Source organism: Dendropsophus ebraccatus, chromosome 12, assembly GCF_027789765.1.
Source record: "Dendropsophus ebraccatus isolate aDenEbr1 chromosome 12, aDenEbr1.pat, whole genome shotgun sequence".
NCBI classification, from domain to species: domain Eukaryota; kingdom Metazoa; phylum Chordata; class Amphibia; order Anura; family Hylidae; genus Dendropsophus; species Dendropsophus ebraccatus.
In genome coordinates, this window is record NC_091465.1 from 54,804,743 (window position 1) to 54,948,921 (window position 144,179).

Genomic DNA, 144,179 nt, shown 5'->3' on the forward strand with positions numbered 1-144,179 from the left:
GGGGACCCTATGCGTTTTTTTAAATTATTTATTTTTATAACCAGCCGGGTTAAAAACCAAACGACAGCAGCCTGGTAACACCAGGGTGGGAAGAGCCATTGGTTTAGGCCCTCCCCAGCCTAAATCTTACCAGCCTGCTGCCGCCCGATCCAGGAGCGCCAATTTTGACGCTCCGGGACCACTGGCACCCGGCTCTTCCCAGTACCCCTGGTGGCATTGGGTACTGGGGTAATAATGGGGGGTTAGTGTTAGCCATTTTATACCGGCTAACACTAGGCCCCAACTTAGTAATGGGGGACTTTTTTTATTCAAATAAAAACACCCCCACACCCCTCATTGACCATTTTATAAAAAAACAACAACAAAAAACCGCTGGTCATCGACGTAGTCCACGGAATCCGACGTAATTCCCAGGATACCGATATCTGAAAAACAAAAAGGGAGAAAACACACAAAAAACACACAAACAGGAGCACAACACCCATCATTGTGAGCGTTGTTGTGCTCCTTACAGTATGCAGCATCTTTACAGATCGCTGCTTACAGTCTGGCCCCCAAGGGGTTAAGGGAGGATGTATTGCATCCCCCTTAACCCCTTGGGGGCCAGACTGATGTCAGACTGCACCCATCCCAGCAAGGAAGGGGTTAAGTGACCCCCCTTCCTTGCTGGGAGGGGTGCAGTGCAGGGGAGGGGGTGGGGAGATCTGTATACTCACCCCGATGTGTCCTCTTCGCTGGTCCGCAGCACAATGAAGTCACTGTGCTGCGGACCCACTAATTATATGTGCGCTGAGCCGATCAGCCAATCAGCTGAGCGCACATATAATTCTAAATGTTTCTTCTAATAATGCTATTGTGATAACATAATTAGAAGAAACATTTGATGTTTTCATTAAAGTAAAGTGATGATTAGTACAGAATGCTCTATTGCCCACAATATGAATTAACGGCTTACTGGAGCTTCCTGTACTAATTAATATTTAATTAATAAAACACATTTTCGTTGAAATAAAATCAGTTTCGTTGTTCAATAATTTAATTCTAACGAATCCATCATTGTGCAATTAAATATACTTTCAAAAAATAAATATATATATATAAATATACATTTATTTATATATATATTTATTTTAACAGTATATTTAATTACACAATGATGGATTCGTTAGAATTAAATTATTGAACAACGAAAGGGACTTTATTACAAAGAAAATGTGTTTTATTAATTTAATATATTAACTATTAGAGGCATCGGCATTCGGCATCATTGCCGGCTATTTTTGAAGTACTCTGTACGGACCGCCTGTCAATCCATGGCCGCATGTCCAGCCGCAAACAATGGTCTTGTTCATTTTTTACAGCTCCGTTTATGATCGGGCCGTAGATTCATACATAGTGTGCACTGTGCAGCCGTATATCGTATACTTTCCAGCGTACGCATGAACCACCAAAAATACCGCCGCACAATTACAGCCGCAAATACAGCCGCACAGTTTCATAGTGTGAACCTAGCCTTAAAGTGTATTTGAGGGGACTGTATGTTAGAAAGCCCCACGAAGCACCCCATTTCAGAAACTGCACCCCCTAAACTCTGCAAAAGCACATCCAGAAAGTTTATTAACCCTTTAGGGGAGTCACAGAAATAAAAGCTAATTGTGTAAGAAATTTGAAAATTTTAATTTTCTGTGCAGAGATTTTATTGTAATCCAATATTTTTCATAATTATAAACTTATTACCAGAGAAATGCCCCATATGTGGCCCTATTGTGGTATTTGACGCAACCACAAGCCTCAGATATAAAGGAGCGCCTAGTGAATTTCAATGGCTCCGTTATATTTGGTCATTTCTGACTGTACCACTTCAGGTTGGCAGTCTGGGGTGCCAAAACCTAAAATACACCCCTAAAGGGACACCATTTAGAAAACGACACCCCTCATGGAATGTAACAAGGGGTGCGGTGAGCATCTGGACCCCACAGGTGCTTCACAGATTTTCCGAACAATATGGCGTAAAAAAGACAAAAGTATTTTTTACACTAAAACGTTGTTCTAGCCTTCAATTTTTAATTTTCACAAAGAGATAAAAGGAAAAAAAAACACAAAACATGTAGCGCAGTTTCTCCCGAGTACAAAAATACCCCACATGTGGACATAAAGTGCCAAGCGGACGCAGGACGAGCCTCCAAAGGGAAGGAGCGTCAATTGGCTTTTGGAAGCTGGATTTCACTGGAATGGATTTCAAGGGCCCTGTCGCATTTACAGAGCCCTCGTGCTGCCAAGACACTGGAAACCCCCCACAAGTGACCCCATTCTGGAAACTACACCCCTCAGGGACTCTAACAAGGGGTGCAGTGAGCATAATGACCCCACTGGTGACGGGCACAAATGTGGAAAAATGTGACGTGAAAGTGAAAATTTTCATTTTGCTCACTTTCACGGCACAAATGTGGCCATCATCAAGGGGTCCATATCCTCATTGCACCCCTTGTTAGATTCCTTGAGGGGTGTAGTTTCCAGAATGGGGTCACTTGTGGGGGGTTTTCAGTGTTTTGGCAGCACAAGGGCTCTGTACATGCGACATGGCGTCCATCATCCATTCTAGCCAAATCCAACCTCTAAAAACCAAATGGCACTCCTTACCTTCGGAGGCTTGCCCTACACCCACATGGCACTTTATGTCCACATGTGGGGTATTTACGGACTCGGGGGTAATTGCTCTACACATTTTATGTTTTTTTTCTCTTTTAACCCCTTGTGAAAATGATAAATTCAAGGCTAGACCAACATTATAGTGTAAAAAATTTAATATTTCATTTTCACGCCACATTGTTCCACATTTGTGCCCGTCACCAGTGGGGTCCATATGCTCAATACACCCCTTGTTACATTCCTTGAGGGGTGTAGTTTCCATAATGGGGGTCAATTGTGGGGGGTTTCAACTGTCTTTGCAACACAGGGGCCTTTTAAATGCAACATTGTCCCTCGAAATCCATTCCAGCCAAATCCAGTCTCAAAAAACCAAATGGCGCACCTTCTCTTTGGAGGCTTACCCTGCACCCGCATGGCACTTTATGTCCACATGTGGTTTATTTCCGTACTCAGGAGAAATTGCTCTACACATTGTGTTTTTTTTATCTTTTAGCCCCTTGTGAAAATGAAAAAAATCAAGACAAGATCAATGATTTAGAGTAAAAATATAAAAAAAAAAATTACACTGAATGTTGGTATAGCCTTGATTTTTTTTCCATTTCCACAAGGGGTTAAAAAAGAAAATAAAAGCAAAATGTGTAGGGTAATTTCCCCTGAGTACGAAAATACCCCACATGTGGACATAATGTGCCATATGGGCACAGGGCAAGCCATCAAAGGGACAGAGCGCCATTTAGAGGCTGGAATGGAGGATGGAGGCCATGTCGCAATTACAAAGCTCCTGTGCTGCCAGGACAGTAGAAACCCCCCACAAGTGACCCCATTTTAGAAACTACACCCCATAAGAAATCTAACAAGGAGTGCAGTGCACATATGGACCCCACTGGTGACGGGCACATATGTAGAACATGTGCCGTGAAAATAAAAAATACCATTTTTTTCATTTTCACGTCCCAAATGTGGCCGTCACTAGGGGGCCATATATCCACTGCCCCTCTTGTTAGATTCCATATGGGGTGTAGTTTCCAGAATGGGGTCATTTGTGGGGGGTTTCTACTGTCCTGGCCGCACAGAGGCTTTCTAATTGCATCATGGCATTCTCTAATGGGAATGGCGGCCATACCTATTTAGCTAAGGGAAAAGGGACAATTCTAATTTATTTGGGGTTATCAGGCCAATTATTAGTTTATAAGGTTGAAAATGACAGGTGTCCATCAAATTCAACCTGTGTTGATCAAGAGGAAGGCAAAAAACAAAATCCTTGTAAGGCAGACGACAGTAGCCTCATCACAGGGAAAAAATTCCTTCCCGACTCCATAATGGCAATCAGAATAATCCCCGGATCAACGTGACCCCTGAAATAGGAATAAGGGACAGAATTTAGAAAATGTAGAACTCCAATGATGTGTGGTACGCCTTTAAGCGATCCAGTATGCAGAGGCCGGGGTGATCAGGACATGCGTCACACTGGAAAATGGGGGACGTCACCTGGAAAATGTTTTCCTGGTGTGATACGGGGTCCCTCATATCCAGAAGCGCTGGGTCCGCTCCATGGCTGCTAAATATTAGGACTCTATTACTGCTTCTGATATTTTCGGATCGTGCCGCAAGCTACAGTAGCTCAGGCAGCGAGGGACCGGAAGAGGGGGTGCTGGTATAAAAGTTATCCCCATACAGGTGGAAACCTTTATCCAGCAGTGGGAAGATCAGTTCCCGAACAATCTTCCCACTAACTCCGAGGATGGGGGGCATCTGGGGGCTGGATTCGGGTGTCCCTTCCTTCATACACTCTAAGGCCGGTTTCACACGTAGTAACAGTGCGGCCGTAAAAATTTCTGTCCCGTACATCTCCGGGTGGTCTGGCGGCTGTATTTGAAAAGCACTTACGGTCTTATCGTAAGAGTCCGGCCGTAGTGTCATGATGTGTCTTGGCTTGTTTGGCCCCGCTCAAAAGCATGTATTTGATTCATGAATCAGCCCCCGGGCCAAATAAGCACACCCACATCCCTATAAAATCTCCGCCCACTCGCGAAGTACGCCCATATGCTTGTAGTGTTTTGAATGAAAAAAAAAAAATACACAAAGATGTGTGATGGCGCTAATAATGCGCCCTATGGTCCAGCACGGCGTATGAGGCTGCGCCGCAAGCACCAGCTCGTGGTGCTTTCGATCCTGTGGAAGATGCGTAATTATTACCTGCGTTTGTGTGTTAGTCTATTGTGTTATATTTTTTTTTTTTTTTTTTTTTTTTCTAGCTTTATGTAACTTTTTTAGAACTAGCCTTACAAACTGTTTAGGCTTATAATCCGTCAAACATTGATTTAAATGTATTGTTTATGCAAGCTCCCTTAAGTACTGTTGACCAAAGGTCCTTAAATGCAACAGTGTAATCATTTTTTCAATAATTGAGATGTCTTAAAAAGAATAAATGTAATTTTTACAAAATTCTTCTCAGAGGCAAAAAGACGCAGAGCAGCGCCGTCTGCAGGAGGTGGGACGGCGATATTGGGTCCACCCCATCAATGTGCGGAGGGAGACCCGGGGCCACATTGGTTGCCTGTATGATGATTTGCGACGGTATGTCGATTTGAATAGATCAAATGTGGCTAATCTTTGAATGTAATATGCAAATGTAAAGGTTACTGTCCCCAAATGTTTACCCCAAAGTCCATAATAATTTTTTTTGTTTTGGTTTATCCTTACAACGTTTGATGTTAATTTCAACATTTGTAAACCGTATGACATCTTCCTATGATGTGTGTTTATGTGTAATATTTGTGATCAATATTTTTCTTAATTTGTTGCAGACATCCTGACAAGTTCCAGGACTTCGTCAGGCTGCCTATGGAGGCCTTTGATAATTTACTTTCCATTTTGACCCCACATCTCCAGAGACAGGACACCTACATGCGGAAATCCATCCCTCCTGTGGCCCGTCTGCTCATAACGTTAAGGTGAAGATGCTTTATTTTAATTAGAAATATTTGTTCAGGTAATTGTAGTTAAATCTAATATAGTGTTAAAATATGTAATAAATTAATATTTAGCAGAATGTGAAATAGAATACTCAATTTTTTTTTTATTTTTTTGTTTCACAGATTCTTGGCGACAGGGGAGAGTTATGTATCGTTGCACCTCCAATTCCGGGTTGGTACGTCGACCATCTCTGGAATTGTGAGGTGCACGTGCGCCGTGATCTGGGAGCATTTGCAGCCCATCGTGATGCCCAGTCCGACCCGGGAGATTTGGTTGCAGTCAGCAGCAGGCTTTCAGTCTGTGGCCAATTTCCCCAACTGTATAGGGGCAGTTGATGGTAAGCACATACGTGTGAAGCAACCACCGCGATCAGGATCACAGTATTTCAATTATAAGAAATTTTTTTCAGTGGTCCTGATCGCGGTTGTTGATTCCACGTATCGTTTCCTTGCCATCGACGTCGGCTCCTATGGCAGTACTGGGGACTCCCGGGCGCTACTGAGATCAGAGTTTGGGCGGCGCATACTCTTAGATCACGTGACTCTACCTCCTCCCACTCCTCTTCCGGGTACCACGCATCCCGCTCCATTCGTCATGGTAGGGGATCAAGCCTTCCCTTTACTGAACAACCTGCTGCGCCCTTACCCACGGAGAGGGCTGGATGAACGGGGGAGAGTATTTAACCGGAGGCTGAGCCGGGCACGTAACTTCGTGGAGTGCGCCTTCGGGATCATGACTAGTCAGTGGAGAGTGTTTACCACTGCCCTGCAGTTGAACTTGGGCACAGTTGACATGGTCATTAAAGCTGCCTGTGTTCTCCACAACTACCTTCGGGACTATGCTCCCACCCCGGAGGTGAACGTGGAGACACTGCCAGCTTTTAGTGCCCCTGTCAACTATGGCCAAGGGAGACAACTCAACCGCGGGATAGTGGTCAGGAACCTCTTTGCTGACTACTTCATGACTCCTGAAGGCGCCGTGCCCGTGCCCGTGCCCCTTTCACAGCCTCCCTTATGAGCCACGGCCACAGGACTGATGTATTTCCGCATGTATGTCACCTGTCTCTGGGATGTGTGTTTTTTTATTTTCTTTTGTTGTTTGAACCCGATGTATTGGTTTATATATAATTTTCCTTATATTTTTACTAAAACAAAAAATAGATTTTCTTATTCCACTAAACAATGTGTCTGCCTTTTCAATGTATGTAAACCATGTTGTGTGTTCCCACATAGTAGTGTTCGAAAATACACATAACCTCACTCGATATACTACTGCCCAGTAATTATCGAGCATGGTCACATCCTGCTAATGTTAATAATTGGATAGTCCTTAGAACCTAGTGTGCAGAAACATTGATGTGATCAAAACATGTGCATTTCCTATGGAGTGACCAGCAGGGTGCGCACTATATGTCGAACTTTCTAGTGTGGGATATGTAACAGGATCTGATATCTTCTAGTGCCACAGTACATCTCACTTCTTAACAATCACCATTAACACACCACATATATCCCTCCACACATCACCCAGGTGCGGCAGCTTGATGTGGTCTACTTAGGTTGCGGTGCAAAAATAATCTTTTCTAATCAAATTTTTTAAAGTAAAACACAGAAGAGTGTATTAAAAGATGAGAAATCTGGCTCTTTACTTGATCACCTGTTCCTTGTCTACAGTCGTCATCTCCTGCATTTCTTAGCAAAAATCCATCACATCAATCTGCCTGTGTAAACGCTACATTATGTAGTTTATTGTGTGTACGTTGATATATCCGCCACTTTGTACATAATGACCACATGCTGGATGTCCTGCAGGAGGCGATTTCTACTCCCATCGGACATAGAGCTCTATGTGGAAATGATAGTGTCATGATAAGAACATTAATGTTCCAAAATATGTTAGTGATCATCACAAGCCTCTCCTGCTCTGCCCACTTCCTGCCTTGCCCACAGATGTCAGCATAGAGCAGGCTCAGACCTGAAAAAGAAGGAATCGCAGCATTCACTACATCTTCGCTAGTGGCTTCACAATACGTGTATTTCCCTCAGTATAGCTACCAAAAACAGGAGTGGATTCAAAACACCCAAAGGATCTCTTGACACAATGTTGGAATGTTGTGGATGTGCGCCATTAAAACACTAAATAAGGACATTTCCAAATAACATCCCTTATTGTAAAAAAACATAGGAATATTTCACTTTAAATGGCGCACATGCACTCTATTTCTACATTGTGTGAACACAGCCTTTGTGTTTTTAATCCACTACTGGTTTTGTTAACAATACTGACCAAAATATACTGACTCAAATACACGTATTGTGAACCTACTACGAACATGTAGTGAATGTTGCGATTCATTGTTTGTCATGTATGACAGTGCTCTCTGCTGCCATCTGTGGCCAAGGCAGGAAGTGGCCACAGCAGGAGAGTGTTGGCCTGATAAATGAAATACTTAACTACATTAATATTTCCTATCATGACACATTAATTTTAACACATACACCAATGTCTCACATATGATTAGAAATATCCTCCTGAAGGACATCCAGCATGTGTTAATTTTAGACTAACGTAAAGCATACAACTAAATTTAATAACACACAATAGCAACATTCAATACAGCTTTCTATGCAAACAAAGTCCACTACGTGTTTTTAAGCGTATTTCGTATTTCCTTAGTGGCAGTCAATAATCATTTTTTTTTTAAACCCTTACCCACTCAAACATAAACAAGTCAAATCTAAGAATTCTGGAAACAACAAGATATGTGGAAATGGATTTATTACATGTAAAAAATACAAATAACTGTCACATGATATAGTGTGTGGGTGGATGTGGGCGAGGGTGTGTGGAGACTACTTTGGACCATGTTGACAGAAGTTAGAATAGTGTGCAGAGGCAATAGTGTGGCCAATATGTGAAGGCCACAGCCAGCCTGACTGTATTCTGGCAACACAAAACTAAAAGGGACATCCCAATCCCCCCAAGCTGTTATTGTCATCCCTAGCTAATGTGATGCCAGACCTTGTAAACAGTGTGTTATTGATGTGGTCCTGGTGCGCACAAATGTTATGAAATTATTAATGCTAGTAAGCCGCGGTTGGCACAAAGGCCCTACAGTGTAGCAGACAAGGGGTGGTGTTGGTGTAGCTGAGGAGAGGGAGTGCGGAACAAACACAAATGTTGTTGGACGGTCAAGGCACATGTCACTCTCTCTCGCCAGGCTCCACAGGACCCTCTTGCCATCTTGGTGGTGGAGTCCTGGCCAACCCCTCTGCCAGATTAGGTTCTTCATTCTCTTCATCCGATGAGGCCTCTGCTGGTTGCTGAACTACTTGTGGTCTGAGGAGAAAACAACACTGGTCACTATCTAAGATGCCACTTTTGTTTAAGGACATATTTAGCCATATAACTAAAATCGATGCATCCAATGCAGGATTACACTCTGCCTGCTTTCACAATATTTTCTATGTACGAGGTGGCACACTAGAACTTTTTACACTATATTCACACACTGTTGACCAAAAATGTGGGTGTTCCCAAGGCCACCCGAGTGGAACATTATTTTACTCTATGGACACATTGCGTCCATTGTTTAAACATTATGAACACAGTCCACGCTATTGGCATAAATGGCATTTCATGTTCTGGATTAGATCCTGGAGGGAGCAAAAGCTGTTCCAAAAGCGGTTAGGCCAGGCTGCATTTGTTAGTTATCTTGTGTCCAGCAGGGGGCGCATCATCTTACAGAAATAGAGATTACTTTAAAGTGTTAACTAAATATACTGCTCCCCCTGCTGGAGCCTCAATGTATATAATCTATATAAATATAACACATGTCTATGTCTGCACACATAAGACACTGAGCTACTTCCGTCATCATCTGCTCCTACCATGGACACATGCAATTAACACACACACTTACCTGCGGCGTCTGGTGGAATTCAAAATGAAACGCAGCATTGGGGCAAAAGGCAAAGCGTCCAGTTCTTCTTGGGAGGCCCGACGCCTCATCAGCTGCCGTCGCTGCCTGATGAATCTGTCCCTCACACTGGACCACCTGGTCTCCACATAGTTAGCTTAAACCAAAAGCATCCACACCTTAGGAATATATCAGCGTCAGGTGACCATAACACTAGAGTTAATGGTTTGCCACAGTGGCTAAACTACTTACCAATTATCCATTGCTCTAATCTAGTATGCTGGCCCCAATCTGGGTATACAATCCGGGCAACCTCCCTCCATGCGGCACTCCGCGTTAGCCGGCTTCTGTACCCAGCCGCAGGTCCGTCCCATAGCAGTGGCCGAGCATGGACCTGAAAATACAAAAAAATTACAGTAACGTCTTTTAAATTATTAGTCAATAAGGTCATAGCTCCTACAACCATTTCACAGGCTACACGCCATGTTTGATTGTAAATAGTACGTCACTTATGTGGGTGGGGTCTCCAGCTTCACCTGCAGCCAACTCCCTCCCTCCATGATGTTTGCTGGCGCCACATATCATATACACAGTACACTACTACTCACATCATGTCCTCATAGTATTTGCCTAAAATATATGTGCTTACTACTAGGGAATGGAAGCCCACAATCCGGCGCGGGGGTCTGGGATCGGATAGCGACACGGGGGGGACACGCCTCCTCTCTGTAGTATTGCCACCTCAGCACTGGGCGTAGCGGGGGGGGGGGGGGGTTGTCAATTGTGTGTCGTGTGCTCGGCGAATTGCTATGTGACACCATGTAACGCTGCTCAGCTTACCCATTTGTGTCCGGCCTTGTCACGTCGTAAGCCGCTGCACTACAAGTGCCATAATGGGCGGCCACGCCTCTTTGAACGTGGCTGCTGCGTATTGTGTGTGCTTCCGACCTTACAACGCCTGACAAAGTACAAAGCAGAGCAGCGCTAAAAGCCAAACTAATCATTAGCCGAGCAGTGAACATAATTAGCACAGCACACCAAACACTCCGGCTAAACAACAACCCCGCTACGCACACTGATGACGTGCATGTACTACAGAGAGGGTGCGTGTCGACGCTGTGTCGCTAGCCTATAGCATCATCAGCCTGCGCCGGATCTTGTGCGTGATTTGCGTACTATTTAAGCGACCTCCTTATGATGACACTATCAGCACATTATATGGGAGGATTTCTCCTATGTATGTGCCGCCAACACCCATCATGGAGGGAGGAGGGAGGAGGGAGGAGGGAGGAGGGAGGAGGGAGAAGGGAGAGAGTTCGCTGCACGGCCATCTCGCTAACACCAAACCTAAGTCACGCCCTGTTTGCCCAACAACATGTGCTATTACAAGGACAATTCCTCGACTAGGCATTCATTACAAATGTCGCCTAAAATATGATGTGCGTTACATGGTCCGAAAGAGCTAACACATTCACAGATTTGGAGGAGACACACACATATGAAAAGACAAATGCACTCATTGGTCGATTTCAAACGCCCCCTGATGGCAAACACATAGGAATTACACACAATCGTACTTACATCAACTACTCGGAGCGATGTATCGTGCCACTAACTGACTATGGACAATCGTACACATAAAATAAATATTATCTAGCATCTATTGATCATTACATAATCGATTTGTTTTCACGAAATTATTTATCACTTAAACAGGACGCAATAACAGATGTGACTTTTGGACATCCCAAAACCCGCTATAAAAGCCAAGAATTCAAAATTACATGTATGTAAATGTGACTCACACAACAAATGACAGTCATACATTAAGTCACGGCCACACAACTATCTTCTCCGAGTCCAAAGGAGGATCTAAATGTGTCTATCGACGATCTTATCTATGTATAAAGCACTCCCAACAGCTCCATAAAATACTTACTTCACTGATCAGCTGGGCGACGGCTATAACAGACCGATCAGGATACATCTCGGCCTCCATGAATCACTCCGGCTTTGTTGTCCAAATAACTTCTTCTTCCAGCGACGGTTTGAAAAGTGCAGATCTTACTATGCAGACACATCCTAAATAACCTTGGCTTCTACCCATAGGAACTCAAAATGATACATTTGTTATCTCCATCCAGTCACCGACACGGCCTAGGTGAAGCCTGGGCACAAGCAGTTGTTACATTCATCTCTGTATTTTGTGTGATATTTAAAAATATACAAGGACAATTACAAAATAAGACCGTGAGAAATGTGTGGCAAACAATATTTCTCTCATGGCTAAGCTTCAAATAAATAATTCCTTTCTTCTATCATCCTATGTCAAGGCCAAATGGCAATCCTGCTCTCATCACACAGGTGCAACTAGCCACAGTGCAGGGTGGCACTCAGATACATGCACTAACAATGCTATATAACATTTGGCCACTTCTCCAAGAAATGGACCACAAACACACCATTCCTTTCCCTTCCGGCCCAAAAGGCACCTGCAAAGGTCCAGGACACATGTCCACTCTCTGACAAGGCCGAGAGCACACCTGTAGCAACGATACCTCATACCCAGCCCTCAGGCCAGGCACTCACTGGTCATCAGTTACCTGCAAACAAAGGTGTAATCTCCAGAAGGAGAATGGTGCGCAGCCATGAAATGACCACAGAACAACATGTTTGTTATTCCTATATTCATTCCTTACACCCCTTGTTTTGCACCATGTCGTAGCTGCTTGCCGCTTGGGCCCCACGATTTCTGTGATCCGTTCTATATTGAAGCTACCGAACCGGTGGATCAGCCCAGCCACTATGTCCATATGTGAGCGAACACACTCATTTACATATGCAAATAACCAGCCCTTGGCGGCAAAGCCCACTGTTGAATAGAAATCAACGTTAGTTTTCAGTTTTGTTACTGACAGGGTTAATAAATTGTCAATTACCATAGGAAATCGAGGCTTTGTATTCAGACTGATAAAGTTTTGCCATCTGTATACATGGCTAATCGGCCTGTCGCATTAATGCAAATCATTACGCTAAACAAAGTGCACAACCAGCTAAGCTTTTTCAGGGAGAGTTGAAAAAATGCGAGATTATATAAATACACAAGGAATTGTATTCAAAAACATTGTCAGACTTGGCAAGCAATATGATGTCACAATAGTAAAGTCAAAGTTAGATTAGGACACAGGGAGAAGGGCGCATGAAGCTGCAGCTTACTGCATACAGATCATTGCATTCTGCTGCAGGCTCCCAAAGGCCGATCTCGTGGGCCAGTCTAGGAGCAGACTATCAGATATTCATCCAACACACACTGAGTCAATGATTAGCGTAGTGACACAACATGTTAATAAAAGCCTGAGACTTGTGGGAAATGTTACATATATATCGTGAACACATCCATTAACTGCACTATGCGCAAAGCACAAACCAATACAAACATAAGAATCGACAATTTTTGGGTTTTTAAAGTGAAAACATGTGAATATATCCTTGATGTGTCATTGTAAAGGCTTTAGGCCTCTCCATGTGTGAAAATGGGGAGTTTTTTATAGGATACAGTACATTGTGTAAGCGCGAGGTACTTTAGTAACCTTGAGCCAAATCACTACATTACACCTCCCAATCGAGAGACAACAACGCAGATGTGTGTGGAAGAATGTCAACTATTCGAGTTACACACACACAATGTAGCATTGTTTACTCCAGTCCAAAACTAGTTTTGATGTTATTGTTGATCATTAAAAGACTTATAATGTGGAATTAAATATTCTATAGAAAAGAATTTTACAGCAAACTCAGCATGTTCTGTATGAAATATCACATTAAACAGATTATTGTGTATAAAGGTTACCCAAAAAGGATACATTTGACTAATCAACCTTCTGTGCAAGATGCTGAGTCAAACATAGGCAACAAAAGTCAGTAATGGATGTAAAAACAGGACACATCAGACACTTGCATTTAGGAACTCATCTATTTGTATGACAGTCCATTTTTTTCATTATTGACGTTTAAATGTAGTGACATATTGGTTCTGCTAACAAGGGCCCCTACACACAAGAACCATTCGCCCTGGAGATAGCTAAAGGAAAGACATTATGATTTTACTTTTTTCTATAGATTATTTTAAATGAGGATCTTGGCAAACTGTTTTTTTAAACAGAGTGTACCATGTCACCACGGTAAGGTGTCCTCAGGGACATGGACCCTACTCTACCCTAACACAAAATGACCTCTCTGGGCCTGAAAAAGGAGACCACTTGCCATAAACCAAAGCAAATAAAATAACAAATAAAATAAATCTAAATAGAAAAATTAAAAAAAAAAAAAAAAAATATTATGATGTATTGCCTCATACATCACATAGTAGAAATCATAAACGTCGTGGGTAACGAGATGCCCGAGAGCGCCGTCCACGCCGTGGCTGGCGCCTAGGAACGGCCCTAGTACCCTCAGATGGAGGGGGCATGGCACCAGGTGGCTCTGGGGACAATGCTGGGGGGACAAGGGGGGAGAGAGGTGGGGGCACAGGTGGGGGCGCAGTGGTCTCGGGGAAAACAAAGACCTCCGGCGGGATATGTGGCCTCCGTGAGTGTAACCCATACACCGATTGTAGGAGGACGCCCACATAGCAAGGGTCGGGGAAAGTATCGGGGTCAATCTGCTCGTGACACGACAGCAGCACTTCTGTAACCATCCGCGCACTACGTGCCAGATTAGTAGGGAGATTCCGTAAACGGACTCCCAGATAGTAGCAGAAGAAATCATTCTGATCATCTCCTCCATCAAACCGCCTGACAAAGTTGACGACAGATTGATCCAACTCACTCAATGCTGAATGAGCTTCTTCTTGATCCCGGCGCCTCCTGGTGGTGGTAGTAGTGGGCCTCGTGAGTGGCTGACGTGGCCGAGCTGCCAGGGGCACACCACTAGGACCTGCACCAGATGTTGATGGTGCTGCAGCCTCCTCCTCTTCGTGCATGGAAGTCGAGCCAGAAGGTCCTGGCATCGGCTCCGTGCCCTCAGAAAGAGTAGGACTGCCAGGCTCCTGTGATGGCGGTGGCGTGGCACTATCCCCCTCCTGCTGTGATGCTGCAACATCAGAACCAGCAGCATCCTGTCCTCCCGGTGGGTCTGAGAAATTGCCACTGGTTCTGTGGAGAGACAGAAAGGTTAGCTAATATGGACACATTCATAAAGGTACTTCATATATAGAATGGTTTAGTTTTCATAACATACAGTATGTCGAAATGTGTGCTTTGGTAACACGAATACATTATGTAGTACTATGAGCATACTATGTTCGGACATACTACTATTTAGATTAACTCATTCACATTAGTGTTTTCTAATAAACTTAAAACAAAAAACATTTGCCAAAAATGTTCCCCTTTCTGAGTGTGGAAACAATGCTCTCATCTTCAGGGCATGTTGTGACCATGGAAGCATTCTGGTGACAACACAACAACAAGTGTTTTTTAATGTGGCACAGCAGGGAGAGGGGCCTGAGTTAGTCATGTGACCAGATACACAAGCGTCCAGTAAGAGGCCTGTGTACCTGTCATTGATCCCCGCAGGCCACACTGAGACAGTGACAGAGCAGCAGGCCGACCAGCATAGAGTATTAAGGAAGTGAATTGTGTGTGCCGGAGAACAGCTCTCGGACTGCTTAGTACTGTAGGACACAAAATATAAAACATTATCCGCTGCATGGAAACAGCCATTTCATTCACCATGCTTACTGGCTCTGCCACCTACAGCACACGCTAAACAACTGAGGGAGTGACCGTGATCTGCAAAAATCCTGAGATGTTGGTCTAGCGCCATGACAGAAACTATCATATTTTATAGAAATGACAGGATGTTGAAGCACGAGTCAGAGTGGTGTGTAAGCATTTGTTTGAGTGTGAGCAAAGGGGACTATTGTGATTGGTCAGGATACATTAACCCTCTCTGGACAGTCACATACACCAGCATGAAGGCTAACAAACATGACACAACTAGGGCCTTATAAAGAATGCCAATAGTGTATGTTGTCAAATTATCTGGATACATTTAAGATAATTGTCTGGCCATTCCTATAAAACATATACATAAAGAGGAATATTTGTGAAATAGGATTATATCATCTGCTAGTGAGTATGGACCAGGTTCTGCTGAACAACCAAAGGCAGAATTGAAAGTCAATAATCCCATATAACATTTAATCTCAGGTATTACATATTGTACACTATATGATACTATATACATTATGGAATAAGAAAAAGATGCTTACTGCCGTTGACTGCGGCTCGGGATAAAATCCAACAAAGGCGCATAGCGCATGGAGATCGGCTCCCCACCCCTCTCCTCCGTGCGTATCGCCCGTTGGTACTGGTCCCTGACACTAGACCAGCGTGTCTCCACTGCTCGGACTGACAAAAGCAAAGATTTATTAAAAATAGATAGATTTGAATAATTGATATATATTTCGAGGTCTTGGTAGAAATATCGGACATTCTTCTCCCAATTTTATGTCATACATTATTTGACAACACGACATACCCATCCGCAGCTGCTCGCTGTCCGTCACATCGCCCCACTGTGGGACTACCACAGCCGCTATCGTCTCCCACGTCTCGCGACGCAGGACGCGGTCGTGGTAGCCACGCACAGTCAAGTCCCACAAATGGGGACGGGACCGCACCTGAAAAATTATATATAAACACAGAAATCAATACACATCGCCATCTGACTTCACCTCTCTGTGTGTCTACATCGATTAGAAGAATAACATGTTTTACATTATGACATTACATAGAGTGGTGTTGGGATTCCAACAGACCACCTGTGTAATCTAATGAACACAGCCTAATAAGCACTGAGCCAAGACTCACTCAAACAAGGAATGGCAGAACTCTTTGAACACACTTAGGAAAACATAACAAGATTGGTGTCTAATGATTTAATTTAGGAAAGGCTTTGTATCTTAACTAGCACTAATTAGTAGGCCACAAGACCAGCTCAATGCCAGCTTTGCATTCACACCTGATGAAAAAGAAAATCCACATTGTTTAGAAAATACATGAACACATGTGCAAACGAGTGAATCTAACTATTTCACTACTGCGGTGTTTGTTCTGGTGTGTGTGTGTGGTGTTTTGTTATCTTAGTGTGTGGAGAAAACATGGCACAACGACTATGGTTAGAGATCTCGACATTTTGTAATAACTATGCTCAACATTTAGCTATTAAACAGTCGCTGATATATAGTGAAAAATATATTTTGATAATTAAATACATGTAAGGTTAGGTATTGCATTAGGTCGAACATTCTAGGAGGAGCACACAATAACATGAAACTACGTGCCAAATCGAGCTACATGAAAAACGCATCAAAAACGCAACCTTGCTCGACTCGATTTGGCAAACATTCCACAAACATTACTTGACTATAATGTGTACTGTGTAGTGCGCACGCTTACTCAGATTCACATGCACTATATCACACAAAAAACGCATCAAAAACGCAACCTTGCTCGACTCGATTTGGCAAACATTCCACAAACATTACTTGACTATAATGTGTACTGTGTAGTGCGCACGCTTACTCAGATTCACATGCACTATATCACACAAAAAACGCATCAAAAAACGCAACCTTGCTCGACTCGATTTGGCAAACATTCCACAAACATTACTTGACTATAATGTGTACTGTGTAGTGCGCACGCTTACTCAGATTCACATGCACTATATCACACAAAAAACGCATCAAAAACGCACTATACAGATTTGTGCAGAAAAAAGTTCTAAATTTTTACACATGTCACTGTTATTAAATAAAATTGATACATGTAAGAAATACAACAACCCTACACTCAATAGGGATACTAAATTCGACATATGTAAGTAGTGGTTTAATATGGGAACTGCACTAGAAATTAATACTATAGCAGATAAGGAAACACATGACGATACTTTGTGGTTTTTTTCAGGCCACATTCACAAGCCCGTGTCGCATGACTAAAACGCTGATATTTAAGACCACTAACAGTCTTGACATTCATATGTGTGTTACATGTGGCTTAGGTGCGTTTTTGTTGGCCGAGACGACCATGTGCATTTCGAAGTCCAAGTAAAACATTTTAACACATCACATAAATATATAAACAGAGATATGTCTTTTGGTTCGCATACATTACATATTATTAGACATATATTTAGATAGATATATAGATAGAGAGAGAGGGATAAATAGATACACAGAAAGAGACTACACATCCGATTTTCGAAGTCAAATCATTCTAGAAATATTAGTCTAATTCTTCGATCAAACTTACCTCTGCGATCAGGCGTGGAACATCAATGTCCCGCTGCCAGGAACCACGTCGCCCACGACCAGCACCACCATGCTCCGCTCGCCGTGCCATCGCTCCAGATCGGGACACCTAAAAGGATGGTCACCTATTGAAGCCCATTCACTTGGGCCTTTTAAACTGAAGGGGCGTTACGCATTGATGAATTATTCTAATGAGAATCCAGATTGATCCGGCAGTAATCAGAGGTTCCGGCAGGCCCGAATGTTACTTCCTACGGTCGACTTGGACCATTTCGGCCCGGAAATAATGGTCTTGCTCATTTTTTACGGACCCGGATACAATCAGGCCCGAAACTCATACGGAGTGTGCACTGTGCAGCCGCATATCCTATACTTCAGAGCATACACACGAACCATCAAATATACGGCCGCACTATTACATCCGTACATACGGCCGCACTATTACTACGTGTGAATCGAGCCTAAGGGTACGTGCACACTGCGGAATGGTGAAGGATAACCCTTTGTGCATTCCGCAGCTGGCACCCACCGGCGGACTGATGCGGGGGCGCGTCTCCGTCCGTGTCATAGACTCCATTCTATGCACGGGCGGATTCCGCTCTGTCCGTCCAATGTGTTTATTCTTTGGACGGACGATGGAATCCGCCCGTGCATAACATGGAGTCTATGACACGGATGGAGACGCGCGCCTGCATCAGTCCGCCGGTGGGTGCCAGCTGCGGAATGCACAAAGGGTAATCCTTCGCCATTGCGCAGTGTGCACGTACCCTAAATCTGTAAGTGTACCCTGAGGTACTCTCATAGAGTTAGTAGAATTTCACGCCATACCGTCATCTCTTATTGGGACAGTACTGGAGGAAAAGACGTGTTTGGGGGGCAGCGTATGCTACGCTACCCCCAGATACATCTTTGGATGATGAGAATGAGGATGAATGGAGTAACGAACGATCCCCCCATTCATCCTCACTGACTGTTTCAGTGTCGGAGGCAATAATAGCGTATGCGTCCGATACCTAAAACACGCCGGGGGCCACTTTTATATAGGGATTGGTATATGGGGTATGTAGTGATGTAGTGTCAAACTTTATTCAATGTAGTGTAGTGTGGTGTAATGTAGTGTTTTTTTACGTGTTTTTTTTACAGTAAGTATAAAAAAAAACCTACGCCAAAAATGGTGTTGCTGATAAATGCCGCACTTAATGTGCGGCACTTATCAGCAGACCATGGCGGTAGGATATAGAAAGAAAACACCCTACGCCAAAAAGGAGGAGTTGCTGATTAGCAGCGCACTTTCGTGCAATGCTGATCAACACTCAGCGGCGAAAGGGTGCGGAAAATAGAAAAAAAAATAGGAAAAAAAAAAATTTTACTACATGCTGAACATCCCTATAGTGGCTGATACGTATATTACACTTATCAGCCGCTAGAGGGCAGCAGAGCGAAAAATCTGGAAAAAGACGACACTGGAGCCGAAAAAATCCGAAAAAAGACGATGCTGGAGCCGGAAGAAGCCGAAGACCCGACGAGAAGAAGAGGACGCTGGGAACCCGGAAAACGCCGATCAGGACCCCGGGACAGGTGAGTAATGTACAAATACCTGCTCTGGACCCCTCAGCTACCTAGCTGAGGGGTCCGGAGCAGGTATTTATTACTTGTGGGGACTTTGATCGCCTTGAACATCCGGGCGGTACCGGCCGGCCGTTCATGGCGATCGGGACGGTGATACCGTGACCACCATTACTTTTTACAGTAATAGCAGTCGTTGCCGTCCTCGGACAGCACCGACCGCCATTTTTTCCGGGTCATCGGGTCACCGATGGCCCGGAAAGGTTCCGATCGCCACTATGGGCTGATCAGCCAATAGCGGCGATCGTCGGCATGGGAGAGATGGCCTGCTATGTATTATAGCAGGCTATCTCCCCCGATCGGGACCAGGACGGCCGCGGCGCCCTCTTAAAGGACCCGCGTACCGGTACTTCATGGGTCCTTAAGTGACAGTGATCCATGACGTACCGGTACGTCATGGGTCCTTAAGAGGTTAAGAAATCTCTACAGGGGGTATATGAGACTGATAAAAAGATGAATTCTGCAAAAGTGTTCTGGAGACATGTCCGCACCTCAGCTTTTGTTTAATGGGGTAAGAAGTTGTTTGTAATTTATTGTGAATATGTAAATGTTTTGTAAATACTAAGGGTATAAACCCACACACCGTATAAGCAGCGTATTTACTGCTGCGATACGCAGCAAATACGCAGCAAACACGCAGCAGATTATATCTAAATAACTGAACACAGCATCAAATCTGTACCAACAAATCTGCTGCGTATTTGCTGCGTATTTGTTGCGTATCTGCTGTGTATACGGTCTGTGGGTTTGTACCCTAATACTGATTTTCAAGTAAAAGATTCACAGAGTGTATTGGTGCAGCCAGGGCCGATTCTAGGTTTTCTGCTGCCTGAGGCAAGAAATGAAATGGCGCCCACCCCCCCAAATTAACAATTAGTAGTTAAGAAATCTAGGTAGCCAACTGCATAAACAGATATATACATATATAGATATATACTAGCAGCAATATACGGCACATATATACCAATAATGAATATATTGCAGGGATATATTCTTTTTATGGCAATTACCATAATTAGACTGGGCTCAGCTACTAAGATCACTCCACACTTATACAGGGCACATGTGCTGTACATACAGGGCAGATAGATGTATATATATATATATATATATATATATATATATACACACGCACACACACATAGATATATATACATACACACACCCCAGGCCAGCAGTGAAAGGGTCAGGAGATCAGGCTGTATGGGAGGGGACAGGGCACACACAGCTTCCAGTCATTCCTGCTGTGTCTGTCAGCTCTGCTGTGGTGCTGGGCCTTCCTCCCCCTTCTCTCTGCTCTGACACAGACAGCCAGCAGCTAGGAGACAGCCGCCCCCAGTGACAATGCTGTTGGTTTTGGAGCTATGGAGAGGTGGGCTGAGGAGGAGGCAGAGGGGCCTGAGGAGGCAGGGTGCCTGGTGATGTGCCTGCAGTAAAAGTGAAAGTGAAAATAAGGGATTGTGCCGCCCCCTAGTGGAGCAAAGAATCTGCTGCCTGAGGTAGAAAGCTCACTCTGCCTCATGGCAGAAACGGCCCTGGGTGCAGCCACCACCAGATTGGATCTCACAGCCCCCCAAAAAACTATTGGGACCACTAGTATATTTCCAGATTTCTGTCTTTCTTACTCAAGCCATATTTCAGTTCACTACTGCTTGCACAGTGTAAAGGGGGTGTCACAGAGTGTATAGGTGCAGCCACCAACAGATTGTATACCACAGCTTCCCAAAAACTAGTGGGACCTGACCACCAGTAATTTTTTTTATTTCTGTATTTCTTACTGTGGGCATATCTAAGCTCACTGCTAATTGCCCTGTGTAAGTGCTGCTATACACCACATACGACACAGACTCTATACGACTACCTTCAAAAGTAGTCTGAGTAATATATTTTCTGGCTTGCTGTGATCTGTAGTGCAGCTATCTCAGTCTTGACTGTGCAGTGTCCATAAAATGGTGAAGCCCAGGGGTAAGGGTCGAGGACGAGGGCGTGGGGTTCCAAGAGATACAGTGGGCAGAGGCCGTGATTCTGGGCAGGGTGACACACCGCAGACATTCAATCCCTAGCTTCTTCTCGCAAGATACGGGGTCTCAGGGTACACCTGTCAGACTAACACAGACACAACCAGACAGTGGGCCCTATCTGAACCACCCACTGTCCCTGCCTAATTGCCTCAGCCGACCCTAGGCGGTCGCGGACAACCACGGAGATGTCCCCTGCGCTATATACGTGATACACAAAACAATACGGACAGACGAACACAATAAGGAATAGTAAACCAGGCCGGGTCAAACCACACGGGCAACGTAGTACAAAATCAGTAATCCAAAAGAGTAGTCACAAGTCAGGCAGGAGGTCAGAAAAACAAGTCGAGCAGTAGGAGGGATAGGACGGGGAGCGCAGGAATATACAAGGGAGAGCTGGGACCAGGAATACACCTAATTAGCCAGCGCTGGGACTCAGTCTGTGCTTAGCTTTTATGCTGACCAAGAGCCCGGTCTGGATCCTTATTGGACCAGCGCTCTGATCTTCCAGGTACAGACAGGCAGAGAAACCTGTCAATCACAGCAACAACACAGGTGTAAAATCAAGACCAGGTGCTTCTCAGCTTAACTCCTGCATAGCCAGAAGCTGAGAAGCAATCAGGTGTGGCACACAAAGGCAAAACACCAGGTCCAGTTCACACAGGCTACTGCAGATTCCTGACAACACCACTTTTAAAACCGCAGCAGCGTGAACAGGTGCTGACGTGGATAGCGAATAATGTGTTCAGTAACTTATCCACCACCCAGTCTTCCACACAGTCCACCTACGCTACCCAAAGGAGTGGAACCCTTGCTCCAGCAGCACAGCCTCCTTCCCCACAGCCTGGCCCTTCCAGGGAAAGAAGCAATACAGATCCACCACCACCACCATGCTTCTAGACCCTTCCCTGAGTCTGAGCACATTTATTGCAAATTTATTACAAATTTATTACAAAATCGTAACAAAGACTGCACAGTGTTTTGCTCATTCTTGAAAGATGAAGCTCAGTGATAAACAACTCTGAAAATTGTCCAATGGTTGCGGCAATATCTTTCTCCTTAAGGCCGGGTTCAGACTATGTAAGTGTGCGACTGTATATGCGGCTGTAATTGTGCGGCGGTATTTTTTGTGGTTCGTGTGTATGCTTGGAAGTATAGGATATGCGGCTGTCAAGGGCACACTCCGTATGAGTTTTGGGCCTGATTGTATCCGGGTCCGTAAAAAATGAGCAAGACCATTATTTCCGGCCCGAAAAGGTCCAAGTCGGCCGTAGGAAGTAACATTTGTCCCAGACGGAACCTCTGATTACAGCCGGATAAATCCGGATTCTGATTAGAATAGTTGATCAATGTGTAACGCCCCTTGAGTTTAAAAGGCCCAAGTGAATGGGCTTCAATAGGTGACCATCCTTTTAGGTGTCCCGATCTGGAGCTATGGCATGACGAGTAGCGGAGCATGATGGTGCCCGTCGTGGGCGACGTGGTTCTTGGCAGAGGGACATTGATGTTCCCCGCCTGATCGCAGAGGTAAATTTTCGCGAAGAATTATACTAATATTTATATTATGATTTTTATATGAAAATAGGATTTATACTCTCTCTCTCTGTGTGTTTCTCTGTATCTATCTATCTCTATACATATATATATATATATATATATATCGAGAATATCTAATATATTTTTATATATTTTAAAATTTATATATATATATATATATATATATATATATATGTTTATATATTTATGTGATGTTGTAAAGGTATATTTTTAGTTGCCAATTCACACGGTCGTCTCGGCCAAGAAACCCGCACCTAAGCCACATGTAAGACACATATGAATATAATGACTATTAGTCGTGTTGAATATCAGCGGTTTTGTTATGCGAGACGGGCGTGTGAATGTAAGCTTAAAAAAAAAAATAAAACTTGACTATTAACTTCGCAAACAATCAGCATATTGTAGCGTGATGTCTTTCCTTATATGCTATAGTATTTATTTTGAGTGAATTTAAAATATTAATGAACTATTTAGATATGGCTAATTTGTGAGCCGTTGTGACTGTACCGTTGTTCTTGTTATTCTAGTGTCGTTTTTAGTAAAAGTTAAATTTAAATGTAAATAATTTGTTTCGCTGTTCACAATGAGGTAACTTGCGTTTTTGATGCTTTTTTGTGGTTATATTGTGAATGTCAATATTAGTTAGCGTTCAAAATCTATTGTTTTCTAAAGCTATTTTTTGGTAATGGTTTTTAAATTTGTGTTTTTAATGTTGCGTTTTTAATGCGTTTTTTCGATTATATAGTGAATGTAAATATTATTAGGCGTTATAAATGTTGTGTTTTCTAAAGCTCTGGTTTTGTAATGGTTTTTGATGTTGCCTGATATGTTAGTGTTACATTTTGTGCATATTTCATGTATATAAAAAAAAATACGCGTTTTTGATGCGTTTTGTCGGTTATATTGTGAATGTCAATATAAATTTGCGTAATCAATGTAGTGTTTTATCAAGCTATTTTTTGGTAATGGTTTTTAATGTTGTCCGATATGTGAGCGTTATATTTTCATCATATTTTTAGGTATTCTAAAGACTGAAGCGTTTTTGATGCGTTTTTTAGCTTATATTGTGAATGTCAATATTATTTTGCGTCATAAATGTTGTGTTTTCTAAAGCTCTGGTTTTGTAATGCTTTTTCATGTTGGCTGATATGTAAGTGTAACATTTTGTGGATATTTCATGTAGTATAAAAAAAATGATGCGTTTTGGATGCGTTTTTCATGTAGCTTTCTTTTCGACGTTGTTGAATGTTATTGTCTGTCCCTCATTGAATCTTGAACTTAATGCAATACCTAACCTTCGATGTATTTAATTTCCAATATATTTTGATTAAAATTTAACATCTACTGTTTTATTGATAAATGTTGACCATACTTATGGCAAAATTGCAATATCTGTCACCATAGTCGTTGGGACATGTTTTAGCCACACACTACTGATAGCAAACCACCGCACACCCCAGAACAACCACCGCCAGTAGTGTAATTGTTAGCTTCACTCGTTTGCACATGTGTTGATGTTTTTTCTAACCAATGGTGATTTACTTTCTCATCAGGTGTGAATGCAAAGCTCTCATTGAGCTGGTCTTGTGGACTACTAATTAGTGCTAGTTAAGATACAAAGCCTTTACTGAATTACATAATTGCACACAAATCTTTGTATCTTTTCCTAAGTGTCTTCAAAGAGTTCTGGCATTCCTTTGTGTTGTGAGTCTTGGCTCAGTGGTTATTAGGCTGTGTTCATTAGATTACACAGGTGGTCTGTTGGAATCCCAACACCACTCTATGTAATGTAATTATGGAAAACATGTTATTCGTGTGGTTATTGTTCAAATAGATCTAGACACACAGAGAGGTGAAGTCAGATGGAGATGTGTATTGATTTATGTGTTCATATATTATTTTTCAGGTGCGGTCCCGTCCACATTTGTGGGACTTGACTGTGCGTGGCTACCACGACCGCGTCCTGCGTCGCGAGACGTGGGACACTATAGCAGCTCTGGTAGTCCCACAGTGGGGCGAGGTTACGGAGTCTGAGCAGATGCGGATGGGTATGTCGTATTGTCAAATCATGTATGACAGAAAATCTTTAAAAGAATGGCCGATATTCATAATAAGCCATCGAAATATTATAAAATAATTATTTATTTTAAAATTTTTTCTTATCCTTTTTTTTTTTCTCTTTTGTCAGTCCAAGCAGTGGAGACCCGCTGGTCAAGTGTGAGGGACCAGTACCAACGGGCGATACGCACGGAGGAGAGGGGTGGGGAGCCGACCTCCATGCGCTATGCGCCCCTGTTGGATTTTCTCCCGAGCCGGAGTCAACGGCTGTAAGGATATTTGGCTTATTAGCTAATGTATATAGTATCATAGTGTCCAATATCTAATAGATTATATCAAATCTTATATGGGACGAATTTCTACAAAGTCTGCCTTTGGATATTCAGCTGAACCTGCTCGATACTCACTGGCAGATTATATAATCCACTTTCCAGCACATTCTGCTTTATGTCGATATTTTCGATGAATGCCAAGACAATTCTCTGAAATGTATACATATAATTTGCCAACATACACTATTGCCATTCTTTATAACGCCTTAGTTGTATCATGTTTATTAGCCTTCATGATGGTGTATGTGACTGTCCACAGAGGGTTAATCTATTCTGATCAATCCCAATAGTCCCCTTTGCTCACAGTCAACCGAATGCTTACACACCACTCTGACTCATGCTTCAACATCCTGTAATTTAAGTCAAATATCTTACTTTCTGTCATGGCGCTAGACCAACATATCCAATTATAGTAAATTTAGCATATCAGGGTCACCCCCTCAGTTGTTCAGCGTGTGCTGTAGGTGGCAGAGCCAGTAAGCATGATGAATTAAATGCTCTTTTCCATGCAGCGGATAAGGTTGAATCTTTTGTGTCCTACTGTACAAAGCATTCAGAGAGCTGTTGGTCGCCCCACACTATTCACTTCCTGAATACTCAATGCTGGCCGGCCTGCTGCTCTGTCACTGTCAGTGTGGCCTGCGGGGATCAATGACAGCAGGGCCGATTCTAGCTTTTTTGCTGCCTGAGGCGAAAATTAAAATGGCGCCCCCCCTCCCCCGTTACTAGTATAATTTGTGTAGGAACTTTTCTCACGTATTCTCACGTCGGTACCTTAGCTATTAGTAAACAAATTATTTTCTCATTATGTATTATGATGTTCTGCAGAATCTCATCATAAACCTCAGCTACTGCAGAACCTCATCATACACCTCAGCTGCTGCAGAACCTTATCCTACACCTCAGCTGCTGCAGAACCTCATAATACATCTCAGCTGCTGCAGAACATCCCACTACACATCAGCTGCTGCAGAACATCACACTACACCTCAGCTGCTGCAGAACCTCTTCATACACCTCAGCTGCTGCAGAACATCACACTACACCTCAGCTGCTGCAGAACCTCATCCTACACCTCAGCTGCTGCAGAACCTCATCATACATCTCAGCTGCTGCAGAACATCCCACTACACATCAGCTGCTGCAGAACATCACACTACACCTCAGCTGCTGCAGAACCTCTTCATACACCTCAGCTGCTGCAGAACATCACACTACACCTCAGCTGCTGCAGAACCTCACACTACACCTCAGCTGCTGCAGAACCTCTTCATACACCTCAGCTGCTGCAGAACATCACACTACACCTCAGCTGCTGCAGATCACACTACACCTCAGCTGCTGCAGAACCTCTTCATACACCTCAGCTGTTGCAGAACATCCCACTACACCTCAGCTGCTGCAGAACATCCCACTACACCTCAGCTGTTGCAGAACATCACACTACACCTCAGCTGCTGCAGAACCTCTTCATACACCTCAGCTGCTGCAGAACATCACACTACACCTCAGCTGCTGCAGATCACACTACACCTCAGCTGCTGCAGAACCTCTTCATACACCTCAGCTGTTGCAGAACATCCCACTACACCTCAGCTGCTGCAGAACATCACACTACACCTCATATCAGTGATAGTGTGCTGTATACTTACAGAGGTGGTGCAGTCACAGAGGTCCCGGCAGGACAGGGAGGTCAGAGGTCATCCATCCTCAGCGCGGCGTCCAGATAAGGGAGCAGCTTCTCCTCACAGTGACAGGAGAGAGGGAGGGGGGAGGGGGAGAGAGAGAGGGAGGGGGAGCGCAGGGGCTTTCTCTCTCTCCCTCTCTCTACATACTCTACAGATAACTGTCATTCAGCAGGTGGTCTGCTGAATCCTCCGTCACTCCCCCCCACCCTCTGAAGACTGGAGGGAGCTGAGCACTCAACACAGGACCCGGTGGCCGGATGCACCAAGCCACGGAGTGCAGAGTGCAGTACAGTGATTCCCTAGGCAAAAGATTCGGGGCAGTGAACTTCCTGTTGGGGGCACTGGCCCCGGATCTTAATGCCTAGGGACACCACTGCACTCAGTACTGTGAGGAGATCGGGGCTGCTGTCATTTTAGCATTTTAGCTGAAGCCTCAGTCTGCCTCATGGCAGGAGCGGGCCTGAATGACAGGTACACAGCCCTGTTACTGGACGCTTGTGTCTCTGGTCACATTACTAACTCACGCCCCTCTCCATGATGTGCGACATGAAAAAACACTTGTTATTGTGTTGTCACAAGAATGCTTCCATGGCCACAACATGCCATGAAGATGAGAGCATTGTTGCCACAGTGAGAAAGGGGCAAATATTGAAACAATATGCATTATTTTATTTTTTATAACACACTAATCTGAACGAGTTGGAATAAATAGTTGTATGTCCTGACCTAGGATGCTGATAGTACTACATAATGTATTCCTGTTACCAAATAACAAATGTCAACATACTGTATGTTAGCAAAACAAAACAATTCTATATATTAAGTGACTTTATGAATGTGTCTACATTATCTAACCTTTCTGTCTCTCCACAGAACCAGTGGCAAATTCTCTGAGCCACCTGGAGGAGAGGATGCTGGTGGTGCTGACGTTCAAGCATCCCAGCAGGAGGGGGAGAGTGCCACGCCACCGCCATCACAGGAGCCAGCCAGTCCGACTCTTTCTGAGGGCACGGAGCAGATGCCAGGACCTTCTGGCTCTACTTCCATGCCCGAAGAGGAGGAGGCTGCAGCACCATCAACATCTGGTGCAGCTCCCAGTGGTGTGCCCCTGGCAGCTAGGCCAAGTCAGCCACTGACGAGGTCCACCACCACCACCAGGAGGCGCCGGGACCAAGAAGAACCTGAGTCAGCATTGACTGAGGTGGATCATTCTGTCATCGAGTTTGTGAGGCGGTTTGATGGAGGAGATGACCAGAATGACTTCTTCTGCCACTATCTGGGAGCCCGTTTACGGAATCTCCCTACTAATGTGGCACGTAGTGCGAGGCTCGTAACTGACTTCGTGCTGTCGTGTCACGAGCAGATTGACCCGGAAACTCTCCCCGACCCTTCCTACGTGGGCTACCTCCTACAGACGGTGTATGGGTTACACTTACGGAGGCCACGTATCCCGGAGGTGAACCTGTTCCCTCAGACCACTGAGCCCCCACCTCTGTCCCCCCCTGTCCCCCCAGCAGTTTCCCCAGAGCCACCTGGTGCCATGCCACCTCCATCTGAGGGTACTAGGGCCGTTCTTAGGCGCCAGCCACGGCGTGGACGGCGCTCTCGGGCTTCTCGTAACCTACCACCTTTATGATTTCTAGTATGTGATGTATGAGGCAATACATCATATTTGTTATTTTATCATATTTATTTTTATTTTTCTATTTTTTTTTATTTATAATTTTTTTTGTGTTTATGGCAAGTGGTCTGCTTCTTCTGGCCCAGAGAGGTCATTTTGTGTTAGGTTAGAGTAGGGTCCATGTCCCTGAGGACACCTTACCGTGGTGACATGGTACACTCTGTTTGAAAAAACAGTTTGCTAAGATCCTCATTTAAACAAAGTTAGAAAGATGTACAATCATAACTCTTGCCTTTTCAGATCTCCAGGGCTCCTGTTTCTTGTGTGTAGGGGACCTTGGGACCAGAAACTGTATGTGAGAAAATTTTGAGGCCAAGGACAGAAATGGACTCTAATAAAAACAGAGATCAGGTCATAAATGAAAGCCTCAGATCTGTCCTCTTTTTAAATCGATTCCTGCCTTTTGATTTATATGTTTGACTGATAATCTTGCACCTAATGTTTGTGTGTAAAATGGCCTATTTTATTTTTGTCTTTCTATACTATAATCACTTGCATCTGATATTTGATAGAGAACATGATTAATTTTTTCACTAATAATTCAAATCTATATTATATTTTCAGGCACATGATAACTAGCTTCATGATCCTAAATAAACTCAATACTAGATTTGGACATGAAAAAACAATGATACATTGTGTCGGAATTTTGAATTCTTTACATTCTTCAACACACATCAGCGTTATTGTCTCTCGATTGTGTTGTGGAATGTAGAGCTTTTGCTCAACGTTAGAAGTAAATCGAGCTGACTCAATGTTGGCTATGCTATAAAGTGGCCATTTGCAGTATGGAGAGGCCTAAAGCCTTTACAATGGGACATCAAGGATATGTTCACATGTGTTAAGAGACTTAACATTTTTATTTAGATTCTTATGCAGATGATTGTTTGGCTTGGCGCATAGTGCACTTGATGGATGTGTGTTCACGATGTATATGTCACATTTCCCAATACTCTCAGCCTTTTCTAAGCATCTTCTGGCACTACGCTAATCCGTGACTAAGACTTTATTCATGGTGTGTATTCGAGGAATATATGATAGTCTGCTCCTAGACTGGGCCACGAGATTGCCCTTTGTGAGACTGCAGCAGAATGCAATGATCTGTATGCAGTAAGCTTGCCCTTCCTGCGCCCTTCCCCCTCTGTCCTAATCTAACTTTTACTTTACTGTTGTGACATCATATTGCTTGACAAGTGTGACAATGTTTAGGAATACAATTCCTTGTATATTTCTATAATGTCTCCTGTTTTCACATCTCCTCGAAAAAGCTTAGCTGGTTGTGCAGTTTGTTTAGCTTAATCATTTGCATTAATGCGACATCACTATTATCCGTGTATCCAGATTACAACACTTTTTCTCTATGAATACAAAGACTCTATTTCATATGCTAATCACAAATGTGTTAACCCTATCAGTAACAAAGCTGAAAGCTAGCATAGATTTCCAATCAACATTGGTCTTTGGCGCAAAGGGCTTGTTATTTGCATATGTAAATCATTGTGCTCGCTCACATAGGGCCATAGTGGCTGATCCACAGGTTCGGTAGCTTCAATATAGAAAGGATCCGTGAAATAGTGGGGCCCAAGCGGCAAGCAGCTACGACATGGTGCAAACAAAGGGGTGTAAGGAATGAATCTATGAATAACAAACTTGTTGTTCTGTGGTCATTTCATGGCTGCACACCAGTTTTCTCCTTCTGGAGATAACACCTTTGTTTTAGATTAACTGACGACCAGTGAGTGCTTGGCCTGAGGGCTGGGTATGAGGTATCTTTGGTACAGGTGTGCTCTCGGCCTTGTATGAGAGTGGACATGTGTCCTAGACCTTTGCAGGTGCCTTTTGGCCCGGAAGGGAAAAGAATGCTGTGTGTTGGTGGCCCATTTCTTGTAGGAGTGGCCTAATGTTATATAGCATTGGTAGTGCATGTTGCTGAGTGCCACCCTGCACTCTTGATAGTTGCACCTATGTGATGAGAGCAGGATTGACACTTTGCATTGACATAGGATGATAGAAGAAAGAATTTCCCTTTTCGAAGCTTACCCATTATAGAAATGCTGTTTCGGAAAAATTCCTCACGGTGGTATCTTTTTTGTCCTTTGTTTACTTTCAAACATTACATAAACTACAGGGATGAATGTAAGAAGTCTTTGTGGCCAGGCTTCAGCTAGGCCGTGGTGTGACTGGATGGAGATAAAAAATGTATCATTTTTTGTTCCTATGGGTAGAAGCCAAGGTTATTTCTGATGTGTCTGTATTTGAACATCTGCACATTGAAACACGACCTAGCTGAATAAGTTTGTTTTACAGTAAAGGCTGATCGATGGACCCAGAGATGGTTATTGATCGCTCGATAATAGACGTCGTCAAGCTAATCAGTGAAGTAAGTTTTTTAATGAGGTGTTGTGAGTCGGTTCTACATAGATAAGCTCTTCGATATACACATATTTATATTCTCCTTTGGAGGCTGAGAAGCGAGTTGTGTGGCTGTGACTTCATGTATGAATTTCATTTGTTGTGTCACTCACATTTACATGCATGTTATTTCGAATGATTAGATTTTATGTTGGTTTATTTAATGTCCAAAAGTAAGATCTGTAATTCCAGCCTGTTTAAGGGAAAAATTATTTAACAATTAAAAATATATAATTTAATGACGACTATATGCTATATAATATTTATTTAATCGGGCCGATTGTCCATAGTGATTTAGTGGCACGATACATCGCTCATAGTAGTTAATGTAAGTACGATTGTGTGTAATTCCTATGTGTTTGCCATCAGGGGGCGCTTGAAATAGAGCAATTACTGGATTTGTCTTTTCCTATGTGTGTGTCTCCTCCAAATCTGTGAATGTGTTAGCTATTTTTGGCCAGGTAACGCACATCATATTTTCGGCGATATTTCTAAGTAATGGCTAGTCGAGGAATTTTCCTTGTAAGAGCACATGTTGCTGGGCAACCAGGGCGTGACTTATGTTTTGTTTTAGCGAGATGGCCGTGCACCTAACTCCCTCCCCGCTCCCTCCATGATGGTTGTTGGCGGCACATACACAGGACAAATCCTGCCATAATGTGCCGATAGTGTCATCATAACGAGTTCGCTTTAATAGGACGCAAATCATGCACAACATCCGGCGCAGGGTGATGGTATAGGCTAGCGACACAGCGTGGACACGCCTCCTCTCTGTAGTCCATGCATGTCATCAGTGTGCGTAGCGGGGGGGGGGGGGGTTTAACCGGAGTGTTTGGTGTGCTGTGCTAATTGTGTTCAGTGCTAGGCTAATGGCTACTTATGCTTTTACCGCTGCTCTGCTTTCTACTTTGTCATCCGTTGTAACGTCGGAAGCACACACTATAAGCACCAGCCACGTTGTAAGCGGCGTGGACGGCCATTATGGCACTTGTAGTGCACCTGCTTACGACGTGACAAGGGCGGAGAAATGGCTAAGCTGAGCAGCGTTACATGGTCTCACATAGCCATTAGCCTAGCACAGGACACACAATTGTGAGCCCCCCGCTACGGCCAGTGCTGACGTGCCGATACTACAGAGAGGAGGCGTGTCCCCCCGGGTCGCTATCCGATACCAGCCCCCCGCACCGGATTGTGGGGTCCCATTCCCTAGTAGTAAGCCGAGGTATTTGAGCCTTATACTATGAACACATGATGTGAGTAGTAGTGTACTGTGTATATGATATGTTCCGCCAGCAGACATCATGGAGGGAGGAGGGAGGGAGGTAGCTGCACGGGAAGCTGGAGAACCCACCCACATAAGTGACGTAATATTTTGACTCAAACATGGCGTGTAGCATGGAAAATAGGATGACTAGCTATGACCTTAATCTATCAGTGTTTCCAAGACCTTAATGTAATTTTTGATCTTTTTCAGGTCCATGCTCGGCCACTGCTATGGGACGGCCCTGCGCCTGGGTACACAAGCCTGCTAAGGCGGAGTGCCGCATGGAGGGAGGTTGCCCGGATTGTATACCCAGATTGGGACAAGCATACTAGATTACAGAAATGGATAATTGGTAAGTTGTTTAGCCACTATGGCAAACAAGAAACTTTACTGTTATGGTCACCTGACGCTCATATATTACTAATGTCTGTACGCTTTTTGCTTTCAGCCAAACATGTGGAGACCAGGTGGGCCAGTGTGAGGGACAGATTCATCAGGGAGCGACGCCAGCTGATGAGGCGTGGGGCCTCACAACAAGAACTGGCCTCTTTGCGTTTTGCCCCAATGCTGCGTTTCATTTTGAATTCCAGCAGACGCCGCAAGTAAGTGTGTGTGTTAATTGCATGTATCCATGCTAGGATCAGATGATGACAGAAGTAGGTCAGTGTCTTATGTGTGCAGACATAGACATGTGTTATATTTAGTGAGATTATATACATTGAGGGTCCTGCAGGGGGAGCACTATATTTAGGGAACACTTTAGAGTAATATATACTTAGGCAACATCATGCGCCCCCTGCTGGACACAAGACAATTAACAAATGCAGCGTGGCCTAACCGCCTTTGGACCACCTTTTGATCAGTCCAGGATAGAATACATAACAGTAATAAATATTTATGCCAATAGCATGGACTGTAGTCATAATGTTTAAACAATGGACCCAATGTGTCCATAGTACAGAACTATGTTCCACTCGGGTCGGTTTGTGAAGACCAGCATTTTGGGGTACCAGTGTGTGAATGTAGTGAGCAAAGTTCTAATGTGACACATAAAACATATAGAAGAAAAGATTCCTAAACCAGGCAGAGTAACATACTGCATTGGATGCATATTGTTTATTTAGACTTACAACAATGTCTAAAACCGAATTTGTCATCTTAGATTGTGACCAGTGTTGTTTTCTCCGCAGAGCAGAACTAGTTCAGCAAACAGCAGAGGCCTCATCAGATGAAGAGAATGAAGAACCTCATCTGGCCGAGGCACTGCCCATGACTCCACCACCAAGATGGCAAGAGGGCCCTGTGGAGCCTGGCGAGGGAGACTCACATCTGGCTTGACCGTCCAACCACATTTGTGGGCGTTCCGCACTCCCTCTCCTCACCTCCACCAACACCACCCCTTGTCTGGTAGACTGTAGGGCCCTTGTGCCAACCTCGGATTACTAGCATTCATCTTTTCATAACATTTGTGCGCACCAGGACCACATCAACAACAGACTCTTTACAAGGTCTGGCATCACATTAGCTACGGATGACAGTAAGAGCTTGGGGGGATGGGGATGTCCCTTTTAGGTTTGTGTTGCCAGACTACAGTCAGGCTGGCTGTGGCCTTCACATAATGGGCAGACTACTGCCTCTGCACACTATTCTAACTACTGTCAACATGGTAAAAAGTAGTGGGCACACACCCTCTGCCACATCCACCCAGACACACTATCATATGATCTGTGTTTTTGTTTGATATGTAATAAAACCATTTTGATATATCTAATTTTGTGCCAAATTTTTTTTTTTTACTTCTTTAGGTTTCAGTGTTTAATCCTTAAAAACACATTAATAATTACTGACTGGCACTAAGGACCACCCAAATACTATAAAAAAAACATGTTCTACTTTGTTTGCATACGAAGATGTATTGAATGTTGCTATTCTGTGTTTGTAAAGTTTTGTCTATGCTCCACGTTTGTAGCTAATTAGCACATGCTGGATGTCCTGCAGGAGGATAGTTCGAATAATATCTGACACATTGCTCTATGTCGAAATTAGTGTGTCCTGATGATAAAGATTAATGTAGTAAACAATTTTATTGATCATCCCAACCCTCTCCTGCTCTGGCCACTTCCTGCCTTGCCCACAGATGTCAGCAGAGAGCAGTGTCAGACATTAAAAACACTGAATAGCAACATTCACTACATCTTCGTAGTGGGTTCACACTACGTGTATTTCAGTCAGTATATTTCTGTCAGTATTGCTACCAAAACCAGGAGTGGATTCAAAACACAGAAAGGATCTGTTCACACAATGTAGAAATTGAGTGGATGGCCCCCATTTAATGTGAAAGATTTGCTGTTATTTTCAAACAACGGCTGGTATTTAGAAATAATGGCCCTTATTTAGTGTTATATGGCGCCCATCCACTCCATTTCAACATTGTGTGAACAGAGCCTTTCTGTGGTTTTAATCCACTCCTGGTTTTGGTTGCAATACTGAAAGAAATAGACAGATGTAGACAATGTTGCTATTCAGTGTTTTTAATGTCTGACACTGCTCTCTGCTGACATCTGTGGGCAAGGCAGGAAGTGGCCAGAGCAGGAGAGGGTTGGGATGATCAATAAAATTGTTTACTACATTAATGTTTATGATCAGGACACACTAATTTTGACATAGAGCAATGTGTCAGATATTATTCGAACTATCCTCCTGCAGGACATCCAGCATGTGCTAATTAGCTACAAACGTGGAGGATATATAAACGTACACACAACAAACTACATAATGGTGTGTTTACACAGGCAGATTTATGTGACAGATTTTGGAAGCCAAATCCAGGAGCAGCAGACTGTAGACAGGGAACAGGTGATAAAGTAAAGACTGAGATTTGGCATGTTTGAAAATCCATTTCTGGCTTTGGCATCACAAATCTTACTGATAAATATGTGTCTGGAAACGCACCATAAGTAGACCACATCCATCCCTCCATCCACCTGCCGCACCTGGGTGATGGGTGGAGGGATATATGTGGTGTGTTAATGGTGATTGGTAACAAGTGAGATGGGCTGTGTCCCTAGAAGATATCAGATCCTGTTACATATCCCAGACTAGAAAGTTAGACATATAGTGCGCACCCTGCTGGTGACTCCATAGGAAATACACATGTTTGGATCACATCAATGTTTCTGCACACTAGCTTGAAAGGACTATCCAATTCTGAACATTAGCAGGATGTGAGCATGCTCGCTAATTCCTGCCCAGTAGTATATCTAGTGAGGTTATGTGTATTTTAGAACACTACAACTATGTGGGAACATACTACATGGTTGACATACATTGAAAAGCCAGACACATTGTTTAGGAGAAAATAAATATATTTTTTTCAAAATAAATATAACGCAAATTAAATATAAGCAAATACATATTAAAAACCTAAAGAAAAGAGCTGATACATCCCAGAGACAGGTGACACACATGCGGAAAAACATCAGTCCTGTGGCCGTGGCTCATAACGGAGGCTGGGAAAGGGGCACGGGCACGGCGCCTTCAGGAGTCATGAAGTAGTCAGCAAAGAGGTTCCTGACCACTATCCCGCGGTTGAGTTGTCTCCCTTGGCCATAGTTGACAGGGGCACTAAAAGCTGGCAGTGTCTCCACGTCCACATCCGGGGTGGGAGCATAGTCCCGAAGGTAGTTGTGGAGAACACAGGCAGCTTTAATAACCATGTCAACTGAGCCCAAGTTCAACTGCAGGGCAGTGGTAAACACTCTCCACTGACTAGTCATGATTCCGAAGGCGCACTCCACGAAGTTACGTGCCCGGCTCAGCCTCCGGTTAAATACTCTCCCCCGTTCATCCAGCCCTCTCCGTGGGTAAGGGCGCAGCAGGTTGTTGAGTAAAGGGAAGGCTTGATCCCCTACCATGACGAATGGAGCGGGATGCGTGGTACCCGGAAGAGGAGTGGGAGGAGGTAGAGTCACGCGATCTAACAGTATGCGCCTCCCAAACTCTGATCTCAGTAGCCCCCGGGAGTCCCCAGTACTGCCATAGGAGCCGACGTCGATGGCAAGGAAACGATACGTGGAATCAACAACCGCGATCAGGACCACAGAAAAAAATTTCTTATAATTGAAATACTGTGATCCTGATCGCGGTGGTTGCTTCACACGTATGTGCTTACCATCAACCGCCCCTATACAGTTGGGGAAATTGGCCACAGACTGAAAGCCTGCTGCTGACTGCAACCAAATCTCCCGGGTCGGACTGGGCATCACGATTGGCTGCAAATGCTCCCAGATCACGCCGCACGTGCACCTCACAATTCCAGAGATGGTGGACTTACGAACCCGGAATTGGAGGTGCAACGATGCATAACTCTCCCCTGTCGCCAAGAATCTGGAAAAAAAAAAATACATTAATAAAATATTTTAAATTTTTTTTTTTTTTTTTTAATAATTACATTTACATTAATACATTAACAAATTGTCAAACATCAACAAAAGCCTCTTCACCTTAACATTATGAGCAGACGGGCCACAGGAGGGATGGATTTCCGCAGGTGGGTGTCCTGTCTCTGGAGATTTGGGCTCAAAAGGGAAAGTAAATTATCAAAGGCCTCCATAGGCAGCCTGACGAAGGCCTGAAATTTGTCAGGATGACTGCAACAAATGAAGACAGATATTTTTCATCAATATTACACACAAACACAGATCATAGGAACATGTCATAGGGAAAATAATGGTTAAATTTACATCAAACGTTGTAAGGCCAAAAAACAAAAACAAAAAATTATTGCACATTATGGACTTTGTTACTAAAATTCTGTTACAGTAAAGTTAATATTATGATATTATCTTAAAAATATTATACACCATTTTTTTTTTAAAAAAACTACCGGCGCAAATCATCATACAGGCAACCGATGTGGCCACGGGTCTCCCTCCGAAGGTTAATCGGGTGCACCCAATACCGGCGTCCAACATGCTGACGACGGCGCCGCTGTTCGTTTTTTCGCCTCTGAGAATATTAATATATAAAAACAATTATTTACGCATGTTAATTAGTCTGAAAGGTATTCAACTGTTGCATTTAAGGACCTTTTATCAACAGTACTTAAGGGAGCTTGCAGAAACAATACATTAAAGCAATGTTTAATGATTCTAATCCTAAACATTTAGTAACGCTATTTATAAAACAGTTGAATAAAGCTTGACATAAAAAAAAAAAAAAAAAAAATTAGAATAAATATATACTTACACACAATCGTAGATAATAATGGCGAAGGTTCCACAACACACCAAGCACCAGGGGCTGGTGCTTGCGCAGAAGCCTCATTCTTCTGGCAGGACCATAATAGGGAGTATTACTTCCAGACATAGTGATTTTGGTCGATATTTTCACTAAGACAAAAAGCATATGGGCGCACTTCGCGAGTGGGCGTAGATTTTATAGGGATGTGGGTGTGCTTATTTGGGCCGGGGGCAGATTCATGAATAAATTACATTCTTTCGGCCGGGTCGAAACAAGCCAGGAAGCCTCATAACACTACGGACGTACTCTTACGATGAGACCGTGAGTGCTTTTCAAACACGGCCGCAACACCACCCGGATATGTACGGACCAAAAAATTATACAGCCGCACACTTACATAGTCTGAACCTAGCCTAAGAGTGTATTATTGGTTTTGTCTGCCCATTCCCTGCCACAGGGGCCTGCAGATCCTTGCACTGTAAGGAGATACATACTACTCTGGCTGTGAAGGGGCAGAACATGGCAGAAAATTGTCTTTCCAAAACAGGGGAAATAAAATGAAATAAGCTGAACTTGCCCATCTTTCCAAATGAAATACGAGAAGGATCTTCAAAAATGCATAAACGTGCATTTTACTACCAAATAGTGCTACAATGAACAATGCAAACTTCGCAGTTTATTTCTGTGTTTGTCTCTCTCTCACTCTTTTTTTCTCACAATTTTTAAACCGAGTGGTAAACTGTGTCAATATTCTGTTCTTAAGTATGTGTCTGTATACAGACCTGTGTGTGTCTGTATACAGACCTGTGTCTGTATGCTGGCATAAAATGATAACAAAACAAAAGAGAAAAAAGGAAAAAATAAATCAGACCCTGCTCAAACTAAAGAAACAAATGACAATTCTAGTTGTTGGGCAGCACATAATTAATAAATCAGGACCTTAAGTGATGATCCCTTTGCATAAGACAATTGCCAGATCCTCAAGGAATTAAAACCAGGATGCCTGAGCCACATAAGTTCTGCAGTTATGTTGAGTATTGTGCTGAGACAGCCATACCCCATGAACATCACATGATGCAGGGTATGTTATTCTTAACTGCTACAGTCAAAGTCAAATTCAAAATCAAAACAGCGGTGGGGGTAGAGGTGCAGGGAATGTTACTCCAACTGCTACAGTCAAAGTCAAATTCAAAACAGCGGTAGGGGGAGAGTTGGTCAGTCACATGATGCAGGAAATGTTACCCCAACTGCTACAGTCAAATTCAAAGTCAATTCCAATTAAGCATCCTTGTCTTGTCCATTTTAAACCATATTTTTTGTGGATGTCATCTTACGAGTGTCCTCTGCCGTCTTATCACCAGTACCTTCTACCTTCTTTGGATGTTGCTATGTTGTGTCAGGCAAAGTTTTTGGGTGGTTCATCATTTGCTGCCATATTGTTGCCCATAATTTGGCGTAATAGTGCGATTAGGCAGCCTCCGAGGCATCCATGCATGCTGCCCCTGCTGTTTCCTGTCCATTTCCGTGGTGTTTCCATGATTTTCTGAGGTTAACAGGTTTTCACACAACCTGTGAAAACCTGGGGTACTATACCCCTTTGAGGAGTCAACACAGATGGTCAGCGGTGATGCCGCCATCATCGGCCTCACCATCCCGCTGCTGTGTCTGGTTCAAACCTCCCTGCTCAGCCTGAAGTCTGTGACTTAGCCTTTGTCTCAGAAGAATGATGAAGAACATCCGCCACTAGATAGCCAGACCACCCTGACGTCAGTTTCTCACCACGGAGTCGAGGATAAGGAGGATTAGGAAGAGGAGAAAACTGCTGCCGCGACTGAAGAGGGTACCCATGCTCAATAGTTGTTGAGCGTGTATGGCCAGAAGAGGAGGAATTGGTGAAGGAGGAGGAAATTGAGCCTATTGAGGAGAGGGAGTTCTTGTGTTGGGACCCTGGAGCACATGGCTGACTTTATGTTAGGCTGTCTTTCCCATGACCCTTAGGTTAAAAATTTTTTTGACAACACCGATTACTGGGTTTTCACCCTCCTAGACCCTCGGTACGAACAGAAATTTTCCACTCTCATTCCTGCCGAGGAACGCAGTATGAGAGTGAATAAATATCCTCCTCCTCCTTCAATTGTCAGCCAACAGCCAAGTCTTCTTCCGCCATGCTGTGTCTGGCCTAATTATTGGGAGGCTAACTTGCTTCCTCACTCACTTTTTAATGGTTCTCTGTGTCCTTACTGCCATGCTCTGACGTCACTATGTCTGCTGAGGAGCGGGACTGGTTGCCGGGGGCCCGCTGATCGCGTCCCCATCAACTAGAGATGAGCGAACCAGTGGGATTTCTGGTTCGTATGAATCAGAAATCTCGGCGGCTTACTCCCGTTGTCTGCTCGCTCCGTACAGCGGGTGGATACATCGTAAGGAACGCCTGGAAAACTGGGATAAAGCCAATGTCAATGGCTGTATCCCAGTTTTCTAGGCGTTCCTTACGATGTATGCACCTGCTGCACGGAGGGAGCAGACAGTCATCCACCGAGATTTCTGATTCATACGAACCAGAAATCCGGCTTGTTCACTCATTTCTGCCGGCAAACAGCCAGCTGTGTTATTTTTTTTTTGTGTAGCCGCAGCCAGGGCCTCACACCCCCATCAGGTGTACTCTTGATGGTGACTGACAGCTGGCCTAGCCAGTTAGCGGTCAGCACCTAGGTTCGTGTCCACTATTAATCCCAGCCCCTGGCATCACTCCAATTTTTTGGGAGGCTCACTTGCTTCCTCACTCACTTTTAAATGTTCTCTGTGTCCTCACTGCCATGCTGTGCCTGGTTTAATTTTTGGGAGGCTCACTGGCTACCGCTTCTACATTGGTCACTCTTTCCTCACCGCCATGCTCTGTCAGGCTAAATTTTGAGGTGGTTCATATGCTACCTCTGTTTAAATGGCTGCATGATAAATTTTCTTTTGCTCAATATTTGGCTTTCTGTCCACGCTAATGTAGAGGGAATAAGTTGTCCAAGTATTTTTTCCATTATACAAAGCGGTTATATTGTTTTTGGAGTCTATATTTGATAGTCTGTGATAGTGGCATAATACTGAAAGTGCATATATTCATATGCAATATATACATGTGTGCAATTCACATCACTGGCTGGACAATATATAACTCTGCAAACAATTGTATTTCGCAAGTGTACTGAATAAAAAACAAACAAACATATGTGCAATATATATAAAATAACTTAAGTACAATATATGAAAGTGACACTTGTGAGCAGAGTTGGAAGTGGTGAAAAAACGCTCTGTGGGTGTGAATGAGATCTAAACATGGGACATTGTTAACACACGCAAATGCATAAGTTCCAAAAAAAAAAAAAAAAAAAAAGAACGCTGAACTGTGCATTATACTGTATACTAACAGTATACAGCTGTAGAAGAGATATAGAATTGTTTTTACAACAAAAACAATAAAGGCCTGTTCAACGCCTTCCCTGGATGCAGACTGCGCAAATCAGTAAAAGCGAGATAACAGCTATATTATCACACACATTGTATACAGCCGAATACCAGATATAGCATTGTTTTTACAACAATAGAAATAAAGGGCTGGTCAGCGCCTTCGCTGGATGCACACTGCGCAAATTTCTAGAGGCGAGATAACAGCTATATTATCCCACACACTGTATACAGCCGTATACCAGATATAGAATTGCTTTTACAACAATAGAAATAAAGGGCTGGTCAGCGCCTTCACTGGATGCACACTGCTTAAAGGGGTAGTGCAGCGCTAAACAATTATTCACAAAATAACACACATTACAAAGTTATTCAACTTTGTAATGTGTGTTATGTGTGTGAATGGCCCCCTTCCCCGTGTTCACCCCCCCACCACCACCACCACGCTAGACCCGGAAGTGTGGTGCATTATACTCACCGCATCTCGTGTCGACCCCCGTCCTCCATCTTGGGACAATGACGTAGTCTTCGGGAGGCTGGCCAAACTGCTCCATCCATCCCTCATGCCAGCCCCCCTCTGCCGCGTCATATCTGTGCTCAGCCGCGATTGGCTGAGCACAGTTATTCTCAGCCACTCGCGGGTGAGCTGCTGATGATGCGGCAGAGGAGGGCCGGCATGAGGGATGGATGGAGAGGTTCGGCCAGCCTCCCGAAGAATACGTCATTGTCCCAAGATGGCGTACGGGGTCGACACGAGATGTGGTGAGTATAATGCACCACACTTCCGGGTCTAGCGTGGGTGGGGGGAAACACGGGGAAGGGGGCCATTCACATACATAACATACATTACAAAGTTGTATAAATTTGTAATGTGTGTTATTTTGTGAATAATTGTTTAGCGCCGCACTACCCCTTTAAATCAGTAAAAGCGAGATAACAGCTATATTATCCCACACAATGTATACAGCCGCATGCTTGATATAGAATTTTTTTTGCAACAATAGAAAAAAAGGGCTAGGGGGGTGGAGCCTAGCTGCTTATGGAGTAGCACACGCTTTCCTGTGCTCCTCTTCCTACGACGGGGCTCCACATTGCTGGGTGGAACTGGACACCCCAGAATGCACAGATTCACTAGGAATAAGTACAAGGACACCCCTGGAACCTCCCAAGTGCGGAATTTGCAAACAGACATGGAGAAATTTCTTAACAAGCGCTCGGCTTCCCCTGCCTCAGCGGGATCAAAGATGGCGCCGACGGGGAAGAAGCAACCCGCGCGCCAGCGCGACTCAGATAATGAAAGCATGGGAGACTTCTCGGAACTAGGAGAAGACTCAGATGTCGGCCCTGTCTCAAAGAGCTTCATGAGAAGGTTGGTGGCCCCCATCATAAGAGAGATTTCAGATATGCGCCATGATGTACAGCATATTGGCCTCCGTGTGGAGCAAAAAGAGAACCAGAAGTCTGACATCATCCGCCACAGTTCAGCAGTGACAAAAAGCCTTAATGCCTATGGTGCCCGCCTTAATGATGCTTTACTAGCCATAGAGGACCAAGAAAATCACAATCGGAGGAAGAATGTCCGTTTACGCGGCATCCCTGAGTCATACGCAAATAAGGCCCTGCCACAACTAGCCGCCGCCATCTTTAGCGACCTACTGGGTGCCGACAGGGAGGATTCCGTCAGGATCGAGCGCATCCACAGGGCCCTACGTGCCAAACCAGCCCAAAGTGAGCCACCCCGAGATGTTGTCGGCGGACTGCTTGCCTATCCTGACACCGCCGCCATACTTAAGGTGGCCAGAGAAAAAGCCCCCCTGACCATTGAGGGGTTCGACTACCAAATATTCCAAGATATTGCGGCCTCCACACTAAGTGTGCCCCCCTTATTCAGTCCTTCTGCATCTGTTCAGTAGTACTTTAACACTGTTCTGATTGTTTCTTACATCACCTACCAGCTTTAAGTATAATTTAGTGATTTGTCACTCAGCAACATGGATTGCATAACCCGGTGCACCACATGTTATATTTCTTTCTATGTTTTGTTCTCACATGTTTGTGGGCCCGCTAGTAGGCAGTAGTACTAGGCTGTTGGTTGATTTTGTCCCCCCTCCCTATTTGCCTCTGCTGCTAGAGGTTTCTTCTGCACTATTTCACTTGGCTACTGATGACCCTCTGCCCTCAGGTCATATTGCACTGTGTACTGTATATAAGTTGTCTATATGTTTCCCCCTCCCCTGTCCCCCTCATCCCCACCCCCTCTTGTCACTGTTTTGTTCTCCCCTGTATTGTCTTTTCATGTCCAGGGTTTTATTGACTCCCTACGAGGGAGCTGTCTTCTCTGTGCTTCTATATGAATATGGCTCATTTGAAATGCGTTTCTTATAATGTGAAGGGTATGAATGTACCGCAAAAGCGTTTACAAATACTTAGACTCATGAATGCTCAAAAGGCTTCTGTCCTTTTCTTGCAGGAAACACATTTTAGAGCTTCCAACATTCCTAAAATGCCCACTGCTGCCTTCTCCCAGTGGTTTCACTGCCCTCACCCAGACAAGGCCGCAGCAGGGGTTAGAGTTGGTATCTCTAAACACCTACCATTTGTTTTATCTGTACAGCAGACTGACCCCAATGGCAGATACCTTAATGTTAAAGGCACTATAGCACAAGAAATGTTTTCATTTGCATGCTTGTATGCCCCCAATTCTGACCCGATTTCCTGGATCTGTGACACCCTGCGCACTTTCGCCACCTTTGCAGAGGGTACATGTATTGTGGGAGGGGACCTCAATACGGCCCTGGAACCGGCACTGGACTCGACCTCCATTTCCTCTCATGTCTCTTACCGCAAACTGGGCCGTTTGAAAAAGGAGCTATCACATTTACATCTCATTGATGCCTGGAGGTTGCTCCACCCCACTGGGCGGGACTTCTCCTTTTATTCCAACCCCATAGGATAGACTACTTATTTGTGTCTCAAAGGATCTGCCACAGGGTGACGTCTGCTGACATAGGTACCATTACCATATCTGATCTTGCACCAGTAGAGAGCACGCTCTCCCTATTTCCTGCTGAACAGACCCTTGCAGTGGTCACTAAATGAAACATTGCTTAGTGACCCTCAATGTATAGACAATATCCAATCTAAACTAAAACTGTTCTTTGCCGAAAATGACTCCCCCGATATTCCAGCCCCCATATTGTGGGAAACCCACAAAGTGGTACTGCGAGGTGAACTCGTTGCTTTAGCCTCGGCTAAGAAAAAAGAAAAAATGAAATTACTTAACTTTCTCTTTTCCAAAATCTCTACCCTAGAATCCCTCCATAAAAAGTCGAGTCACCCAAACCTTGGCCGACCTAACCCGATTGCGCAACCAGGTAAAGGACCTGCTTAACACACAAACAGCCAGAGCCTTCCTGAGGTCTAAATGTAAGTTTTATCTGCATGGGGATAAATGTTCCCGTCTTACCTCCTTCCTGCTGAGAGAGAGAGCTACTCAATCTCACATTGGTGCCATTCGCTCTCCCTCTGGCTCCCTTCTCACCAGGACTGAGGACATTGCTTTGGAATTTTCTGCCTTTTATCACTCTCTTTATAATCTACGCCCCCCTTCTTCCACAAATACCCCATTTGACCACCTGTCACTGATAAACTCCTTTCTAAATTCTCTTACCCTTCCCTCTCTTTCCACTTCCCAACAATCTTCCTTACTTGCCCCTATCACCCTTGAGGAAGTGGAGAAGGTTCTCGGCTCAATTCCCTCAGGTAAAGCCCCGGCCCCGATGGATTTCCCATCCTATATTATAAAAAAATTAAAGACATCCTAACCCCCCGCTTCTTAAACCTCTGTAACTCCCTTCTAGCTGGTACCCCGCTCCCTAAGCAAGCACTGGAGGCACATATTGCCATCATCCCCAAGGAGGGAAAAGACCCTGAGCTGTGTGGCAGCTATCGCCCTATTTCTCTCCTATGTCAAATGGTGGGCCAAGGCCATACTGGCCTCCAGGTTAAATACACTTTTGCCTTTTTTAGTTGGAGAGGAACAAACAGGATTTGTCTCTGGTCGAGAGGGTAAATATAATACTAGTAGGGTGATAGCTGCCACACAGCTAAAAGCTCTAAAACCCTGTTGGTCCTTCTCGGCACTGACGCAGAAAAACACACCCTCCTAAAATTTGGGATTCCGCCTTCTTTTGTCACCGCTATCTTTTCCCTGTATTCCTCCGCATACGCTAAATTGAAAATAAACGGCACCCTATCCCCAATATTTCAAATTACCAATGGCACCCGCCAGGGGTGTCCCCTATCTCCCTCCCTCTTTATATTAATCATGGAGACCATGGAGAGTAGTGGACCTTCGGGTCGGCTCCCTTGTACACACCACAGTAGCGTTCGCTGACGATTTATTAATATTTATCACTAACCCTAAAGTTGAATTCCCAGCCCTACTTGATATTTTTGGAGACTTCGGCCTGGTCTCAGACTTCAAAATTAACTACGCCAAATCGGAGGCACTGAATGTCTCCGCCCCCACTCCCTTAATCTCCCACTTAAAAACCCACTTCCCCTTCTTATGGCCAGACAGAGGCATCAAATATCTTGGCATTAACATTCACCCCAACCCTGCCCAATTATTTTCCCGCCCCTCCTTACTAAGATCTCTACCCTACTTGCGAACTTCCGCCTTCCTTTTATGTCCTGGTTGGGGAGGAGGAACTACCTGAAAGCCTATGTTCTGCCACAATTCCTCTATCTCATTCAATGCTTGCCTATCCACATTCCTAAAGTTTATTTCACTAGTGTACACAGAACCTTTTCACGTTTTCTTTGGCACTCAGGTAAACCCCGAATAGCCTACGATAAATTGACCCCTCAAAGGTCCCATAGTGGTTTCTCCTTACCGGACCTCAGGACATATTATAAAGCCTCCCACCTTACCAGATAGCTGTCCCTTGCCAGATCCCCTACCTCAAGTATTAGGCCTCCTCATATTGACTTGGAATTATCTTTTTTTTTTTTTTTTCATTCATATCTTTTTATTTATTTTTCAATATTTTCCCATACAAAAGTGACATCATTACTTCATCATAACAATTTTACATATACAAGCACATAATACAAATTAACCACCGTACAAATAAATACCCCAAATTACCCCTCCCCCCCCCCCCCTGGTCTGACCCCCCCAAAAAAAAAAAACTCGCCTCGCCCCCTCCCTCTAATTCCCTACTCCCTCATACATTTCATAACATCTTTCCCATTTTTCACAACTTGGAGTCCCCGGAGCCATCCATTGTTTAACTATAATAAATCTAGCATAGAAAAGCATTTTTTGTACAGTTTTCTTACTCCTTTTTCTCGCAATGATGTTAGTGGTGTCTCCCAACAAAGCAGTGACCGGGTTCAGCTCAAATTTCACCTTACTCTTCCTTTCAATTTTTTCGTGCACTCTCCCCCAGTACTCTTGCAAAACGCTGCATGTCCAAAGCATATGTGCAAAATCCGCCTCCCCACAACCACATCTTGGACACTTTCCATCCTTTTGCTTCCCTATTCTACAAAGGAACATTGGGGTGTAATATAATTGATGTACTATATTAAATTGAATAATTCTATGATTACCCACACTTGAGACTTCCTTAATACTCTTCAGCACTTTCTCCCACCTGCTCTCATCTAGTTCCCCAATTACTCCCTCCCATTTTTCCTTACTTTTTATCCCAATCTGTTGTTCCTTTATAAGGTGCGAGTATATTGTTGTAATCTCTTTCTTTTTAATTGTCCCGCCCCTTAGTTTTTCCACTAGTGGGCTGGGGCTACATACTTGCAGCTTACTATTATTCTGACTTACAACTAACGCTTTTCTACATCTAACATAAGAGAACCAATGTCTTTCCTCTATCCTATATTCTATTTTTAGAGTATCCCAACTTTTGATGTAATTTCCGTCCATTATGTCTCTAACTGTTTTCACCCCCACCTCCTCCAATACTTTAACTACTCCCAATTTCCTAATTTCCCCTAACTTATCATTTAACCACAGTGGGGCAAACTCCATTGTTCCCTGATTATTTAGTGCTTTCTTCAGCCAGTCCCATGTTCTGACTAAGGTCTTTACCATTACCAATTTTTTCCAAGCTATGTTCCCCAAAACTCCTGTTTCCAGTATTTGAAAAATGTCCCAGGTTCCATTGCTGATGCTTTTACTCAAATACAAAAAAAACTATCCTGCCTCCACCTAGCCAACCAATATATTTGAGAAGCATAATAATATCTTTCCATATCTGGGACTCCCAGTCCACCTCTTGTCATTGGGATATATAAATTCTCTAGCTTTATTCTTACTCTTTTCCGTCCCCATATTAATGCATTCAACATCACTTTTATTCTTTTAAAATATTTTTTCTCTAACACTATGGGGGTAGCCCCAAATACATACAGGAGTTTTGGTAACAGAACTGTCTTAATTAGAACAATTTTATCTGCTTTAGAGATCATCAATCTTCCCCATATACTCACTTTTTTCTCCATTATATTAATGGTGGGCTCTATATTTAGCTTATTAAACTGGACCAAGTCCCTTGAAACCTGGATCCCCAGATACCTAAAACTAGCCCCATCTTCCAAGTTAGATAATAATGGAAAAAATATCTCCTGTTTATTACCTAAGGTCATCAAAGTGGACTTGGGCCAGTTTATCAATAATCCTGAGAAGGACCCCATTTCTTCCACTAGTTCTATAACTCTAGGGACTGCTACAAGAGGGTTTTAAAAAAAAAAAAAAAAAAAAGATCATCAGCGTACAGGGATATCCTGTCCCCTCCACTCCTCGCCCCAAACCCTTCTATAAGATGATCCGACCTAACCATAATTGCAAGGGGTTCAATTCCGAGGGCGAAGAGTAGAGGGGAGAGAGGACATCCCTGCCTGGTTCCCCTAGTGAGTCTAAACATCTCCGAGTGGGTCTCCCCCGTCATTACACCAGCCTTTGGGTTTTTATACAGCAACTAAACCATCCCTATAAACTTCTCTCCCAATCCAAACCGTCTTAACACCTCCCACAGGTACTCCCACTCCATCCTGTCAAATGCCTTTGTTGCATCCAGAGACAGGATGGAGTGGGGACCCTCATTCCCTGCCACTTGCATATTTTCAAAGAGACGTCTAATATTATGTTTCGCCATCCTCCCCGGAATAAACCCACATTGGTCCTCGTGGATTATGCTACTTATCACCCTTCCCAATCTCAAGGCCAGTAACTTAGAGAATAATTTTACATCGCTGTTTAACAGCGAGATTGGCCTGTAGGATTCAACCTCCAGATGGTCCTTTCCCGGTTTAGGAAGCAGGATTATAGAAGCTTCCTCCATTGAGGATGGCAATTCCTCCTCATCCACTGCCTCTGTTAATATCCGATGTAAGCTAGACAACAAAAATTCATTGTGCACCCTAACTAGCTCGTAAGGCAGTCCATCTCTCCCCGGCGCTGAATTACCCTTTATGGAGGCCAGTGCATACTTCAACTCATCTAGTGTTAAAGGAGCATCCAACTCTTCCCTTTGCTGAGAGCTAATCTTAGGAAAGACAATCCCTCCCAGGAAGTGTTCCAGCTTTTGTTTATTATAATTATTATTATTATATTATATTATTATTATAATTATTATTTATTATAATTACTCTCAGTTGTATATAGTTTTTCATAGTACTTTTTAAACTCCCTATTAATCTACTTTGGATCATTAGTAATCTCACCTGTTTTAGTCTTGATTGCCTCTATATTCCTCTTTTCCCCCTGATTTTTAATCAGCGCCATTAGACCTTTATTTGGTTTACCTGACCCCACAAATTTTTTTGATCTCATAAACTCTGCTTTATTTCTGGCTTTATCAGCCAAGTACTTTTCTAAATCTTCTTCCCTATCTCTAAGCACATTTTCCAGCTGAAGTGATGGTGAGTTTTTGATTTCTTCTTCTACTTTTTTAATTTCCCCCACTAATTCCTTCTCCTTTTCCCTAAGTGTCCCAAACCCCCCCCCTTTAGCAGTGTTATAATTTATTTCCCATAAATCCCTAAATTCCCTTTCTAACTTTTTAGTGTCCTCTATTATATGTAACCAGTGTGGATTAATTTGTATATTCCGTGACATTTTTACTTCTCTACTCTGTATCTCCACTACCAAGGGAGCATGATCAGAAATACACCGGTGCAAATACTCTATTTTACTAACTTTCTGTGCCATTATATCGTTAACCAACCCTAAATCTATTCTGGACATAGTCCGTGCCGACTTATTCCAACAGGAAAATGTGCTTAGTTCTGGGTGTCTCTCTCTCCACACATCCCTTAACCCTAACTCTTTTAAGATGTTACACAAAGGAGAGTTACGGATGACTCCCCTGGGGCCGGCCAGTCGCAACCTGTCCTTCTGTTCATCTGCAACAATATTCAAGTCACCTATAACCAACACGGGACAGGGGTCCTTGTTCCTACTGTACTCAAATAATTCTTCCAATATTTTAGACTTAAATGGCGGAGGAATGTAGACAAAGGCTAGGATACATATCATATTGTCTACCTTACAATATAAGAACACAAATCTGCCTTCATTATCGCTCTTGCAGTCATATAGTTTCCAACTGAGACTTTTATGTATTAAAACAGACACGCCTCTTGCATAATTGGAGAATACCGAATGATATTGATTGGACCACCAGGTTTTACTAAGTACACCACTGGACTCTCCTACTAAATGGGTTTCAAGCAAACCTACAATACATGGGAGATGGTTTTTGAGAACATTCATTACCGCTAATCTTTTAAGTCTATCAGCCAGCCCCCTGATATTCCACGCTAGTATTTTAACCATCCTTCATATGTCCAAAAAAAAAGGAAAGGGGGAGATCCCAATGAAGTAAAACAGGAGAAGAAAACAGAAGAGGAAGAAAGAAGAGGAGAGAAGAAGAGGGAGAGAAAAAAAAAACAAAAAAAAGAACACGGCAGACCAGAACCGCCCCCCCATCCCTTACCCCCCCCCCACCCTTCAACTCCAGGCAGATTAACTCCCTGGGTTTCTCAACTTGAGCATTCTTTTACCGCTAGGCACCGGCTACACTTACTATAATCATTTCCATTAAACTCAAAGACCCTCCCCGTCCATCCATTGTACAGCTTCCTCTGGAGTGTCAAAAAACAATGTTTTTTCCCCATATATCACCCTAAGGCGAGCGGGGAACATCAGACCATATTTAATTTGTTTTCCCTGTAGTCTCTTTTTAATCTCTTGAAAAGAGTACCTCTTTCTCTGCGTCTCTGCCGTGTAATCTGGGAATAGAAAGATTTTTACATTGTTGTACCTTAATTCACCAATCTCTCTTCCCCTCCTCAGCAGTTTCTCCCTGTCACTGTAGCACAAGAGTTTTACAATTATTGATCTCGGTCTACTTCCAGGGGGGAACGGTTTTGCAGGTACCCTGTGGGCCCTTTCCACACAAAACATCTTGGACACCTTATCATTTCCCAGAATATCCAGGAACCAATTATATATGAAGGCTACAGTGTCCTTTCCTTCTACCCCCTCCGGCATTCCCACAATCCTTACATTGCACCTTCTCCCTCTGTCTTCCATTTCTACCATCTTGTTTTTAAGTGTCTTATTTTCTTTAAGTATTGTCTCTACATGCTTCTTAACTGCATTCATCTCGTCCTCTAATGTGCTAACTCGAGTTTCCACCTTTCTCTGATTTTTGACACATCATTTCTCAAGATAGAGATTTCAGCACTGATACCCCCTATCTGGGAGCCCAGCTCAGCAATAGAGCCATCACATTTTTTTATTGCACTAAGGATCTCTCCCAACCAACTAGGTTGTTCCTGCTGGCTTTTTTCCCCCATCCCACCACTCTCCCTCCTATCCTGACCCCCACCAATCCCCCCCTTACCTCCTCCCCGCCCTTTTCCAGACATATTGGGGGACCCAAACGCATTGTGATGCGTTCCAGCCAATGAAAAGGCTGCTGGTGCGCATGTGCACCAGCAGCCTTTTCTCTCCCATTCACTCTCAATGAAGACGCCGAAGAGGAAGAAGACCCGGACCGCCCCCCAGCTCTGACGTCACCCGACACCAGAGAAGAGGACCGTGACGACCGTAATAGGTAATGTATACATTCTTTAACTTCCGGGGTGGGGGGTCGGGGGTCGGAAAGTGGGGGAAGGGGGCCAGACCGGGTATTTAACCACATTACAAAGTTATATAACTTTGTAATGTGTGTTAAATAAGCCAAAAAAAAAATTTCGCCGGAGTTGTCCTTTAAGGTTGGACTTCACTGGACTGTGCTTATTAACCTTTGGACCCATCCAGAGTACATCCAATCTTGATGCCCGTACCTCCCCTAATCAATATATCACAGTATAGACAGCTAGCAACAAAGGTCAAAGTTAGTTCTTTATTAGTCCCTTTGACCGGATTCTATAAAGATAAAGGAAAGAATTGCCCTGGATATTTTAGCCCAAGGCCGCAACGTAGTATGATTTATATCAAATCCAGTCTCCAGCCAGCATCCATCAGCGTGTAGTTGGAATGTCCCTAGTCACACACGCAGGGTTATGATGACTATGTTAAAGTGTTTCAGTCACAAATGCAGGGCAATGGTAAGTTTGTTAGACTGTTCCAGTTACAATCGCAAGGTTATGGTAAGTATGTTAGAATGTTCCAATCACAAACACAATGCTGTGGTGAGTTTGTTAGAATATTCCAGTCACAAACGCAGGATTATGGTAAGTATATTGGAATATTGCAGTCACAAAATGCAGGGTTGTAGTAAATATGTTAGAATCTTCCAATCCCAATTGCAAACTTATGGTGAGTATGTTAGAATGATCCAGTCACAAACACAGGGTTCTAGTACGTATGTTATAATGATCCAGTCACAGCCACAGGGTTATGGTGAATATGTTAGAATAGTCCAATCACAGACACAAGGTTACAGTACATATGTTAGAATGATCCATTCACAGCCGTAGGGTTGTGGTAAATATACAACTCAGAGTCCTATGTCCAGGACGGTTTTTACCCCCCAGAGTCACATCCGCTACTCACTATACATTTTGCAGTGCTTGTATGTAAACTAATCCTGCCAGCTCTTAACCCTCTGAATGGACAGATTTCATGCAAAGGATTCCATTTTTGCCAGACAAACTGATAACGAAATGTCACATTTGTCACATACAGGGGTTAAATAATGTTAGCAATGTGAAAAAGAGCTGTGTAGGAAAAGAAATAAAGAAGTTTATCCGGAGGAGAATGTCTCTACTCCTCATGTGCTGTACTCCATTAATCATGTACTATTTCTCAGTGCACATAAGGTTTAACAAGAAGTGACTGCGGGCATCCCGCTCTCACCCAAACAGGATCACACAGGACTGTAAATCTTCTTCTCTGCCTCCCTCTCACTGATGCAGAGCCAGATGGTTTCTTTCGGGAGATTTGTTTTCCAGATCCCCTCCCCCAAGCCACTCTCACCGGCCTAGGTTACGGTTCACTGCACAGCCTTGCGGTGCTGCGGAGCTCCGATGCTGTCTATCAGAGTATCTGCTGACCTGGAGTGAAGCCTGCTCCTACTATGCCTCACACGCCGCCCTCACCAGCGTGCTCTTGACACTTTATCAGTGCTTCTCAGCTGTCGGCACGGAGACGGACTCTCGCTGCCTCCAAGCACTGGTCTGCCAGCTACTCTCACCGCCTGCAGGGACAGTCTTTCCCGGGCAACAGGATCAACAGCGTCTCCTCAGAACCATAGCATGGCTCCTCCTCCTTCCACCACGTGGAACACTCTCCCGCAGTCCGCGTCCTCTTCAACCTGCCGCAGTAAATCAAACCACCAACTCCTCCACAGGCTTCGCTTACGGAGCACTGCACTGCTCAGATGCCTACTCAGCTGGGGCCTCTCACTCCCACAACTCAGGTCTCCGGATCTCCATATCTACGGCATCATCAAGGACGGGAAGGTTCCAGCAAAAACTCAGGTACGCCGGTGCCCAGCGGAAGAGGCGTGCCCTAGCACCTCCTCATGCTCCTCCTCCAGGTAAGAATCATGGAATTATCTTTACTAACCACTGCCAGAGAACTGCTGCTCTGGAATCCGCGCTTATTAAGCCCCTCCTCTCTCCCACTTGCCCTTTACTTGCTGCTACTCTCTACGTGATTAGGGACCTCTGTGATCGAGACGACGCCTTCTCCACTCCCTCTTCCCTTACTCCTCTTCACCTTTTACCAGCACTTTCTTCTAACTCTCTTCATCCACCTCCTCCGCTATGGCAGCACCTGTCTAAATACCACCTTAGGGACCTGATTCGGCGACATGAGCCGTTAAACGTCTCCAGTCTCCTACCCCCTAAACACTTCCAGTCTCAACATGTTCACAATATGTGCCGCACCTATGCTTCCCACATGACGGGCCTACAGGACATCAACTGGCTAGAAAGACTGGTTTTATTCCCGCAAAACCCTAAAAGGCCTCTCTCCAGGATATATGCCGGCCTTAACACCCCCCTAGAAGACTCACTACCGAGTTGTCTTGGAGCGGGAGTTACAGACCTCCTTTACGACTGATCAGTCCCAATTTATTATGAACCACTCCCATGGCTTTTCTCCATGCATTCGCATCCAGGAGTCTTCTTTTAAACTGTTTTCGCGCTGGTACAGGACTCCAGCATTCTTATATGACCATGGCATCTCCCCCAGTGACCTATGTTGGCGCTGTCTCAGGGACAGAGGAACTCTATCCCACATATGGTGGCATTGCCCGCTCATCCGCCCCTTTTGGGACCAAGTTCTCTCGCTAATCACCCAACTACCTGGCCCTACCCCAGTGATCACCCCTGAACTGATACTATTATGGGCCCCCTCCATTCACTACACCCCCATGAAAAAAACATTTAGTCACCCATCTCTTGGCAGCTGCCAAAATGATGATCCCCCTATATTAGAGGTCGACCGATCTCCCCCCCTCTGGCTAGGTGGATCGAGAAAGTGGAGGACATAAGGCGTCTGGAGGAGATCTGTAGCTGGCACTCCCTTTCACATGATAAGCACACATCTCTATGGCTCCCGTGGACTAAACTATTACACACTTATTTTAGTCCGACTATTGGTTCTTAACTGTCACTTAGATACCCCGGCCTCACCCCCCTCCCTCCCTTCATCTTCCCCCTCCCCCTCCCCTATTCCCACAGCCCCCCCCCCCCCCCCCCCCACCACCGGTTATATGTTCCACTACCCAGTTCTACTAATTCCCTGTTCAAGCTCACACAAGCCCAGCTGGTCCTATCAGGCCCAGAGCCCCCCTTTCCTAGCCTCCATTTATTTTTGCTAATATTACCCTGTAAGTGCTCTGTAAAGATCTACATTTGTGTGGCCCCTACTCTTCCTTGTTGTGCTTTGTGTTTATATGACTAAAAAAAATATCTGTTTTAATAAAAAGAGATTTGACTAAAAAAAAAGGTCTGATTGGCGCCTTTAGTGGACGCAGACTTCACAAATCTCTAGAGTCGGCATAACAGCTATATTATCCCACACAATGTATACTTGATATAGAATTGTTTTTAAAACAATAGAAAAAAAGGGCTGATCGGCGCCTTTAGTGGATGCAGACTGCGCAAATTTGTGGTAGCAAGATAAAAGGTATTATCCCACAATTACTGTATATAGCCGTATACACTTTGAGGGTGGGTTCATATTGATGAATTCCCGAGGATAATGTCCGCGGAATTCCTCTGTCTTTCCACCGACTCAATAGACACCATTCTATGGGCCGGTGTATTCCACTATACATCGAAAAAAGTGACATGTCACCCCTCCCAAGTCATATACCACAGTCTACAAGACAATAGCCACTCCATAGCCCCTCAGGGAAAGATCTTCTGACTTCCTTATATGAGAGTCTGTGGCAGGGGGACACATGTATAAGACGTGCCGTCCAATGCGTAGCATTAACCCCTTAACGACATCGGGCGTAAGTATACGCCCCCGCAGGGTGGGCTTTAACGCAAACGGGCGTATACTTACGCCCGATGTTTCCCCGATTGCTGTGTGTTCACACACAGCGGTCGGGGAAGATGGCCTGCTATAATGTATAGCAGGCCATCTCTGCTCGTCGGCCGCAGCTAATAAACAGCTTTCCGGGTCCTCGGTGACCCGGAAAGCAATGGCGATTGGTGCTGTCCGAGACAGCACCAATCGCCATTAGTGTACTGGGGAAAGATGGCGCCGATGCCACCCCCACGATCGCCGTGATAGGCCGGCCAGTACCGGCCGGCCCATCATGGCGATCGAACTGTAAAAAAAACAGTTTTGTCGCGTTCTGCACCCCTCAGCTAGGTAGCTGAGGGGTGCAGAACAGGTGTGTGTGGTGCAGGTGTACCATACTCACCTGATCTGGGCGTCTGGAGCGACGATCTGCGGTCCGCGCCGTCCTCGCGTCTTCTTCTCTTCACTTCCGGGTTCGGTCGTCCAACGTCGGAAATCTTCGGAAACGCTCGGGTCCTCGGGTTCGCCGAGTCTCGGCAATCTCCGGCAGCGTCGCTCTACTGCCCCCTAGCGGCTAATCAGTGAATATCATTCACTGATCAGTTGCTTTGGGTTAAAAAGATTTTATTTTTTTCAATTTTTTTTTCTTTTTTTGCGCCCTAACGCCGCTGAGTGCTGATCAGCATCGCACGTAAGTGCGCCGCTGATCAGCAACTCCCCCTTATGGCGTAGGGGCGTTTTTCCCCCCTATATCCTACCGCCACTGGCTGCTGATAAGTGCCGCACATAAGTGCGGCATTTATCAGCAGCTCCTTTCTTGGCAAAGGAATATTTTTTATTACTGTCAAAAAAACACTTAAAAAACACTACACTACATGAAATAAAGTTTTACACTACACCACTACACATTTACATACCCCATATACCAATCCCCGTATAAAAATGGCCCCCAAGGTGTTTTCGGTGTCGGATGTATACGTTATTATTGCCTCCGACACCGAAACAGCCAGTGAGGATGAATGGGGGGATCCTTCTTTCCTCCATTCATCCTCATCATCCTCATCATCCAGTGACGTGTCTGGGGGTAGAGTAGCATACGCTGCCCCCCAGACACGTCTTTTTCCGCCAGTACCGTCCCAATAAGAGATGACGGTATGGCGTGAAATTCTACACACTCTGTGAGAGTACCCCAGGGTACACTTACAGATCCAGGGTACGTGCACACTGCGGAATGGCGAAGGATAACCCTTTGTGCATTCCGCAGCTGGCACCCACCGGCGGACTGATGGAGGCGAGCGTCTCCACCCGTGTCATAGACTCCATTCTATGCACGGGCAGATTCCGTCGTCCATCCAAAGAATGAACACATTGGACAGAGGGCAGAATCCACCCGTGCATATAATGGAGTGTGACACAAGCGGAGACGTGCGCCTCCATCAGTTCGCCGGCGGGTGCCAGCTGCGGAATGCACAAAGGGTTATCCTTCGCCATTCCGCAATGTGCACGTACCCTTAGAGTGTATGAAGGAAGGGACACCCAAATCCACCCCCAGATGCCCCCCCCAATCCTCCGAGTTAGTGGGAAGATCGTTCGGGAACTGATCTTCCCACTGCTAGATAAAGGTTACCACCTGTAACTTTTATACCAGCGCCCCCTCTTCCGGTCCCTCGCTGCCTGAGCTACTGTAGCTTGCGGCACGATCCGTAAATATCAGAAGTAGTAATAAAGCCCTAATATTTAGCAGCCATGGAGCGGACCCAGCGCTTCTGGATATGAAGGACCCCGTATCGCACCAGGACAACATTTTCCAGGTGACGTCCCGCACACAGGAGAACGGGAGACCCCAGAAGAAGTGCAGAGTGTGGGTAATAGGGGGTAATAGGGGGATCAGGAAGGACGCCATTTCCAGTGTGACGCCTGTCCTGATCACCCCGGCCTCTGCATACTGGATCGCTTCAAGGGGCCCCACACGTCATTGGGGTTCTACATTATCTAAATTCTGTCCTTTATTCCTATTTCAGGGGTCATGTTGATCCAGGGATTATTCTGATCGCCATTATGGAGTCGGGAAGGAATTTTCCCCTGTGATGAGGCTACTGTCGTCTGCCTCACAAGGGTTTTTTTGCCTTCCTCTGGATCAACACAGGTTAAATTTGATAGACACCTGTCATTTTCAACCTTATAAACCAATAATTGGCCTAATACCCCCAAATAAATTAGAATTGTCCCTTTTCCCCAGCTAAATAGGTATGGCCGCCATTCCCATTAGAGGATGCCATGATGCAATTACAAAGCCTCTGTGCGGCCAGGGCAGTAGAAACCCCCCACAAGTGACCCCATTCTGGAAACTACACCCCATAAGGAATCTAACGAGGGGGGCAGTGGGTATATGGCCCCCTGGTGACGGCCACCAGTGGGGTCCATATGCTCACTGTACCCCTTGTTGGATTCCTTATGGGGTCACTTGTGGGGGGTTTCTACTGTCCTGGCAGCACAGGAGCTTTGTAATTGCGACATGGCCTCCATCTCCATTCCAGCCTCTAAATGGCGCTCTGTCCTTTGGTGGCTTGCCCTCTGCCCATATGGCACATTATATCCACTTGTGGGGTATTTTTGTACTCTGGGGAAATTACCCTACACGTTTTGTGTTCACTTTCTTTTTTAACCCCTTGTGGAAAAGGAAAAAATCAAGGCTAGACCAACGTTTAGTGTAAAAAATGTAAATTTTTTACACTAAATCATTGATCTTGTCTTGATTTTTTCATTTTCACAAGGGGTTAAAAGATAAAAAAAAAACACTAAATGTGTAGAGCAATTTCCCCTGAGTATGGAAATACCCGACAAGTGGACATAAAGCGCCATGCGGGTGCAGGGTAAGCCTCCAAAGGGAAGGAGCGCCATTTGGCTTTTTGAGGCTGGATTTGGCTGGAATGGATTTCGAGGAGCCATGTTGCATTTAAAAGGCCCCTGTGTTGCCAAGACAGTTGAATCCCCCCACAAGTGACCCCATTATGGAAACTACACGCCTCAGGGAATGTAACAAGGGGTGTAGTGAGCATATGGACCCCACTGGTGATGGGCACAAATGTGAAACAATATGGCGTGAAAATGAAATATTACATTTTTTACACTATAATGTTGGTTTAGCCTTAAATTTTTCATTTTCACAAGGGGTTAAAAGAGAAAAAAACACAAAAAATGTGTAGAGCAATTCCCCCTGAGTCCGTAAATACCCCACATGTGGACATAAAGCGCCATGTGGGCGCAGGGCAAGCCTCCGAAGGGAAGGAGCGCCATTTGGATTTGAAGGCTGGATTTGGCCAGAATGGATGATGAATGCCATGTCGCATTTACAGAGCCCTCGTGCTGCCAAAACACTGGAAACCCCCCACAAGTGACCCCATTCTGGAAACTACACCCCTCAAGGAATCTAAAAAGGGGTGCAGTGAGGATATGGACCCCTTGATGACGGCCACATTTGTGCCGTGAAAGTGAAAAAATGAAATTTTTCCCTTTCACGTCACATTGTTCCACATTTGTGCCCGTCACCAGTGGGGGCCATATGCTCACTGAACCCCTTGTTAGATTCCTTGAGGGGTTTAGTTTCCAGAATGGGGTCACTTGTGGGGGGTTTCCAGTGTTTTGGCAGCACGAGGGCTCTGTGAATGCGATGTGGCCCTTGAAATCCATTCCAGTAAAATCCAGCTTGCAAAGGCCAATTGTTGCTCCTTCCCTTTGGAGGCTCGTCCTGCGCCCGCTTGGCACTTTATGTCCACATGTGGGGTATTTGCGTACTCGGGAGAAACTGCTCTACATGTTTGGTGTTTTTTTTTTCTTTTGTCCCCTTGTAAAAATTAAAATGAATGCTAGAACAACATTTTAGTGTAAAAAATAGAATTTTTCCTTTTTTACACCACATTGTTCTGAAAATCTGCGAACCACCTGTGGGGTCCAGATGCTCACCGCATCCCTTGTTACATTCTTTGAGGGGTGCAGTTTTCTAAATGGTGTCCCTTTAGGGGTGTTTTTTAGGTTTTGGCACCCCAGAGCCTCTACCAACCTGAAGTGGTACGGTCAAAAATGACCAAATATAACGGAGGCGTTGAAATTCACTAGGCGCTCCCTTATATCTGAGGCTTGTGGTTGCGTCAAATAGCGCAATAGGGCCATATGTGGGGTATTTCTATAAACTGCAGAAACGGGGGCAATCAATATTGGGGTGCATTTCTCTGCTAATAGGTTTATCATTATGAAAGATATTGGATTACAATAAAATCTCTGCACAGAAAATAAAAATTTTCAAATTTCTTACACACTTCGCTTTTATTTCTGTGACTCCCCTAAAGGGTTAAAAAACTTTCTGGATGTGCTTTTGCAGAGTTTGGGGGGTGCAGTTTCTAAAATGGGGTGCTTTGTGGGGCTTTCTAACATACAGTCCCCTCAAATACACTTTGAGGCTCGATTCACACGTAGTAATAGTGCGTCCGTATGTACGGATGTAATAGTGCGGCCGTATATTTGATGTTTCGTGTGTATGCTGGGAAGTATAGGATATGCGGCTGCACAGTGCACACTCCGTATGAGTTTCTGGCCTGATTGTATCCGGGTCCGTAAAAAATGAGCAAGACCATTATTTCCGGGCCGAAATGGTCCAAGTCGACCGTAGGAAGTAACATTCGGGCCTGCCGGAACCTCTGATTACTGCCGGATCAATCTGGATTCTCATTAGAATAATTCATCAATGCGTAACGCCCCTTCAGTTTAAAAGGCCCAAGTGAATGGGCTTCAATAGGTGACCATCCTTTTAGGTGTCCCGATCTGGAGCGATGGCACGGCGAGTGGAGCATGGTGGTGCTGGTCGTGGGCGACGTGGTTCCTGGCAGCGGGACATTGATGTTCCACGCCTGATCGCAGAGGTAAGTTTGATCGAAGAATTACACTCATCTTTCTAGAATGGTTTTACTTCGAAAATAGGATGTGTAGTCTCTTTCTGTGTATCTATTTATCCCTCTCTCTCTATCTATATATCTATGTAAATATATGTCTAATAATATGTAATGTATGCGAACCCAAATACATATCTCTGTTTATATATTTATGTGATGTGTTAAAATGTTTTACTTGGACTTAGAAATGCACATGGTCGTCTCGGCCAACCAAAACGCACCTAAGCCACATGTAACACACATATGAATGTCAACACTGTTAGTGGTCTTAAATATAATCGTTTTAGTCATGCGACACGGGCGTGGGAATGTGGCCTGAAAAAAACCACAAAGTATCGTCATGTGTTTCCTTATCTGCTATAGTATTAATTTCTAGTGCAGTTCCCATATAAAACCACTACTTACATATGTCGAATTTAGTATCCCTATTGAGTGTAGGGTTGTTGTATTTCTTACATGTATCAATTGTATTTAATAACAGTGACATGTGTACAAATGTAGACAATTTTTCTGCACAAATCAGTATAGTGCGTTTTTGATGCGTTTTTTGTGTGATATAGTGCATGTGAATCTGAGTAAGCGTGCGCACTACACAGTACACAGTATAGTCAAGTAATGTTTGTGGAATATTTAGCAAATCGAGTCGAGCAAGGTTGCGTTTTTGATGCGTTTTTTGTGTGATATAGTGCATGTGAATCTGAGTAAGCGTGCGCACTACACAGTATAGTCAAGTAATGTTTGTGGAATATTTAGCAAATCGAGTCGAGCAAGGTTGCGTTTTTGATGCGTTTTTTGTGTGATATAGTGCATGTGAATCTGAGTAAGCGTGCGCACTACACAGTATAGTCAAGTAATGTTTGTGGAATATTTAGCAAATCGAGTCGAGCAAGGTTGCGTTTTTGATGCGTTTTTTGTGTGATATAGTGCATGTGAATCTGAGTAAGCGTGCGCACTACACAGTACACAGTATAGTCAAGTAATGTTTGTGGAATATTTAGCAAATCGAGTCGAGCAAGGTTGCGTTTTTGAAGCGTTTTTCATGTAGCTCGTTTTTGCACGTAGTTTCATGTTATTGTGTGCTCCTCCTAGAATGTTCGACCTAATGCTATACCTAACCTTACATGTATTTAATTATTAAAATATATTTTTCACTCTATATCAGCGACTGTTTAATACATAAATGTTGACCATAGTTATTACAAAATGTCGAGATCTCTAACCATAGTCGTTGTGACATGTTTTATCCACACACTAAGATAACAAAACACCACACACACACCAGAACAAACACCGCAGCAGTGAAATAGTTAGCTTCACTCGTTTGCACATGTGTTCATGTATTTTCTAAACAATGTGGATTTTCTCTTTCATCAGGTGTGAATGCAAAGCTGGCATTGATCTGGTCTTGTGGCCTACTAATTAGTGCTAGTTAAGATACAAAGCCTTTCCTAAATTAAATCATTAGACACCAATCTTGGTATGTTTTCAGAAGTGTGTTCAAAGAGTTCTGGCATTCCTTGGTTTAGTGAGTCTTGGCTCAGTGGTTATTAGGCTGTGTTCATTAGATTACACAGGTGGTCTGTTGGAATCCCAACACCACTCTATGTAATGTCATAATGGAAAACATGTTCTTATTCTAATCGATGTAGACACACAGAGAGGTGAAGTCAGATGGAGATGTCTAGTGATTTCTGTCTTTCTATATAATTTTGCAGGTGCGGTCCCGTCCCCATTTGTGGGACTTGACTGTGCGTGGCTACCACGACCGCGTCCTGCGTCGCGAGACGTGGGAGACGATAGCGGCTGTGGTAGTCCCACAGTGGGGCGATGTGACGGACAGCGAGCAGCTGCGGATGGGTATGTCGTGTTGTCAAATAATGTATGACATAAAATTGTGAGAACAATGTCCGATATTTCTACCAAGACCTCGAAATATATATCAATTATTAAAATCTATCTATTTCTAATAAATCTTTGCTTTTGTCAGTCCGAGCAGTGGAGACACGCTGGTCTAGTGTCAGGGACCAGTACCAACGGGCGATACGCACGGAGGAGAGGGGTGGGGAGCCGATCTCCATGCGCTATGCGCCTTTGTTGGATTTTATCCCGAGCCGCAGTCAACGGCAGTAAGTATCTTTTTCTTATTCCATAATGTATATAGTATCATATAGTGTACAATATGTAATACATGAGATAAAATGTTATATGGGAGTAATGAATTTTAATTCTGCCTTTGGTTGTTCAGCAGAACCTGGTCCATACTCACTAGCAGATAATCTCATCCGATTTCACCAATCTTCCTCTTTATGTATATGTTTTATAGGAATGTGCAGACAATTATCTTTAATGTATCCCGATCATTTGACAACATACACTATTGCCATTCTTTATAAGGCCCTAGTTGTGTCATGTTTGTTAGCCTTCATGCTGGTGTATGTGACTGTCCAGAGAGGGTTAATGTATCCTGACCAATCACAATAGTCCCCTTTGCTCACACTCAAACAAATGCTTACACACCACTCTGACTCGTGCTTCAACATCCTGTCATTTCTCTAAAATATGTTAGTTTCTGTCATGGCGCTAGAACAACATCTCGTGATTTTTGCAGATCACGGTCACTCCCTCAGTTGTTTAGCGTGTGCTGTAGGTGGCAGAGCCAGTAAGCCTGGTGAATGAAATGGCCGTTTCCATGCAGCGGATAATGTTTTTTGTGTCCTACAGTACTAAGCAGTCCGAGAGCTGTTCTCCGGCCCACACTATTCACTTCCTTTATACTCAATGCTGGGCGGCCTGCTGCTCTGTCACTGTCTCAGTGTGGCCTGCGGGGATCTATGACAGGTACACAGGCCTCTTACTGGCCGCTTGTGTATCTGGTCACATGACTAACTCAGGCCCCTCTCCCTGCTGGGCCACATTAAAAAACACTTGTTGTTGTGTTGTCACCAGAATGGTTCCATGCCCACAACATGCCCTGAAGATGAGAGCATTGTTTACACACTCAGAAAGGGGAACATTTTGGGCAAATGTTTTTTGGTGTAAGTTTATTAGAAAACACTAATGTGAATGAGTTAATATAGTTGTATGTCCTAACATAGGATGCTCATAGTACTACATAATGTCTTCGTGTTACCAAAACACACATTTCGACATACTGTATGTTATCAAAACTTAAACATTCGATATATGAAGTACCTTTATGAATGTGTCCATATTAGCTAACCTTTCTGTCTCTCCACAGAACCAGTGGCAATTTCTCAGACCCACCGGAGGACAGGATGCTGCTGGTTCTGATGTTGCAGCATCCCAGCAGGAGGGGGATAGTGCCACGCCACCGCCATCACAGGAGCCTGGCAGTCCTACTCTTTCTGAGGGCACGGAGCCGATGCCAGGACCTTCTGGCTCGACTTCCATGCACGAAGAGGAGGAGGCTGCAGCACCATCAACATCTGGTGCAGGTCCTAGTGGTGTGCCCCTGGCAGCTCGGCCACGTCAGCCACTCACGAGGCCCACTACTACCACCACCAGGAGGCGTCGGGAGCAAGAAGAACCTCATTCAGCACTGAGTGAGTTGGATCAATCTGTCGTCAACTTTGTCAGGCGGTTTGATGGAGGAGATGATCAGAATGATTTCTTCTGCTACTATCTGGGAGTCCGTTTACGGAATCTCCCTACTAATCTGGCACGTAGTGCGCGGATGGTTACAGAAGTGCTGCTGTCGTGTCACGAGCAGATTGACCCCGATACTTTCCCCGACCCTTGCTATGTGGGCGTCCTCCTACAATCTGTGTATGGGTTACACTCACGGAGGCCACATATCCCGCCGGAGGGCTTTCTTTTCCCCGAGACCACTGCGCCCCCACCTGTGCCCCCACCTCTCTCCCCCCTTGTCCCCCAGCATTGTCCCGAGAGCCACCTGGTGCCATGCCCCCTCCATCTGAGGGTACTAGGGCCGTTCCTAGGCGCCAGCCACGGCGTGGACGGCGCTCTCGGCCATCTCGTTCCTCACGACGTTTATGATTTATACTATGTGATGTATGAGGCAATACATCATAATATTATTATTTTTTTTTGTTTTAATTTTTCTATTTTTTTTTTTTTTTTTTTTTTATTTGGTTTATGGCAAGTGGTCTCCTTTTTCAGGCCCAGAGAGGTCATTTTGTGTTAGGGTAGAGTAGGGTCCATGTCCCTGAGGACACCTTACCAGGGTGACATGGTACACTCTGTTTGAAAAAACAGTTTGCTAAGATCCTCATTTAAAAGAATCTATAGAAAAAAGTAAAATCATAATGTCTTTCCTTGAGCTATCTCCAGGGCGAATGGTTCTTGTGTGTAGGGGCCCTTGTTAGCAGAACCAATATGTCACTACATTTAAACGTCAATAAGGAAAAAAAAGGACTGTCATACAAATAGATGAGTTCCTAAATGCAAGTGTCTGATGTGTCCGGTTTTTACATCCATTACTGACTTTTGTTGCCTATGTTTGACTCAGCATCTTGCACAGAAGGTTGATTTGTGAAATGTATCCTTTTTGTTAACCTTTATACACAATAATGTGTTTAATGTGATATTTCATACAGAACATGCTGAGTTTGGTGTAAAATTCTTTTAGATATAATATTTAATTCAACATTATAAGTATTTTAATGATCAACAATAAAATCCAAACTAGATTTGGACTGGAGAAAACAATGCTACATTGTGTGTGTGTGTAAGTCGAATAGTTGACATTCTTCCACACACATCTGCGTTGTTCTCTCTCGATTGGGAGGTGTAATGTAGTGATTTGGCTCAAGGTTACTAAAGTACCGCGCGCTTACACAATGTACTGTATCCTATAATAAACTCCCCATTTTCACACATGGAGAGGCCTAAAGCCTTGGCAAGGATACATCAAGGATCTATTCACATGTTTTCACTTTAAAAAGCAAAAAATTTACGATTATTATGTTTGTATTGGTTTGGCCTTTGCGCATAGTGCAGTTAATGGATGTGTTCACGATATATATGTAACATTTCCCCCAAGTCTCAGGCTTTTATTAACATGTTGTGTCACTACGCTAATCATTGACTCAGTGTGTGCTGGATGAATATCTGATAGTCTGCTCCTAGACTGGCCCACGAGATCGGCCTTTGGGAGCCTGCAGCAGAATGCAATGATCTGTCTGCAGTAAGCTGCAGCTTCATGCGCCCTTCCCCCTCTGTCCTAATCTAACTTTGACTTTACTATTGTGACATCATATTGCTTGGCAAGTCTGACAATGTGTTGGAATACAATTCCTTGTGTATTTATATAATCTCTCATTTTTTCACCTCTCCCTGAAAAAGCTTAGCTGGTTGTGCACTTTGTTTCGCGTAATGATTTGCATTAATGCGACATGCCTATTTTAGCCATGTATACAGATGGCAACACTTTATCAGTCTGAATACAAAGCCTCTATTTCATATGGTAATTCACAATTTCTTAACCCTGTCAGTAACCAAAGTGAAAACTAACGTTGATTTCTAGTCAACAGTGGGCTTTGCCGCCAAGGGCTGGTTATTTGCATATGTAAATGAGTGTGTTCGCTCACATATGGACATAGTGGCTGGGCTGATCCACCGGTTCGGTAGCTCCAATATAGAATGGATCACAGAAATAGTGGGGCACAAGCGGCAAGCAGGTACGACATGGTGCAAACAAAGGGGTGTAAGGAATGAATCTAGGAATAACAAACGTGTTGTTCTGTGGTCATTTCATTGATGCGCAACAGTTTTCTCCTTCTGGAGATTACACCTTAGTTTGCAGTTAACTGACGACCAGTGAGTGCCTGGCCTGAGGGCTGGGTATGAGGTATCGTTGGTACAGGTGTGCTCTCGGCCTTGTCAGAGAGTGGACATGTGTCCTGGACCTTTGCAGGTGCCTTTTGGGCCGGAAGGGAAAGGAATGTTGTGTTTGTGGTACATTTCTTGGAGAAGTGGCCAAATGTTATATAGCATTGTTAGTGCATGTATCTGAGTGCCACCCTGCAATGTGGCTAGTTGCACCTGTGTGATGAGAGCAGGATTGCCATTTGGCCTTGACATAGGATGATAGAAGAAAGGAATTATTTATTTGAAGCTTAGCCATGAGAGAAATATTGTTTGCCACACATTTCTCACGGTCTTATTTTGTAATTGTCCTTGTATATTTTTAAATATAACTCAAAATACAGGGATGAATGTAACAACTGCTTGTGCCCAGGCTTCACCTAGGCCGTGTCCGTGACTGGATGGAGATAACAAATGTATCATTTTGAGTTCCTATGGGTAGAAGTCAAGGTTATTTAGGATGTGTCTGCATTGTAAGAATCGGCACTTTGAAAACCGTCGCTGGAAGAAGAAGTGATTTGGACAACAAAGCCGGAGTGATTCATGGAGCCCGAGATGTATCCTGATCGGTCTGTTATAGCCGTCGGCCAGCTGATCAGTGAAGTAAGTATTTTCTGGAGCTGTTGGGAGTGCTTTATACATAGATAAGATCATCGATAGAAAGATTTCGATCGTCCTTTGGACTCGGAGAAGATAGTTGTGTGGCCGTGACTTAATGTATGACTGTCATTTGTTGTGTGAGTCACATTTACATACATGTAATTTACAAGTCTTGTCTTTTATATCGGTTTTTGTGATGTCCAAAAGTCACATCTGTTATTGCATCCTGTTTAAGTGGTAAATAATTTTGTGAAAACAAATCGATTATGTAATGATCAATAGATGCTACATAATATTTATTTTCTGTGTACGATTGTCTATAGTCATTTAGTGGCACGATACATCGCTCCGAGTAGTTTATGTAAGTACGATTGTGTGTAATTCCTATGTGTTTGCCATCAGGGGGCGCTTGAAATCGAGCAATGACTGCATGAGTCTTTTCAGATGTGTGTGTCTCCTCAAAATCTGTGAATGTGTTAGCTCTTTCGGACCATGTAACGCACATCGTATTTTAGGCGAGATTTGTAAGTAATGGCTGGTCGAGGAATTGTCCTTGTAATAGCACATGTTGTTGGGCAAACAGGGCGTGACTTAGGATTGCTCTTAGCGAGATGGCCGTGCAGCGAACTCTCTCCCTCCTCCCTCCTCCCTCCTCCCTCCTCCCTCCTCCCTCCATGATGGTTGTTGGCGGCACATACATAGTAGAAATCCTCCCATATAATGTGCTGATAGTGTCATCATAAGGAGGTCGCTTAAATAGTACGCAAATCACGCACAAGATCCGGCGCAGGCTGATGATGCTATAGGCTAGCGACACAGCGTGGACACGCCCCCTCTCTGTAGTACATGCACGTCATCAGTGTGCGTAGCGGGGTTGTTGTTTAGCCGGAGTGTTTGGTGTGCTGTGCTAATTATGTTCACTGCTCGGCTAATGAGTATTTTGGCTTTTAGCGCTGCTCTGCTTTGTACTTTGTCAGGCGTTGTAATGTCGGAAGCACACACAATCCGCAGCAGCCACGTTCAAAGAGGCGTGGCCGACCATTATGGCACTTGTAGTGCAGCGGGTTACGACGTGACAATGCCGGACAGAAATGGGTAAGCTGAGCATCGTTACATGGTGTCACATAGCAATTCGCCGAGCACACGACACGCAATAGTTAACCCCCCCCCACCCCCGCTACGCCCAGTGCTGAGGTGGCGAGACTACAGAGAGGAGGCGTGTCCCCCCGTGTCGCTATCCGATCCCAGACCCCCGCGCCGGATTGTGGCCTTCCATTCCCTAGTAGTAAGCACATATATTTTGGCCAAATACTATGAGGACATGATGTGAGTAGTAGTGTACTGTGTATATGATATGTGGCGCCAGCAAACATCATGGAGGGAGGGAGTTGGCTGCAGGTGAAGCTGGAGACCCCACCCACATAAGTGACGTACTATTTACAATCAAACATGGCGTGTAGCATGTGAAATGGGTGTAGTAGCTATGACCTTATTGACTAATAATTTCTAAGACGTTACTGTAATTATTTTGGATTTTCAGGTCCATGCTCGGCCAGTGCTATGGGACGGCCCTGCGCCTGGGTACAGAAGCCGGCTAACACGGAGTGCCGCATGGAGGGAGGTTGCCCGGATTGTATACCCAGATTGGGACCAGCATACTAGATTACAGCAATTGATAATTGGTAAGTTGTTTAGCCACTGTGGCAAACCATTAACTCGAGTGTTATGGTCACCTGACGCTGATATATTCCTAATGTGTGGATGCTTTTGTTTTAAGCTAACTATGTGGAGACCAGGTGGTCCAGTGTGACGGACCGATTCATCAGGCAGCGACGGCAGCTGATGAGGCGTGGGGCCTCCCAAGAAGAACTGGCCGCTTTGCGTTTTGCCCCAATGCTGCGTTTCATTTTGAATTCCCCCAGACGCCGCAGGTAAGTGTGTGTGTTAATTGCATGTGTCCATGGTAGGAGCAGATGATGACGGAAGTAGCTCAGTGTCTTATGTGTGCAGACATAGACATGTGTTCGATTTATATAGATTGTATACATCGAGGCTCCAGCAGGGGGAGCAGTATATTTAGTGAACACTTTAGAGTAATCTCGATTTCGGTAAGATGAGCCGCCCCCTGCTGACACAAGATAACTAACAAATGCAGCCTGGCCTAACCGCTTTTCGAACAGCTTTTGCTCCCTCCAGGATCTAATCCAGAACATGAAATGCCATTTATGCCAATAGCGTGGACTGTCTTCATAATGTTTAAACAATGTACGCAATGTGTCCATAGAGTAAACTAATGTTCCACTCGGGTGGCCTTGTGAAGACCCACATTTTGGGTCAACAGTGTGTGAATATATTGTAAAAAGTTCTAGTGTGGCACCTCGTACATAGAAAATAGTGTGAAAGCAGGCAGAGTGTAATCCTGCATTGGATGCCTCCATTTTAGTTATCTGGCTAAATATGTCCTTAAACAAAAGTGGCATCTTAGATAGTGACCAGTGTTGTTTTCTCCTCAGACCACAAGTAGTTCAGCAACCAGCAGAGGCCTCATCGGATGAAGAGAATGAAGAACCTAATCTGGCAGAGGGGTTGGCCAGGACTCCACCACCAAGATGTCAAGGGGGTCCTGTGGAGCCTGGCGAGAGAGAGTGACATGTGCCTTGACCGTCCAACAACATTTGTGTTTGTTCCGCACTCCCTCTCCTCAGCTACACCAACACCACCCCTTGTCTGCTACACTGTAGGGCCTTAGTGCCAACCGCGCCTTACTAGCATTAATAATTTCCTAACATTTGTGCGCACCAGGACCACATCAATAACACACTGTTTAGAAGGTCTGGCATCACATTAGCTAGGGATGACAATAACAGCTTGGGGGGATTGGGATGTCCCTTTTAGTTTTGTGGTGCCAGAATACAGTCAGGCTGGCTGTGTCCTTCACATATTGCCCACACTATTGCCTCTGCACACTATTCTAACTTCTGTCAACATGGTCCAAAGTAGTCTCCACACACCCTCGGCCACATCCACCCACACACACTATCATGTGAATGTTTTATTTTTTGACATGTAATAAATCCATTGCGACATATCTTGTTGTTTCCCGAATTCTTATTTTTACTTGTTTATGTTTTAGTGTTTAAGGGTTAAAAAAACAAATGATTATTGACTGCCACTAAGGAACTACGAAATACGCTTAAAAATACTTAGTGGACTTTGTTTGCATAGAAAGCTGTATTGAATGTTGCTATTGTGTCTTATTAAATTTGGTTGTATGCTTTACGTTAGTAGAAAATTAACACATGCTGGATGTCCTTCAGGAGGATATTTCTAATCATATGTGAGACATTGCTGTATGTGTTAAAATGAATGTGTCATGATAGGAAATATTAATGTAGTTAAGTATTTCATTTATCAGGCCAACACTCTCCTGCTGTGGCCACTTCCTGCCTTGGCCACAGATGGCAGCAGAGAGCACTGTCATACATGACAAACAAGGAATCGCAACATTCACTACATGTTCGTAGTATGTTCACAATACGTGTATTTGAGTCAGTATATTTTGGTCAGTATTGTTAACAAAACCAGTAATGGCTTAAAAACACAAAGGCTGTGTTCACACAATGTAGAAATAGAGTGGCTGTGCGCCATTTAAAGTGAAATATTGCTAAGTTTTTTTCCAAGAATGGATGTTATTTGGAAATGTCCTTATTTAGTGTTTTAATGGCGCACATCCACAACATTACAACATTGTGTCGAGATCCTTTGGGTGTTTAGAATCCACTGCTGTTTTTGTTAGCTATACTGAGTGAAATACACGTATTGTGAAGCCACTAGCGAAGATGTAGTGAATGCTGCGATTACTTGTTTTTCAGGTCTGAGCCTGCTCTATGCTGACATCTGTGGCCAAGGCAGGAAGTGGGCAGAGCAGGAGAGGCTTGTGATGAGCACTAACATATTTTGGGACATTAATGTTCTTATCATGACACTATCATTTCCACATAGAGCTCTATGTCCGATGGTAGTAGAAATCGCCTCCTGCAGGACATCCAGCATGTGGTCATTATGTACAAAGTGGAGGATATATAAACGTACACACAATAAACTACATAATGTAGCGTTTACACAGGCAGATTGATGTGATGGATTTTGGATAAGAAATCCAGGAGATGACTGTAGACAAGGAACAGGTGATCAAGTAAAGAGCGAGATTTCTCATCTTTTAATACACTCTTCTGTGTTTTACTGAAACAAAATGGATGATAAAAGATTATTTTTGAACCGCAACCTAAGTAGACCACATCCAGCTGGCGCACCTGGGTGATGTGTGGAGGGATATATGTGGTGTGTTAATAGTGATTGTTAAGAAGTGAGATGGACTGTGGCACTAGAAGATATCAGATCCTGTTACATATCCCACACTAGAAAGTTAGACATATAGTGCGCACCCTGCTGGTCACTCCATAGGAAATGCACATGTTTTGATCACATCAATCTTTCAGCACACTAGGTTCAAAGGACTATACAATTAACATTAGCAGGATGTGACCATGCTCGATAATTACTGGCCAGTAGTATATCGAGTGAGGTTATGTGTATTTTCGAACACTACTATGTGGGAACACACAACATGTTTTACATACATTGAAAAGGCAGACACATTGTTTAGTCGAATAAGAAAATATATTTTTTGTTTTAGTAAAAAGAGAAGGAAAATTAAATATCAACCAATACATGGTGTTCAAACAACAAAAGAAAATAAAAAAACACACATCCCAGAGACAGGTGACATACATGCGGGAAAACATCAGTCCTGTGGCCGTGGCTCATAAGGGAGGCTGTGAAAGGGGCACGGGCACGGCGCCTTCAGGAGTCATGAAGTAGTCAGCAAAGAGGTTCCTGACCACTATCCCGCGGTTGAGTTGTCTCCCTTGGCCATAGTTGATAGGGGCACTAAAAGCTGGCAGTGTCTCCACGTTCACCTCCGGGGTGGGAGCATAGTCCCGAAGGTAGTTGTGGAGAACACAGGCAGCTTTAATGACCATGTCAACTGTGGCCAATTTCAACTGCAGGGCAGTGGTAAACACTCTCCACTGACTAGTCATGATCCCGAAGGCGCACTCCACGAAGTTACGTGCCCGGCTCAGCCTCCGGTTAAATACTCTCCCCCGTTCATCCAGCCCTCTCCGTGGGTAAGGGCGCAGCAGGTTGTTCAGTAAAGGGAAGGCTTGATCCCCTACCATGACGAATGGAGCGGGATGCGTGGTACCCGGAAGAGGAGTGGGAGGAGGTAGAGTCACGTGATCTAAGAGTATGCGCCGCCCAAACTCTGATCTCAGTAGCGCCCGGGAGTCCCCAGTACTGCCATAGGAGCCGACGTCGATGGCAAGGAAACGATACGTGGAATCAACAACCGCGATCAGGACCACAGAAAAAAATTTCTTATAATTGAAATACTGTGATCCTGATCGCGGTGGTTGCTTCACACGTATGTGCTTACCATCAACCGCCCCTATACAGTTGGGGAAATTGGCCACAGACTGAAAGCCTGCTGCTGACTGCAACCAAATCTCCCTGGTCGGACTGGGCATCACGATGGGCTGCAAATGCTCCCAGATCACGGCGCACGTGCACCTCACAATTCCAGAGATGGTGGACGTACCAACCCTGAATTGGAGGTGCAACGATGCATAACTCTCCCCTGTCGCCAAGAATCTGTGAAAAAAAGAAAAATAGTATTTTATGATTCTATTTCACATTCAGCTACATATTAAATTATTACATATTTTAACACTATATTAGATTTAACTACAATTACATGAACAAATAGTTCGCATTAAAATAAAGCATCTTCACCTTAACGTTATGAGCAGACGTCCCACAGGAGGGATGGATTTCCGCATGTAGGTGTCCTGTCTCTGGAGATGTGGGGTCAAAATGGAAAGTAAATTATCAAAGGCCTCCATAGGCAGGCGCACGAAGTCCTGGAACTTGTCAGGATGTCTGCAACAAATTAATAAAAATATTGATCACTAATATTACACACAAACACACATCATAGGAAGATGTCATACGGTTTACAAATGTTGAAATTAACATCAAACGTTGTAAGGATAAACAAAAAACATAATAAAATTATGGACTTTGGGGTAAACATTTGGGGACAGTAACCTTTACATTTGCAATATTACATTCAAAGATTTGCCGACTTTGATGTATTCAAATCGACATACCGTCGCAAATCATCATACAGGCAACCAATGTGGCCCCGGGTCTCCCTCCGCACATTGATGGGGTGGACCCAATATCGCCGTCCCACCTCCTGCAGACGGCGCTGCTCTGCGTCTTTTTGCCTCTGAGAAGAATTTTTCAAATATGACATTTATTATTTTGAAGACATCTCAATTAGTCACAAAATTATTACACAGTTGCATTTAAGGACCTTTGGTCAACAGTACTTAAGGGAGCTTGCATAAACAATACATTTAAATCAATGTTTTACGGATTATAAGCCTAAACAGTTTGTAAGGCTAGTTTTAAATAAGTTACATAAAGCTTGAAAAAAAAAAAAAAAAATTAAAAAAAAAATAAATAATATATATAGACTTACACACAAACGCAGGTAATAATTACGCATCTTCCACAGGATCGAAAGCACCACGAGCTGGTGCTTGCGGCGCAGCCTCATACGCCGGGCTGGCCCATAGGGCGCATTATTAGCGCCATCAGACATCTTTGGTTTTTTTTTTTGGCATTCAAAACACTACAAGCATATGGGCGTACTTCGCGAGTGGGCGGAGATTTTATAGGGATGTGGGTGTGCTTATTTGGCCCGGGGGCAGATTCATGAATCAAATACATGCTTTTGAGCGGGGCCAAACAAGCCAAGACACATCATGACACTACGGCCGGACTCTTACGATAAGACCGTAAGTGCTTTTCAAATACAGCCGCCAGACCACCCGGAGATGTACGGGACAGAAATTTTAACGCCCGCACTGTTACTACGTGTGAAACCGGCCTGAACCTGAACAGGTCCCTAAAAATATCTGATTTTGAAATTTTACAGAAAATTTGGAAAATTGCTGCTAATGTTTTAAGCTTCCTATTGTCTAAAAAAAATTATATATAGTTTAATAAATGCCACCAACATAAAGTAGACATGTTGCTAATGCTATTTAATATATGATTTATGTGGCATAACCATTTTTTGTATAAGCAGAAAGGTTTCAAAGTTTGAAAAATGCATATTTTTCACAATTTTTCACGTTATTTTGGTGTTTTTCATAAAGATTCGTTATGAGTATCGACTCCATTTTACCAGAAATGTAAAGTACAATATGTCTCGAGAAAACAATCTCAGAATCGTTTGGATAGGTAAAAGCATCCCGAAGTTATTAATGAATAAAGTGACACTGGTCATATTCATAAAATTTGTCTCTGTCCTTAAGGCCATTTCAGGCTCTGTCCTTAAGGGGTTAAAGTGTTCAAAGCATATAAGAACAGAAGATTACGATAGAGCAAGTGATGTCCAAGGGGGTGATAGACTGTAGTATAAAATGGAATCACTTGCTGTACTGTTGTGAATGATAGTGGAGGCCCCACCACCTTCTCCAAAACACATTGGATTGGATACATTGGATACATTGTTTTGACCACTTATCTAGTAAAATTAAATTACTTTCTTATTATAGACTCTTCAAGGCCTATCAGCCCTATTGCACACATTTGTGTCATCTGTAAACAGATAAATCTTCTCCTATGTCACTTACAACCGCATTAAAAGAATAGGACCCAGAACAGACCCTTGTGGCACACTACTTGTCACTAGTCTCTGCTCAGAATACACACTATTGATCAGATCCCCTGATATCTATCCATTAGCTAACCACAAATCCACTGAACTAACATGGACTAAGCCCAATTTTCACTTTTCACTAACTTCACTGATTAAAACTAACTTGATGCTTATAGATATTTTTCCAGGAGGAAAAACAAAACGTCTCAAGATATTATAACCATTCCAGATGTTAAAGAGGCAACTCCAACTATGTGTGCCGATTTCCCAGTCTCAGACGATTTCAAAGAATCCAAAAGCCTAAAGCCAATGAACAAAGAAGAAAAACGTCCACCACCATACCTTCTCTTCCATATTAGACAGGACTATACTAGAATTTGACTTTAATTTTCAGTTGTATAACCCCCTTAAGAGGTAGCCTATCTGCTAGAGATGGGTTTTCTAAAAAGTGGTGAAGACCTCACACACACAGTTGAAGAGATTGTTAGCCTTTTGACCTAGCAATGAAGGTCATTTGCTTTTTATAATGGATACAAAGGGGGGACTGTTAAGGATGTGATATTTTGTATATTTTGTGAAGCCATTACAATATGGCTCTGACCTTCTAAACAAGTAGAGATATTTACATTCCTCAAAGCTTACGTTAGTAATCACTAGGGCTACGTAACTAACTCCTTTTGTACCTCAGCCAATGAAGTACTGACACGAGCCTTAGTAGAAGAACACGCCCCAGGGTATATAAACTGGCTGCCATCTTTGAATAAAGGACATCCACCTTAACCATCAATGTGTCAGGGCATTTGATTCTCAGTGCGCAATTTAAACTTATAACTTGTAATTTGGAGCAGACAGTTAATATGCCAGCATTTTTGAGGTGCATCCATAACAGCGTTATCTGTGGATCACAGGATTAGGTCACTACCCCCTTCTGCTCCATCCTCTCCTACCTGTCTCCACCCTGAGTTGAGCCTTCCATAAATCGAATTTGAGTCCCTTTAGGTCAACTCTCCAAACATTGAAATGGACACCCCTGGGTTAATTCTTGTGTCGTTTCACGGTTGTTTTTTTTTTTTTTTTTTTTCTTTCTTTCTTTCTTTTAATGGCCCATTAAACCAGTGGTTTGGGAGGAGGAAATAAGCTGAACCATGCACTTCATACACTTTGTTGGGTTGATAGGGGTACACTAAAATTGTCTATCAGAGCCTTAGAAAAAACATACGGCACTTCATGTTTTGCTGCCTTCCACCCTTACAGATACAAAGTCTGGGTTAATCCAGTGGCTGTTCATTTTGATAAATGTCAGCTCTGTCAGTTGACAGGCGGCTGAGCTTAATGTGATAATGCCCCAGGCTGCGCTAAATACTCTCTCAGAGAATACACTGGTGGCAGGGCAGGCCTTCACCTCCTAGGCGGAGAGGTACAGTTCCAGCCATGTGTCCCCCACCAGAAGGATCTCTCTCTATCTCCTCTGGCTCCTCTTTGTTTTATCTGGGCATAACCAATTCAATGGACCCAACTTGAGTGCTGCCCTCAGTAGTTTTAGATTATATATTGTTATTTTTGAAGTTCAGTTCATTTTTTTCCAACTTGTTAATTGTTTCTGTTTATTTCTTTTTCAGGTCATTTGTGCTTAAACTCCCTTCGAAATTTGCTTGTTTCAGCCCTGGTATATAACCAGATCACAATAGTCCCAAACAAATATTGAAGCAGCACCAGTGATACAATGTGGGTCAGAGTGCTTGTCTTACCGGACCGGACCTAGGTCCGTGATAGGAGATCCAAAAAATGTAGAGGAGACAGCACATCCAAAAAGAATCTTCACTTATAATCACACAAGTGCAACGTTTCGGCTATAACATCAGCCTTTCTCAAGCAGTGATACACAATACTCTCAAGTGCCCAGTATATATGTGTGTGTGCACAATCAATGATGATCAATCAATAAAGTGGTTCACAGATATAAATAAAGAAAAAAAGTGGAAAAAGCAGATAATAAAATACATAGGGTGTAATGTGTACATTGTACAGTGTGTCAATGTGTAATGCTGATCATTGATCATGAACAATCGGGGTGCAGTATATTTGTAGAGATGTCCCTAGCGTAAACAAGCTAAGTCTAATACATGTGTAGATAATCAAAATCAAAAACAAACAATCAGTTAGTACATACACAACGCCGGTATCAATGAATCCACATGGAGGATGATGAGTCCGGAAGCGTCCGCGTCGCCTGCCGATGACGTCACACAAAGCACGCCCCCAGGAGGCACCGCCAATCTAGTCACATGACCGGGAGCCCAGGTCACATGACCGGGCGCAATGTCACATGACGGCCGCACCCCAGAGCGCATGCGCAGTGCGCCAACCATCAAACAGGGACACAGACCCCTTCATGAACGTCATCATCAAAAGACGTCGCCATGATGAAAAAGGGCAATTTGCCCTTACATCATGGTAAGGTCCCAGGATGTATTTGATGAACATATATAGCGGCCAATAACTAGCAAGGGATAATAAGGGGAAGAAATAAGGGCATATGATGAAAATAGTGATCGGGTGGGAAAATAAATATATGAATGTATGTGAAAAAATAAACAAATGGCTAAACATATATGGGGAAGGAATAATAAATCTATAGATATAGGAATTAATAAAGGGCCGACCTAAAGTACATAGGAGGCTAAGCAGGGCCACACAGTGCACAATGAGAATGCCTATGACGGGTCATGAGACCCCTAGGGTTATAAGGAGGGGAACCAACCAAGGACATACAGAGATGTCACAACACTCATAAAGTACCGCAACAGTCAATGCCCAAGGTACCAACTTCAGGAAACCACACGTAGTGCACGTGTCCTGGGTCGGTAATATGGCTCAACCCTCCTTAGAGAACCCAATTGTCGCCCTTTCCGCACAGGCCCACCTCCAAACGGTTGTACTATCAGTCCAGCATCCACCCAGACTAGAAATAGGGTATCAATAATGGGTCAAACAAATATAAATATAAGATATAAAGACCATTTATTAACTGCATATATGTTCACCCATATGTCCAAAAATGAACCATATTAGAGCCCCAATGTGCAGAAAAATATAAAGAAAACATGGCCCTAAAAGATAACTAGACGTCATCAAAAATAGTGAATGTAGAGTCAAATTCCATGTGTGAATTCTGGCGTATGCGTGCAGTAGCTTCCGATTGAAAAAAATCCACAAATCATCCTGAAATAATTCTTTCAGTCTGTAAAGAATGCAAAAGAAAGGACATGTTATAATCATGGTCTCGGCCAAGTAGATATATTCAATATATACATAATGCCAGCATAGATATAACCCATATGTGATAAATAGAATATGTTGTTTCAGGCAAAAAATTACCAAGTCGTATATGGAAATTCAAGACATATGTAACGTTATAAGTACTAGATGTAAACGAGGTAGAGTAAAGTGTATCCAGTGTATACTACTCAGCTAAGGGGGCACAAGAGATATACTCATCAGGGAACTCAGTGGGACTGTCAATGAAAAGAAACCGTTTTGGCAGTGCAGCCAAGAAAGACCGGACATCACAGAGCCCAATGACTACAGCTCAGGGGAGGGACCCTCCTCCACAGAGGGATCCACATCAGAACAACGACTAATGGACTTAACAGTGGTAAATATTTCGTCTCGTTCCCTAACTGTTGATGAAACTTTGGTCCTTAACAAAGGCTTGTCATTTTGTCCTACTGTTTCATATGATTGGTTCCAGATTGAACTTGATTTACATGAATTGTACAGACACATCAAGCTTAAAGTTTGGTTTACACAACACACTAGGAGGGAGGAAGCGCATACACCCAGTGAGCTAACACTACACGAGGTGGGACTACGTAACAAAAGTGGTTTTAACCCACCGATTAATGACCCTGTCATTGACACATTTATACTCACAACTAGAAGACAACTTAGAGCCCTCCGAGAACAACAGACACGGTCTCTCCCGTCTAACATGACTCACAGTGAGAGAACAGCTCTCAAAAACCTTACATTGGACAAGTCCGTGACCATTAAGCCAGCAGACAAGGGAGGGGCCGTTGTTGTTATGGACACAGCGGACTATATCAATGAGATGACGAGACAACTCTGTGACAATACAGTATATGAACTTTTACCACATGACCCAAAGTTTAGGATCAAACAGAGACTGGACACATTGATCAATGAGGCATACACAATTAACATCATTGACAAATCACTACGTGACTTCTTGACTGTGAGTTTCCCCGTTACACCAGTACTATACGGACTGCCCAAAATCCACAAATCACTCCATAAACCACCTGCTAGACCCATTGTCTCGGGGACAGACTCCTTATTCAGTCCAGCGGCACAATTCCTGGACAAGATCCTCCGACCTTATGCGGTTGGTGCTAGATCGTACATTCAGGATACATCGGACTTCCTCACAAAACTAACAGACATCAGTATTCCACAGGATTGCATTTTGGTCTCTTTTGATGTTAAGGACCTCTATACCTCCATTAACCACACTAGGGGCATTGCAGTCATTAAACATATCTTGACTACTAGCAACCACTCACAACATGCCACTGACTTTTTGTTGGAATTACTTAACATCATCCTCACTGAAAATTATTTTCTTTTTCAGAATGATTTTTTTGTCCAGAGAAGGGGCACAGCCATGGGCTCCAATGTGGCTCCTACGTATGCCAACATTTTCATGGCTGCTCTTGAGGAGTCACATGTCTATGTATCCCACCACTTCAGCCATGTGCTGAGGTGGTGGAGGTACATAGATGACATCTTCGTTATTTGGACTGGGTCAGAGTTACAATTAGATGAGTTTTTTGACTTCCTTAACCATGTAGATGCAGACATCAAGTTCACCAAGGAACACTCTATGACCAGACTCAATTTCCTTGACACTACCATTTTCATTCATGACAATAGACTATTTAGCGATCTTCATGTCAAACCTACAGACCGTAATACCCTTCTGCAGTTTGATAGTCATCATCCACGAGCCATGATAGAATCACTGCCATATAGCCAACTACTGCGGGTCAAGAGAATTGTCCAGGACCCAATTACATGCAATACACAACTGGATAGAATGTGTCAAAAATTTTCTGCTAGGGGCTATCCCACTCGCATCATTAGCCAACAAAGAGAGAAAGTGGATCCACTCAACAGGACTGATTTACTCAGACCCAAGTATACTGCACCCAAAGCTCCCAGAATAGCGTTTGTCAGCACATATGGTACTCAGAGCAACATGGTTGCCAAAATCATCCGCCGAGAATGGGGCACACTATCTAGAGCCTTCCCACACATCCCAGAATTCACCACCCCACCAATCATGGCCTATCGACGACCACGGAATCTCAGGGACAAATTGGTGAAGGCAGATTTGGGACCAAAAACCAACACACTGGCTACACAAACCCACCTTAGTACACCCAAGAAGGGCTGTTTTCCATGCCTGGGCTGCAGCCATTGCAACCAAATGATGAAGGGAAACACATTTATACATCCCACAACGGGCCAACATTACCCCATTAAGGACTTCTTAACTTGTAGAAGTGACTTCATTGTATACGTGTTGCAATGCCCCTGTAACATGTTGTACGTAGGTGAAACCACTGGACAGTGTAGAATTCGCCTTAACCAACATAAATCCACGATTCGCACCCAGAAATGTGAATTACCTGTGCCTAAACACTTTCTGGAACATGAACACACTGAAAAAGACCTGAGATTTGCCATCCTTGGACACATACCTAAACTTCGTAGGGGTGGAAACCGGGTGATGAGACTTAAAAAATGTGAACTGGAATGGATACACAAACTAGATAGCCTAACACCCAATGGTATGAATATTGACTTCAAATTAGGTCCAGCCACTGGTCGTTGAACCCATTGTTTTTCTGTTTTTCTGTGTTTCTGTTTTTCTTTTTTTCGTTTTTTTCTTTTTTCTTTTTTCTTCTTTTTTTCCATCTTTTTTTCTCCCTTTTTGTTTTTTTCCCTTTTCATTGACAGTCCCACTGAGTTCCCTGATGAGTATATCTCTTGTGCCCCCTTAGCTGAGTAGTATACACTGGATACACTTTACTCTACCTCGTTTACATCTAGTACTTATAACGTTACATATGTCTTGAATTTCCATATACGACTTGGTAATTTTTTGCCTGAAACAACATATTCTATTTATCACATATGGGTTATATCTATGCTGGCATTATGTATATATTGAATATATCTACTTGGCCGAGACCATGATTATAACATGTCCTTTCTTTTGCATTCTTTACAGACTGAAAGAATTATTTCAGGATGATTTGTGGATTTTTTTCAATCGGAAGCTACTGCACGCATACGCCAGAATTCACACATGGAATTTGACTCTACATTCACTATTTTTGATGACGTCTAGTTATCTTTTAGGGCCATGTTTTCTTTATATTTTTCTGCACATTGGGGCTCTAATATGGTTCATTTTTGGACATATGGGTGAACATATATGCAGTTAATAAATGGTCTTTATATCTTATATTTATATTTGTTTGACCCATTATTGATACCCTATTTCTAGTCTGGGTGGATGCTGGACTGATAGTACAACCGTTTGGAGGTGGGCCTGTGCGGAAAGGGCGACAATTGGGTTCTCTAAGGAGGGTTGAGCCATATTACCGACCCAGGACACGTGCACTACGTGTGGTTTCCTGAAGTTGGTACCTTGGGCATTGACTGTTGCGGTACTTTATGAGTGTTGTGACATCTCTGTATGTCCTTGGTTGGTTCCCCTCCTTATAACCCTAGGGGTCTCATGACCCGTCATAGGCATTTTCATTGTGCACTGTGTGGCCCTGCTTAGCCTCCTATGTACTTTAGGTCGGCCCTTTATTAATTCCTATATCTATAGATTTATTATTCCTTCCCCATATATGTTTAGCCATTTGTTTATTTTTTCACATACATTCATATATTTATTTTCCCACCCGATCACTATTTTCATCATATGCCCTTATTTCTTCCCCTTATTATCCCTTGCTAGTTATTGGCCGCTATATATGTTCATCAAATACATCCTGGGACCTTACCATGATGTAAGGGCAAATTGCCCTTTTTCATCATGGCGACGTCTTTTGATGATGACGTTCATGAAGGGGTCTGTGTCCCTGTTTGATGGTTGGCGCACTGCGCATGCGCTCTGGGGTGCGGCCGTCATGTGACATTGCGCCCGGTCATGTGACTGGGCTCCCGGTCATGTGACTAGATTGGCGGTGCCTCCTGGGGGCGTGCTTTGTGTGACGTCATCGGCAGGCGACGCGGACGCTTCCGGACTCATCATCCTCCATGTGGATTCATTGATACCGGCGTTGTGTATGTACTAACTGATTGTTTGTTTTTGATTTTGATTATCTACACATGTATTAGACTTAGCTTGTTTACACTAGGGACATCTCTACAAATATACTGCACCCCGATTGTTCATGATCAATGATCAGCATTACACATTGACACACTGTACAATGTACACATTACACCCTATGTATTTTATTATCTGCTTTTTCCACTTTTTTTCTTTATTTATATCTGTGAACCACTTTATTGATTGATCATCATTGATTGTGCACACACACATATATACTGGGCACTTGAGAGTATTGTGTATCACTGCTTGAGAAAGGCTGATGTTATAGCCGAAACGTTGCACTTGTGTGATTATAAGTGAAGATTCTTTTTGGATGTGTTGTCTCCTCTACATTTTTTGGATCTCAGATCACAATAGTGTCATCGCAGCTGACTGTCTTGGTGGACTCCTTAAAGGAGAAGTCCAGCGAAAATTTTTGTTAAAGTATTGTATTGCCCCCCCAAAGTTATATAAATTACCAATATACACTTTGAGAAATGCTTACAAAGTGCTTTTTCCCTGCACTTACTACTGCAAAGGGTGATGTCACAACCTGACTCCCACAGCTGTACAGGCTGTGGCTGTGGGAGAAGATGATGGCAGGGGGAGACTGAGAGACGCAGGGCACTGGAGGGACACTGAGCATCCCTCTGCCATCATCCTCTTCAGCAGCCACAGCCCGCACAGCTCTGGGAGTCGGGTCAGAACATCACCATTTTATCCAGAATGTGAAGCCTTGATGCAGTAGTAAGTGCAGGGAAAAAAACACTTTTTCCCCACCTGATGTTACAGCACACAGCTAGGGACGGAATAGAAAGGCGTTGCGGCTGCCATCAGGTCGCGGAAGACTTTAGTCTCCACTGCTTGAGTTCATTGAGTTCATTGTGTTTGGAGAGTATTGTAGACAGACTGTGATAGTGGCGTAATACTGTGACCTGGGATTGTTCGATGCGCCCAGGCATGCTTCCCCTGCTGTCCCAGTTGCATTCCAGATGTGTTTGCATCATTATCTGAGTTACCATTGTTGACTTGGAAACCTAAATTTGACCATTTCGACCACCTAAGTTCACCAAGTTACGAGCATTTTTTTTCTTTAATAGGATTAATGGGATTCGATATTTGTACGAATAGTCAAGTATTGGGGTCTAATCGATATTAAAAAATTCAAATATTTCACTAGTTGCTCATCTCTATTGGAGACTTGTCTAGGTGTGTTTGTGGTGCGTGCTCAGGAGGAATGTCAGATGTGCTGTCCCGACCCTGCGGTGCCATCTTGTGCCATTCCCGCTTCCAGCACATAATAGTCATGGATGATTTTCTCCGGTCTGAACCATCTCATTTTCTTGCCTGACATGATGACAGATATATTAGGGGTGTCACTGGCTGTTTTCACAGGGTGCATGCTAAGTATTTGTTGCTCTTTTAGGGTGCTTTAGCAGGAGCTCCAACCTTATAGTTACATAGTTAATGTGGTTAAAAAAAGACACATGTCCATCAAGTTTAACCAAGGAGGGGATGGATGCAAGGAAGGGGGATATACAAGGAGGGGATGGATATAGGGAAGGGGGACGGATAATGGGTAGGTTCTACACATAGGCATTATACATTATACATTCAGCGAGGCAGCCAGACCACACCCCTTAGCAAGGTTTTTCAACACATCATTTCTACCATTTTTAACTCCTTCATCACCAAGCACAAAATGACAGCGCCAGTTTTCATTTTTGCATTTTCGTTTTTTCCTCCTCCCCTTCTAAGAGCTAAAGCGATTTCATTCTTCCATCTACAGGAATGAACCCCCAAAATATTATTTATAAAAACAAAAATTGGTGAAATTGGATTAAAAAAAATAAATCAATATTGAAACTTTTGGGGGGTTCCCATGTCTACGTTATGCACTTTACAGTAAAAGTAACATGATAGTGTTGTAATATAGGTCAGTCCAAACATAATGGTATGCACGTTTAAACAGACCTTTATAATGTTTTTTTTTAAATGAAATTATATATTTTTTTTTGCAAATGATAATTAGTAATATGGCCCTATTGTGACTCTTATAAAGGTTTTATTTTTTCACATATGGGGCTGTATGGTGTGTCATTTTTTGTGTTATGACCTCTAGCTTTTACTAATACCATGTTTGTGTAGATCGGATGTTTTCATCACATTGTAAAAAAAAATTCTTATTTCTTAATTTTGCCCCCTCTTCCCTATACGTGATCACTATTGTTATATTTTAATAGATAGGACAATTACCCATATATGGTATATAATATATTTAATTATTTTTATATATTTTATTTATATAATGGAATGTGGGTGATTAAATTTTTTATTGGGGGAGGGGCTTTTTTCCTTTTTACTATTTTTCCTTTTTATTTTTTACACTTTAAAGTGTCATTGTTGTTTATAACTTTCAACATCTAAATCAGCAGTAGATGTGATATAAAGCAAGTTTGCAATTTACATTATTATTTTTTTTTTGTTATCATGGAAACCATGGCACTTACTGTTTTCTGAATACTATTTTCTCAAAAAACTGTCAGAAAACAAGATGTCCTGTGTATCCCAGGCCATCTGAGTGCTCACAAAGAGAAGGCAGTCATGTGATTGACGAACACATTGAGCTGTGCTGGCCTGAATTCCTGGGTTTAGTCTGTTTTTTTTCGACCAGCACAAGTCAGAAAATCTGCCTTCTTGGGACTTGACTTGGATTTCTGATAAGTTTACTTTTGTAAACTTTTGTCAGCAAAAAATAAAAAATAAAAAAAAATAATGAATGTATATTGCAAACTTGCTTTATATCACATACTGTATACAGTACTACTGATTTAGATTTTGAAAGGTATAATGACAGTGACACTCTAAGTCTCCTTGGGGACTTTTATATGCTATCAATAGATTGCATACACTGATCATTGCTATGCCATAGCATAGCATTGGTCAGTGTTCTCGCCACCCTACACATAAAGTCTGCCTGCGGCAGACTCTATAAACAGAATGCCTGGTGGACCGCATGGAGGAAGGTAAGATACAGGCAGCAGCCTGATCAGTGCAGCCTGTCATTAACGGTGATGGCTTGGCTGCCCCCACCTGCTATGAAGAGCTCTGCTGCTGAGAGCGCTTCAGGGCGGGTTATTTACTATGGACATACTTGTATGCCCAGGGTCGTCTGGTGAGAGAGGTTAGGGCATACAGGTACGTCCAGGGTCATCTAGGCTTTAACCCCTTAATGACGGATGATGACACTTTCAAACATTAACTATTAACATTAACTATTAACTATTAAATTATCACATTCTTGATTTTGCATGGTAAACTATGTAAGCTCAAAAACCCGCCAAAAGGCAAAAAAGTTCCATGTACGCAATCAATGTACTGATAGAAATTACAGATCATGCCGCAAAAAATGACACTTCACACAGCCCCATGGACCTAAGGATAAAAGCGTTATAAGCATTGTCACAGAGCAATTTTAAAGAACATTTATTTTCTTTATGGTGCGTTCACACCTACAGGATCTGCAGCTGATTTTCTGCAGCAGATTTCATTTAAATAACTGAACACAGCATCAAATCTGCTGCAGATCTGCTGCAGATCCTGTAGGTGTGAACGCACCCTTAAAAGGTTTTATTTTTTTAAAAGCCATCAAGTAAAATAAAAGTTATGCAATTTTCATATCGTTGTAATCGTACCAGCTTGAGGAACATATAACATGTCAGTTTTACCATAGGATTAACAGTGTAAAACAAACCCCCCCCCCCCACACACACACACACAGAAAAAAAAAACAACAACAAACAAATAGCCTTTCTCTATCGTCCCATTGGCATCACAATGTATGGGGTAAAATCGCCCCTGCGAGCCCCTGGGACGAAGGAATTTTTTAATGAACATAATTAGATAAGATTTTAATCCCCTCCTACGGAAGTATAAATAGGCCCCGCCTCCCTACATCATCAGTCTTTTTTCTTCGTCAGCATTAAGCCCTAGGGGACCTTGCCCCCTCCTACCTTATGCCTATGGTTATGTGTTTCATCTTTGTTTCTCTTTCTCTCCCTACAGGGATTATTAGAGGTGTACGCCAGGCCGCGATTGGAGGAGATTCTCTGCAGAGTCTGCTGGTAGGTCTCCTCGCCTGCTTGACACGCAGGTCTGCAGCCTTGCGGTCCACCTCCCGAAAGATTCCGACGTCAGCGCGCGTGCGCGCCGCGTCATCACGCTTACGCGTCGCGTCATCACGTAGGCACGTGGTGACGTAGCAACGTCACGCCGCTCCGGCGGCTCGGCGCTTCAAAGCGCTCGCATCATCCAGGAGTGCTCCAGTCATTGCAAGCCCTCTCTGAGAGTGTGAGGTGGCTCCTGTGAGATTGTGTATTCCTCCGTACGTTCATCTTCCTTGGGAATCTTCAGTCTACTTGCATTGTAAGTTTATTATAATAATGTACTCTGCTGCCATCTTGTGGTTGGTTTTTGGTACTGCAAGCAATTACAGGCTAGGCCTGTTATTCATTATAAGCATGGTTATACCTATATGTAATATATAAGTGAGACTTATATGCACATATTTTTTAGATGTCAGCAATGGAGACCAGTCCGTCTGCTAAGAGAACATCTAAGCGCAAACATTTCACATGCGCCGAATGCGAGACTCCTCTACCGGATGGCTATGAATTCCGTACGACTGAATCTACTAGCAAGATAAGGTTTCTTTCTCTATAAATTTCTTATATGAAATTTTTATTTCAGTTCGTTGTGCTTCATGTCGCCCAAAAAATGTGGAAGAACCTGATGTTCAGGATGTGGTTGTTTGGGTGAAAGATTATGTGGAAAAAGCCTTTGCCAATAGAGAGTCTCACCATTCTTCTCAAAAGAAGAAAACCAAGCGCAGTATCTCTCCTACTGCTTCTCAGCCTGTAAGTACTACATATAGTAGAGGGCTAGAGTTACTCTCCTCAGCTAAAGTTATCCCTTTCTGCCCTAGGGGTCAGCATTCACGGTTATCGATGAGGTGAAGTCTTCCTCCTCTTCAGAGTCATCTTCTCCGTCTGAAGACGAAAAAGACACATTCAAAAGCTATTTTCCTATGGATAGTATCTATAGGTTGCGTAGAGCCGTTCAGGCCGAAATTCACCCAGAAGAGCTGGAGGAAGGTGCCTCCCCTGTAAAAAAGCCTAGGACTTTTTCAGTAGGGGAAACATCAATGGCTATGATTAAAGCTGAGTGGAAGAAACCGGAAAAAGCTCCGGTTTTGAGCAAAAAATTCAAGACCCTGTACGTCCTTAAGGAGGACCAATCCAGGGAATGGAATGAACCTCCTAAGGTAGATACAGCAATAGCTAAACTGTCTAAAAATACAGTTTTGCCAGCAGAGGACGGGTCTAACCTTAAAGATCCTATGGATAGAAGGGTGGAGGTGGCCTTTAAACGGTCATATACAGCTGCAGCAGCCCAAGGGGCAGTCGCAATCTCTTCCTTCGAAGTATCCAGAAGCCTTAGGAGGTGGTTGGCCAAAGTCCAGGAGGATCTGGAGGCTGGTGTGAACAGGGACAAGGTCCTACGTTCTTTCAAAAAGGTAAATATGGCCGTTGATTTTCTATGTGATGCAGCATCACAAGAAACAAGGCTAGCCTCAAAGACGATGGCATTGTCTACAGCTGGTCGCCGGGCCCTATGGTTAAAACCTTGGGTAGGCGATGCCAATTCTAAGTTCCAATTATGCAACTTGGAGTTCCAGCCTGGTAGACTATTTGGTTCGGAACTGGACAAACTAATGGAAGAAATGTCGGACAAAAAAGGAAAGTCCCTTCCACTATCTTCCGCTAGTGGCTCTTACAGACCGCAAAGTTCCTTTCGGAGGGGTAGATCCCCTCAAAGGGGAAAAAGTAGATACCAGAGCAGAAATAAGGGAAGATATTATAATAAGAAAGGAGGGAAGCAAAATAAGGATTCCGCAAAAAAGCCAGATTTCTGACGCCAGAAGTACACCGGTGGGAGGGCGTCTAACTCATTTTCTCCCAAGTTGGGAAAAATTAATAAACGACACCTGGATTGTAAACATTATCCGTTGCGGTTATGTGCTTCCTTTATCTCCTCTCCCTCCCCCCAGGTTTCTGGTATCACGGCATCTAGGTCAGATAAAGCATCCGGTCTTGGAAGAAGAAATTCTTCACCTGTTGGCAGTCGAAGCTTTAGAAGAAGTCCCTACGTCGGAAATCGGTCTAGGAGTGTATTCTCCAATTTTTCTCGTTCCGAAGCCATCCGGAAAGTGGAGACTTATTATCGATCTAAGGTATCTGAACCAGTTCATGATAAAGAAAAAATTCCGTATGGAAAACATAAAGACCGTAAAAACCCTACTGCAGGAGGGAGATTTTATGGTGTCCTTAGATCTCCAAGATGCATATCTCCACGTGCCTATCGCGCCAACCCACAGAAAATATCTACGGATAGCAACTCAACTCCAGGGGGAGGTAAGACACCTTCAATTCAAGGTGCTACCATTCGGAATAACCTCAGCCCCCTTTGTATTTACAAAGATTGTATCAGCCATCATGGTACTGTTCAGGTTACAGGGAATAAAGATTATTCCTTACCTAGACGACTGGTTGATTATGGCACAGACTCAGAATCTTCTGAAGTCCCAGTTGAATTATGTCTTGGACATACTTCTTCAATTGGGGTGGATAGTCAACCAGGAAAAATCAGATCTTGTTCCGTCCACAACGAAAACGTTCCTCGGATTTGTCATAGATTCCATACAAATGAAATTCTTCCTCTCTCCACCCAGAGTGATTCGTATCCAGAGAGGGGCACAATTTCTAATTCCACCTCGGCAGGTGTCTCTCCGAACCTTAATGAGGTTTCTAGGGCTCCTCTCTTCGCTGCAGATGCGGTTCCATGGGCTCTTTGGCACATGAGATACCTTCAGCAGGAAGTTCTGAAGGCTTGGAATCGCCGTATAGAGGATCTAGATACGCTTCATGTGTTGTCCACAGAAACGAGGCAGTCTCTAACATGGTGGAGACAGGTCAGGCATGGAGCCTCAATACTGGAACCTCATTGGATCACAATCACAACAGATGCTTCGGGCACAGGATGGGGTGCCCACTTAGAAGAGAGGACGGTATCAGGAGTATGGAACACGCAGGAGTCCTTGCTCCCTTCGAACGCCAGGGAACTCAGAGCTATATATCTAGCTCTTCTACATTTCTCTCCAATGTTATTGCACAGGGGGTGAGAATAAGGACGGACAACACTGCTTGTGTGGCTTATATCAACAAGCAGGGAGGTACCAGGTCATCTCTACTTCTCAGAGAAGTAGAATGTATCTTCAGATGGGCGGAACCCAGAGTGTCCAGATTGATGGCCATGCACATCAGGGGCATCCACAACACTCTGGCAGATCGGTTGAGTCGAGGATTGACGGTCCCGGGAGAATGGTCACTGTCGAGAACAGTGTTCATGCAATTAACCCGGAGATGGGGTCTACCTCAGATAGATCTCATGGCATCAATAGAGAATGCCAAACTGAAGAACTTTTGTTCCCTATACACAGCAGACAGACCGTCGATCGTGGATGCCATGTCAATACGATGGGACTTCCGATTGGCATATATCTTTCCTCCAATCTCCATGATTCCGAGGGTTCTCATGAAGATCAGGATGGAACAGGCATCAGTGATAATAATCACACCATTTTGGCCGAAGAGGGCCTGGTTCACCCTGCTCATGAATATGAGCAAGGGGGAATTCTGGAAACTGCCATCGGTTCCGGACCTGATTTCACAGGGGAAGCATCTTTGCCAGGACCTAGCCAGTCTCAGTCTCACAGCATGGAGACTGAGGGGATCCTATTAGGCTCACCACAATTTTCTGAGAAAGTTCTGCGCAGACTATCGCATGCTCGCAGTGAGGCGACAAATAAATCCTACGCCCGTGTATGGAACGTTTTCCAATCATGGTGTTCTGACAAACAAATTAATACTTTAAAGCCTTCTACTCCGCAAGTACTGGAGTTTCTACAGGAAGGATTTGATAAAGGACTAACGCCGAGTTCCATCAAAGTCCAAATTGCAGCTTTGTCAGCTCATTTAAATTGTAGATTATTCCAAATTTTGGAAGTTAAAAGTTTTGTGAAGGCCATTACAAGATTAAGGCCTAGAATGAATAGACAGGTAGATTCATGGGATCTCTCCTTCGTCCTAAGATGCCTTTGTCTCCCTCCATTTGAGCCGTTGGAGGAAGTAGACCTAAAATTTCTTACATTTAAGTGTACTCTTCTGTTGGCGTTAACCTCAGCCAAGAGGGTAGGGGAGCTTAAGCCCTTGGCTCAGCTCCTCCCTATGTATCATTTGCAGAAGATAAGGTAATCCTCAGATTCCTCCCAGGGTTCCTACCCAAGGTACCGTCATTTACAAACATAAATGAACCGGTGGTACTTCCAGTATTTTCTCCTGCAGGTCAATCCCAGGATGAACTGAATCTATCTCTCTTGGATGTCTCTAGGACAATTAGAATCTATTTGTCCAGAGTTGCAGAGTTTCGTAAAGATGAAAATCTGCTCATTCTCTTTGCTAGTAAGAATAGAGGGAAGAAGGCTTCCAAGCCCTCCATATCTCGCTGGATTTGCGATGCAATCAGTTTATGCTATTCGTCGGCAGACAAGACTCCTCCAGAATTTACAAGGGCACATTCTACGCGATCGGTTGCTTCCAGCTGGGCTGAAAGGTCATCCGTACCTTTGGAGAGTATTTTCCAGGCTGCCTCCTGGTCGTCTCTATCTACATTTGTTAAGCATTATAGATTGGGTACCAAGTTTGAAGCCAGAACAGCCTTCGCCAGATCTGTGCTCAGTGCCGCTGCTCTGGAGTAACCCACCCTGGGGATATCTTGCTAGTTCCCCATACATTGTGATGCCAATGGGACGATAGGGAAGCAAAAATTATATTGCTAATTTGTTTTCCCTGAGACCCATTGGCATCACAAGGCTCCCTCCCTTGTTGTTAGATCTTATTATTGACTGATGATGTAGGGAGGCGGGGCCTATTTATACTTCCGTAGGAGGGGATTAAAATCTTATCTAATTATGTTCATTAAAAAATTCCTTCGTCGCAGGGGCGATTTTACCCCATACATTGTGATGCCAATGGGTCTCAGGGAAAACAAATTAGCAATATAATTTTTGCTTTGTTTTGTTTATTCAATTTCACCGCGCATAGCCCATAGAAGATAGTGGAAGTCTGCTGTTGCTGCTCCTATTCCACAGAGCAACATCAGCATATGGCTGCTATCCTCATTGTTGATTTTTCACACATTGAAAGACAACGATCAGCCGACATCGTGCATGTCGGCTGATCTTTGTCTTTTATTACACAGGGCGATTACCGGCCATAATGGTCGGAATTTGCTGAATACAGACGATAATCGCTTTGTGTAATAGGGCCTTAAGACATTGCCCATAACAGGGCTGCCACTTTAGAATGTTTACTGCTGCCCTGGGAGAAAGATTTATTTTATGCAGCTGATCTATCGACATCCAATGATGCCCATGGAGATCATTTGATTTGACACCTCTGATACACCAATGTCCACTGCTCTCCTGATAGATAGTGTCTTTTGGTGCCGCTAATTTAGCAATGTCCACTGCTGTCCTGGGATAAAACTGAATTTACGCCACTTATCCACCAAGGTCCACTGATGTCCATGGTGGAAATTGACTGATTGACAGGCTGATTGACATTTTCCAACTTTAGACCCTGTCACAGCTGTTGAAAAAATTGTTAATCTGTAATAGTTCAACTATTGTAGCTACTATAGTTTGCCTGTTTTAAGGAGATTCATTTGTAAATGATTCGTGAATATTTGCGAAATTCGCAAAACAAACAATAATCTGTGATTCCTTTTATCATAAAAAGATCTTCTTTACTGTACTTTGTACAATAGCTGATAGCAAACTGTAGACTTGACGGAACAGAATCTGTGCTGAGAACCTTTAGGGTAGTAGCAGGGACGTATTTGCCACTAGGCACCCGTGGTCCGGTGCCTAGGGCCGCAGGGAACACTTTTTTTTTATAAAAAAAAAAAAAAAAACTCCGTAGGCACCGGCCCACGGGTGCCTAGTCCGCGCCGGGGGAAGGGGGGGTGAAAGAGTGGCCGGGAGCAGGAGCAAAATGGGCAGGCAGGCTGGTTCCCTCCCCCCATGTAGCGCCGAGGTCCGGGGTGCGGGGTCAGGGGTGCGGGGCAGGTGTTGAGCTTCCGGCACACACAGTCTGACAGCGGGCGGAAGCTCACAGCTGGAGCCCCGCGATGCCCGATCTTCTCTCCTTATCGGCGGCACTCACGTGATGTGACGTCATCGCCGAGCAGGAGAGAAGATCCGGGACCGCGGGGCTGCAGCTGTGAGCTTCCGGCCTCTGTCAGACTGTGTGTGCCCGAAGCTCAACACCTGCCCCGGACCTCGGCGCTGCATGGGGGGAGGGAACCAGCCTGCCTGCCCATCCTGCTCCTGGCCGCCCCGTCTCCCCCCCAGCCTCTCGCCCCTGCCCCACAGCGTCTGCCCGGCCCCCGGCCTCCCTGCATCCTCAGCTGCTCCCCTGCTGGGGGGCAGCCTCTCCTCCTGCCCCCCAGCCTCTCCCCCTGCCCCAAGCCTCTCCCCCTGCCCCCCAGCCTCTCCCCTGCCCCCCCAGCCTCTCCCCTGCCTCCCAGCCTCTCAACTGCCCCCCAGCCTCTCCCCTTAACCCCCAGACTTTCCCCTGCCTTCCAGACTCTCCCCTTAACCCCCAGCCTCTCCCCGGACCCCCAGCCTCTCCCCTGCCCCCCCACATCTCCCCTGCCCCCCCAGCCTCTCCCCCTAACCCTCAGCCTCTCCCCCACCCCCCAGCGTCTCCCCTTAACCCCCAGACTTTCCCCTGCCTTCCAGACTCTCCCATTAACCCCCAGCCTCTCCCCGGACCCCCAGCCTCTCCCCTGCCCCCCCACATCTCCCCTGCCCCCCCAGTCTCTCCACCTAACCCTCAGCCTCTTCCCTGCCCCCCAGCGTCTCCCCTGACCCCAGCCTCTCCCCCTGCCCCCAGCGTCTCCCCTGACCCCAGCCTCTCCCCTAACCCCCAGCCTTTTCCCCTGCCCCCCAGCCTCTCCCCCTCTCCCCCTGACCCCCAGCCTCTCCCCTGCCCCTCTGCCCCCCAGCCTCTCCCCTGGTCCCCAGCCTCTCCCCCCTGCATTATCAGCCTCTCCCCCCTGCATTCTAAGCCTCTCCCCTGACCCCCCAGCCTCTCCCCCAAACTTTCAGCCTCTCCCCTGACCCCCCCTGCCTCTCCCCTGACCCCCAGCCTCTCCCCTACCCCCCAGACTCTCTCCCTAACCCCCAGACTCTCCCCCTAACCCCCAGCCTCTCCCTTGCCCACCCAGCCTCTCCCCCTAACCCTCAGCATCTCCTCCTAACCCTCAGCCTCTCCCCTGCCCCCCAGCGTCTCTCCTGACCCCAGCGTCTCCCCTGCCCCCCAGCCTCTCCCCCCTGCATTCTCAGCTGCTCCCCTGCCTCCCAGCCCCTCCCCCTGACCCCCAGCTTCTCCCTCTGACCCCCAGCCCCTCCCCCTGACCCCTACCGTTCCCCCTGACCCCCAGCTCCTCCCCCTGAAACCCAGCTTCTCCCCTGAGCCCCAGCCCCCCCTGAACCCCAGCTTCTCCCCTGCCACCCTAGCTTCCCCTCCCTGCTGCCCCCCAGCTGCTCTCCCTTTCCCCCAGCTGCTCTCCCTTTCCCCCAGCTGCTCTTCCTGGCTCCCCCATCTGCTCCTCCTTTCACCCCCAGCTGCCTCCCTTCCCCAGTCACCCCCAGCTGCCTCCCTTCCCCAGTCAACCCCAGCTGCCTCCCTTCCTCAGTCCCCCCCAGCTGCCTCCCTTCCCCAGTCACCCCAGCTGCCTCCCTTCCCCAGTCACCCCAGCTGCGTCCCTTCCCCAGTCATCCCCAGCTGCCCACACTGCAGACAAGTTGTGGTCGGAGAGGTCTTCATGATGATGCGCCAGATTGAGAAGAAAGCAAAAAGTTAGCGACGACACTTTAGCAGTTTTACACCAGTTGAGATCTATGAATTCTTTATAGCACTTTTTTAGCTTGTTTACTATAAAATCATCTATTCATAGCTCTCTTTGTACTATATCTAGCACTTTAGTTCACCATCTATTCATTTATTTATTTATTTACTTGTGTCCATCTGCAGCAGCCCCCTCACTGTATGTTTGTCGTTTTTAACATTTTGTCAGCCATGGTTCATTGTGTATTTATCTATTATTTTGTCATTGTATTGTAATTTTAACAATAAAATCCATATGTTGTAATATATTTGAGGTTCAGTTGTTCTTTTATTGGTATTTAGCTTCACACTGCAGACAAGTTGTGGTCGGAGAAGTCTTCATGATGCTGCGCCAGATTGAGAAGAAAGCAAAAAGTTAGCGACGGCAATTCGAGAAGACGTCACCTGTATGTCATTAGCAACTGCACTGTAATCACTTCTATAGTGTACAGAGCCTGTGTACCATTGGGGTCTCAATGGGACAGTGTATTGTTTGCAGTAGTGTGCTGACACAGCCCTGCGGTCACTACAGTACACTAGCGCAAACTTTTAACCCCTTAGCGACCCATGACATATCTGATACATCATGGTGCCGCTCGGGGTGTTCAGAGAGGGGTCCCGCCGGGACCCCTCTCTAAACGGCGCTTATCCCGGCTGACATGTGCAGCCGGGCAGTGCCTCTATTAGCCGGCGCGGGTCCCGTTGCCGTGCCGGCTAATTAAGCCTCTAAGTGCAGCTGTCAAACCTGACAGCTGCACTTAGAGGCTTTGCTCCTTACGTCCCTGGTGTCTAGTGGGACGGATCTCAGTCCAGCGATGCGATCGCGGGGAGGAGATCCGCTCTTCTGCCCATGCCGGGCCTCAGCGTCGGAATGACGCTGATCCCGGCTCGGCAATAGATTGCTATGGCCTGCAGCAGGCCATAGCAATCTATGACCGATTTGATAGATCTTTGCTGTGTATATACACAGCATTGATCTCTATGAGAGATCAGTGCTGTTTATATACAAGTCCCCCAGGGGGACTTCTAGTTAAAGTAAAAATAAAAGTAAACATTTTTTTATTAATAAAAAATCCCCTCCCCTATTAAAAGTCCAAATCATCCCCCTTTTCCCATTTTATAAATATAAATAAATAAATAAACAAATAAACAAACATGTTTGCTATCGGCGCGTGCATAATCGCCCGAACTATTAATTAATCACATTCCTGATCTCGCACGGTAAACGGCGTAAGTGCAAAAAAATTTCAAAGTGCAAAATTAGAGGCTTTGCTCCTTACGTCCCTGGTGTCTAGTGGGACGGATCTCTCCCCCGCGATGCGATCGCGGGGAGGAGATCCGTTCTTCTGCCCGTGCCGGGCCTCAGCATCGGAGTGACTCTGATCCCGGCTCGGCAATAGATTGCTATGGCCTGCAGCAGGCCATAGCAATCTATGACCGATTTGATAGATCTTTGCTGTGTATATACACAGCATTGATCTCTATGAGAGATCAGTGCTGTTTATATACAAGTCCCCCAGGGGGGCTTCTAGTTAAAGTAAAAATAAAAGTAAAAAAAAATTTTATTAATAAAAAATCCCCTCCCCTATTAAAAGTCCAAATCACCCCCCTTTTCCCATTTTATAAATATAAATAAATAAATAAACAAATAAACAAACATGTTTGCTATCGCCGCATGCATAATCGCCCGAACTATTAATTAATCCCATTCCAGATCTCGCACGGTAAACGGCGTAAGTGCAAAAAAATTCCAAAGTGCAAAATTGCGCATTTTTGGCCGCATCAAATCCAGAAAAAATTTAATAAAAAGTGATCAAAAAGTCGTAAATGCGCATTCAAGGTACCGATAGAAAGAACACATCATGACGCAAAAAATGACACCTGACGCAAACCCATAGACCAAAGGATAAAAGCGCTGTAAGCATGGGAATAGAGCGATTTTAAGGAACATATATTTGTTAACAATGGTTTGAATTTTTTACAAGCCATCAGATACAAGAAAAGTTACACATGTTATATATCGTTGTAATCGTAACAACTTGAGGAACATATATAACAAGTCAGTTTTACCATAGGGAGAACAGAGTAAATGCAAAACTCCCCGAAATCAAAACAAATTCCTTTTTTTTTTTTCAATTTAACAGCACAAATGATTTTTTTTCCGGTTTTGCAGCATATTTTATGGAAAAATAATGCCTTTAATTGCAAAGTACAATTGGTTTCGCAAAAAAATAAGTGCTCATATACATCTCTAGGTGAAAAAATGCAAGTGCTATGGACTTTTAAACATAAAGTGGAAAAAGCAAAAGTGCAAAAACAAAAATTGGCTTTAACCTTAAAGGGTTAAACTAGGACCCAACTACAAGAGCTGCAGGCACTACAACTTCCAGCATATCCTGAGGGCTGTAGACTGTCAGTAAATGCTGGGAGTTGTAGTGCCTGCAGCTGTTGTAGTTGGGTCCTAGGTGCATTTTACACTGGAGGCTTTGTGGGAGATCAGAATACAGAGATCTGTGGGGGCTCAGTGTGTGGAAGTGACCCTAGAACAGCACTAATAGGGGATAGAACAAAAACATCTCCCCCTATCCCCTATTAGTGATGTTCTGGAGTCACTTCCCTACACTGAGCCCTCACAGATCTATGTATTCTGATGTCCCACAACGCCTCCAGGACCCAACTACAACAGCTGCAGGCACTACAACTCCCAGAAGAGTCTGCAGCCCTCAGGATATTCTGGGAGTTGTAGTGCCAGCAGCTGCTATAGTTGGGTCCTAGGTGCATCATACACTGGATGCTTTGTGGCATATAAGTATACATAGATCTGTGGGGGCTCAGTGTAGGGAAGTGACCCCAGAACATCACTAATAAGATATAGGGGGAGATGTTTTTGTTCTATCCCCTATTAGTGCTGTTCTGGGGTTACTTCCCTGCACTGAGCCCCCACAGATCTATGTATTCTTATATGCCACCTAGGGCCCAACTACAACAGCTGCAGGCACTACAACTCCCAGCATGTACTGACAGTCTGCAGCCCTCAGGATATGCTGGGAGTTGTAGTAAAGTAGTACAATCCTCTGATAGCTGCCGCTGTAGACAGATGTATTGCTGGACCTGCAGGGCTGATGGTTGTCACCCACAGATTGCAGCCACTAGGAGCCTCTGCACACAGTGATTTATTACAGGGTTGTCCTCTCAGAGACTACAACTCCCAGCATACCCTGAGAGCTGTATAAATGGAGGATGTTCTGAGATTTGTCACAGATACAGATGAATTCAGGAAAGGAGCTCAGCATGTCGTGTCTCACTGGTTCTATATTGGTGGGCTCCAGGTACTCCAGTCCAACACTGGACAGAACCAGTCCCCAAACTAAGACTTCCCCGGCCTCCTTCCTTCCTCCATCACGTCTGTTTGATGAGAACAGCAGGCACCAAGCAGAGCGGCACCCAAGTGCCAGGGTATATACCATGCATGTACAGTAACGTGTGTGTGTGGGGGGGGGGGGGGGCGCCTCTGTGTGCAAAGTGCCTAGGGCAGCATGAACTCTAAATACAGGCCTGGGTAGTAGAGCTTAGAGTAGTAGAGAAGAGTTTGTGCTGAGAGTCTAGAACAGTAGAGAGGAGCTTGTGCTTCAAGTTCAGAGTAGTGGAGAGGAGTGTGTGCTGAGAGTCTTAACTAGGGATGAGCGAATGTTATTTATCATTTATGAACTCATTATCAATTGAATGAATTGCCACTTGATGAATTATTCAATTAACGCAATAGATTGTAGGGTACACTTAATAGTGCCTTTGTAGATGGAATACGACATGAAGAACTAGTATAAAATAAAAGTTTATGGTGGAACATAGGCAACATTTTGTCCAGATATCCCTTTATCCATATCTGTTAGGAGAAATCAATTTAGTCATGAAAATATTATTTTTTTATTAAAATGGAAGGGTCTATGTGCAACATTGGACATATAAATGGCTAGTTTATTACCTGTAGAGCTAGGGTATAAAATCACTACTTTCCTTTGTACCGTTATATGGTAACATAAACAGGCATATTGTATCTGTACCCCCTATTATTCCAGCACTGACACATCACCCATGTGATGTGTCAATCAGAAATAGGTAAAGAGTAGTTAAAAAGTATCTAAAAGAAGTTTTTGTTCATTAGTTTATATTACTGTACCTTGCGTTCCTGCCATGCCTGAAGTGCTGATGAATTTCTGAAGAAGGTGTGCCTCTGTAGGCGTAGACAGACACATAACCCGAAGATGAGAGGTAGAAAGTTACTTACAGACCCTCGTAATGACTTACAATGAGAACAATAGATGTGGACTTGGCCTGATGTAAGCTGTGCAAGGGGCTGCTTCGGATAGAGGAGGGGGAAGCAGGAAGAACTCAGCCAGAAGTGTCATATGTGATGTATGATAAAATATGTAGATATCCTCTCATTGTCACACACACTACCAGCAAGGTAACAACGCCGAGCTGAGGGGGACAGTGAAAATGTGTCATTTATATAAATATTCAAGTAGCAAAAACGATTTCCTTATAGGAATTAACTTAACAGCATTTGGTAAAGCATATTGCATGCAATATGTGCCCAGTAAGTTCCAACCCATACAGATGGACTACAATTAACAATTATATTAAGAACTGTAACCAACTTTCTGCTCATACACCTTCACTGGCTAACAGCCGATATAGCACATTGGACTTATATAATCTCGGGTGCTCTGTGTGCCGAGCGCTGTCCATCCTGAACCAACTAGACGCTAGACTACTTCCCCATCATAAGCCGGCAGTACCATCCATGATGGGAGTCGTATTCCACGTTGTTAAGGGGTGATTCTTGCTCATTTTGCACACTTATATGTATTTTATCTTGTTCATTATTTTAAATTCATTGTTTTAAACTCATTTACTTTGCAGTATTGTATGTATCATTTCATATGTATTATTTCTAACTTCTGTATTTTTAATTATTGTTTAAGTAAACACTATTACATATCAATTATATCTATTATTTTGTGACCTAGAGAACAGACCTTGGTTTTAAATAAATAAATAAATAAATATACTTATTTATTTATTTATTAACAATATATTTAATTGCAAAACCATGGATTTGTTTTACTTAAGCTATTGAACAACGAAAATAGCTTTTTTAGAACGAAAATTTGTTTTATTAATTAAATATTAACCATTACTTAATGCGGTATTATTGCCAGCAATTTTTTTTTCACTATTTTTGCACTTTGATTTTTTTCCACTTTTTTCATTGTAATAGCAACTGCAACTAAACGTAACTATACCCTATCAGACTCCCACTATTGTAGCTGCAATTATTCAGCCGTTATAGCAAGGCTCGTTTTAGGTTCAGTTCGTAAGAATCCGAATTTCATGAAAGTTCGCCGGATCGAACCAAACTTTTCAAAAGTTCGCTCATCCCTAGTCTTAACCCAGGCTAAAAGTGTGGTCTGCCGGAACTTTAGAAGAAGAAGTAGAATACTTAAGACTTAAAAGTAGAAGTATACTTGTGCCTGTGTTTCGACCTTATCTGTCGTATACCATCTGTCGCATACCACCTGTTGCCCTGCAGTCATTTCCTCTTGTCTCTGAATACTGTCCTGCACTTCAAGGTTGTGTCTATTATCCCCTACCTGTTGCAGGGTCCGCTGTGCCTCGGTCATCTGTTTCCTGCTCTTTCTTCTAGGTTCACACGCAGTATTTTTGTTCAGTATTCTGGTCAGTATTTTTCAACCAAAACCAGGAGTGGATTGAAAACACAGGCTATGTTCACATACTGTTGAAATTTTAATAACAAATAATTGCCATTATTTTAAAATAGCATCTGTTGTTTTGAAATAATAGTAATTTTTTGCTGTTAAATGATGGCCATCCACTAAATTTCAACAGTGTGTGAACACAGCCTTTCTGTGTTTTCAGTGCACTCCTAGTAAAAGGCCTTATCACACAAAGCGATTATTGGTCACATTCGGCCGATACCAACATTACAGCCGATATTCGCTCAGTGTAATAGAAGACAACGATCAGCCGACATGCACAATGTTGGCTGATTGTTGTCTTTCAGTGTCTTTCAACATGTTGAAAGACCAAATCTAGGCAGCAGCGATATGCTGCCATTGTTCCAGGTAACAGGAGCGGCAGCAGCAAACTGCTGCTATCTTCTATGGGAAGCTAGCGATCACTCGAGCAGCCCCCCCTTAGGATACAAATCTTCCATGCCTCTGTCTTCGCTGGATCCCCCAATCCCCTGAGTGATTCACCATCTCTCACTATCCAGAAGCAGGTGTTGCACTGATTTCTCTAATTGTGCAGAAGAGTGCAGTGAAATTAGGGCTGCGTTCACACATGTTGGAGTGTCATTGCAGTACTGCAGCCTATTTAAAAAAAATGGTGCAGTAACACAAGTAAATGATGCTAAGGGTAAATTCACATGGGCGGATCTGCCGCAAGTCTCACGCTCAAAATACGCAGATAATCCGCAATACACGTAAGTGCCTGTTTGATTGGGGGTAAATCGCATGTAGGTAGATTTAGATTTACATGTAGCTTTACCCGCAATTAAACACGCACTTACGTGTATTGCGGATTAGCTGTAAATTTTGAGCCTGAGACTCGCAGCAGATCCGCCCGTGTGAATTTACCCTAAACGGCAGAGAGGATCAGAGCCTTATTGTGGGGCTCAACTTCAAAGATAACAGATGCTTGATCATAATATGTGCGTGGAAATGAAAAGAAAAAAAAAATTCAAAAAGGTTTTTACTAGAGATGAGCGAAACGGGTTTGGGTTTGAGTCGATCCGAACCCGAACGTTCAATATTTGATTACTGGGGGCTGAAGAACTTGGATAAAGCTCTAAGGTTGTCTGGAAAACATGGATGCAGCCAATGACTATTGAGGATTGAGAATTGAGGATATCACCATGTGCTGTATACACCAGTGGACGCCCTTGAAAGATAGAGACACAAGGGAGTCTTATATACAATACATTATTGGATAAAGAGCTCTTAGCCTGATCCAGTTCTGACTTTGTATCAACCAGCCAGTTGCTGATGAGCCCTTTCTTTTCTTTCATTCACATTATTTCGATATAATTTTCTCTCAAAGTGGTATCTCTGACATCACTTGCATGAATATTTTGCCGTTGAGTTTGATGTCAAGATCTCTACTTCTTTTCTCCTCCCCCCTCCGTCCCCCTTTTTCTGATAATAACCATTTTATTCGGTTTTGGTAGGATGGTAGGATCCAGTTATAGAAACACTTTTCCTTATTCTTATGGTGTAAGAAATGAGTACTAATTTCTGCAATATATCTATATGACAGTCTTTGCATAACCTACTTAGCTGTGTTGTATATTTGGTAACATATGTACGCCTTTATGTTATTTTTTTTTTTTTTCCGTTTTATATAATTGTAATAAAAATGTTGAATGAGAAAAGAAAAAAATTAAGATCAGCATTTGTTCTTTGGAATCCCCCCTCCCCCCCTCCTTACACACACACCGTACATAAAAGCTAAGCTGTGGTGTATTGAAAAGAAAGGAGGGGCTTTGAATAAACACTATTCACAGTACCTGAATGCACTGGGGGTCTGCTGCTCATTGTGATAAAAGTCTCCCTTGATGAGCTGCAGGAAATTAGACATTTCTCCTGTTTAGGTAAGTAATATTCTTCTATAACATAAATACTGTAATACTTTAAAAGTTTTAGGCTAATTATACAATTCGATCTGAAGCTGTAATGCCCAATACAGGATAATATTTTATACTAATCTACAACAAGTTAATCATAAATTCTTATTTTATGGCAAAGGATAAAGAACATTTGACCAGAAAATTTTGAGAACATTCCTATATGTTTCCATTATACACTGATACAATGTGTGAAATGTGGAACAGGTATCAATATGTATATCATGTACTGCATATACACAGAGTGTGTCTATTGCTATAGACAATGTATACTGTACTTAAGACTCATATTTTTATTATTTTGTCTATAGACAGGACAACAGCTTAAGCTCCATTGCTCTTATAAATAGATAGGCAGAGAGACAAACAGGCTTATGCTGCAATTACACAGACATATTTATGTGACATATTTTTTAAGCCAAAGCTAGCAACAGTTTATAAACAGGGATCATGTCATAAGGGCAAGATTAAGATTTATCCTTATTCAAATCCATTTCTGGCTTTGGCTTAAAAAATCTTTTAGATAAATCTGTCTGTGTAAACATACCATTAAATAGAATGGTACAAATTAAATTATTTTCTTCTGATGTGCATTTAACAATTTTAAATGTATTTGTTCCACTGGATTCTTAGGTGTTAGAGAATGAGGCTATGGCCAAATACACAAAAATTCAGCCAAAATGGTTATTTTACGATTTTGGAGTGTTGTTGCATGCCATATAGTTTTCAGGTGTGGGCGGGTGCACAAGAATCAGCATTATTTCTGAAAATACATGGGCAACAAATACAGTATGTCATGTCATAAACTACTTTCTATAGATTGAGCCATGGATCCAGAGATTGAGGGATGCAATACTGAGCCTGCCATATACTATATAGCCAGAAAAATTTTTTGGGAGAAGCTTTGTCATTCTCTCTCTCTCTCTCTCTCTCTCTCTCTCTCTCTCTCTCTCAAAATTAAAGATGATTTTTAATCTTGAGAATTTTTTCATCAAAATTTTTTTTTCAGACTTCAAGCTGCAAATCATAATGCATCACAGGACTGCACAATTTTCATTTAACCTTTACCCTAGTTCAGAACTTGGGTACCATGATTGTGGTCGTGATCTCTTTACCTTTGTCACAGTAGCATCCACGCATATTATGCGTACACTACAAAGACCCAAAAAGAGCAGGCCGACTAAAAGGAAAGTGAATCACCGACGTTTCCTACAAAACCAAATATACAGGTAAACAACATTAGTAAATGTTAGTTAAAGTCTAGCATGAATGCTTTTGAACGTGATTACAAAGACCCAAAAAGAGCAGGCCGACTAAAAGGAAAGTGAATCACCGACGTTTCCTACAAAACCAAATATACAGGTAAACAACATTAGTAAATGTTAGTTAAAGTCTAGCATGAATGCTTTTGAACGTGATTACAAGAGACAACTGTGTCATTTTCTCATAGAGGGATGCTTATAGACAATACTTTGCAACTCTTTAGAGCTGAAGCACATACCTGTATTGTGTACATAAACTTCCCAGTAATTGTAATGCATTCCCATGTAGAAGCATTTTAAGACAATACAGTTCAATAAGTGATGTTTGGTGGAGCATTAAAAACAACACAAAATACAATATAAAATAAGTTCTTCACCTACAACACTGGGTAGAGTGCACTGGTTTAGAGTCATAGAACATTATCAAAAAGTATTGAAGGAAAAACGTGTTCTCTAGGAACATATTTATCCAGGGGCATAAACTAGAAGTGGCTGGGCCCCATAGCAAACTTTTGATTGCCCCCCTTCGCAACTGACCACTAACCCATCATAACTGCATAACTGCGAGAGCTGGTCGGGAGTGCTTAAAAGGACATTTTCAGATCCTGGGAGGCCACCAGGTGCTGCAAATGATGACAGCTCAGGGGGCCCAGTATATTGCAGTAGAAGGCCACGGGGCCCTTGATTCGTTAGGCCCCATAGCAGTCGCTATGGCTGCTATAGTGGTAGTTTCACTCCTGCATTTATCAGATGAGGTTTATCAAGGGGCATTAATTGTTTTAATTTTTGATATGTGCATCATTTAGTAGTAAGCCTGCTGTTTCTAATTGTTATAAGTATTATTTATTTATTTTACATTATAATTGCTAATCTAAGTTTTGTGGATAAGGTAGCATGTATAATTCATGATTGACTTGAGTGCAGCACTACATTGGTATGCATTGTAGATTTTTTTCAATAAAATGCCATGGACCAACAACAATCTGGAGAGCCAGTTCTCTTTACTTCATTTGTGGCTGCTTTCACACGTCCGCAATTTTGTGGACCTAATGGATGGAAAGTAATGGATTCGTCTCCCGCCTGGAATGAAGTGTCAATATCATGCTGGCAGCAAGGAAACTCTGTGAATTGCTGTAGCACTGTAGTGACAGAGCTGCGCGGCAAGCATAAGCTACTACAGCTGTGGCTGCTGGAGAGGATAATGGCAGAGGGATGCTCAGTGTCCCTCCAGTGTCCCCCTGCAATCATCCTCTTTAGCATTCACAGCCCGCACAGCTCTGGGAGTCGGGTTGTGACATTACCATTTTATCCAGGAAGTGAAGCCTTGATACAGTAGTAAGTGGAGGGAAAAAAAAGCACTTATATAAGCATTTCCCGTAATAAATGTATATTGGTAATTTGTATAACTTGGTATTTTTGTGGTACAATGGTATAAACAGTGGTATATCCGTGGCGGGTGACCATTGTATTCCGCAGCTCAACCCCAGTTGCGGCTGTGCGGTTCATTCTTTGGGCAAATGGCGTAATCTGCCTGACCCTAGAAGGGACTCTAAGACACAGATGAAGATGCGTGTGGCCGTGAGCAGTGGTGAGCTGCGGAATCTGCCTGGATTCCTCTGTGTGAACATACCCTAAGACTACTTTACACATTTCTAGCAGAGAAAGTGCCAGGTGTCTGCTCTATTTGTTAGATAGTCATGGGAATGTGTGTCTGGATAATCCTGATCTTGGGGCATGGGTTGCACATTGGATTGTTGAGAGGCATTAAGCAAGGCCACCTGATCCCCCCCTCCAAGTGCTGAGGCCGTAGACATGCCGCGCGCAGGCACGTCTGCGGGCACCTACACCAGGCCCCCAGCGGCTGACGTCACTTCCCTGACGCGCCGCTGAGGACCTAGGAGTAGAGAGAGGAGAGCCGCCGCCGCGCTGCAGCAGGAAGAAGAAGCAGCTGTGGAACGGAGATCGAGGAAGGCAGACAGCGGGAATCGGAGGGTTTGGACCATCCCTACTTGAAATGAATGCATAAATATGCCACATAAAATCCGCAGCAGATTATGTTATAGCAGTATTTTTAGGTGCTGATGGTGGGGTTCACATGTTTAAGGGAGTAGTGGGGAACACGGCTAAATGTAGCAGAATTTGCTACAGCGTGTATTTTACACCGCTATCCATGATATGGTATGTGGGCTGCTGGGGTTTGACTGCCAGGGCTGATTTTAAGTCCCAGTCCGACCCTGGTTCGAGTCAAACCTCGAACAGTAGGTGTGTTTGGTTCCAGGTTTGAGTCGCACTTGAACTCGAATATAGAACAACTTAGTGAAGCAAATTTGGCTCTAAGAATGACAGGAAAAAATTACAAGAGTAAAATACTTCATTCCTTTCAATGGATAATTGAGGTAGCAGAGTTGAGATAGTGACGTAGCAGAGTTGAGGCGGCAGTGACGTAGTAGTGTTGAGGCGGCAGTGACGTAGCAGTGTTGAGGCGGCAGTGACGTAGCAGTGTTGAGGCAGCAGTGATGTAGCAGAGTTGAGGCGGCAGTGACGTAGCAGAGTTGAGGCGGCAGTGAAGTAGCAGAGTTGAGGCGGCAGTGAAGTAGCAGAGTTGAGGCAGCAGTGACGCAGCAGAGTTAAGGCGGCAGTGACGTAGCAGAGTTAAGGCGGCAGTGACGTAGCAGAGTTGAGGCGGCAGTGAAGTAGCAGAGTTGAAGCGGCAATGACGTAGCAGAGTTGAGGCGGCAATGACGTAGCAGAGTTGAGGCCGCAGTGACGTAGCAGTTGAGGCGGCAGTGATGTAGCAGAGTTGAGGCGGCAGTGACGTGGCAGTGACGTAGCAGAGTTGAAGCAGAGGGTCAGAGGGGTTGTTCAGAGGAGTGGTGTGGGGCCATGAGTGAGCTCAGGGGGATGTCAGTCAGGTGGGGCTGTGGGCGGCCACGGGTGAACTTGGGAGACAAGTGCTATAATCAAAGAAGCGGGTGAGCTCTGGGGTGGGGGGCAGTTGGGGGGCTGCTGTCACACAGGGAGACAGTGCCATATAGTGAGGGCCATATATTCAGCATAATGGAGGTCACTAAGCTTTCCTAGTATCTTGTATAGTAGTAAGTATAATGGAGGTGACTCTGCTTTCCCAGCATCTTGTATAGTAGTCAGTATAATGGGGTCACCCAGTTTTCCCAGAACTTGTATAGTAGGCAGTATAATGTAGGTAATCCAGCTTTCCCAGCATCTTGTATAATCGAGGTCACTTAGCTTTCCTAGACTGCTTTAGCAGGCAGTATAATGGCGGTCACACAGCTTTCCTAGCATCTTGTATAGTAGTCAATATAATGGCGGTAACCCAGCTTTCCTAGCATCTTGTATAGTACACAGTATATTAGGGTCACTCAGCTTTCCTAGCATCTTGTAGAGTAGGCAGTATAATGGGGTCTCTTAGCTTTCCCAGGATCTTGTATAGCAGGTAATAAAATGGGGTCACCCAGCTTTCCTAGCATCCTGTATAGTAGTATAATGATGGTCACCCAGCTTTCCTAGCATCTTGTATAGTAGTCAGTAATAATGGAGGTCACTCAACTTTGATATTTGAAAGATGGAAAGCTATGGGTGGGCTACTTATTAATGCAAAAATTATTTTTTGGGGGGAATCTGTATGACAATAATAAACGGTATATAATCATTCAGTAAGACCCCGGGAGTTCAACCAGAGGATAACAGGAGGGGCCCACAACTAGGGAGGGAGTAGGAGTAAGAAGGTGGGATTATGGGGCGGGGGTAGGGCTAGTGTATATAAGGGGCAGATCATGTGGTGGGACAAAATCTGCCTGGTGGTGAATGAGTGAGATTGTCTTGGTGCACTCACCATGTCTGTGGCGGAATTGCTGGATTTGGTTAGGAGGGCTGTTGAGGAGAGAGGTCCGGAGTCGGTGGAGGAGCAGCTGAAGGGGCCTGCTGCCATCTACTTCCCAGGTAGTGGAGGCAGCATCTAAGGGCCGCAAAGACAGGCGGTCCCATCTCCTGGTGAGGATGTCACCAGAGAACACGGCATGCACACTCGTCGGTGCGTCGGGAACCCCAGCCGGACGCTCCGACTCGTGCCGCAGTGCGGTCACCTCCCACTGCGGTGGGGCGTGCGGGAAGGAATCCATCCTGGCGGGGGGGGGTGCGGAGGATGCCGGAGGATCTGGAGAGCCTCCCGTGCCGGCGTGTTGTCAGAGGAGCTAGGTTGCAGCAGCGTCTCAGGGACTGGCAGCCCCAGGGACGCTCGGCGCAACACGAGAGATCATTTGCCCCCCCCCGGGCTCGGGGCGCAGTGAAGAGGTCGGGTCCATTGCTGGGGGTGCCGTGGCCGGTGGGTCCCGGCATGAGAGGATAGAGCAGGCTGCGGCCGAACCAGAAGTGGACTGCCTGCGGCCGTCTTGCTTCACCCGGAGAGGAAGTGTGGGAGGACGAGGGAGGCCCCACGAGGAAGTGCCTGCCCCCAGTGATGTCATGGACAACGAGGCGCAGGATCGTGGTGTTGCCAGACAGGTAGGGGCTGTCGCTTCCCCTGGGATTGCCCAGAGGATGACGGGCCGGCGTCCAGCAGCTGAGTCCGTGTTGGGGGGGCCAGTGTGGTCGGCACGGCAGGTCCACCGGATTAAGGCCAGAATCTGCCAGCCGACAAGAGCAGTAGTGGAGAATGCGGGGTCTACAGCCACTGGGGGTCCTGCTTCAGTGAGGCTCGGTGAGTTCACCACTGTCCCTGCTGTGGGGGGAGGGGGGATGCCCCTTAGTGTGGAGGGTTTGCAGGCCTTTTTTGTGATTATGCAGAGTTTGCTGGCGGGGGTGATGGGTACATCCCTTATGCCTGTGTGGAGGGGTCAGCTTAGCTCAGGTACGACAAGCAATTCCAGCAGAAGAAGGCGGTGCGCCCCTCACTCAGATGGGATCGCAAAGATATTGGGCTTTGGATGAAGCTCATGTCGGTATTGTCGATACCGACATGAGTGTTCCGGTTGTCAGGGGGAACATGGATTTTCCGCTGTTTTAAGAAAGGGAAGGGTAGGACTGGAGATGCTGAAGGAAAGGGGGATAATGCCAGTGAAGGTGTCCGCGATGTGATCATATCTCGAGGCATACCAAAATAGACAGGAGACGGAGTTGTTAGAACGGGGTTTAGACGTGGGTTTCGTGATTCTGTGTTTGCTGGGGGGACGGGTTGGGGAGTTGGGCAATCTGCAGTCGGCTATGGCTTATCTTGAGGTGGTGTCTAATAAGTTGAATAAGGAGGTGGAGTTCGGTCGCATGGCAGGGCAATTTGAGAAACCTCCGTGTCCGGGCTTGCGGGTTTCCCCCTTAGGGGTGGTTCCTAAGAAGGAGCCGGAAAAATTCCGGCTCATTTACCACCTTTCCTACCCAGTGGTTTGTTCGGTGAATGACGGTATTGATGCTGAGATATGCTCGGTTTCGTATACCTCTTTTGACATCGTTATTTGGGTTCAGAGGTATGGTCGTGGGCCGGTGATGGCGAAAATGGATGTGGTGGCGGTGTTGCGCTTGTTACCAGTCCATCCCGATAGTTTTCCGTTGCTTGGTTGTCGTTGGGGGGGGGGCAGTATTATGTTGATCGCTGTTTGCCCATGGGATGCTCCATTTCGTGTGCATACTTTGAGGCATTCAGTACGTTTTTGGAGTGGGGGGTGCGGAAGGAGTCGCAGTTGGACTCCGTGTTGCATAACTTGGATGTTTTTTGTTGATCGGCCCAGCAGGGACATGAGAGTGCTTGCTACTGTTGCAAGTGATGGAGGCGGTGGCGCGCCATTTTGGGGTGCCTCTGGCTCCGAAAAAAACTGAGGGTCCAGCTACGGTTACCACCTTTTTGGGCATAGTTATTGATTCGGATCGATTAGAGTGTCATTTGCCATTGGATAAGGTAGAGGCGTTGAAAGGGGTGGTGGACGGAGCGTTGCAGGGTCGCAAAATATAGCTTTGGGTGTGGCAGTCCTTGTTGGGTCGCCTCAACTTTGCCTGCAGGATCAGGCCCATGAGGCAGTTTTTTGTAGACTGTTAGCAGCCGAAACTGCGGGAGTTCAGGCCCCTCATCATTTTGTTAGAGTGTGTGGGGACATGCAGGAGGATTTACTGGTGTGGCGGTCCTTTTTGAGCCAGTATAACGGTTGGTCTTTGTTTCTGGAAAAGGTTGTGTCTAAACACCGACTTTGTATTGTTTACTGACTTGTGCTGGCTGATTTCCCGTTGAATTTCACTGCTGTACATGTTCCGGGAGTTTCTAATGCCATCCCTGACTCTCTTTCCCGTTTTCAGTGGGAGCGATTTCGGGACTTGGTGCTGGAGGGCGAGGGTCTCCATTGCCTGGAGGAACTGTGGTGGCTGGTCTGAGTAGGGAAATGTCTTTAGTGCCGAGATCGGTAAGTGGAGGGACCTGGGCAGCCTACGTTAAGGGGTGGAGTTAGTGGGAAACCTTGCTGCAGTCGGTGCCGGAAGGGGGTCAGTTGGGTTACAGGAAGGCGTGTTTATTATATTTCGTGGTTGCCCAGTTTGTTGAGGGGATGTCACCGTCTGCTATGGGTAAGAAGTTGACCGCGTTAGCCTTTTGGTTCAAGTCGCGTGGTGAGGAAAATCTGACAAAGCATTTTCTTGTGCGACAGGCCATGCGGGGTTATAGGAAAGGGTCAGCGGTGCGAGATAACAGGCGCCCGGCTTCATTTGCCTTGTTGTCGTTGGGGGTGGAGTTGGGAGCAGTTTATTCTTCTACTTTTAAAGTATGTTTGTTCCGTTTGGCCTTTTCACTGGCATTTTTGGGGGCTTTTTGTATATCTGAATTGGTTTCTCGAAGTAGGGTGTGTGTGGGGGGGCTTGATGGTGGAGGAGGTTCAACAGGTCGGGGACGTTTTGGAGTGTGTGGTCAGCCGATCAATGATGGACCAGAGGGGTGTGGGAGTGATGGTGCGTTTGTTTGCATTACCAGGTGCCGGGATGTGCCCGATACAGTGTTTTCTTAATTATGTGGCAGTGCATCCACCCGTGCGGGAGGCCCAATTCCTTATTCATGCGGATGGTAGGTTTTTTGTCCAAATTTCAGTATGTGCAGGTTTTTCGGCAGTGTTTACATAGACTGGGTTTGGGGGGGGTTAAATTTAGTTTCCACTCTTTTCGTATTTGGGCAGCGACAGAGGCTGGCCGGTGGGGCTTGTCTGGAGAAATGGTTAAGCGGATTGGCAGGGAGTCAGTGAGGTATAGGTTGAATGTTCGGCCTCAGCTGTTATTGTAGTTTGGTTGGTTGTTATGTAATATTGTGGTGTGCTGTGTTTATGGCTTTGTTGTTCTTTCTGTTGTTTTGCAGGTGCCGGGCTGTGTTTAGTATGGATCATGGGCCACTCGTTCGTGTACAGGGGATAACTCCGGGCGGACGTTCGGCCAGCGGGATGGTAGTTGGGTTTTGACCTGGCGAAGTGCAATTGCGGTGGATGGGGTCACGCGGTATGTTGTGGCAGCGGCTATTGCCTGAGTTGAAATTCTATGCTATTTTGGATAGGACTAGAGATGAGCGAATGTGCTTGTCCGAGCTTGGTACTCGATCGAGTATTAGGGTACTCAATGGTACTCGTTACTCGGACAAGCATCTTGCGATACTCAAGGAAATCTCATCATCCGTTTCCTGTAAGTTTGCGCGCTTTTTTGCAGCCAATAAACATGCAGGAGGCTCTTTGGTACATCCTGCAATGACATGGGACCCATATATGTCGATAGCAGCGATTGGTTGGCCAGATCAGATCACCCTGCCAAATAAAACTCGGGGCCGGCAGTGCTTGCTTCAGACGCATGCTGTGAGAGATCAGGGACAGAGCTGCTGCTGGTCAGGGAGAGTGTCAGTGTAGGATTTAGCATTCCAGTAGGCAGGGTATATACTAGCAATATAAACAAACAGCCCTTTTTACGGCTTAAAAGCCTTTAATAATACTATTACTACAGACTGCTGGCTGCGAGTTGCAGTGCTGCTACCGCGATTTAACCAGCACACTGTGGTGACCGGCTGCTGGCAGAAAGGGGGCATTAGGTGTTGCATACACACCCCTAAGAAGTGCTCAGTGTACTCCTTTTTTATTTTGGGTCTGGTGGTCCTGGTGTACTGCACTGTATAACTGGGAGTTGTAGTGCATCTGACATAGAACTTACTTTCCTGCTCATATTGTATTGGGGTGACAAAGCGTGTGTACAGTTGTTGCCCATACCAGATAGCACCACCTAAACTAGTGTGTACTGCACTGTATAGCTGGGAGTTGTAGCGCATCCCGCATAGAAATTACTTCACTGCTCATCGTATTGGGGTGACAAAGTGTGTACAATTGTTGCCCATACCAGATAGCACCCCCTAAACTAGTGTGTACTGCACTGTATAGCTGGGAGTTGTAGTGCATAGAACTTACTTCACTGCTCATTGTATTGGGGTGACAGAAAGTGTGTACATTTGTTGCCCATACCAGATAGCACCATTAAGCCCCCCCCCCCTTAACTAGTATGTACTGCACTGTATAACTGGGATTTGTAGTGTATCCTGCATAGAACTTACTTCACTGCTCATTGTATTGGGGTGACAAAATGTGTACAGTTGTTGCCCATACCAGATAGCACCGTCAAGCCCCCCTAAACTAGTGTGTACTGCATTGTATAGCTGGGATTTGTAGTGCATCCTGCATAGAACTTACTTCACTGCTCATTTTATTGGGGTAACAAAGTGTGTACAGTTGTTGCCCATACCAGATAGCACCGTCAAGCCCCTCCTAAACTAGTGTGTACTGCACTGTATAGCTGAGATATGTAGTGCATCCTGCATAGAAGTTGCTTCACTGCTCATTGTATTGGGGTGACAAAGTGTGTACAGTTGTTGCCCATACCAGATAGCACCGTCAAGCCCCTCCTAAACTAGTGTGTACTGCACTGTATAGCTGGGATATGTAGTGCATCCTGCATAGAAGTTGCTTCACTGCTCATTGTATCGGGGTGACAAAGTATGTACAGTTGTTGCCCATTCCAGATGGCACCGTCAAGCCCACCCTAAACTAGAGTGTACTGCACTGTACAGCTGGGATATGTAGTGCATTCTGCATAGAACTTCACTGCTCATTGTAGGAGGGTGTCACTGCGTGTGTGTATAGTTCCGGCCAATACCAGATTGTACCGTTCAGCCCCCCCTAAACTAGTGGGTACTACACTGTATTGCTGGGATTTGTAGGACACTACCCCTCAAGTGATGATCCCTTTGCATGAGACAATTGCCAGATCCTCAAGGATGAAAGTCAAATTCAAAATCAAAACAGCGGTGGGGGGAGAGGTGGTGAGTCAAATTATGCAGGGAATGCAGTCAAATTGAAAATCGAAAGGGTGGTGGCGGGGGTAGAAGTCAGTAGTTACATTTATCAGGGAATGTTACCCCAACTGCTACAGTCAAATTGAAAATCGAAAGGGTGCCAGGGGTTGTTGGCTACAGCTGGGCCTTAACTGGCACCCATGTAGACTACTGGTGTGCCTGCCCTTGCCTTGTTGTTTCTGGGCCTTAACTGGCACCCATGTAGCCTACTGGTGTGCCTGCCCTTGCCTCATTGTTGCTGGGCCTTAAATGGCACCTATGTAGCCTACTGGTGTGCCTGCCCTTGCCTTGTTGTTGCTGGGACTTAACTGGCACCCATGTAGCCTACTGGTGTGCCTGCCCTTGCTTCATTGTTGCTGGGCCTTAAGTGGCACCCATCTAGCCTACTGTTGTGCCTGCCCTTGCCTCGTTGTTTCTGGGCCTTAACTGGCACCGATGTAGCCTACCGGTGTGCCTGCCCTTGCCTCGTTGTTTCTTGGCCTTAACTGGCACCCATGTAGCCTACTGGTGTGCCTGCCCTTGCCTCGTTGTTGATGGGCCTTAACTGGCACCCATGTAGACTGCTGGTGTGCCTGAACTTTCCTCGTTGTTGCTGGGTCTTAACTGGCACCCATGTAGCCTACTGGCGTGCCTGCTCTTGCCTCATTGTTGCTGGGTCTTAACTGCCACCCATGTAGACAACTGGTGTGCCTGCCCTTGCCTCATTGTTGCTGGGCCTTAACTGGCACCCATGTAGCCTACTGGTGTGCCTGCCCTTGCCTCGTTGTTGCTGGGCCTTAACTGGCACCCATGTAGACTACTGGTGTGTCTTCCCTTGCCTCGTTGTTGCTGGGCCTTAACTGGCACCCATGTAGCCTACTGGTGTGCCTGCCCTTGTCTCGTTGTTGCTGGGCCTTAACTGGCACCCATGTAGCCTACTGATCTGCCTGCCCTTGCCTTGTTGGTGCTGGGCCTTAAAGGACAACTCCCGCGGGACCCCCCCCCCAAAAAAAACACAGACACACACAGACACCATACTCACCATCCCTCCGGTGACGATCGCCACTCCATTCGCCCGCCGTCCGCCTCACCGTCACCGCCATCCGCCGTCCAGCGATGTCTCTGTCTTCCGGGTCCTGGGGATGGAAAAGGCTGCCAGTGCGCTTGCGCACCGGCAGCCTTTTCATTGGCTGGAGCGCATCACATGGTTTCCAGCAACCTCAGCCAATCAGGGCTGAGCAAGCTGGAAGCCATGTGATGCGCTCCAGCCAATGAAAAGGCTGCTGGTGCGCATGTGCACCAGCAGCCTTTTCCGTCCCATTCACTCTCTATGAAGACGCCGAGGAGGAAGAAGACCCGGACCGCCCCCCGGCTCTGACGTCGTCGTCACCAGATGCCGCCCGGGAGAAGAAGACCGTGACGATCGTAATAGGTAATGTATATATTCTTTAACTTCCGGGCAGGGGGGTCGGGGGTCCGAAAGTGGGGGAAGGGGGCCAGAACGGGTATTTAACCACATTACAAAGTTATATAACTTTGTAATGTGTGTTAAATAAGCTAAAAAAATTTTTTGTGGGAGTTGTCCTTTAACTGGCACCTATGTAGCCTACTGGTGTGCCTGCCCTTGCCTCGTTGTTGCTGGGCCTTAACTGGCACCCATGTAGCCTACTGGTGTGCCTACGTTTGCTGGTAATGTTTTTTTTTATATTTTCAAACCTTCAATATAAATTTTAAACAGACAGAACAGAACAGACAGTGATAATGGTGGATCCTAATTTAGCATCCTTGTGTTATCCATTTCAAACCATATGACCTGTGGATGTGAACTTGCGGGGATTCTCCGCTGTCCTTTCATTTTTTAGCTCGGGGCCTCTTAAGATGACTGTATTGTTATTCTTTGTCCCTACCTCCAAAGAGATGCCTATCACGCACAACTGCATGAGGGTGTGAGGCTAAATCTAGCCATAATGCGGCTATTTTAGTTTTAGGCGCAGCAGCACTGCCGTGGGTAAGCGCCAACAGGCGGTGCTCAAACTGCTGAACAGCACCTTCTACTTTCCTTGGATGTTTTAGCCATTTTGAAGGCAGGATTGACCAGGCCTTTTACCAGTAGCTTCTTTCCTTTCTTGGATGTTGTAGTAGCCTTTTTGAAGGCAGGATTGACCAGTTTTTTTTTTAATAAACAGGCTACCGCACTTGCCATCTCTTAGAGACTCTTTAAAGGATTGAAAGTGTATTTGATCAAATTCCGTGGCCTCTTAAGCAGACTGTATTGTTCTCTTTGTCCTCACTGCCATGCTCTGACGTCAGACAACGTCTGCGGAGGAGCGGTTCTGGTTGCCGGGGGCCCGCCAATCGCGCCCCCGCCAACCAGCCAGCTGTTTTATTTTAGTTTTTTGTTCTAGCTGTGGTCGGGGCCTCACCACCCCTGGTCAAGAGGCATCAGGTGTATGGTCACTTGATGGTCACTGACAGCTGGCCTAGCCAGTTAGCTGTCAGCTCCCGGGTTTGTGTGTAATTAGCAGTGAACTTGATTGCGTGTGACAAGGGGCGGAACCTGGTGGCGTCTCTGCAACTCGGCAGCCTCACACATGTACCATGCCTGGCCCTCGTCTTCCAACTAATGTTGCTGCGGTTCCTTAAAGATTACCCCAATGTGGCTGACTTGCTTAACAAGATGCACCGCATCTGTGCTCATTTCCGCAAGTCAACTGGCATCCATGTTGACTACTGGTGTGCCTGCCCTTGCATCCTTGTTGGTGGGCCTTAACTGGCATCCATATGGACTACTGCTGGGCCTTAACTGGCATCCATGTTGACTACTGCTGGGCCTTAACTGGCATCCATGTTGAGTACTGGTGTGCCTGTCCTTGCACCCTTGTTGCTGGTCCTTAACTGGCATCCATGTTTACTGCTGATTGGGCTTAACTGGCATCCATGTTGAGTACTGGTGTGCCTGCCCTTGCATCCTTGTTGCTGGTCCTTAACTGGCATCCATGTTGACTACTGCTGGGCCTTAACTGGCATCCATGTTGACTATTGGTGTGCCTGCCCTTGCATCTTTGTTGCTGGTACTTAACTGACATTCATGTTGACTACTGCTGGGCCTTAACTGGCATCCATGTTGACTACTGCTGGGCCTTAACTGGCATCCATGTTGACTACTGGTGTGCCTGGCCTTGCATCCTTGTTGCTGGTCCTTAACTGGCATCCATGTAGACTACTGCTGGTCCTTAACTGGCATCCATGTAGACTACTGCTGGCCTTAACTGGCATCCATGTTGACTACTGGTGTGCCTGCCCTTGCATCCTTGTTGCTGGTCCTTAACTGATATCCATGTAGACTACTGCTGGTCCTTAACTGGCATCCATGTTGACTACTGCTGGGCCTTAACTGGCATCCATGTTGACTACTGGCGTGCCTGCCCTTGCATCCTTGTTGCTGGTCCTTAACTTGCATCCATGTTGACTACTGGTGTGCCTGCCCTTGCATCCTTGTTACTGGTCCTTAACTGGCATCCATGTAGACTACTGCTGGACCTTAAATGGCATCCATGTTGACTACTGGTGTGCCTGCCCTTGCATCCTTGTTGCTGGTCCTTAACTGGCATCCATGTAGACTACTGCTGGGCCTTAACTGGCATCCATGTTGAGTGCTGGTGTGCCTGCCCTTGCATCCTTGTTGCTGGTGCTTAACTGGCATCCATGTTGACTACTGGTGTGCCTGCCCTTGCATCCTTGTTGCTGGTCCTTAACTGGCATCCATGTGGACTACTGCTGGGCCTTAACTGGCATCCATGTTGACTACTTGTTTTGTACAACACAGATTACTGGGTGTTCACTCTCCTGCACCCTTGGTAGAAACCAACTTTTCCACTGTCATTCCTGCCGAGGAACGGACTATGACAGTGAATCAATATCAACAGGCCCTGGTGCAGAAGCTGAAAATATACTTCCCATCTGACACCACTAGCACCAGAGGACGTAGTTCTATGGGCCAAAGAGCAGGGGAGAGGAGCGGTGAAGCAGGGGCAGGGGAACACTCTCCAAGGCCTTTGACAGTTTCATGGCACCCCAGCAAGACTATGTCAACCGTCCCCAGTCTAGACAGAGTAGGGGGGAAGCCTTCAGGAAGATGGTGAGGGAGTACCTTGCTGACCATACCACTGTCCTTCACGATCACTCTGCTACCTACAACTACTGGGTTTCAAAGCTGGATACGTGGCCCTAACTGGCGCTTTAAGCCTTGGAAGTGCTGGCCTGCCCTGCCGCTAGCGTGTTGTCAGAGCGGGTCTTCAGTGAAGCTGGTGCCATCATCACTGATAAGCGCACCCGCCTGTCCACTGACAGCGCTGACAGGCTGACTTTTATAAAAATGAACAAAGCCTGGATTTCACCTGAATCCAACTGTCCACCCGGGGAAAGCAACATGAAGATTCTTGGTATCTCCTCTCCTCCTCCTCCTTCCCCTGCTCCTCTTCCTACAATTCTCAGCCAACCCCACCATGCAGGGTCTGGCCTAGTTATTGGGAGGCTCAATTGCTTCCTCACTCCTAATGGTTCTCTGTGTCCTCACTGCCATGCTCTGACGTCACACTACATCTGCGGAGGAGCGGGACTGGTTGACGGGGGCCCACCGATTGCACCCAGCCTGCTGTTTTTTTTTTTTTTTTTGTCTAGCCGTGGCCGGGGCCTCACCACCCCCGGTTGAGAGGCATCAAGTGTACCCTTGATGGTGAGTGTTTTTTTTTTCAATAAAATTTTTTATTGCAGAATAGCACCAAAAAGAAGCATTGTACAAACGTCACATAACAAGTACACGGCATGGCTAACAATCATTGATATTGATTGTTTTTGTATGTATATATAGATACAAGATCGTATGGCAATAGAAGCAGGCTTAGACTATGGTGTCCCTAAACTGGTGGTACAGATATTTATAACAGTTACCCCTCACCATAGAGTTTCTCAGAGCTGCTCATAGGTGCCATGATATGTAGATGGTTCAAAGTTGGTGAGCATATAATCATAGAGATTAATTGTAATAGTAGTCAGTACTTTTAAGTATCTGTCACCCGAAAGCTGATGGCGAAACTAAGGGACAGAACGTGAGTATAGTAATAATAAGCATAGAAAAACTGGTAACAAACGGTAAAAACTGACAACAAAAACTGGCCCTGGAGAATAAGTAGGTACAGGCGTGGTGTACAGAACAGGTTAAGGTCTGCAACAGAAAACTGCTACGGTATACCTACCAGAGTGGTAGAGGTCGCAACTGGGAGTGCAACAAAAAGAGTAGGAGCGAACGGGAGAGCAAGTGAGACCGACCGACATCTTGCCTTGGCTTCAGGAAAGTGGCACGAGGGTGGAATTCAGACCTTCAACACACCTAAAGTTCCCTTGAGGTCCTCGGCACAATACCAACCAGTGAATTTAAAATGGATCATGAGGTTTTTTCTCTCCTCTACACTGAGACAGTGTTCTATTACTTTACGCCATTTAAAAATAAAACTCTTTGTAGACTGTTCTTTTGTCTTGAGGGCGTGCAATAATTCCCAATGTAATGTGTCTTTAAGTATTTTTGTTGTTTCCACTATCGTGGGAAGGGAATCATTTAACCAGTGTTGTAAAATGTTCCTGACCGCAATTAAAAGCAATAAGTGAATACCTTTGGTTGCAATCACAGTGTCATCATTGGGGTTTTCCCTGATATAATGAAACAAAAAGTTTAACGGGGTTAATGATAGTGTCTTGCCCCAGATAGTGGAGATAAGATTGTGTATTAGGCCCCAGTAGGTCTGAGTCGCTGGACAGGACCACAGGCCATGGATGAGGGTAGTGTCTGGTGTCTTGCATTTCGGACAATGTTGCAGGAAAGACACCGAGGGCGTTTTGCGTTTAAAATTGAAAGCATATATTGCCCTGTGTAAAATTTGTAAATGCATTTCTTTTAGCCGTTCATTTGGAGTAGCTGACCGAACAAAAGTTAGGCCTTTTAACAATTTTGTTCCTAAATCCTCTTCCAAAATGTCTCCAGCCCAGCGACTCAACACCTTATCTGACAGCCCTTGCGATTGTTCTTCCAGTAGCAAGTGGTATAGTTGTGACAGGGATGTCATGAGGTTGTCAAAATTACCGGGTTTTTCTGCAATAGGAAGCGATTTAACTCTTGCTTTGCAAAAGCTCAGAATTTGTAAATATTGCAATTTTCATGACGGGGGTAGACTGTACAAGGTGGAGATATTCTCCCAGGTTCGGTAAGAACCTGTGGTAGGCTCCAGTAGGTCAGCCAATTAATTAATATGATTTGTTTTCCAGCTCACGTATAGGGAATTTTGGTGGCCTTGAGGGAAAGCCGGGTTACACCACAGAGGGAAGAATTTAGATAGGTTAAAAGGAAGTCGGTACAGTTTACGTGTGTGTTTCCAGGCTGCCACCGTGTCTCTTAACAGTATTGTAGCCCGGAGATGTGTGGGCATCTCCTTATACTTTGTGTGTAGAAGGGCAGTTAGGGCCCACGGGGCAGCTAATTCAGATTCTAGTGGTAGGTTTGAGAAATGGCTAGTGTGGAAGATCCAGTCTCTGGCGTGTCGCATAAGGGCTGCCAGATTATATAATCTGATATTCGGCGATCCCACTTCTGACCTAGGTAGACAAAGAGTGGAGTATGCTATCCTCACTTTCTTTTTTTGCCAGACAAAGCTATTAAAAAGTGTAGTGATTTTGTTTATATCTGCGTGCTTTATCAGCATGGGAATGGTCTGCATGGGATATAATAATTTTGGGAAGCTCATCATTTTGATGAGGTGTATTCTGCCTAATAGCGATAGTGGGAGGGTCATCCACCTCTGTAGTTCCATTTCAATTTTCTTTATGAGGGGAGGATAATTAAGGTTATATATGGAGTTTGGTGTCCTACCTATTTTTATACCCAGGTAGACCAGAGTGTTACTGGTGATGGACAGCAGCAAGGGTGAGCGATGAAAAGCAGAGTGTGGAGATAAATATAGTAATTGGCATTTATTCGCATTAACTTTATAGCCAGTAAAGGTCCCATAGTATTCCAGGGTTTCAAGTATTTTATCAGTATGGCACTCTGGATGTTCCAGGAAAAGAGAAACATCGTCGACAAAACAGACGGCCTTCACCTCCCTAGTTCCTACCCGTATGCCCTGAAAAGTATCAGAGTTTATAAGATGTTGGGCCAGGGGTTCCATGGCTAATTTAAAAAGAAGGGGGGACAGAGGACACCCCTGTCTCGTCCCTTTTTGGAGGGGGAAAATGGCTGATAGAAAGCCTGGGGTATGTACTCTGGCCATTGGGTTAGTATATATCATTTTAAGGAAGTCACGAAAGGTTCCCAATATGCCGAATTTGTCAAGGGATAGGTCCAGCCACTCCCAGCTGACGTTATCGAACGCATTTTCCGCGTCTATTGCTAACAGAGCTGGGGAGTGGCTGAAATATCTCCTTTTCATCACCTCGTTTTGGACCGCTAGCACTGTCCGTATGTTCGTGACCACCGAGCGGCCTTTAATAAAGCCCACCTGATGATGGCCTATTAGTTCAGGGAGCACTAGGGCTAGGCGATTTGCCATTAGTTTGGAGAGAATTTTGAGATCAAGATTGATCAACGAAATCGGGCGGTAGGAACTAGGATGGGAGGGATCCTTACCCTGCTCATGTATTACCTTTATTAGTGCCACATTACCCGTCGGCATCATCGTTTTGTTTTCAATAATATAGTTATAAGTGTCTAATAGTGAGGGGCCTGTATCTGCAACTAACACTTTATAAAACTCGCCCGTGTATCCATCGGGCCCCGGTGCCTTGTGGTTTGGGAGCGCTTTGATTACTGAGGTAAGTTCCTCCAGTGTCATGGGTGCGTTAAGGGTGTTAAGCGTCTCCTCGTCTAGATGGGGTAGGGAGAGATTCTGTAGAAATGTTCTACCTTCCTCCATCTGGAGCGGTTTCTGTGTATATAAATCTCTGTAGTATTGTTGCAAGAGGTCTGATCTTTTTTGGGTCCTCATGAGGTACACCCCCACCGTCTACCAATTTTTTGATACGTGGCCATTTCCTCTGTCCTCTCGCTAAGTTAGCTAGTAGGGAACCCGATTTATTTCCAAAGTGATATAATTTGCCAAGTTGTTGGTCCCTGGTAATACCTTCTAATTTCTCTTGGGCTATCTCAAAGCTCTTTTTTGCCGCTGTCCATCCCATTTTGGTTTGTTGTTGGCTAGGAAGTGGGTGTAGGCTGTTCTAAGGGCTTGGGTAAGTGTATCATATGATTGTTTAGCTTTCTTTTTTATTGCGGCCACGTGTGCTATTATCTGGCCTCTAATGACTGCTTTTGCAGTCTCCCAGTATGTAACCGGGGAGCAATCCTGTGTAGGATTATTGTAAGTGAAGTCCACCCACCAATGTTTTAGCAATTGACGGAAGTCATCATCGTCTGCCAGATATGTAGGGTACCGCCAGATAATATCAGTGCCTTTTGGGAAAGTGTCTTTTAGCAGGAGGCCTATTGGCGCATGGTCTGAAACAACCAGATCATAAATGTCAGCTCTATCAACCTTGCTGAGAAGGAGCGGTGACACTAGAGTATAATATATTCTAGACCATGAGAGGTTGGAATGAGAGTAATGTGAATACTCCCTCCCTTCTGGCGATAGATACCTCCATGCATCATGCAATTTAGTTATTTCCAGAAAATGCGCCAGTATGCTTTCTACTCCCCCTGTCCGAGCAATAGGAGTGGTTCTCTTCAAATCTTCCGCTACTGAGACTACAGAGTTAAAATCACCCCCTAATAGTTTACAAGGCTCATTATCTAGTAGGATAAGGTTACATAGGTACTCAAAGAAAGGTGTTTGTTTGGTGTTAGGGGCATAAGCATTGTATAGTGATAGGCGACCTGCTGGGAAGTCTAGTGTAATGTGAATCATCCTACCGCGATCATCTACTAGGCTGTCTAGGATGGTGTAAGATAGCTGTTTATGCAGTAAGATAATCACTCCACCCTTACCGTCCACCGCCGGGGATCCTAGGACCTCCCCCACCCACCATTTTTTCAGTCTAAAAAAATCAGTTGTAAAAGAGCTACGTCTGTTTTTAGCTTTTTGAGATGCCTGAGCACTAACGATCCTTTATTGGGCGACCGCAACCCGTGTACGCTCCATGATATGATTTTCATAGCCGTTTATGGTCGAAATACAAGTCCCGGATCACCGGAGGTGCCGGTCTAGTCCATCGATAGGCCTCACTCGCTCCCGTCTCTGCAGATATGATTTTGAGGCGCTTCTCTACACAGGGCAAACAGAAAAACAGGTTATGGTTATATTCACACTAACGGGCTATATACGAACGATACTGTATATTCACACGAACGAGCCCGGCAGGTCCTGGCAGTTCCCATACATTACATACTTGCTGCGGTCTAAACGACCGCAGCGAGTATGTAATTCTGCCGCCCTTAACCCCTTCTGCTCCCGCCCGGCTCCCCCGCTGTAAGCATACATTACCTGTCCTCTCTGCACGGGTACGGCGTCCTGCTCTCCCGTCCGGCCAATTAGTGTGTTTCCCAGCCGCAGCCACTGATTGGCCGGACCGGAGAGCAGGACGCCGGACCCGTGCAGCGAGGACAGGTAATGTATGCTTACAGCGGGGGAGCCGGGTGGGAGCAGAAGGGGTTACACCGCAGCAAGTATGTATGTATGGGAACTGCCAGGACCTGCCGGGCTCGCAGCGAGAATCTCGCTGCGAGCCCGTTCGTGTGAATATACCCTATAACTGAGAAACATAACAACAGGTTTCAAAAAATAACTGGCTCGTAACAGCGAGTTACAATACATTATGGACTTCACTTTTTTGCGCTAATAGTGAATAGGGTCTCGCTAAACCCACGCCGCTAGATGGTATGATCTGATTAGGCTCGACTGAGGCCGTAAACCACCCCTAACACCTGTTGCTAAATCACTATGGTTTATGTCCTCTCTTCCTCCCGTGCATGGGAGAGAACTTCTCACTAACTTGTGAAGCCTCCAGAAATATGCATAGGAAGAAGTGTGATGTGGTAAGAAGAGTGATCGGGGCATTCGTGAACAGAGTAAAGGGGGTTTTGGTTCTCTCACAACCTCAGTATACATCAATATGAGGAATCTCTCAGAGAGTGTAGTAGCGGAGATGGCGGAGGGGTACAGGGTGAGGAATGATGATAAAAGGGGAAGAAGAAAAGAGTTGGATAGGACGGTAATGGTTATAGGAGAGTTAGTTGTTAGTAGAGAGAGATAGGTATAGCATTTTTAGGTTTCCTATGCTAGGAGATATCTAAGGTATCCCCCAACAACGTCAAATTGCCAACATAGAGGAGTTGGCTGTATCCGGCATAGTGTCTTCAGGTTGTGACCTCCATGTTTGGTTCTTGTTCCAATGGCGGTGAATCCATTCTGCGCCGCTTTGTCTTGTCTACTGGCGATGAGGTTGGCTCCTTGAGTGAGTATAGGAAAGAGTAGGCATCCTCTGGCGTGTGGTAAAGTTGGAATGAGCCGTCAGTACGGATGATTTTTAGGACAGCTGGGAACAGGAGAGCAAAGCGGATTTGCTTACGGATGAGAGTAGAGCATATTTGCGAGAATGCCTTTCGCCGTTTCACCACTTCCACAGAATAATCATGAAAAAGGAGCACTTTATGGCCTCTCAGGAGTACATCAGTATTCGTCTTCTTGTAGGTCTGAAGCAGTAGAGCCTTGTCCGCATAGTTGAGATACTTAGCTATAGTTTGTCTCGGCTTATTGTCCGTGCATTGCCTCGAGTTTGGTGTCTGTTGTAGGGGGGGGGGCGATCCTGTGGGCCCGTTCCACCGTGCAAATGATATTCAGACCTAGAGCTGCCGGTAATTCTTTAGAGCATATGTCCATGAGTTGTGATACCGGGATAGCTTCTGGGAGGCCGACGATACGCAGGTTGCTCCTGCAGGAGCGGTTCTCCAAGTCATCTTTTTTTTTTTTTTTTAACGATTTATTCAATTTTATAATCATACACAATGAAAAGGAAGGTATGCAGCAAACCAAAGCTGCAATTCAAACAGAATGAAATGGGAGGACGGGCATAAAGGCTACATGCAGATACATTCTTACACGCCGTACAATGAGTCCAGCTTAGTTTACCAAGAGGAGAGTGAGTAGCAAGAGCCTAACAGTCGCGAACAATAGTGTCCATCTGTCCATAGAGAGTGAGGCAGGAGCTAGCTCGGTGGACTATTAGGCTATCTGTCCCGTTATGGTGGATAGAGAGCAGCAGGTATAATGTGGTAGCCCATCCCCTCCCAATCACGAGCATGTACATTAGGCAGAATTACAGCAATAATAAAACCAAAACATAGACAATAAACATAAACAATAAACTTACATAACAAATAGCATCCTGGTGGTGTCCTGTGTCCTGGTCACTGGGGTTAGATTATCAACATACACAACGACATAAGCGTTGTCACCGAAGCATCATTATGTGAGCCTGCAATGGCAATTGACGCTGGTCATGATGAGTGCGGAGGGAGGCGCCCCTCAGGTGGGGGTGGAAAGGGGGGAGGAAGTGAGGGAGGCCGTGGGAGCCCGTATTTTAAGGATTCCCAAAGTCCCCTTCAAATCCTCCGTCAAATACCAGGTGGATTGGGTGAAAGGTGTGATTATAGAGGGCAATTCAGTTGTGGAAATATATTTGGTAAGGAAAGGTTTCCATTTGCGGAAAAGAGGACCTGTGAGAGATTCCTTGTTTCTCATAGCCAATCTACGTTCGACATAGAACAGGTCACATAGTTTATTAATGACATGTGCTATCACTGGGGGGGGGGGGGGGGGGGGAAGAACGTATCCACTCTAACATTATACACCTCTTAGCTACTATTAAGATATCGTGTGCGAATAGAGGAATATATTTGTAGGATTCTTCACCTCCATCCTTTGCTAAACCAACATGAAAAAGAGCCTCTACTGGGGACAGTGTGTGTGTAGAAGGGGTCAATACTTGTATAAGATTAGATACATCTCTCCAATATGTCTCCAATCGTGGACAGGACCAGAGTCCATGAAAAAGGTCCCTTTTGGGAGTTGAGCATTTGGCACATACTGGTTTACGATCAGGTAGCAGAACTGAGGGTGGGAAAGTGAAGGCGTATATAGCATTATGTATGAGCTTAAGCTGGAGCTCTCTCCATTGCTCGTTCACAATCCGTTTGCGGAAGGCCTGTAGTCCCACTAAGATATGCTTAGACATATGTGGGTTCTGTAATGTGAGATTCCAGTACTTCCCAGACGAGGATTTGGGATTAGGAGACAGATATGGGAACAATTTCTTATAGAGACATGATATGGAGTTACCAGGGGGGTTAAGCAACAAGTTATCAAAATCATTCTGGGGGGCTTCCACTCCTGTATTCATGAGTTTGGTGCGGAAATAAGATTTAATTTGTTGGAAGGATAGGAAGTCAGTAGGTGGGATGTCAAACTTAGCCGACAGCTCATTTATAGTTAACCATCTATGTTCTGTTGTGTGAAGGAGGTCACCCAGGACCCGTACTCCCCTGCTTTTCCAGGTAGCCAGAAGTCGGCTATGAACACCAGGTGGAAAATCAGGTGCATTCCATAGCGGAAAATGTTTTGAGCATGTAAAGGGTCTTTTGTAGGCCAGGCGGATGTGCTTCCAGGCCAAGACTGCGTCTCTTATCACAATTGATAGCTTCAAAGCCCTTGGCAGCGCGGAGAGAGGGCCATGGAGAATAGCCATTGGATTCCAAGGTGCAAACAATTGTCGTTCCAGAGGTGTATTAGAGTGTGTCCGTGTGTTATGTTGCCAATCTAGCACGTGTCGAAATAAGCAAGTCAAGTTATAGCCCCTTATGTTTGGCAAGTTTACTCCGCCTAAATCCTTAGACTGTTGAAGTCTAGTCAGGGATATCCGTGGTTTCTTACCAGCCCAAATAAATCTAGTAAAGGAAGATGTCAATAATTTAGCATCTGAGTGTCTTAAAAGAATAGGGATTGTTTGTAGGGGGTAAAGTAAACGGGAGAAACAAGGGATAGAGGAAGAGAGTTTCATCTAAATAGATCTGCTTGAATTTTGGAGATTAAAGGCGGATAATTAAGGGAGTATAGAGAGTGGGGGTCTTTGCCTATAGTGATACCTAGATAGGTAATGGACTTTTTAGCTACTGTTAACCCCAATTGTGTTAGATTTGCCATTTGGGAGGGGAAGGGATTAAAGAGAAGGAGGATTGCTGACTTGGCCATGTTGACTTTGTAGCCAGAGTAAGCTCCAAAGTCGTCCAAAGTTTTAATCAGGTTCGGTACATCACGGACAGGGTTGTCAGAAAAAAGAATTATATCATCAGCAAAGAGGGCTGCCCGCGCCGCCACTTCATCTACAGAAATGCCGGGTAAGACTGCTCCCGAACTGAGGTACCTTGCAAGAGGCTCCAGAGCTAGGTCAAAAAGCAGTGGCGAAAGCGGACAGCCCTGTCTTGTGCCTTTACACAGTGGTATGACTGGGGACAAAAAACCTGGAGTATATATTCTGGCTTTGGGAGCAGAATAAATATGAGAAAGTAGGTTCCTAAAGGCCCCCCTGATACCAATGGCGTCTAATACCTTCCCCAGCCAGGGCCAGCGCACATTATCAAATGCCTTCTCGGCATCTAACGTGATCAATGTTGGCTGTTCCCCTGGCTGGGGGAGGAGACGCACTCTATCGAGCACCGTAAGAACAGTACGGAGGTTAGTAACAGCTGAACGATTACGGATGAAACCCACCTGTTCAAAGGAGATAAGGGAAGGCAAGATATCCGACAGCCTGTCCGCCATTATTTTGGAGATTAGTTTGGTATCGACGTTTATAAGTGAGATAAGACGGTAGGATCCAGGTAGAAGAGGATCCTTTCCCGGCTTGGGTAATAGTTTAACGTATGACATGTCTGCGGTAGAGGGTAGGCCTTTATCAGATAAGGCATCATTAAATACATCGGACAGGGTGGCAGATATCTGTTCATTTAATATCTTAAAAAATTCCCCGGTATACCCGTCAGGGCCAGGGGCTTTGGAATTCTTAAGGGTTTTAATCGCCTCTCTGACAACTTGCGGGGTAATAGGGGCATTGAGTTGGTCAAGCTGGTCTTGGGAACTAGTCGGGAGGGAAACCTTCGACAGAAGAGTGTTGGCCATATCTGAATTAGATGGATCTGAATAAAGAGTAGTGTAGTATTGGGCGAGATAATCACTGATGAGTTTTGGGCTGGTAAGAATACGGTTATGATCGTCTTTAAGGGCTGAGATGTGTTTAAGTGGGGTGCGACCCTTGGCTAGATTGGCAAGTAACTTACCCGCCTTGTTCCCATATTTATGTAGGGTGGCTTCAAGTTCGGACTGGAAAAAGCTCTCCCTCCGCGCTGCCCAGTCATCAAAGTCGCCTGTATCCAAGCCTCTCTGGTGGCCGAGCTCGGGTTCTGTAAAAAAGTAGCATAACAGGTTCTGAGAAGTGTACTATAACTGTCATAGTTTTTCTGTATCTCCTTTTTTTTGGCTGTCACATAAGCTATAATATTCCCCCGTATGACCGCTTTTGCTGTATCCCAAAAGAGGGCCGGGTCATCTCTGTGGGTGTTGTTATCAGCAGCATATGACATCCACCAACCCTTTAGGAAAGAGACAAAGGACTTGTCTGTGCTGAGCGAGGAGGGGAAGCGCCACAGGATATCTGTTCCTTTAGGGAACTGTTCTACTAACGTTAGCTCTACAGGAGAATGGTCTGAGATCACTAGTGATTCTATGTTTGCATGTGCAACTTTTGCATACAGATTTTGTGACACCAGGATATAGTCTATGCGGGACCAAGAGTCTCTTGGTGCTGAATAAAAGGTATAAGCTCTCTCTACTGGATTATGAGAGCGCCATGGATCTACCAAGTTTGTACTGTGCAGCAAAGGTGGGAGTACCTTGTCTCTTCCCTGTATTGCGTGACTGATAGCCACAGATGATCTATCCTCCAATGGGTGTAATACCGTGTTTAAATCTCCCCCTACTAATTTGTGCGTTATAGTATCTGCCAACGAGGAAGTTTCTAACTTTGCAAAGAAGGAAGCATGGGGCGTAGATATTGTATATGCTCATAACACCACATGGTGAATTGATAACCATATAGTGTAAGCGTCCCTCTGTATCATGATCTGAACTTACTAAGGAATAAGCTAAATTTTTGTTAACTAGCGTGATAACCCCTGCCTTCTTATTTACCGCTGATGACCCGTATACTTCCCCTACCCAGAGTTTTTTCATTCTATTAAAGTCTCCGTAATCTAAAGACCCTAAAAAGACACTTCCAAATGGTAGACCCTCCTCCCAAAGCATCCACCCCAGCACCTAGTCCTATCTCTCCATCACAATCCCCCCCACCCATACACACCAGTCTACGTCCTGATTCCACTTTTTATCCTCTACACCATAAGGGTAACTATATAGAAACGTTTACATCAATGGTCATGTCAGACCTTCGTAAGATAAATATGGCTCCTGATAACATCCATAATCTCAATGCTAAAGAAAAAAGAGCCATAAAAACCCTAATGGACAATAGAGATATTGTTATAAGATGTGCGGATAAAGGGGGGGGAATTGTCATCCAAAACCGCTGTGATTACCTGAATGAAGCATCCAATATTTTATCGGATACAGGGTACTATGAAATACTAGACACAGACCCTACCCATACTTACCTCATGGAGTTAAAGTCTTTGGTCAATACAGCCTTTGAAGCCGATATTCTCACCGAAAAAGAGAAAAAATACATTATTCCGTATAATCCATCATTAGCGACCTTCTACCACCTACCAAAGGTACATAAGAACGAGAAAAGTCCTCCAGGAAGACCCATCATTTCAGGTGTGATGTCAGTCAGCAGCAACCTGTCCCATTATGTAGATCTCTTACTTCAAAAATATGTGATCTCTCTCAAATCTTATTTAAAGGATTCTATATCCCTTATTAACACATTATATAATATTCCATGGCACTCAAATTATATTTGGGTGACTTTAGATGTATCTGCCCTTTACTCAAATATTCCCCACACTAAGGGTATTGAGTGCATTGCGGAGATCTTAGATAGAGATCCCACTATTCCCAAAAAACAAAGACAGTTTATTCTAGACAGCATTTTATACATTTTGACGCACAACAGTTTTCACTTTGAAGGGTTAATCTACAGGCAAACCCGAGGCATGGCCATGGGCACACGTTTCGCCCCAAGCTATGCTAACTTATACATGGGCCTCTTTGAAGAAGTCTTTATTTATTCCAATCCCATCTGGCTTCCGAAAATACATCTGTTCAAACGGTATATTGATGACCTCATCCTTATATGGAATGGTACAATCGATGAAGCAAGAAATTTCGTATCTTACCTAAACGAGAACTCCTGGGGACTCACCTTCACGGCCACGTACTCCCGCGACCAAGTAGAATATTTGGATCTAGAACTCAGTACAGAGAAAGAGAAAGTCATCACAAAAACACATTTCAAAAAAGTAGACAGTAATAGTTATTTGGATTATCATAGTTCTCACCTGAAGAAATGGAAGGACAACATCCCCTTCAGTCAATTTAAGAGAATTCGAAAAAATTGCACTAAAGATAGTGACTATGAAACGCAATGTGGTATTTTGAGGAATAGATTCGCAGCAAAAAGTTACCCTACAAAAGTAGTCGACTCAGCTCTAAAAAGAACTAATAATCTTACGCAAGAAGAGTGTTTACAACTATCACGACAGAAAACAACTGTAGAACAAGATAAAGTCAAACAGTTTAATTTAGCTTTTATCACTACCTTCAATTAGAACCATAAAAGAATGGAAGACCTCTTCAAGAAACATTGGAAGATTCTACTGTGTGATCCTATCCTCAAAAAAGAGATCCCACGTACTCCAAGGTTCATTTACCGTAGGGCAAAAACCCTCAAAAATTGTCTGGCCCCCAGTAAACTACGTCCAACCAAAATACCTACTAAAAATACTAACATCATAAATGAAACCAACAAATGCGATAACCCTAGATGTAAGTGCTGTGAGAACATCATATGTACAAACCAATTCTCCAGTAAAATCACTAAAGAAAAATTTCCTATAAAACATCACTTAACTTGTGCAACAGATTTTGTAGTATACTTACTCACCTGCCCCTGTGGACTTCAGTATATAGGGAGAACTATAATGCCCCTGAGAACAAGAATCAATAAACATCGTCATAATGTAAACACAGGGTTTATGAAACATAGCGTATCAAGACACGCTTCCATACACCACAGCAATGACTTCTCTGGTTTCAAAATCTGCCCAATTGATCATATACCCGCAGATGCTTCGAATCGATTCCAGAAATTAAAGAGATGCGAGATGTTTTGGATCTTTAAACTGGATACATTGTCTCCTAATGGCCTGAATGAAGCTTTCGAAATCAACCTTTAATATATTCTCTCAGCCATAATATCCTTTCACCTTACACCACCTTCCACCTATCCATAATAAAGTTTTAACTCAGTCCTATCCAGCTCATTTAGCCTATTTAGCTTAATCTATGGTTACCCATTATCATAGGCACACATGTACCTCATGTATATTTATATTAATTAGACATGTTTTAATTTTTAATTTTTTTTATTTTTTTTTATTTTTATAAAGTTATGCCACTATAAACAAAGAAAAAAGTGCACATAAACAAAGAAAAAAGTGCACACAATAAAGTTTATTCAAACCCCCCCCCCCAAAGAAAAAACGATCATGTGATTTTTATCATTTGTTTTATAAATAAAGTTATGCCCCTACAAACAAAGAAAAAAGTGCACACAATAAAGTTTATTCAGAACCACAAAAAAAGAAAAAGAAAAAAAAAACTGATCAAGTGATTTTTATCATTTGTCTTATAAATAAAGTTATGTCTCTACCAACAAAGAAAAAAGTGGCACACAATAAAGTTTATTCAAAATCACCACCAAAAAAATGAACATGTGATACGGACCTCTGTGATGTCACTTTTATCTTATTTTATTTTAAATAATAGAAATCGTGATTGTATGCACATAAGAGTCTTTTCTACTTTTAACAAATGTAACCATGTTATATTCAAGTGTATATTGTTAGCATTTGATTTGATCTGTTTCAGTCACCTCTGACCTCAGGGGGCGGCACCTTTTTTACAATTTCCTGCCAAACAGATACTTTGGCATATATATAAAGGACCCTCTGCCTATGATACACTATGTCTCTCCTACTTGACAAAGGGGCAATTTATGCCTCGAAACGCGTTGTTTATGAGACCATTAAAATTCATCGTTTTACTTCATTAAACCTGAAGCCGTGAAGCGCCGTCATTCTGGCTCCTGTGGTCCCCGCCTACCCCGAGGATCCGACACTTCATCTACCGTAATCTAGGTGCGACTCTTGTAATAGGGCTATATCAGCCTTCAGTGTTTTAAGGTGCCTAAGCACCATCATGCGCTTCTGTGGGGAGCGCAGCCCTTTAATGTTCCAAGAGATAACTCTCATAACGATAGTGACCATAGTGACCATACAAACGTGCTCATAGATGTGGTGGTGCTGAGTACCCCAGGTCCAGGACACAGGACAACATACGAAGAACAAGATCCTAGAAATAAGCAAAACAAAATTACAATGAAAACAAACATGAAGAACATCGCGCCAACGGATGGCAATATGGCCTTAGCGGGATTATCAGCCACTAAAGAATTGGCGCTCATCACTTCCTTTTTTCAGGGGGAAGAACACCCCAACAGATACTAAAACCTTTTTAAACTAAGGTATATAGTAAAGGGAAGGGGAGGAGGAGGGGGGGGAGGGACGGGGGGTTGGATAGGTAACCGGACAAGGGAGAAGGAATGGAATTGAAAGGGTGAGGAAAGCATCGGGAAAGTGGAGCATGATATGGGAGAGGTTCCCCTGCCAGGAAGGGGAGTCCATGTCTCGGAGCCTACAAAAACCTCCTTGCCAGGTGGATGTAGGGCAAGAAAGAGAAGAATCAGAACATAAAAATTAGGGTAGTATAATCCCTGCAGAATGTTCGCCCTTTTCATGGTAACAGCTACTGTTCGCACAAACAGACTTTAGTATAAAAAGGAAAAGGTAAAGGAAACTGGCTTTGTTCAGGTAGTTGCTGGAACCGTCGCTACTGGAGACATATGAAGTTGCTTGCGCTTCTTCTTGTCAGGACTTTGGATAAATGCTGAATCCTGAGACCCGTGGTCCATGTCTACTCGAGCATTCTGGTGATCACAGTCATCTGGGTACAGTAAATGGCATGTTGCTGCTTCTTCCGGAGAGGAGTAGAATTGCATGCTGCCATCACCGTATATGACCTTAAGGATGGCTGGATACTGGAGGCGGAATTTGACCCCACGTTTATAGAGAGCAGAGCACACTGAGCTGAATGGTGGTTTCAGCAGAATAATCAGCAAATAAGATCACTTTGAACCCTCTTAACAGCAAGGGGGTATTTCTGGCTCTGAACGCTTTTAGGATGTCTTCCTTATCGGAAAAGTCTAAATATCTCATGATTACCTGCCTCGGGCAGGCTTTAGTGGCGTTGGTATTGTCCGGGGCCGCCATATTCGGGCCAAAGCGATGCACTCTGTCTACCTTTTTTGGAAATGAGAGACCCAGGGCTACAGGGAGTTCAGCTTCACAGATCTGTTTCAGATGTTGCAGTTTTACAGATTCAGGGAGGCCCACAATTCGCAAGTTATTGCGTCTCGCCCGGTTTTCTTGATCCTCCACTTTATCACGTAGCATAGCAGTTTCTCTGGTAAGCATTCTGACCTGCGTAACAGTGGATGACGATATATTCTCCACCTGATCCATTCTCTGTGCCAGATCCTTAATTTGTTTGGCATGCTGTTGTACCTCCATCTGGAGAGCTTGGAATGAGGCAGTAAGGGTAGTGACCATGGTCTCTTTTAGATCTGGTGCTAGCCTTTCGGCCACAGCCATAGCAAGGTGCTTATAATTAATGGGTAGTGTCTGACCTGGTAGGAAGGACTCCATCTCGACTGCCATAGACCCCTGAGAGTCCTGGGACAGGAGAATATAGTCGGTATCAGCGGGGTCTGCCACACTTGGCATCACCTCTGTTGCTGGACACATCCCGGATGGCTGTATGTGTTCCACAGGGAGCGGAGACGAACATGCTGCGTCCGCCATCTTGAGGCTCTGTTGCGCAGATGAGATGCCAGATGCCGCCGGTACCCGCTGGACAAAGCGATCCATGTTGGGATGATGTCGGGGAGATCAGGGGTGAAAACAGGGTAAGCTGGCTCCCGTTTCTGCTGATCAGGTCGGTATGAATGCGGTTAGGCAAAGGCGGTCTGGAGGAGCTGTGTCCCGCGCGTCCTCACATCCTTGCGCCGGAACCGGAAGTCTCGTCATCGGTTTTATCACTCAGGTAGGCATTTTGTCTGAGGGTCCTCTGAAGCTGACTCTTTGCGGTAATCAGTTCATCCTCAACAACACTCATTCTCTCCTCTAATTCAGAAATCTGTGAGGAGTGGTGCTTTATCTCACTCTGGATCTGTGCTAGTGACGTAGACACCATAGCCTCTAGTGAGGACTTGAGGTCTGGAGCTAAGATTTTTGCCACCTCTGTGGCCAGTGCTTTGCAGGTGAGATTTAGACCGGGCAGCAGGGGCTCACCATCTGTGTCTACAATACAGTCACTTAGCTGGGTCAGTGGAAGGTCAGCGTCATCCTCCTCCGCAGGCTGTGGCTGTGTCGGCAGTGCCATCTTGTCCTTCCCATTCTCCTTCTCACGAGCCTGTCGGATCTGAGAGGACTGCGTCTGTGTGCCCTCCCGCCGCGCTTCACAAATTTGTCCATCCGAACCTCTGGGTGTTAGAGGTCTGGATAAGGATCAGTTACCCCGAAATCATAGCTGATATGCCTTGCGGGGGGGGGGGGGGGAGCGTTTCGGTGCGGGGTGGATGGAGCTCAGCTAAGCTGCGGCCATTAGTCGTGCGCCGGAATCGGAAGTCTTGATGGTGAGTGTTGACTGACAACTGGCCTAGCCAGTTAGCTGTCAGCACTCGGGTTCATGTTCACTACGTATCCCAACCCCTGGACTCACCCCAATTTTTGGGTGGGCTCACTTAATTCCTCACTCACTTGTAATGGCTCTCTGTGTGCTGAATGCATTACAGTGTCTGGCCTAATTTTTGGGAGGCTCACTAGCGTCCTCACTCACTTGTAATGGTTCTCTGTGGGTTCAAGGCCCTGCACTTTCTGCCCTAGTTTTGGGGGGCCTCACTAGCTTCCTCACTCACTTCTAATGGTTCTCTGTGTGCTTAATGCCATGCTGTGTCTGGCCTAGTTTTGGGGAGCCTCACTAGCTTCCTCACTCACTTGTAATGGTTCTCTGTGTGCTGAATGCCATGCTGTGTCTGGCCTAGTTTTGGGGAGCCTCACTAGCTTCCTCACTCACTTGGAATGGCTCTCTGTGTGTTCAAGGCCCTGCAGTGTCTGGCCTAGTTTTGGGGAGCCTCACTAGGTGTGCCTGCCCTTGCCTCGTTTTTGCTGGGCCTTAACTGGCATCCATGTTGACTACTGCTGGGCCTTTACTGGCATCCATGTTGACTACTGCTGGGCCTGACCTTGCCTCCTTTTTGCTGGGCCTTAACTGGCATCCATGTTGACTACTGCTGGGCCTTTACTGGCATCCATGTTGACTACTGCTGGGCCTGCCCTTGCCTTCTTTTTGCTGGCCTTAACTAGCATCCATGTTGACTACTGCTGACTACTGGTGTGCCTGCCCTTGCCTCCATGTTGGCTACTGCTGATCCTGCCTAGCCTCCATGTTAACTACTGTTGCTCCTGCCTGGCCTCCATGTTGGTTACTGTTGCTCCTGCCTGGCCTCCATGTTGGCTACTGCTGATCCTGGCAGTTCTCTGTGTGCTCAATGCCATGCAGTGTTTGGCCTAATTTTGGGGAGTTTATACCTAACAAAGAAAACAAAAATGCTGGACAATGATTCCAAATATAACAAAAATATCTCTTTATTAATTACATGTCAAAAATAAAAAACAGTTTTATCTAAAATTGCAGGAAGCAAGTACATACATTGGAGGGATGATGGGCAGACAAAAAATTAATTACATATACAAAATTGTATACGTATCCATATGTGTATACATGGCTACATACATACGTGGTGGAAAAAGTATATGAAATGAAAATGGAGAAAGGGAAAGAGGGCTACAAGAAATAAATAAACAGTATTACTCAATGGATAAAAAAGTCTGCACTTGTGCCCCAGTAAATAACTTCACATAACCAGTACTGGACTCTTCACCACCTGAGCTCAAAGTAGAGCTGTTGCCCAACAACACCACTCACCCAACGCTGCGTTTCGCCAACAAGCTTTATCAAGGGTGATGAAATACAGGAAGCTTGTCCTTTTTATATGCCTATCAATCAATCACACAACATCACACACCTGTTACATACATCCTCAATCATCTAGAAGGCCAATCCCACCTAAAAAAAGGGGGGGGGGGGCGGAGCCACATGACGACCATCGATCACGTGATACCTATGTCATCTGATCCTCTCGGCGTCATGACTCCATTATACACGTGTGATTATCAGGTAAAACCGCTCATACCTTTAAGATTTCTTTGACTCCATCTGTGGGTGGGCGGGTTTGGGAGTCTCTCCCCTTTCTGTGGAGGGTGTGATCTCAATTCTGAGGTGGGATTGGCCTTCTAGATGATTGAGGATGTATGTAACAGGTGTGTGATGTTGTGTGATTGGTTGATAGGCATATAAAAAGGACAAGCTTCCTGTATTTCATCACCCTTGATAAAGCTTGTTGGCGAAACGCAGCGTTGGGTGAGTGGTGTTGTTGGGCAACAGCTCTACTTTGAGCTCAGGTGGTGAAGAGTCCAGTACTGGTTATGTGAAGTTATTTACTGGGGCACAAGTGCAGACTTTTTTACCCATTGAGTAATACTGTTTATTTATTTCTTGTAGCCCTCTTTCCCTTTCTCCATTTTCATTTCATATACTTTTTCCACCACTTATGTATGTAGCCATGTATACACATATGGATACGTATACAATTTTGTATATGTAATTAATTTTTTGTCTGCCCATCATCCCTCCAATGTATGTACTTGCTTCCTGCAATTTTAGATAAAACTGTTTTTTATTTTTGACATGTAATTAATAAAGAGATATTTTTGTTATATTTGGAATCATTGTCCAGCATTTTTGTTTTCTTTATTAGGTATACATTTTGGAGTTGTGCTTATGGACAGATAAGTGAATAGGGGTCCTATTGTAGGTATTCTAATTTTGGGGAGGCTCACTTTCTTCCTTACTCACTTTTAATGGTTCTCTGTGAGCTCACTGCCATGCTAGGTCTGGTATAATTTTTGGAAGGCTGACTGGCTACCGTTTCTACCTTGTTCACTCTGTCCTCACCGCTATGCTGTTTCAGGCCGAATTTTTGGGTGGTTCATGATAAGCTACCTCTGTTTTAATGGTTCCCTGTGTTCTCAATGCCATGCTGTGTCAGGCTGAGTTTTTGGGTGGCCCCTATGCCTACCTCTGTTTTAACCAGGCTGTTGCACAGAATTAGGTATAATGGTGCTATTAGGCAGCCTCAGAGGCATGCATACATGCTGCCCCTGCTGTTTCCTGTCCATTTCCATTGTGTTTCCATCAATTTCTGAGGTTGACAGGTTTTCACACGACCTTCCCTCTACTGAACTTGGGTCCCCTCAAAAAATGCTCGAGTCTGCCATTGACTTCAATGGGGTTCGTTACTTAAAACGAGCACTCGAGTATCGGGAAATACTCGGCTCGAGTAACAAGCACCTGAGCATTTTAGTACTCGCTCATCACTAGTGCCCTTACAATAGGATGCTTTATTGGGATTCTCTGCTGCCTAAAATCCACAGCGCATCGTTGGCTGATTTTATGCCACTTTCAGTACTATTGGTCTGGACGCAGAACTGCATATGTCCGGACGGCACTGTAATACTGAACGCCGTTTGGTGAACGGTATAAAAATGCCCTGTGGATTTTACTCAGCAAACCTGCAGCCACATGTGAAGGTACCCATAGGGTGAGGTTTTTTGGGAGTGACCAAAGCCAGGGCGGGAAGGTCAGGGATTTTTCCCCTACCCACTTTAAAAGATAAGTCAAGGCAATCAATAACTTTCTGGGCAATTACTTAACCCAGAAACTTATAAATTGCCCAGACTTATCCATTAAGCCAGCTAGAGACAGAAATTAAAAAACACAAAAGCATATATGCATTGAATATATATATATATATATATATATATATATATATATATATATTCACAAAAGTCCACAGCACTCAAGGGTAAGTGAAAAAAAATTCAGTAAATTATCACAACTCCATGTGAGTAGGTAACAGGTGTGGCAAAAAGGACGTGGTGCGACATTTTGATAGCCTCACATCATCTTTTTCAATTATAAGTCAATGAAACACAATCAAACTTTATATACAATGTGCAAATCAAATGAAAAAAGTTCATTGCTGGTGAGATTCGGGGTTAATTAACCAACACTTGTGCTGAAGTGGAACATGATTTAACCCTGTGTGTAAATGCTGTAGCAAACAGCTGTGATTCAAAGTCCTTGGTAAGCAAACCTTATTCAAAGGTATAGGTGTTCCGTGAGAAAACTTCCCAGGGTGTCCTATCCAAGGTCATCATAAGTCCATTTAGGTATTTAGACATACAAATAAAAAATAAAAAAACTCATTTCATTGGATCCTCGAACTCACCGCTGTGTGTTAGTAATTTACTGGCATCTTGATTACTGATGTATGCTTTGCTAGTAGGAAAGTACAGTCTGCGACTGTTTAACCTGTAAGGGAATTGCTCCGGCTCAGGGGGACATGGAGATATGAAACACCATGCGGATCATTGTCTGTCTCCTACCCCGGGTCCCACACGTTCCGATACAGAGCAAGTGTACCATTGTGTGTCCCCCCGGTTGTGACAGTCTCCGGTCTCCACTGGATGGCCTCTCCAGGCCGTATTTCAAGTGTGCAAGGTGCTGGTCCCTTCTGGTTATACTGATCTTTACGTTAATCCGTAGCACCACTCTCATTGCTGGTGAGTTCTTGGTCCGTATGTTCTGAAAAGATAAAGTGTTTCCATTAGAAAACCGTGACAAAAAATTTGTAATTATGTTTCACTTATTCACATTGAATGCTTATAGTGTACACCCTCTGGGCTTCATATTGGAAGGAATCCACTATCTGTACATCCCCTTGCTAACCTTATATTCCACGTTTAGGCCATTAGTTGTAAGTGTATCAAGTTTGTGTATGCACTGGAGCTCTCTTCTTTTCAGGACTATCTGTCTATCTCCACCATATTTTAACGGAAGGATTCTATCTATAATCATGAATTTTAGATCTTTTTCCCAGGGGCGTAGCTAGGATTCAAACTGCCCCACACGCACAACACAAAGCACTGTGCGTGTGTGTGTGTGTATATATATATATATATGTATATATATATATATATACATATATATATATATATATATATATATATATAGTGAGACACTGAAGGGGTTAATCCTGGATGGTCGCTATGTTTCACCTGTATTCAGCTATTACACCTACTAGGACTGAGGGAAGTTCATGTCTCACTATCTGAGACATGGAAAAACCAGGGATGTGTTGTGATCTCCAGCAAAGGTAGTTGCTGGGGATGTATTGATAAAGTGTGCTTGGGCCTGGTTTTTAGGAATGGATGGCAGGCTTGGTAGTGGGGCTGTCCATTCCACTTCCTCCACTCCAGATATTGTTTGGCATCAGACGCCACAGGTGCTCGGGCTGGATCATCAGCAGCTTCATAAAGTGTTGTAGAGCCATGGACAGAGTGAGGCTGGGTGCAGCTGAGTGAGCTGGAAGGCTGCAGCCTCAGGAGAAGCCATATACCTGACCAAGGTAAATACTGGACTGTATACAATGTTATGTTCGTGCGACTGCAGCGAGTCGTAGTGTATAGACAGGGCCGTCTTCTGTTTAGTTAGTGCTGGACAAGCAGAGTTTATTTTGTGTTATGCCTAAAGCCAAGGCTGTTTATTTGTTTTCTGGTATTGGATAATAAACGCAGGCAAAGCCTGTACTTGGACTTCATTCGTTTGAGCCTGTTGACTGCTGTTCACACTGCAATCCTGCACTCTACTGAGCAAATCCTCCCACAATATATATATATATATATTTATATATATATTTATATATCTGCTTTACTGCTGGTGCACTGATAACTCCTAACCTCCACAAGCACGTTTTTCTTTCCTACTTGATTGTGCAGCTGAAGAACAGAGGTCAGGGGTTATCAGTGCAGTGAAGCAGAGAGGTCTTCTGCTTGCTAACCCTTTTTTGTGTTGCAGCATGTAAGTAGACATTGGGTCACTTACACACTGCAGTACAAAAGGGGTTAAGCAGAAGGACACACGCTCTTACCTTCTCCCCCAGGCCCCCCTCCTGCACGAGCCTCATAGCAACGAAACAGCTTTTTCCTTATGGGAGGCTTCTGCAAAGTGTTTGGAGACAGGTAAGTCAAGTTTTTGTATTCTTATTGTATATCGATGTTGATTGATTCTGTTGCATATGTCATATATTGTTTCACCAACGTATACTTTGTTACAGGGGCACAATAGTGTGTAAATGACCCAATCGGAGTTACAAGTTAGTAAGTGGTTAATTTTGTGTTCTTTTTTGTTTACTGGATGAATGAAGTGTGTGCCTTTACACATATATTTACAAATGACACACCGACAACACGGATATGAACCCTTCTTAGGTGTTGTAAGATAAGTTTGTGTGCTCGTAATTGGGCGAGATATATCAGTTTTTACCATCTTGTCCTTTAAATTTTAACTCCGTCTATAAGAAAGAAGTGGTGGTACCTGGAATTCTGGAATATCTTTGAAGGTATTGCCGATCACATGCCAATGTTTTCTAATGATTCAACCTATTTTGTCAGAATGGTGTGTATATATCGTGACAAATGGAATTCTTTAAGTTATAGATGTTTTAGTTTTTCGAACCAAAAGATCAGAGCGTGAATTTTTTTTATCTGCTCCTGGCAGTCTTTTAATAATTTGGGGGGATACCCACTTTCTAAGAACTCCTTACACATATTGTTAAGGGTACTGTCAAGTTCTTCATCCCTCGTAGTGATGCGCCTAGCTCTCATCATTTGGCTTTTGGGTAATGATTTAATCATTTTTGTGGGGTGACAGCTTAAAAAATCTAAGGTGTTATTACAATCTGTGGGTTTCTTGTACAGACTGGTGATCAAAGAATCGTCCTGTTTGTGTATCATAACATCCAGATATTGCATCTGTGTGTCACAGTTTTCTAATGGAAACACTTTATCTTTTCAGAACATACGGACCAAGAACTCACCAGCAATGAGAGTGGTGCTACGGATCCCTGTAAAGATCAGTACAACCAGAAGGAACCAGCATCTTGCACACTTGAAATACGGCCTGAAGTGGCCATCCGGTGGAGACAGGAGATTGTCACAACCGGGGGGACACACAATGGTACACTTGCTCTGTATCGGGACGTGTGGGACCCGGGGTAGGAGACAGACAATGATCTGTATGGTGAGTCATATCTCCATGTCCCCTTGAGCTGGAGCAATTCTTATTGACATCCCTTACAGGTTAAACAGTCGCAGACTGTACTTTCCTACTAGCAAAGCATACATCAGTAATCAAGATGCCAGTGAATTACTAACAGTGCACCTCTCGCAGCGGTGAGTTCGAGGATCCAATGAAATGAGTTGTTTTTATTTTTATTTGTATGTCTAAATACCTAAATGGACTTATGATGAATAGAGATGTGCGAATCGGTCCGGCCGGTATGGGATCCGGTTTGGATTTTTCCAAAAGTCCAAGTCCGGTTGGATTCGGATTTTTTGAAGTCTGATCTGAATTTCTTTCTAGCTTTCTAAAATGGCAGCCGTCATTTTAGAAAGCAGGTAGTGTTCCGGGCGGGAAAAGCGCTTTCCCATGATGCCCGGAACACATTCAATCAGCATACGTGTAATCCTAAGACACAAATATACGTTGTGCATGTGTGTAGAATAAAACTCTAAAAAAAGTGCGCTACAGATATCCATTGCATGTACAATAGTTGGATCCTTGTGAGAGTGTATATGACATACGTGTTATCCTAAGACACAAATATACCTTGTGCATGTGTGTAGAATAAAACAAAAAAAAGAACTGCTATACAGATATAAAAGTACTAAAATGGGACGCCTACTAGACTGTATTACAGAAAACACTGTTCTCATCTACCAAGTGTAGAAATCATAATTGGCATATAATGTCATGGCACAGTGGCAGCAGGAAACCTCACAAAGCGTTTTAGGCAGAGGGCAGGGCAGAGAGTCTAGCTCAAGGTGCAGAAGAGTAAGTAGCACAGGAAGAGGGTCCAGTGGCAGGCCGGAGCTTCCTTTGTCACACCAGGGTCGTGTCCACACGTCTAATTCCACAGTCCTGGAGTGGCTGGCTCACACTTCAACGTCAACAAGGATGAGTAGTGAGCCAGCCAGGAATCTGTGGGTACCTCGGACACGACCCTGACTTGGCACGGGCACGCAGCAATTCCCCCACTCCCTCCAGCTGACATCATCAGCTACATCCCGCTAACTTTTGAACCGCCGCCTGCAAGGGAACTGTTGGCGTCTAAGAGCAGCCAACTGCTCTTTGATGACGATGAGCACGTGGGGGAAGAGACAGGGGGCAATCAAGTGGAGGGCATAGCTGTGTCGGAAGCCATTTCAGAGCAGGACCATGATAGGCCAGACAGGAGAGCAGTAGGCAGTAGACGAGAGAGGGCTGGGCAGGAGCCTGATGAGGATGATAGCATCATTCTGGAACTGGATGATGCTACATTGGATGTTACATGGGATCCAAGTCAGGATTTGGCTTATTCGATGGATTCGTCAACCAGTAATCCGTCCGCCAGCAGGCTCGCCACAACTGAGAAGCAGACAGGCAACAGTAGTCAAATAACAAGTCGGAAGCGTAGCCGGGACAAGCAGATGACCACTGGAGAACCCTGTATCGGCAGCGTCCACCCATCCTCGCAGCCTGTCGGTACTAGACTCTACACCTCACCTGTATGGCAGTTTTAAAAAGTTCCAGGAGGATAACCTATGTCGTCATCTGTCGCCTGTACAATAGGCGCATTAAAATAGGCAAGAGTTGCCATCCTGGCACCAGCGCCATAACAGCACATATGAAGCGCCACCACCTTTCCGTCTGGGAGAAACGGGGTGATAGTGGGTCACAGCAGGCCCAGGCAGACCCACGTTCAACAGCAGCAGGAAGCAGCAGTAGTCGGGGGGCCTTTCACACAGTCAGATTTCCTCTGTGGAAGGGAGTGTGGCTTCACTCCCTTCTTCAGCTGGTGGCCCCTGTGTTGCTAGCAGTAGGCAGCCTGTCATCATGAAGTCCCTATACTGGAGGCAGACATATGCACAGGGCCGGATTAAGGAATGGGCACCAGGGGCACGTGCCCCTTGGCCCCCACCACAAAGGGGCCCCCACCAACCCGAACCCGGAAGAAGAGTTCCGGGTTCAGATTGGTGCATCTATGGCTGCATTTCCAGGTTCCATGATCCTGTCGGATCACGGACGTGGGAATGCAGCCTATGGCATCCAGAGCTCTCCTGTGTCCGGGTGCCGCTAGACACAGGAGAACGCTGTGCCTGTGAGCTTCTGTGAGGCGGCGCACGCCTCTTCTCTCTGGCGGGCTGCGCGCGATGACGTCATTTCATTGTGCGCCGCCTGCCGGAGAAGACGTGCGCTGCAGAAGATGGCAGAGGGCCCGGCCAGCTCAGGAGCGAGGAAAGGTGAGTGGAGTGTTTTTTGTTTTTTTTACTACATCAGCACACCACAGGGGATTGGGGGGGGGGGGGGTACAGCTACCAGCACACTAGAGGGGATTGGGGGGGATACAGCTACCAGCACACCAGAGGGGATTGGGGGGGGGATACAGCTACCAGCACACCAGAGGGGATTGGGGGGGGGATACAGCTACCAGCACACCACAGGGGATTGGGGGGGGATACATCTACCAGAACACCACAGGGGATTGGGGGGGGGGGGGATACAGCTACCAGCACACCAGAGGGGATTGGGGGGGAGGATACAGCTACCAGCACACCAGAGGGGATTGGGGGGGATACAGCTACCAGCACATCAGAGGGGATTGGGGGGGGGATACAGCTACCAGCACACCAGAGGTAATTGGGGGGGATACAGCTACCAGCACACCAGAGGGGATTGGGGGGATACAGCTACCAGCACACCAGAGGGGATTGGGGGGGGGGATACAGCTACCAGCACACCAGAGGGGATTGGGGGGGGGATACAGCCACCAGCACACCAGAGGGGATTGGGGGGGGGGGGATACAGCTACCAGCACACCAGAGGGGATTGGGGGGGATACAGCTACCAGCACACCAGAGGGGATTGGGGGGGGGGGGAATACAGCTACCAGCACAGCAGAGGGGATTTGGGGGGGATACAGCTACCAGCACACCAGAGGGGATTGGGGGGGGGGGATACAGCTACCAGCACACCAGAGGGGATTAAGGGGGGGGGGATACAGCTACCAGCACACCAGAGGGGATTGGGGGGGGGGATACAGCTACCAGCACACCAGAGGGGATTGGGGGGGATACAGCTACCAGCACACCAGAGGGGATTGGGGGGGGGGATACAGCTACCAGCACACCAGAGGGGATCTGGGGGGGGATACAGCTACCAGCACACCAGAGGGGACTGGGGGGGGGGGGGATACAGCTACCAGCACACCAGAGGGGATTGGGGGGGGGATACAGCTACCAGCACAACAGAGGGGATTGGGGGGGGGGGGGGGTACAGCTATCAGCACACCACAGGGGATTGGGGGGGAGAACTACAGCTATCAGCACACCACAGGGGATTGGGAGGAGAACTACAGCTATCAGCACACCACAGGGGATTGGGGGGGGGATACAGCTACCAGCACACCAGAGGGGATTGGGGGGGGGATACAGCTACCAGCACACCACAGGGGATTGGGGGGGGGATACAGCTACCAGCACACCACAGGGGATTGGGGGGGGGACTACAGCTATCAGCACACCACAGGGGATTGGGGGGAGAACTACAGCTATCAGCACACCACAGGGGATTGGGGGGGGGGGACTACAGCTATCAGCACACCACAGGGGATTGGGGGGAGAACTACAGCTATCAGCACACCACAGGGGATTGGGGGGGGACTACAGCTATCAGCACACCACAGGGGATGGGGGGGGGGGGGAGAACTACAGCTATCAGCACACCACAGGGGATTGGGGGGAAGGGAGAACTACAGCATTCAGCACACCACAGGGCATTGGGGGGGGGGGGAGAACTACAGCTATCAGCACACCACAGGGGATAGCTACATGAGCACCACTAAATCGTTAATTACAATGCTAGGGGCACTGGGGGCGCAAGTACTTTTCCTTGCCCCAGGTGCAGCTAACCCACACACACAGCACATCTGCACACAGTATAACATTAAGTGCGGACACAGCAGGAGCAGAAGATATTATTGCTATATGGAGGGCACAGCCAGGGACATTATTACTATATGGAGGCACAGCGGGAGACATTACTACTATATGGGGACATAGGGACTTTATAACTATTTGGGCGCACAACAAGGGAATTGTACATACACGGGCAACTCACATACAGTACTTACTCACTTTACTGGAAATAACACCAAAAAGTGGAATTACTACTGTTTGAGACCTTATAGGTTGGGAAAAAGGAAGTAAGTTGTTGAAAAAGTGCGGAGCCTAAGATGTTTGT

General features: G+C 44.8%; 2 protein-coding genes and 1 long non-coding RNA gene across 7 annotated transcripts; 2 read left to right on the forward strand and 1 right to left on the reverse strand.

Annotated features, from left to right (window-relative positions):
- The first annotated feature begins 4,798 nt into the window (after positions 1-4,798).
- LOC138769735 (uncharacterized) lies at positions 4,799-6,648 on the forward strand. Its single transcript, XM_069948378.1, has 4 exons — positions 4,799-4,857; positions 5,105-5,226; positions 5,457-5,603; positions 5,748-6,648. Exons 1-4 carry the CDS (start codon positions 4,831-4,833, stop codon positions 6,640-6,642), a joined length of 1,191 nt encoding a protein of 396 aa, XP_069804479.1. The 5' UTR covers positions 4,799-4,830; the 3' UTR covers positions 6,643-6,648.
- Positions 6,649-8,438: 1,790 nt separating this feature from the next.
- On the reverse strand, positions 8,439-9,934 carry LOC138769779 (uncharacterized). Its single transcript, XR_011359306.1, has 3 exons — positions 9,797-9,934; positions 9,548-9,701; positions 8,439-8,964 (listed from the first exon to the last, which is right to left on the reverse strand). It is a non-coding gene; the product is annotated as an uncharacterized lncRNA (long non-coding RNA).
- Positions 9,935-52,603: 42,669 nt separating this feature from the next.
- On the forward strand, positions 52,604-69,692 carry LOC138769777 (uncharacterized). 5 transcript variants are annotated; one of them, XM_069948459.1, is made up of 5 exons: positions 65,464-65,826; positions 66,492-66,616; positions 68,154-68,295; positions 68,391-68,544; positions 69,127-69,692. In XM_069948459.1, exons 2-5 carry the CDS (start codon positions 66,557-66,559, stop codon positions 69,260-69,262), a joined length of 492 nt encoding a protein of 163 aa, XP_069804560.1. In that variant the 5' UTR covers positions 65,464-65,826; positions 66,492-66,556; the 3' UTR covers positions 69,263-69,692. The 5 variants fall into 5 exon arrangements, 4 of the variants coding, with proteins under 4 accessions (XP_069804561.1, XP_069804558.1, XP_069804560.1 ...); XM_069948460.1 differs by lacking the exons at positions 65,464-65,826; positions 66,492-66,616 and adding an exon at positions 52,604-53,277; XM_069948457.1 differs by lacking the exons at positions 65,464-65,826; positions 66,492-66,616 and adding an exon at positions 52,604-53,218.
- Positions 69,693-144,179: the final 74,487 nt, after the last annotated feature.

Bases quoted from the DNA above. Each gene is read 5' to 3' on its own strand.
- LOC138769735 (XM_069948378.1), top strand. From the start codon at position 4,831: ATGCGTAATTATTACCTGCGTTTGTGT. The intron at 4,858-5,104 runs GTTAGTCTATTG...AATTCTTCTCAG, and splicing joins ATTATTACCTGCGTTTGTGT to AGGCAAAAAGACGCAGAGCA. The intron at 5,604-5,747 runs GTGAAGATGCTT...TTTGTTTCACAG, and splicing joins CGTCTGCTCATAACGTTAAG to ATTCTTGGCGACAGGGGAGA.
- LOC138769777 (XM_069948457.1), top strand. From the start codon at position 52,994: ATGGCTCCTCCTCCTTCCACCACGTGGAACACTCTCCCGCAGTCCGCG. The intron at 68,296-68,390 runs GTAAGTTGTTTA...TTTTGTTTTAAG, and splicing joins ATTACAGCAATTGATAATTG to CTAACTATGTGGAGACCAGG. The intron at 68,545-69,126 runs GTAAGTGTGTGT...TTTTCTCCTCAG, and splicing joins AATTCCCCCAGACGCCGCAG to ACCACAAGTAGTTCAGCAAC.